Below are 124,463 nucleotides of genomic sequence, written 5' to 3'. Positions count from 1 at the left end.
TTTTCTTTAGATATATCGTTTAAATAACAATAATTATCTTTAAAACTTCATTAAATGCCGTTTTATTGTTAAAAAAACATTTTTACAACATTAAAATTTTTGGCTGCTAGGCCGCCAGGCCGCTAGGCCGCCAACTTCACAAAAATGACAAAATTAAAAAAATCTCTGAAAGTGATTTTTTCTTGAGATATATCGTTTAAATAACAATAATTATCTTTAAAACTTCATTAAATGCCGTTTTATTGTTAAAAAAACATTTTTACAACATTAAAATTTTTGGCTGCTAGGCCGCCAGGCCGCTAGGCCGCCAACTTCACAAAAATGACAAACTTAAAAAAATCTCTGAAAGTGATTTTTTCTTTAGATATATCGTTTAAATAACAATAATTATCTTTAAACTTCATTAAATGCCGTTTTATTGTTAAAAAAAACATTTCTAGAACATTAGAATTTTAGGCCGCCAGGCCGCCAGGCCGCTAGGCCGCCAACTTCACGCCGCTAGGCCGCCAGGCCGCTGGGCCGACAAACTTCACGCCGCTAGGCCGCCAGGCCGCTAGGCCGCCAACTTCACGCCGCCAGGCCGTTTAGGCCGCCAGGCCGCCAACTTCACGCCGCCAGGCCGCCAGGCCGCCAACTTCACACATCTTGATAATTGCTTGTTCATTTCGCATTATTGACAATGAATAGGATGATATGTGGTATCACTAATTAGTGTTTGTTGTGTTGGTTTTGAAGTCACGTCGACACTGTAAAAGTAAGGCGACTTTCTCGCTTTTCTGTTGGATGAAGATTTAAGGTGCCTCCCGTGGTCTCCTCGTTCTTAGGGCCACTGACGGACATTAAGCCAGCTTGATAGCTTCTTTAACTGTCGGTATTCGAATCTACAGCAATAATGGGTACCTGATTTTAAGTCAACGATCTTTACTACTCATACCACTTAAAGCTGTGGGTCCAAATGTATGTTTACATTATAATATGGACGTTTTTTAGACGGCATGGGGAAATAAATAACAACAAACTCAATGCATGTATTTGAATATTTTATAATAGTTAACAACGGTCACTCAATTTTGAAATTAAATACAATCTGACAAATAAATCAAATATAACCCGTAATTGACAGGAATAAAGCATACAATATGAAACTGAATTTGAACAAATTTTGAAAATAGCTTCGCTTTTCTGCCCTATTTGCTCGTAAATAACTGATTTGCATTTTCGTTTTGCAAACTTATATACCATGTACATCATATAGTGACATACCTTTAAACAAGTCTATGCATTTTAATCATTCTTTAACATGCATGTTATATATATATCATGCAGTGTTGAGATATATGCCCTACCAAGTACAGGCAGTCAGTGTCTGAAAAGCAGTTACAAAAGCAAGCAGTTTTTATGGTGTGTATTAATATTTAGGCTTGACATAATAGTAAAATAATAATCCCAAGTAAGTTTATAATACTAGCGAATTAACAAGCACATATTTGTCTAAAATTAGTTATATGTTTGATTAAGTAGTATCCTTTATTCATAACAAAGTAGTTACAATAAATATTAATTTTAACAATGGGGCATGTCTTAATTCACTATATAGTATTTTTATTTCATTTTAGCAAAAGGTTTGCCTACAATTAAGTGTTTGTTTGATTGGTCAGATATTTTAATTCTTTACACAGTTTTCACAATGAATATCAATTTTAACACGACTCTAATGCCCCAATTCGCTCTATAGTTTTTCAAAAAAAGTAAAGTTTATTCCAATTACCTTTCTCTTAAATACTGTCTAATATCGATTTCATATTTAATACAAAAGTTATATTCAAAGCTTTTGGTTAAGAATATCAAATTAAATAAATGTATGCTTTGGAAAATATCCATATTCCTTACGTAAGACAGCCAACCATGCTTCTACAATGGCAATGTTAAGACTGCTATGACTTAACTCAAATCCCTCTGAAATTGTAGCCTAGAGATTATATATAACATAAGAAATGTATCTATACCTGCATTTTCATATTAGTCTTCTAAACAAAATTTTACAAATTCTATACCTGGTAAAAAACATATTTTATATAAGACATACTAAATTCCTTATCAATCTGTAATTTTCATGTAATTTTGTTGTGATTAATGCTTCCGAGAGATACACTTTTTCCAGATTTTTAAAACTTAATTCCTGTCATTAACACTATACCACAATTGCTAATTCTAATCGCATTTCGAGGTTAGGTAACTTACAAACATATTTCCAATTCCATTAATTTACCGTTCATTTCTGCAGCATTTAGGTAAAATCATTACAATTCATTTCCATGTTTCATAATATTCATACATTATATATTAATGCATGTATTAAATAATTGTCAGTACATACTAGATGCAATAACCCTGTACTTGACCCATATCAAGGTATCGCAATATTTGACTGACCTTTTGTTATTGTTTGAGACAATGTAGTGAAACATAAACATATGATTTAATTTAGAAGAAGCGTGTAAATTATACAAAATGTTACATTTTTCGGATTGAAAATGTCAGAAAGAAAAGTGAAAACAAAAATGTTCAAATAAATGTACTGGACGTTTTGTTATATAAAGCAAATAAAAAATTGTGATAGAAAAACATTGATGTTCTCTTTGTAACTCAAGAAGAAAGAAAAGTGAAAACACAAACGTTCAAATAAATGTACTGGACATTTTGTTATATAAAGCAAATGAAAATTGTGATAGAAAAACATTGATGAACTCTTAGTAACTCAGGATACCCCATACTAGTGTTGCTGTTTTATAAAGTCGTACCGTTAATTATGCAACATCTAATATTGCAATTTCAGTCTATGTACGTCTTGATGTCCTTAAACCAATGTTTTAATTAACTTAAAGTCAGAACTAGAGAGAAAAACGCCAATTAGTAAATATGAAACTCTAAAATTGTATTATGTATGTAAAAAATAACTTGCACTGAAAATCAAACAGTTTTTTTCTGAACTATTCATATATAAAGAGACTTTTCTTACTGAACAAAATTGAGAAACAATAACAAATATCTAAGGTAACGAAACGAAACATATACATTACAAAGATGGAACTCATTCCATGCCAGTCATATGTGTAAAGTTTAAAATGTAACTGTACATCCCTTTAATAACGAAAATATGATTTATTTAGACTAAGTGGACATACTTATTTATGACTCAACATATACTGACATATTATCTACACATTTTTAGCTTTTAATGGAACAACAACGCAATGAAATATATCCGTTTCATGTTGTGGAAGAAAATACATTATAATTTACAAATGAAACATTGAAAATCATTACCTTATATATAAGTTAAGAAATGAAGGTATAAATATTCATGTTGACTGTGTATAGCAAAACGTGTTGATATCAATCACACAAATAAAAAAAACTTATTACATGTAAGGGTAAAACTATAACTTTTACTTATTGCTCTTAAATTGATAAGAAAATTTATTTATAAAATTCACTGGATAAAAACAGAACAATTTAATTCGACTTCTTATATATTTCAATCATAATCTGAAGACAGGAAAAAATAAGATTAAAAATGTTATGAAACCAAGTAAGTGCAAACACATGTGTAAAACACAGATAGGAGTTCCGAACAGGATTATGTGTTCGATTTAATGAAGAGTCCCATTGCATTATACGTCACTGATATACTCAAAAAGCTTCAAAGACAGCGCAAAGAATGATGAACAATTTTGTAATGATTGCTGCAATTAAAATTGAGACGCCACTGAGCAAGCAAACAATTGACGACATGATATACATACATATATGACAGTTATAAATAACATCAAAATAATATAATACACCTGTATTTGATTGTTGAAATACTAACATACATTTGGTCCAATACTGAATATTTACACTATTTACACACTTATGAAAAGAAAAGGCGATGTTCTCCACTACAAATCAATAGTAGTTTAGTTTAATCAACAATCATTGTCAAGTTATTGTTTAATATAACACTTAATGTTATCTAAAATGGAAAACATGAGCTCTGTTTAGTCACTTATTTTCAATTTTTTGCTTTCTGCTAAACTCGAGCTCTTTTAGTGTTTAGTGACATACAGAGTTGTTTTCTGCTACCATTTCTGATCCGTAAAACAGAGATGACCGGAGGATTTGAATGTCTCAATCATAGTGATATTTTGACCAATCAATTCGTGATAGAATACTTTTGTGTATCAACAACCATTTCATATTGCAACAGCAAACATTCTTTTCAAAGATATTCATTTAATTTTGCGTATGGAACCATGTAATATATGTTAAATGTTTTAGGCACTGTCCATCAATCGGTACTAGATCACCCTCTACTACTTTTATCAATTTCTGCTAATTTTTGCTATTTTGTCAGCGCAGTGCAAAAATGTCATTTTCCCAAGACCAATCACACATACCCTGTGAAAGATAGGCTTGAATGTGAAACATTTATAAGCTTATTTTAGCACGTTGTTTGTTCATGTGCTCGTCAATGTAAGACAAGTATCTGTTTCATGAGAGTTATCATACATGTATATTAATGGATGATTGTTCAAAAACATTGATCTGTATTGTTTCACCGATGTATGATGTATGTGATAAAGTAACAGAAAGTAGTGATACATGAAACTTGTATGTAATTCCACCGTGATGAACCACTGTTGCTGTCTTTTGAAAAAAGTGAAGTTTCTGATTTATCATCCTTCATATCTAAAAATAGAACACAATTGCCAATACGATTATATTTGTTTAGCAGTTCATTTATTTCAGAAATAAAAACAAAACATATGAAAAACATTGTCCATTTTGTAATCGGTTTCTGAATACCTGACAAACATTATCTTAACATTATGTCTAAAATAAAGCTCTTGTATGGTACGAAAATCAAACAGATAAAATTCAAAGATGAATTTTAAAACAAAATATGGTGGCTGTATCTCGGATTCTGATGCAAAAAGTGAATTTTGAAAACATTTGAGCCGTGTCACGACAAAACCAACATAATGTGTTTGCGACCAGCATGGATCCAGACCAGCCTGCGCATCCGCGCAGTCTGTTCAGGATCCATGCTGTTCGCTTACCAACTCAATTAAAAGTAGAGAAACTGATAGCGAACAGCATGGATCCTGATCAGACTGCGCGGAGTCATTGTTGTCCCTTTGTGTTGTTTTGCATTTTCTGATTTGTGGCGAAAACGCAAATTCACGGCATGACGTATATCAGCTACCATACATGTACTAATGACACAAATTTACCTTTTCTTTACAGTTTTTTTTTAACATAGAAAAAAAGAAAATGGAATTCACATTTTTCTTAAATCAAATTCACCCGTAAAAATAATACAAATCAGCATTAAAAATGCGATTGTTGAGATGTTTTTGTGCGTTATGATCAATGAGAATGCTTTCAACAAATTAGTTGCCTTTGTTATTTTGATAAACAAAGCAATACTATACATACCCCGTTTAGGTTCCTTGTGATTTTTTCTATCTGTAATAAAAACAAAAGTAAATGTACTATAAAACTAAAGTATATTGTTATATATATATATGCCTAATTACTATAGGTACTCCACATATCTATCAATATGAACATATATATTTCAAATGAGTTTGAAGCTTTATATCTCTAGATTCTTGCTAATTTTGATGAAAATCATTTGAAAATGTGTTAAAATTAACGTGTAACACGTGTAACTTGCTGTTCAGTTGTCTGTTCAGAGACTTAAGAAAATTAGCATACATGTATGCCTTACTCATGCATTTGAATGGCATTACGTTATATTATCAAAAGTCTATTGGACCTTTTGATTAATGTTCGTCAAGGGATTGACGAATTTAATTTCTTCTTTTCTTCTATTTCGGACTTGGATTTTCAATATTGATAAAATTGTTAATACAGTTACTCAATGCAATCAATTATTTGCTTTTAACTCAAAATGCTATATTTTGACATTTTACGTTATCATCTTTTCCACCCCTATTTGAACTTACCATTTAAAACGTGCACTTTAAAACCTTCCGCTAATACTTTTGTTAGTCGGCAGACATAATGTCCTCTGTCCTCCATCGTGGCTTTTTCAATTATGATTTCACTTATTAAAGACCGCCCTGGTAAAGGTTTTTTGTTTATTTCATATAACCGTCCATGCCATCGAGGGTTCATTTCATTAATTGGATCACCATTAAAGAACCAATCAACACCATCCGGAGCTGTTGATGATCCTGTAGCATTACATATAAGATGAACGTTTTCCATTAGACTAACGTACTTCGTGCCCTGCAATCGTAACTCTGAAAACATTGCAATACAGATGTACAAGTTAAAGTATTTTAATATTGATCTCAATGATTGTCTTTCAGTAAGCAATGACTCTTGACAAAGACGTTCAAATATAAAAACTGAACGATATTTTTTATTGATTGCTTTTAAGCAAAAATGAATCCGAGCGAAAAAAATGCATGGTTTACATTGGCCCTCGATGGTATGCAGGTGGTTCTTACTATGTACGACTAAGCAAGCGAAAGTTTTTACTAGATTATATTTGGTTAATAAATGAAAAGTTAGTTCATAGATGTCTGATGTCAATTCAAGTCCCAAAGGAATAGAATTTAGTACGTAAATATTTCAAAAGAATACTTTTTTTGTCATTTTAATTGTTAACATTACATTTTTACTATACGATTACAACAATAATATTGAAGCTGAATATCTTACCTGGTTTATATTCAACTGGATCTGAAATATAAAATTAATTTAAATTTATTTTAGAAACATCAATGTCTGATTCAATTACAAATTTAAATGTGTTTGATAAGATATGGTTTCTTGAATTTTTATTTTAGCTTTGGTCATATGACTTCGAAACAGGAAAGGTGTTTTTTGCTGATCTCGGGTGATACAAAACTATTGGTTAATACCACATAAGCTCCTGGAGCTAAAATAAAATAGAGAAAAACGAAGTCCCTAAAAAACGCCCAAAACGACAAAATTGAAAATGTTGCAGACTCGGTGGGATTGAGTCTGTACATGGACGGTACTGGAAAGTGCAAGTTACCGTCCACGCCCCCTAGCACCGGCTTAAGCAGATTTCAACATTTAAACATGAAAATGGTAACATTTTGAATTTAGAAACATCCGCAGATGTGTTTATACTATGATGCGCATAGACTTCATTAATTTTAACCTATTTAATCGCCTCTTACGATTACGCAGCGATAAACAGTCTGCATTTCTGATGCCTCAACCCCTCAACCACAAGGGACAATATTTAAGCCAATGTTTCCAAAATGCAATGTTATTCTAACACACGGAATATGTTTACCCTATCCTGACACATTACAGTAAGGTGTTGGTAAAAGAAGTTGAAAATAAAAAAGCCTTTAGATATATATTCTTTCGGGGGAAAATAGAAACAAAAATATCAGTTTTCACTTTACCTAATACATGCAACGTTATATTTTGTGTGTAATTTTCCATTGCACTAACTCGGCACTCGTATGTACCCGCCTGTTCTTGTTGAACATCTTTTATGATAAGGTCATATCTGTCCTCTTCACCATCAGCGTCTTCGATTGACTCTGTTTGTATCTTGATGTTCTTATTGGGCGTAAATGACATTTTCCCCAAGGTCAGTGGAGACTCGTCATTTGCTTTTCTCCACACGACCTGTAAAAGAGACAAGACCGGAATACCTTAAGAACGCCCTAAAAGGAAAAAATTGAAAATGTTGCAGGCTCGGTTTGATTAAGCCTGTTCATGAATAGAATTAAAATAACCATAAAAGAAAGCATGTTTTAGAACAGAAGCCACAAACATTTCTGTTTGTAGATTTGAGTTATGGGGATTTTCTATGTCTTTCTAACAATTGCCTAACAAAGTTAAAAACATATTTAGGTTGGCATAGAGTGACACATTTGTGGTGAAAGTAGAATTAAGCGGAATAAATTCAATTAAGTGTCCATTAAATGTTTCCTGGAAGTTAAAAAATCAGAAGAAAAACTACTTTAACACATTTATTAAAAAGAAAAACCGAAGTATGACATTTTGATAAAATTGGATATTTAAACTGGATATTTTTAAAAATGAATATCTTTTACAATCAATTGCCTAAATACCTAGAGCAAAGTTGTCTTGTTCAGTATAAAAAGTGTCGTTGAACGGATTAATCCTTATAAGGACTTGTAAAAGGTTTAGCTTACTTGGACTTCTTGTCAAATTTCAGAAGCAAGAATAAAAAAGACGCATTAATTATTAATTAAATATAGCACATCGTCAGTAAAAGGAGGGAAAAATACGGTGATTTTTTTATAATATTTCATTAAGAACATAAGGAAAATTGAGAAAGAGTTTAATAACAAGTTTTGCTTCTTGTCACTGATCAAGGCAAAAACTTTCAATATGTACTTGAAATAATTAGCTTCTTTGAAGTTCAGCAATTTAAAATGGACCGGAAAACACATGTTTATAAAAAGAAGATTAAGTCGTTAATCAGAAGAACACTTGTCGATTAACATTTGAAAGATAGATAGTAAATTGCAGTCCGGAAGTGCAGCAAGCACTTAAATCCAAATAGGTTACTATTTTCCCAGAAATGATGCTCAGTGTTAGACAGGTACATATAATATTTTGAAAAAAGGAAATTAAACCTAAAACAAGGGAATTATTTTAGTAACATTTTAACAGTCATAATGAGTCTAAGATATTGTTAAAATGCACAAATCGTTGTACAACATCAGAAAGATGTTGTACGTTTTTATCAACAATAAACAGAATAGCTTTTCAGCCATAAGTTTGTTGGGTTTTTTTTTTTTTTTTGGTGTTGAGGAAGCTCCCTTTTCCGGAAGTTTCGTATCAAAGATTTTAACACCATTTATTAGCCACATAACAATACTTTCATACAAGGCATCCTACATAAAATTATTTTAAAATAAGTGAATAAAGTACCATTTTAGGTCCAAGATTGGTGATTCGACATCGTAGCCGAGCAGTTTCCCCCTCATGGACGGTTATATTTGTAGGTACTGGCAGAAAACTAGGAATAGATGATGGATAATGGCGGTAGAAACTTTCCCTCGAATCTGAAATATACAAAAACTACATTGTAAAATCAAATAAAAATACTGCTTTGATATAATGTGTACCTTGTGCCTAATCATGTAAAACTTACAACACAAGATTTGAAATAGCTCTAAATGCTTATTGTCTGCTCATCTTAACGTTCGTGCGTTTGATCACATAAAGGCTGTACAATAGATACTTGTATACAGCATTTAGTAAAGTGACAATACTCTCTTTGGAATATAATATCCTTATTTTATTAATTTTATAACACCCGGCTTTTCGAATTGTTTGCTTCAGATTTTCTTGCAATCTTGAGATTTCCACAAGTCTACTCCTATCAAAAAGCCATACATAGAAATACGTTGTCGGATCCAGTAATAACTCATTCTTCCTATCTCTAATGCAAAGTCTAATTTATGGCAGTTGATAGTTTTCTATATTCAGTTTTCATTATCTTTATTCTGTCTTATATTAGACTATTTTTGTCTATACAATAACTTAACTGTTGATTCCAGACTTGTTCAATATGTTTCTCGTTCTGCCAAGTGTCTGTCAAGTGTAATTGATCACGTGTTAACTGACTGACAATAACCACAAGACTGTCGAGACGGTGTTTATGATGGAAAGTTATTGCAACAGTCTGGTATTTCTTAAGATAATGTTCCTGGGCAAACTTAATTTTGACCTAGCATGATGCTTATTTTATCCATTTCTTTAAAAGCTTATATATATATATATACATAATACAAAACATGCCTTTCAGTGAAAGTAAAATTAATATACCAATTGAATGACGTTATCGTCTACTAGTATTTAAGATTATGCGTACATTATATTTATATTAATTTGCCTTTTAAAGCATTGATTTGTATTTTACATACAGCTGTAGCTGAAGTAACTTTTTGATAATCGCTAAAGTGGCGCGTAGGTTATAAATTCATTTTGTTACATTTTTTGTCAGGAAGAAAATCACAAGGTTTAGTTCTCTGTACCAACTACTGGTAGAAAGTTAATTTTACGTCAGCCTTGATTTGGAGATTTGATTTAATAGTTCAAAATAGTTTGAATCGATGAGTTCATTAATACATATCAGTATGAATGTCTCCATTTTATTTGGTTTTAAAATCGTCAAAGATCTTTGCTTTGAAACATAAATTGTAAGTTTAATGTCACGTCAGTCTATTATTTTGTCAAATTTCGTAATAAATGTGAATGCATGAATGTGATCCACTCAATGAAATTCAATGGTGAATGATGAAACACGAAAGAAAGATGTTTACCAATTAAATTTTAAGTCTATGGTATCTGATTACCGCGCACATTAACAATTTTTCAACAATTTTCCATTTCGACGTTTGTTTTTGAGCTTGCTTGTGATTATACGTTGTTTATGACATGATTTTAAATACAAATGATACTAAAGAATAAGTACAAAGAGGTAGATTTGTGTCTGTTTTACTGCACGATTATTTTTGTAAGCAGATCGTCATAAGTGATACCAAAATCTAAATTGATCATATATAGGGAAGTAATGATTTGAAATAGACGTGTGCTTAAAAGTTAAATATATTTAAGATTAATATAATGTTTTCTGAAAACATATACATATGCAAAAGCGTTTCTAAATTACAAATAAATATCTTTGACTTATATTGTAATTATTTCACAACTAGTTTACTCCCAAATATGAACTCATATGGTAACAAAAATTAATGCGACAAATGACTTTAATAAAAAACTCATGCTTAAGTAAACTTGCCAGATTAGGAATATAATTTAAAGCAAGGAATGTAAATAGGGACATAAAGCAGGTTGGTAAAGTAGACGTAACTGCAACTTTAAAGCGGTTCGAGTCAATTAAACAATTTAAGATGCATAAAAATGATGATAAAATGTGTTTAAAAAACATTTAACTTTAGACATGGAGCTATACAATAAAAATGTAATATGTCGACTAAAGCGTAGGTAAGTAGATATTTGTATTTCTAACATTTTTTTAGTTTTAAATTGTTTGTGCTACACAGTAAGACATAGTGTCATACATTAATAAATATGACCCTGTTTCGTTGTCTAGGTGACTAAAGACTTTCGCCCCATCGTAACGGTTAGATTATTAAACAATAAAAAAGAAAAAGATTGCGAAAACAATTGAAAATTAGCATAGTATATTATTTCGAAATGTTCACGAAAGACAATAAAAATGATAAATTTACATTCCAATGTAACGCAATCCTGGCTTTGTAGAGCGTTTGTGAACAATCTATAATGTCCACACAACCTTGTATGGTTAATAAGGACGCAACCATTGATTTTTACAGATAATCTTATTTCAAATGAGATTGTTAGTGTCATTAATGATGGGTTACAATTCGTTAGATCGCAATTTAACTGTACTATGTGTCTAATGTAAATACGCAAACATTCCTGGAAGTCTTACAAGAGGGGCTGGTAAACGTGAGTTTGACATTCCCACATTCCATACAATACAACGACGTAACACAATTGGTGTTTGAAAACGTAACAGTTGTTAGATATTTACTTTTACCCGAATATAGTATATATATGGAAATGACATTGCTTTTCTCATTATATAAAGTTGTGAAGGAAATGTAACAAAAATGAATGTGCGTTGCTGCAGCAAGTCATTTTTACAGGGAGGCTTTGACGTTTTTGCAGCATAAAGCATTGGATAAAGAGTAAAAATATAATAACGTTTACGTTATTCCTGAATAATGAGGATTGGGTAACACTTTATATCTCAATATAAAATGAAACCGAAAAATGCCTCGGCAATGTTGTACTTTTGAATTCAGTATGTATGGAATGATACGCAATACCATTACATCATTTCAGAATTCTGATTTCGAATGCAAGCTCATTGTTTTCTATTTTTCATCTTCAATTTGAGCATAAAACAAATATTTCGCCAATATAAGCAATGAATTTATCTTAATATTAGAACCGTACGTGCCCAAAGACGAACACTGAACAAATATGAATATAGTATTCGATAGGAATAATCAACGTGTTTTCATTGATACAAGCACGTTGTTGTTGTTGTTTTGTAATATGTCTGAATCTTCCGAGAGAGAAGACAGTTTGACATCAATTATTTTACATGTATCTAACTTCTCCATTTTCTTATAGCATCAATATGTCAAATGTCATACTATAGGTTAATAAGCTAATTAAGTAATTCTTGACAACTAAGTCTACAATATGAAATAAACAAAGCTATATATTGAAAGGAATAGAATAGGAATTGCAGACAAATAAATTGTTGGTGTCAAGAAAATAAATAAAAACGCTTTGCTTAAACTTTGCGATAACTTTCATATTTCAACATTTGCAAATATCAGTATATATAAGACCCATACAAAGATGTTTGGCATTACATACATGTAAACACAACATTGAAATAACGCTATGTCATAGAAATATGCAAAAATATTAATAATAATCACGTTAGTGTACTAAATCATGAGCTACATATCATTTGTAAATCTATATTTTATGACATGTGCTAAATCGGCATATGCTTTTAACAGAAAGTGATCGACTTGTTTGATAAAGCACATTAAAAACAGCTTTTTATAGCAATAATATTCATACCAATCTTTTTAAATACATAAGCGATATGTCAATAAAAACATAAATGGAAGATTTGGATAATAAGATATCTATCCATCTAGCATGAAGTAGTAAAATTAACAAAAAATGATGAAATTTGTTTGTTTGCCGACATCAATAAAGTTTCTTTACTATAAATAATAAATAAATACACTAAACCTGATTTATTTCTCCTGTTATTATTTATAAACAAGATAACACTTATATTTTCGGTTTATGTTTTCAATATTGTCAAACTTTAATATCATTTTGCTTTTGGATTTTTTCTGTAAGTTCATGTATAAGTTACCTCTTTTTTATATAAAAGAACGATTATATTAAAAGATCTTTAAATCCAAACGTACAGCATGAAAATCAATTGCCAATATAACTAGTTATGAAGATAATGATACATAATGTACACATTTTGACTAACAATGAATTGTTTACTAGTTTCTTAACCTGCACAGAGACAAAAAGGAAATCTTAAAGAAAGTCTAAAATGGATCAGGCTTGGTTTAATTGAGTCTGGTCATGGACGGTAATGGGAAGTGCAAGCTACCATCTACACTGCCTAGTATCAGCTTAAAACACGGAAAAGAAAAGGATTGCAAAATATCTTACATCTTCGATAATATTGCTTATGGTTTTCTGCCATATTCATCTGATGCAGAGTTCTATTTTTTCAGCTAAGATACAAACAATAATTCATATGAGCACCAGTCTGATAATTGCACGAATATTTCGTGCGAACAATGCATTTGTATGCAAATGATTTCTGGCCTTAATCCCTGTAGACTTTATGTTAATGTGTAGAGATTGTATGGCGTTATCTGTAAATTGTCCAGGGTAAGATGCAATTTTGACAGACAAAAATCGTACTGAACATTTTAACACTGATTTCCTTTCATGAGAAAATGAACAGGCAAATGTATAACAATATTCTAGTGACAATTAGATTACTTTGAGTACATTATTTAAATAAGACGTATACTCATAGAGAACACATCTGCTGATACCTTTTCCTTTTATGAATAACTATATAAACAAATGTCTCCCTAAAACTGTTTAGGAGAGAGAAAACATTATCCTTCGCAGCAATTTATATCTGAAAGACCATATGAGATACAATAATCAATTCGTGATCCGAAAATTGAATAACAATTTTGATTTGAGCGGTTTAAGAATAAATATAAAGCCAACCTACTGATAAATGGTTTAAATATTCTGATAAAAAAAATACTTTTGATGAAATATTCACTTGCCTGAAAAAAGTAGCAGTCACTGCGATAGGGTCTTTCCATTTGAATTGAAAAAAAAAATGTTACATTTAATCTTTTTGTGACTCTAGTGGTCACGTTCTTTACTCATAAAATATCATTTCGTATTTATAATGTACACACATTTCAGATAAAATGCCGCATTCGATTTACACTTTGAATAATTAAAGATTTAAATGTGGAATATGATCATCAGGGACTGTAGTCACTGTGGTAAATTGAAGCAACAAGTTATGCTGTCTGGCACCGGCTGTAGCAAGAGATAGCCTCTAAAGTTTTATGTATAAATTTTATATATATCTTTATGGACATTGCTATTGATTATACAAAACTTCTTTCCTTTTAAATGTATCAACATCAGCTTAATAGTTGTGAATTAAAAAAAAGACTTGAAAAGGCTACTGAAGAAGTGTAATTATCACCTTAACCATAAAAATAAAATCATTTTAGCGCCAATTGCTTACTTTGTAACATACAAGTCAATCTATTTAAATGGAAATTTAAATGTTTAAACAATAAATTATGTGACTGATATAATGATTCAGCATAAAAAAATGAGATTTTAAAATCCTAAACATGACATTTGTTGAGCCAAGATGATGAAATAAGATGAATATTTCTTCAAGCGTAAACAAAATTAGACAATGAAAGAGTAGACATTTAATACATGTGATTTGTCACAATAAAGTACGCGGTTTGTATTTATAATCTTACATACAATTTTAATAGGAAATAGATAATCTAGATATGTTTTCTCTCAAGCTACAAGCTACAAAATTACACAAAATATGAATCGATTAAATAATATACAGTTATCAATCCCCGGAGCGGTGACGACAGCAAAGTATGTCAAAGATGGCAGGTTCGACACCAACCCGAGCTATACGTATCCATTATTTGGTAATAAAATGTACTGTATCCCTCGCTATATAATCACAGTCTTTCATACAAACGGTTAGTTAAAAGAAAGTATAATTTACGAGGCATTTGTCATGCCAATGCATATTTTTGGTATAATAATCAATGATACATATTGAATGAAATATAATAACATGATAATTATTATTATCGTCAATATTGAATATTTACGATCATCCAAAGATTGTTTCAATGTATGCATCTTTTTGTATAATTCATGCAGTGGCCTTGAACTTGAAATGGTACAATTACGTATAGTGATGTATTACCTATGCTTTATGAAATGTCATAGCAAATCTGTCTTTCATTCATTAACATAATTTATAAATTTTTTGCCTAATAAAATACAATGAATAAATATTGCACCTTGAATAGGAATTTTAAGATCATCATGTTTAGTACAATTATTCAATTATGGACTAATGTCCTCATTTTTTATTTTATAAATTAAAGATTTATAGTTTTATTCAATGAAATAAAGTGCTAATTAACTAAAATGACAAGTTGTACGAATAAAACATTTTTTACCCATTCATTAATCACGAAATATGTGTTCACTATAGTGCTGCTGAACAGGTTAATATGACGAGTTATTGAAAGGTGTTATTATTTATCACAAAAATATGAAGCTAATATGACATGAATTTTATAGTTTTGTTTATCATTCTAAAATATAAAATGCAATGGTATATAGTTCAAGTGTTAAATACAATAAATATCCTTCATAGTTCTCTCTCTTCGTTGCCTCTCATCGCTGTAGGTTCGAATCCCAACAATGACTTTGGATTCTGTCAAGTGAGGAAGCTAGCTAGCTAGCTAACGAATGTCTGTGGTTCTACTCAAGTGCCCGTTCGTACTTGAAATAATACACGTAAGGGCACCGGAGATCTTCCTTTACCAGTAAAACTGGAAAGTCGCCATATGACCTATACTTTGTCGGTGTGACGTAAAACTCAATCAAACAAACAAACAAATAAAACAAACTCTCTTCGTAAAGCATACCAACTTTCATTAATCTTCTGCCAGACTTAACATAATAAACGCAACTTCTCAAATTTATTAAATCTATCACAACAGAAAGCCTAATGACATTAATGTATTAAATGATATCTTTATTACATACTTACCAGTTTTACATTTTGAAAGAAAAATGATCATACAAAATATCCGTAAGAATCGAAACATTTTAATTTCCTCTCGCCAACAGGACTTTCATGTTCAATACAATATTACACAAACATTCCATAATTTCACTGTCTTTTCTTTCTTTCCTTTCATAGAGCGAATTAGCAATTAGTAGGTAAAATCTATCGTTTATATCGAAGCTATTTATGATATCATACGTATCTCTAGCCATGTATGTAAAATATTTTATTATGCTTGACTAACGTCTAAAACAACTTATTTATTGCTTTTATTACATTTCATAATGCCCACACAACAAACATCTTTAAAGATTGACTGAGGACAGCATATTTTAAGATGTTTGAAGTCAAATAAAATCCATCGATTTTTATTTATTTGTTAATAAGAAGAATGTTCGTATATGACCTCAAGTTTACTTATTCATACAAATGTAAAGTTATGATCATACGTTTTAGATATTTTACTACTACTTGGCTGGCGACCTCAACAATAGATAACCTTGACGAAAATAATTTAATATAATATAACCGCCTCCGTGGTCGAGGTGTTAGAGTCGATGACTTCTAATCCAGTTACCTCTCTGGCGTGGGTTCGATCCCCGAGAGATGCATTGGTAGTTTAGCGCGGAGGAAGGTAGTCTAGTACTGGTGTAACTCTCCAGGAACGATGGTTAGGAAACTACCCGCCTATATGACTGAAATACTGTTGGGAAAAGGCGTAAAATGAAACAAACAAAGAAACAAAATTTAGTATAACGAGTTAAGTAACCTTTTTGATACATTTGATATACATAATTTTAAAGCACAGGGTAGTCTCTAACTGGTGCAAAACTACATTTCTACCGTGGATGTAAACACACGATGCCTCATTAAGAGGAGTCTGTTTGTCATGTTTTACAGGTAATTTGATGGTCTTAGAAAAAAACGGTAGCGTGAAAGAAATCATATAAAAAAACATAACCGCAAATTATAACTACGTAAGATTTCGATAGGCAACACATTTTAATCGCATCACATTTTATTTAAGAAGGGTACATAAAGCAAATAATCAGCAAATTGTATGTGATTAATATAAATATGTTGCCCGAGGAAATGACATGATATTTTCTAGAAATACCCATGAATATTCAAAATTGCATCATTATGACTGGCATGTCAAAATAAGGAAATTACTATTATGACATCTTTCAATTATAAAATGCCAAGAAGGCTCCAAGCATTGCATTTTAATGGAATGAATCATGCCGAAAATATGACAAATTTTAACTAATGATTTTGGGGGAGTTAATTAGTCCTTACAACACGTCAAAATTGCTCTTGTCTGGTATTTTGGGATTAATGTGGAGCAACTTAACAAATTCACAAGGGGAAATGACAGTGTGAAAGTATTTCCTGCAGCATACGAGAAACAATTCCCGATTTTATCATTTTAACTCGGTGATTTACACAATTGCAAGATTTTAACTTCACAAATTCACGATTTCAACTTTATAAATTCAACTTCATGATTTCAAATCGTGAATTTCGAATGAATGTTGAAAACGTGAATTCACGACGTTGAAATCGTGAATCCATGAAGTTGAGATCGTGAATTTCGAATGTTGAAAACGTGAATTTACGAAGTTTAAATCGTGAATTCGTGAAGTTGCAAAGTCCTAACCGGTATGTAACTTTTACAGTTCATCTTCAAGTAATGCCATTATCAGTCTTATTAAAACGGTGTCGTTCGTTGCATGTGTTGTGCATATTAAAAAGCATACGTATAACAGCTTGAAAAAATAGAAAAAGTATCCAGCTGATGTTAACGCCTGTAAAAAAAAAAAATTGGTACGTTCTATTATCATTTTAGACACTTCACTTTTATTGGCCTAAACTTTGGTTAAGCAATTTTATCCTTATATGACTCAAAGTTTCTACAACGAAAATTTCACAGTATGCAAAAAGTACTCTTCAAAACTGGAGGAAATAAAAAAATATATATTAACACTAAATTAACTCGCGTGCCTTAGCATTGGCGTGATTTACTTAAATGATGTACAAGTTTTTGTGTATATTTAGACATCTGTGCTTCAACAGACGTTACAACAAATAACAAAAGTAAATTATCAAAAAACAAATATCAAATTAATATCGTCAAAATCGTATATCTCCAGTGTTTTAGTTGAACTGTAGTGAATATGCTCAAATCGTTAAAAACGGATCTTTGTCTGCCAAGTTTAGCATTCAAATGTAACAAAACAGTATCTGCAAACGGTCTTTATCATATTAAACAGTTCACCTGTTTTACTGGGATTAGAATTATTGTTAAAAGTGACAGTTATCTGGGGGGTATATATCAGTTATCAGAACAAAAAAAACTATTTCTTGTCACACTCAATAAAAGCTAACTTTTGTTGAATTTGTCGAGCATGTTCTTTTAAACTAAATATATTATTTGTACGAACTTCAACTGAAAAGCAGCGTCCTTTATTTGGTATATCATTACATTCTTTTTTTTTGCATAGGGAAATGCTATAGGCCTCACGCAAAGGAAACTTTATCGTTTAACGGTTTAATATTCCTGTCATATATTATAGAAATATCAGTTTTAAGGCGAATGTAAATAAGGGCTTTAACATGGTTTATTTCTCATAACGTATTCGTTTTTTTTCCTTTTCCACTTTGATATGTAGACGATATACAATCTACGAGTCTTCTAGAAATACATTTTGTTGTACAAATGAGTATTTCTACATAGAATAGCGGACAAATAGTATTTTAATATCCCCGTGGAGTGATGATGCGCTTGTAATCAGTTAAAATATCGTCCCAAAACTATTTATGTATTATTAGACTAGAATTATGTTTTACAAAAGTAGGTCGGGGGAAATATTACAAGAATGGGGAAATATTTTAGTATATTGCTTTCGAATGACAAATTACGGTAGAAACGATCTTTTTCTCACTTTACTATCATATCTCAAAATAGTCACTGTGCAGAAACTAATGTGATGTTGTGTGTTCCGCAACACAATCTCGTTCTTTGTTAAATTTGCTAAAAAAATCTCAGTAAAGTTATTCTTAGAGCTAGCTAAGCGGTGTTGCACTTTAAACATATCGAAAGTCATCGGCACAGTTGTAGTCGTCCTAGACGTAGATGTAGTCATTGTCGTAGTTATAGTCATCTTACAAATACATTGTATGAGCTTTTTATGGTGATATGCAGCATGCATCTTTACTATTGACAGCAAACTGTAAACTTTATTCGGTATAAGCTGTGTACTGTGTTAAGTGAATTTACATAGCTAATGGACAAGCTATTTACGTCATAAGCTGTATACGGTGTTACAGTCTATGTTCATAGCTTATGTACGGTTTTACAGTAAATGTTCATAGCTTATGCATAAGCTATATTGTCGTAATCTTTATACGGTGTTGCATTCAATGCTTATAGCTAATTCATAAGCTATATACGTTGTAATCTTTATACGGTGTTACTGTCAATGTTCATAACTAATGCGTAAGTTATATACGTCGTAATCTAGGTATTACATTCAATGTTTATAGCTAATACATAAGCTATATACATTGTAATTTGTCTATGGTGTTGCTATGTACGTTGTAATCTGTATACGGTGTAAAAACAGTTACAGTCAATGTTCATAGCTAATGCATAAACTATATAGGTCACAAGCCGTATACGGTGTTACTATCAATGTTTATAGCTAATGTCACACAAAACACGGTTGAACACACGATTCCCATACGGTATACTCGGTTATACACGGGTTGACTGATACGAGTTTTGAGCTCCAACCGTGCTTGTGGTTTAGTTGGCACGAATTAGACTCGAATATAGCACGAGTATGTACGAATTGAGCACGGATATACTCGGTCAAGCAAGGTTTGAACACGATTTGCATACGAATACATACGACTGTTGTACGGTTCCATGTACGGTCTAGTACGATTAAACACGACTTTTACTCGATTTACTCGACTTTCACAGGGTTTACATAGGGTCCCGCCGACTTTTGTTCGAGTTAGGCTCGAAATATCACACATTTGTGTATGTTTTGATATAAATTAACCCATTTTGATGACTTGGCTTCATGAATTTTCGAAATTCAACGAAGAACACTTATATATAGATCATTATAATACTGCACGTTTGTAACGTCGCTTTTCATTGGATAATCGTGACGTTTATATATTTTTATATACACGGTTGCTGTCGATTTATAAAGAAATCTCGCTTTATTCCTCTAAAAATGATGCTTGCTGTATTATAAATTCGTTATAAAGATTGTTGACAGGTTATATGGCCTTATATAAACGGCTGTTTGCAATATAACCCTCGCCTAGCGGCTCGGGTTATATTTACAAACAGCCGTTTATATAAGGCCATATAACTTGTCAACAATCTTTATAACTAATATTAACATCAATAATGAATAAAAAGGTGAAGCAATGTAAAATGAATGTGTCTTTTTTCTGTTGTGCAGCGGTTTCTGGAGGGTCCACCGAGCTGGCATTGGTGTCTGAATCCCTGGGAGACACGGTTTTTGCCGGTTGGTCCTCCAGCTTATCAGGGTCAATAAGTTGGAGTGGTCGGTGGGCCTGGATGGCTCTTCTTGTATTCCTTCTATGCGTCCAAAACTTCTTCTTTGGAAACATTCTAGTGTGATGCAGCAAGCACTCTTGGTAGGGTGGCAGCAGGTAGTTGTGTTTTTTGTACCATTCTTGCTGACGTAGAGGCCGTGTTAGACCGCACGAGGCCGTGTAGGACCCTGTATACCCGTACTTTACCGTGTCGGCCATGTATGTTTCGTATATGAACCGTATTGGTCGTATGGCGATCGTATGAAACCGTGTGTGCACTCGTTTGAATCGTACCGTGATCTTGTGACATTCGGGTGTTAATCGGGTGTTGGATGTAGGGCTTTGGGACGGTCTCGAACGATTCCATACGATTTATATACGACCTTGATACGGTTGGGCTAACTCGTGTAGTGAACTTCACATACGGCTGTATATACGGTCTCATACGGTCTCACACGGTCTCTTACGGTCTTGTACGGTCGCTTATACGGTCATATACGGACATGGCATCCGTACCAGTTTTTTAAAAGTTTTAAAAATCATACACGGCTTACACGGATACACTCGAATGGCCCGAGTGTAACTCGGATAACGCTACGGTTAGTTCGGTTGTATGTACGGTTTACACGGGTGGCCAACCGTGTAAGCCGTGTGTCCTGTGTGAGATGGGCTTAAGCTAAATGGCGCGTAAGCAGTATATGGTGTCACTGTCAAGGTCCATAGCAAATGCATAAGCTATATACCATGTATACGTCGCAAACTGTATACACGGTGTTACAGTCAATGGAAATAGCAAATATGTAAGCTTTACCATGTATACAACATAATGGTTATTTAGTGCTACATCTTTTTAAGCAATGAATTCAAAAGTCAGTGGGGGTAAACTGCAAGATATTTCAAATTATTAGGGCAGTCAAATATCAAAGGTCTTTTCGTAAGTGTATCCGTCAATACAATAAGAATTTGGCGAATGCAAATCACGTTTTCGAAAATGAGGCCAAGTCACCAACCGGGAAAATCTTATCAATTCATCTTACCGTTAAATGAAAGAAAGTGAAATGTAGGTTAAGATTCAAATCCATATATGTCATAATCTAAATACGGTTGCATTTTAAGTATTTTATATCATAAGCATGAATGGTAAATTTATTTCAAAAAGAATGTAAAGAAGGTAATATATCACGAGAAATGGATGGATGTTTTATGCCATAATGGGCATTGGAATTCGCTGCACGTTTTTGACATCATATCAACAAGCGAAATTCAAATTCTTCCTTGAAAAAAACAAAATAAACTTATTAAGAAGTATTTTGAAAAGCAAGTCTATATAACCAATCAACTGTAAATGACCCTTTTCCTTTTTCATTAATATAAAGTTATTTCTAGTTAGTCTAACTAGGCCGTTTATTTATGTTTGGCGTCCGCGCCGAAGTGCGGCGCCCTTATGGAAAGAAATCAGATTTTGTGAAAGGGCGACAGCAACTTCACGAGCCTCTTAGTCGGTCATAATAAAAGCCGATCATTCCGATCGGTATGAGGGTGCTTGATTATTAATTAAAAATGAAATGTCGCGATATGTACAATGAATAACGCAATGCAAACATTTTCAAATGCAATAACCTTTTCCGTCAATAAATAGCGCTCTTCGGGGTTTTTTATAACAATATATATTACGTAATGATGATATATTTTGCCAACATATAACATTTTTGTATATTTGTTTCGAAGCAAATTGTAGACAATATAGGTAAGAACTTGTGTTCTACAGTGTACAATAAAGCTAGGGAAAGTGACCATAAAAATGTAAGGGAAATGGAATATCTTTAGAAATTATCTGTTAGGAGTAATATAAGTTGAGATACAGCGTAGATATGGATCATAATTGCGGAACTCATGGGTGCAATTTAGCTCCATGAGGTTGTATTTGCTAAGGAGAATATCATATTTCAGACACTTTTACTGTAAAGATAAACAGTAAGTGGTTTGTATCCAGATAACGCAATTTATAAAGTGTTTGAAGAGTTAATAATCCACACAGCATGGGAAAATACAGAGCATATTGATAATTGAGGCAATATTACTGTAACTCATTGAACTTGAAAAATAAAGATACCACCGTTTGCCATTACCATGAGCGATATGGCCGAGCTATTTCTTGAGTATAATTGCATTGTAGGTTATTTGCATACTAAGAGTTATCATAATTTTGAGCTTAAGTGGTTAACTTATTTTAGCATACGGAAATTACTATATATAATAATAATAATAATACACCAGTCGAGATGAGTCATAATTGGGACTTGGATCTAGATATATACAAGTAAACAATTTAATGAACGTTAAAAATGTAACACAATAAAAGTACAAATCACTTGAACATCTTCAATAAAAAATTCTTCCGAGTGAGTAACTACACCATCAAAATCACATAATAGTAGTTTTTAAAACTTCACTGACAAAGGGTTAACTACGGTCAAATCATTGCGGTTTGATCGTAAATATGTTGCTCTAACAACGGTCGAAGTGTGGTTGCTAGAGTTTCATTAGTAAGACTTTTGTTAAATTTAATTTGAACGTGACGAAAATGAGGGAATATATCGTATGTATTCAGGTTCGTCGTTAAATAACATATAAAAATAGAACTTTCTTTCTAAAGAACGCCGAGGTTAAAACAATATCGTAGTAAAAGAATTGCTCATCTGTATAATACATAACGCGGCAAGCGTAAGAAAGAAAAAAGAAAATAGGTTTTACACGCGATTATACCCAAAAATATAAACTAACAAATGTCTAGGGAGTGCATCAGGTCAAATTAAGGTAATATCAAGGTATAATCGATTTTGTAAAACAATGAAGTCAATATGCTACTGGTTAACGACTCGGACTTGTATTAAATTTGTACACTCACTATACATGATAATGCTAATATTTGATTTATACAAAATACATTTGAGCCGTGCCACGACAAAACCAACATAATGGGTTTGCGACCAGCATGGATCCAGACCAGCCTGCGCATCCGCGCAGTCTGATCAGGATCCATACTGTTCGCTTACATACTCTATAACAGCTAGAGAAACTGATAGCGAACAGCATGGATCCTGATCAGACTGCGCGGATGCGCAGGCTGGTCTGGATCCATGCTGGTCGCAAACCCACTATGTTGGTTTTGTCGTGACGCGGCTCATTTAACATGTGTGACTTGCTCCTCATTAATGAAACTCTCGTATGAAACTAGTTAAACATAATATAATGTTTTGTAAGAATAAAACTTTATAGAGATAAATCTCATAACTAAGGAAAAGTTATTATGATTCAATTCAGAAAAATCTAGACTGTATTTGAACTAATTACATTGTATGTATATTTAATCTAAAACATGTGAAAATAATCTGATTTTATGAAACCCGAAAGATACATTCAACAAAAATTCATGTTTATCCCAGAGTTATCAAAATATTATCCTTTAAAACTAATTGTATTAAGTTGCGTTGAAAAGAAATCAGTATTTAGAACTTGACTTACCAGCTCTCCATGTCAACATTAGAGCACATAAGCACAGCCGATAAAAATATCCAAACATAATTATATTTCTTTAATCCGAGTGTACACTATACCACAAAGATAAAAAACACACCTTTCAATCTACTAATAGTATTTCATATTCATTATCCGACCACACTCTTCACTCCGTATGAGTACTTTTTATCACAACAAAAATCTAAGTAAATCATTTTTATCCACCTCGTCGTGAAATAGATTTACCATGCTTGACTAACATTTAACCATTTAATATATAAGTAATCATAACTAATACTTTCTTCCCATTAAAATCAACGTTTCTGATAATCATAAGCCAAAATTAACATTTAAATAATCGAAACTTATATCAACATATAAGTTATATGATATATAATAAACCCAACTGATACATGTTCACGAATCAAAATTGTTAAGTGTAAAATATAAGAATAACCGCAGAAAATAAGCAAAAAAAAAACTCCGATATATTTTGTATAGTCATTCATCAAGCGAAAGCAAACAAGATCGTTGCACGCCGTGTAACATATTGCATGCGTTAATAGGCTGTACTTGTATTCATTAAAGATTTGGTTTACAAATGATATAAAAAACATGTGTAGTTTTATCATTGATAACCATAGACTTAAAGTTCAACAACATGTTTAAGTGTGATCACAGTAGTAGTTCAAGCAATTTGCAAATGAATATTGAATATAAACCATTGAAGAATATGTAAAGCCAAAAGTAAGATAACGTAAGAAATGAAACTACAAAGATTTGATGTATGGATAAATAACAAGATGATAAATAACCTTGTGGTGGGCTTTATTTACCTTAACTTAACTTTTTGAATTCAGTTACCTATTTACACATTCGATCAAGTGTTTATAATTGTAAATTATTTTAACCTTATCAGATATGAACCACAGAGATTGTGGGTCCAAGGTATGAGGATTCTAAAATATGTAAACACTTAAACCATCTTGAAAATTGTGAATTTAGATTTCATATGTTTTATCCTTTAAGATTATAAAATGCCGATCGGTGGTTCTATTCAAGCGTCCTTAAGTGCCTGACAAAATGCACGGACGGGCAGCTGCTGCCTTTCTTAATCTAATTAAAATCATAGACGCTACACTGCCCTCCTCCACAACTTATGTACAAAGGTCGCCATAATTATGCAGTATGGGGTGTTTTAAAAACCAAAAAAAAAACAACAACAAAAACTACAATGCCAGAATATGCGGTTTTTTCAATACCTTTTAAGCCGACTCGAAACAATGGCTTGGCTCTGCTTTTTAAAAACATCTTTTCAGTTTGGTATAACATTAATTATAATGTGGTATATCGTGCTTAAAAGTCGACTCCTGGTAGTATATTCCCTTAATATGTATTACTTAAGTCTTAAGGTTAATTACGGTTTTACATCATAAAATAACAAAGCGATAACCCGCCTTTAATACCATTAGTACCAGTCTATCATAGTTGCAATTTGTACATAGCATGTTTAACATGAAATAAAAATTATTTACCCAAGATTGATTTTTAAATGCCTTTACTGACGTTGGTAATAAATATAAACACGATATCGCTTTTAAATCGCTATTGCATTAAGCGAAAATTTACCTTTTAGTACGATTTAATCGAGTACCGTATTTTAGATGTATTTCTTCTTCTCAAAGTAAGTTTTTTTTTTTGTTAATTAAGCCAATCGTTATCTAAACGATGTTTAACTCTCGTCGTAGAATTGTATGGCAATAATATGTTAAATTTGCAAAACAGTACTATATCTAACATGTCTGATGATAGCAATATAAAACGTAGAATTTTGAAAAGTATGGTTAAGTATCTAAGGCCGAAAACATTAAAACTATAACTCAACGTAATGTAAAAGATGGCGCAAAAAAGCATTAAAATAAAATCCTTTATCATCATTTATTATAAACCTTTATCGCACCTTTTTGTATACCATATTGTTACATCTAATATGTACAAGGGTGACCCCATCTCACTCGTGGATAACCGCGTTACATGTAACACATGTACAGAATTATCATGCAACATGATAACTGTATACCATTAAATGCAATATCCCGGGAAAAAATACATGAAACCGATGTAATATCTAATCACATAAGATAAGAAAACTTTACAAAAAAACAGTAATATTAATTCAATATGGTAAGAATTGTATATGAATGCTACGACATGTAATCAATATGAGCAAATGCTGTGATACTAGTATATAGTACTTAATATATGGGGGAAAACATGAAAAACAACAACAACAAAAAACACACACATGAAACAAAAAACACAAAATGTTGTGATGTGTAATCAATCAAACATTTTGATAAATGTCCTGTATAGAATTGATGCCCATATATTCCATTTTTTTTTCAGTCTCCGGGCGAACAGCGTTGACAGCAGAACAGCGCGTCAACGGAGGTAAGTGCATTTTCGTGATATTGCATTAAAATATATTTCATTTTAACGAAAATATCTGATTCAAGATTCATGTTTTAGATATAAGTGAAGAGATATTTAACTTTTTATATAAAACCTCGTTATACGCAACAAAATTAATCAAATATTTCCCTGGCATTTGCAACATTTTATGCTTTAAAGCATAAAGTAAATACAATTCCCCCCTAAGTGTGTAATTGTATAACATGCTTGTAAAATTGTACTTGTTGCTGTCTTTGAAATATTTGTCACATAGTATGTACAAAAGTAAAATATCACTTACAAACATTCCATTGTATTATCACAAAATGCCCAAAAGTTTAATTTAGAGCATTCATATATTTTCCTATATATTTTTCCTTCTTTCTTTTTTTTTTTTTTGGGGGGGGGGGGGGGGGGCTAGCTGTTAGCTTATTTGTATAAATTTTGATTAAAACAACCCAGCTTTTTAAATAGACATCAAATAACGATGAAGGCATTCCCCAAGGATTAGCTTATCTTTTACTCTGATATGTATTTGAATTTCGTATCTAATTTGAATTTTCACATATACGTTATTGATACCTAAATATAGGGTTTAGAGATAAAAAGAACTAATAAAATATAATAAAATGCGAAAGCCTCAATCAATTTACAAACATTCCATTTTCCTCTTCTCTGAAAGCCAGATGAACAAAAAAAGACAATTCTATAAATATTATATTCTAAATGCTTTATCATAATTTAATGTTACGGTGTGCATTGATATAATAAGCTTGGTTGTAGAAATCAAATAATAACAGGGTTTTAAATCACCTTTCTTTTGTACACGTTTTTTTTTTTGTTCAAAGCGTTTAATATTCATTTCTTATTTTGTTAAGGTTAGCAATATTGATAAACAAGATTGAATGCAAAATAAACATCAAACGCTTTTAAAAGCCAAACATCAAATATAAAAGAAACTATTTTGAAATCTAAACGTTTGACAAATAACCCCGATCTTAAGTGGCATTCACACACATAAGCTTTATTTACATAAACCTAACTTTTTAATACAAATTGTGCAATTTACATGATCGTTGCATTTTAGGTTGTAATCCCAATTTATCCCGATATACGATCTATAACATTTCATTTTTCATCTTTTATGCATCGGAAAGTAAATAACATTCAAATGGTATGCGGAACTTTGTTAAGTGTCTAATTTCGTTTTTTGTTCTAATTGTGCACAAAACTTTTTTGATATCTAATTTATAAATGATTTTGCTGGTAAATTTATACGCGTAGATTAGCTTGAAATGGATGCAGTTTAGCGTTAAAATGATTTGAAAAAAGGAAAAGAAAACAGCACATCGATTTTTTCATAATTAAAAAAAATCTTTTCGAGAGACGAAACTAAATTCTTATTTTTTTTGTATAATTAGCCTGAATAAGTTTAAAATCCGTACATAGTTATAAAATTATGGGCAACAACTTTTTAAAAACAATGTTTGTACGTGTTTGTAATCATTTATTATTTGAAAGGAAGGCAGTTTTGGCAAAGCCACTGCACTACACTGAATGTAGGTTACATTAGCTTGCGGTTTGAGCTTTTTTGTACCTTATCAATGAAACAACCATTTGTTTATATTTAATTATTTAGAGAGAAGCTGTCATGAATATGAAAAAACGGACGAATTGTATTAAATTATAAATCATTTCATGCTGATGCGCTTATCAAAGTAACACATTAATATGCCATTTTGAGGTGCAGGGCTGGTTTTTGATCAATGTAATTTTAATGAAGTGATAAATTTCTTGATATGCGAGCTATATTTGCGGATAATTACTATTTCATTCCCATGCCAAAGTAAATAGACATATAAAAAAATTATGACAAAATAGTTACCAACATCAGATTGGAAATAAATATTAATAGCAACGGAGATTATCACATAGGTAATAAATTTGACATAAATCAGATCAGAATCTTTAAATTGGATTTAAAGCAGTTGGTCCATATATTTAAGCTTTAAAAAAAAAATAAAACCGAATTGCTAATAATCATACAGTAACAAACATGGTAATGTCTCGTGAACAAATGAAATGATTTAATCTAGTATACAGCACTTACAATCCTCTTAAGTTACATAAATTAAAATTCTTATCAAAATATGCAAAAATAGTCATCACATACGAAACGGTGTGGAAATACATCTAAAGCATATAAAATTCAACCAAAATTTGCATATGCCTAGTAAAGCAATATCATTATTATGTTTTGTGACTAATAAAACATTAAATTTCTTTAATTTCTTAAAACATGTTAACTAAAGGTTATTTTTCAAAACATTTTATCACTTGCAGTCGTGTGGTAATTTCATAAATCTGAAGGTATATGTAGAAATAGACTTTATTTGACCCTTATGTACACTACATATTCTGCATATGTACAGTTTTAATGGTAGAACAAGACACTTTGCGACATTAAGGCACACTACAACTAACTAGAGCATAATTAAAGCTTTAATGGTGAAAAATGGCCTAATGTGAATCTATCGTACACTACTACAGTTGAGACGGTAGAAGAAGAACACCCAATGACACTCTCACTGTAATAGATGCATATATACAGCTCTCTGTTTGTATAATAAAACATAATTTACTCTAAAATGCATTTATATAAAATTATTAACATTACTTTACCGATTTAATGGTGGAAGTAGACCTAATGTGATATGACTCTAACGTTCATTAGTACATGTTAATAGTTACAACTTTGGTGGAATGTGGACCCAATGTGATGAAACTGTAACGTACACTACTTTATGTTCATTGTAACAGCTCTCATGGAGCAAGTAGGACTGATTTCCCTCTAACATGCACTTATTCTGGTGCAAGAGTACTACTGATAAGATCGATCATACCGTCAGAAAATAAAAGTTGAAACCAACATTGATGACTCATTAGTGAATCAAAGATTTAAGACATAACATGGAGACAGATAAAGTAATCTTAATATGAATAAAAAAATTTAATAGAAACAAATAAATTAGCCTTTAACTAGCAAAATGAAAATCCGACGTTATAAATTATAACAACAAAAAGCACAAACTGCTTCCGCGATCGATACAGCTTTCAGGAATGTCATTCACGCTACAGAAACAGAAAAAAATGACTTCAAATAGCAGCCCTGTTAATTATACAACAGCGTAATAATTGTGTAACCACAGAAAATAACTCTTAAATAGCCGATAATTTGTGAGGGGAAAAACAGCATCAACAACAGAGGTTTTCATTGTGAAAAGTTCCTGCCAAAATATAATGAAAACTTTGGCATTTGAAATAAACGAGCACGGCTGATTTTGTTTTGCATCGATTAAATCCTTGTTAGAATGTTTATTAACTTGGAAAAAATGTAAGAGACTCAGAAGGAACAGTACTGAACGTTGTCCGCGCTATATTTTTCTCCGTTTATTCTAAAATTCTAAAATCTAAACATGCTACATTAAGAAACAATACATAAATGAAACCTATAAAAGAATAATAAGCTATGTTGTTTATAATTGCTTATGTTTAAAAGCAGAAAGTAAAATGTATGCTCCCTCATTTCTATAAAACTCTAGAAGAAAATAAATACCAAAATTGTCAACAATAAAAACAAGATGAGGCTCGTGGGAAGGGATACTGACTAATTTCAATTATTAATGTTCATTATATTGAAGAAAAAAATATAAACATAATATCAAAGCTTTGCAAATTGTGAATTGCAACCAATGAAGAGTGGTTTATTATGCTTTTGATCGTGATAATTTTTATATCGAAGATAGCTATGATGAAGCGAAAAACTCCTTTAATTGAATCAAAGGGAGACTACTAGAAGCGGATTATATCAGTTTTGTAACCACTAATTATCATATGACTTTTAGTCTCGTTAGGCAACTTTGCGTGATTTATTATAGTTTTTATTTGTTTGGGTCGTCAGACCAAACAAATAATGGTAGCGAAATTTCAGAGTCTAAAGTTGTTAATTGCAAATGCCGAAAGTAGTCCACTTTTTTGAAGCGGTTACTTCCCTTTTGAATGTACACTAAAGCCGAAAAATTCAGGGGAGATCACTGCGTAAAGATGGTCAAAGACATGCGCATCAATTTTCAAGCAAAGTAATTCCCGAATGGTCGAAGATTTCTAATATTGTTTTATTGTATTTTCTGATCGAAAATAACTAAATACAAAGCGGACATGCAATCTCTGCAAAAGAAGTTTACACAAACCTAACAACAAGTAGTTCTCAAAACAGCTTAAAACTAGCGATTTAAAAGAAAGAAATATTTTATTTTGTTACAAGTATCCAACAAATTACAACGCATTTAAAGTTAAACAATAGCGTTGGCTTTTAGAATTGTGAATAAATGCACAATCACAAATTACGCGGATGAATATGATTTTATCAATGAAAATACTATTTTTAGCCATGTAGATTACCGAATACTACACAAACCGAGTAGTGGAATATATAGATTCTACATGTCGGACTGTTTGGGCGAGAGGATTTTCGCTTTAATATTTACTTCAATTTTAAACAACAGGCTTACCCTGAACATAATACCTCGAAATTAATAAGGATTACAAACCTGAATGCAATGGAAGTTCTAAATTTAGAATGACTTGATATTATTCAGTAACTCTGTGAATAATTTCTCCGTGGTGCAGTGGTAACGCGCTCGCTTGGTGAGTGAGAGGTCTCGAGTTCGAATCCCAGTCGAGGAAATTTTTTTTTGTTAAATACTTTTTTTAAGTGTTTTTGTTAAGGAAGTAGCCATGATTTACAAGGATAAAGTGTGGCTGTCGTAAAAAAAAGTACATAAATGATTTTTTGATGCAACTCTACTTATGCAGAATTCCGTATGTGCCTTACAAAATGAATTATAATACATAAAAATAAACTTATACAGGAAAATGCATACAGATATACAGTACGATTTAGATTGCAAAGATCAGAAAATACCACAGAACTTGCAGCCCTTTGATTCTTTATAAATATACATGCTTATAGTAAGCTTCAGGATTATTTACATCTGTGTTAAACAACAGTTAAAAGTCGTTACAAGCCCTAATTTAGAATAATATGGTTTTCTTCAGGCCGTTCACATATAAATTTAACCGTGGCCGAAGGGTTTTCGGGCTCGCTTAGGAAGCGAGAGGTCTGGAGTTCAAATCCCAGTAAAGGTAACTCATTTTTTTAAATTGTTAAAGTCAAATAAACATTGGATTGAATATCAGTGTTGCAATTAGTCTTATAGCCATTTTACTACAATTAAAACGCTGGAAATCATTGGTGGCACTAAACATATAATCTCACAACCTGCACCTTTCTTACATTCTGAGACCCAAACAAATTCAGCGCCTTCTGTGCTTTGATTTTATTCTTAATTAGCAAGTTTAGTTACGATCATTTTGCAGTTTTTTGTTGTTGTTGTTGTTTTATGTCATGTTTCTTTAGTTTTATTATGTTTGAAAGTGTTTTTACATGAAGGGAAAAGGCGGTTTTATAAACGAAATGGGAGCGCTGATTAGCGGAATGAAATACAAAATAAATGTGGCTTTGTTTGTAGGTTTCTCATATTCTCTTCCAATTAAAATAAATTATTATTAATTTATTAATTACATCTAAAAATTAATTTGATAAAAAAAATCAATAAATTTAACAAATATGCACCAGTAAAAAATATCAATTATATATTTATAATACCATAATACGCATCCGTCACAGTAATAAAAGCAAATAAATAAACCATCAATTTTATATAATTAAGAACCTATAGACCATATGGAGTTAATACCAAAGAATAACGCGACAGACGGCAAACAATGCCACGGCGGGCGTCGTTCATTGACGTCACGTCACTTCCATTGTTTTATTTTGATATATTTGTAAGTAAAATAAATGCTGCTGAAGAAGGCAACAAGGCCGAAAGCTACGGCAAATTTAAATTAGCGTTTTTGCTTATATACTGCAAGTTAGAGATTTTACTATATTTTATTATTTTATTATAACATTAAATCATTAAAGGCTATCTATTTTCATTGAATAATTTGTTGGGTATTATATATTATCCTTCTTTATTTGCAATATAATAAGAGCTTCTTAAAGCATGTTTTTTGAGGGTTTTTATTCCGATTTACGTCTGCTTTTATTACTTTGATAGATGCGTATTATGGTTTTATTTAAATTTAAAACGCCCATTACTTTTGATAATCACATACATTTATAGCAATTATTTCTAATCTATGAACACTTTAAGAAACATTTAGTCTACTTAATTGCATAAAAAACTTACAGGTTATACTTATCTAGTGAAATAGTGGTATTCGTCCACGGTATTTTCTTGAACATTTACAAGATAATTGTTTAATTATATTTAACAGGGTTTAACCATTACATTTCCAAAAAAAATACTAAAATATGTACACACAATTAGCTGATATGTTGGTTTCTAGAAGTAAGACATATGTAAAAAAACCCACAAAAGTTGCATTATTTAGACTACAGGTAAAACTATTTAAATTGATATAAAACTAGCGTTGCACATTAGATTGATAAACTAAAATGAGAGGCATGTGCCTAGTGGCGTAAGAAATCATTGTTTTTTACCTTTAAGTAATTACTTTTTCTCAGATCCATCTAAAGAAAAGCTTACTGCGTTAGAAGCAATATGAGCCGCGTCACGACAAAACCAACATAATGGGTTTGTGACCAGCATGGATCCAGACCAGCCTGCGCATCCGCGCAGTCTGATCAGGATCCATGCTGTTTGCTATCAGTTTCTCTACTTGTTATAGAGTTGGTAGGCGAACAGCATGGATCCTGATCAGACTGCGCGGATGCGCAGGCTGGTCTGGATCCATGCTGGTCGCAAACGCACTATGTTGGTTTTGTCATGACGCGGCTCATATGTATTAGCAATAAACTTCTAATATACTATCTGACTAGTATGTTTAAATTAGATTTTCAGTGATTTATGTTTCATAAATTCTTCCCACAGATACATTTATTGTTATATTGAACGTTTAATGAAAAACTAACCTGCGCTTCTTTTAGTTTGATATAAACGTTCTCGTAAGCGTTCTTTATTGCTAGGTTCTCAATAAATATCTTCTTTAGAAGGCAAAATATTTACTTAGTTATGCAATATTGTAGGCCGTAGTCGACCTCAAATATTTGCCATGCTCTTTCACAGCAGTTAATTCTCTCCGTGCTGGAGACAAGTGGGTGTTGAATTGATATGCAAACAAAACTTTGTCACTAAATGACAATGTGTCGAGCAGTTTAGGGAGCATTAAAGAATGTTAGGCTGAAAACAAATATGAGTTAAATAATAGTGCTACATTTTCATCTATAGGTCAATTACATTAAACCACAGAAGGTTCTTTGAAGAGTATTAATACATGTATGATATTTGATTGGTACCTGAAAACCTAGCAATGTAAATTAGGCTATTTGTTTCGCGCGAGAATGCATGTATGTGAAATATATTGCATAAAAATGTGTACACATTTGTCACTACGATTAAATGTCCCGTCAGATTTGCTAGAGAAAATAATTATTCAACATATACTCGTTCAATAGACATCATTGATTACTAATATTTATTCACAGGACGATTTTATCGTTCTAGCGACGACAACGATACCCATGGGTATAGTTCGGTCAGCAGATTATACATTTCCCACGGTTTTAGTTAAGTATACACTAAGCTACAGATTGATTTATTGGAAGATTCTCGTGTTTGGTTTAGATAGGATATGTCTTTAAGCAATTAGATTAGTACCTACTGACTCTGATAGAGAATTGATTGATTGATTGATGGATTGATTAATTGATTGATTAATTGATTAGATTAGTGGACATGTAAGGCCTGCCTGAAATAAATCTATAATGTACTGAACTGAGTTAAGGTTCGGAAAAACAACCTTTATTGAACAATCGAACAATGAATAAATCAAGAGTTTTTGTTATTCTTGTAATACTTAGATTTTCTGATAACGTTTATATTCTTCAACACGAGCAAATTGCTTGATTTTAGAAACAATAAATCTCAGGTGACATTTTTTCTCATGTGTAATTTCGTGACTGCAATATGAAGGAATTCATGTTAACTTCAGCAAGAATAAAAAACATACTAAAACCATAAATATTCCTTCTTTTTAGAACAAGTGATCAGAACCAGTTATCAGATTTAGAACAAGTGATCATAACAAGTTATCAGATTTAGAACAAGTGATCATAACAGATTATCAGACTTTCGTACCGTTTGACACTGTACAGTGCGATACGTTATGTTTCTTTACGTTACGTTTTCTCACGGTACGGAACGGTACGGAACGGTACAGTGTAATGAACTACAGTGCACTGCATAAGATAACATAACAATACTGGACAGAAGAGCACAATGTTTTTTAAATAAAATTCAATAAAATTAATACAAATTAAGCCATACAAAACAAAGCAAGGTTTTGATATTCAACATTTTAGGTATTTTATCCCGGACAAGAAAAGAGTGTTGTTATGTTTCAACTTATTTGTGAAAGCAAATCTATTATGTTTGTCTATAATATTAGTAGAAAACCTCTGTATGAAACACAATTTAATTTTTCATGATAGCAGAATTCCACGCATAAAACAGTTTTATTGCGTCTGTTTATTGTGATAATAGAATATATATATATTGTGCTTTTCTCCGATTAATAATGTCTATATTGTATCGAAATTTCAGGCAAGACTATTGTCATTCTTAATATCTCAGACATTTTAAGAAAAGTAAAAATACCCCATAGCCGGTTAAGTGACATATCTATACGTCATATCCGGTTAATAAACACATTAACGAGCAATGCGTCATATTCTGTGTAGCCGTGAATGACACTATAACTTATCCGTTGCGGTACTAAGTATTCTTGTTTAAAATTTGATATCTTACAAAACAAATGCATTGTTAGTTGTTTTTATTAGATTAATACTGGTGTTATACATTTTACAATGACGTTATTAGCGTCACGTCATTTAAACTTAAACGATATTCTTTAAAATGATGTCAATACGTCACTGTTATCTTCACTGGTTGGAACGCTTACCAATCGCTTTTTTCTGATAAAATAACATTTTAGCCGAGCCATGACAAAACCAACATAGTGCTAGTGCGATTGCGATCAGCATGGATCCAGACCAGCCTGTGCACCGCGCAGTCTGACCAGGATCCATGCTGTTCGCTTACCAACTCTATTACAAGTAGAGAAACTGAAAGCGAACAGCATGGATCCTGATCAGACTGCGCGGATGCGCAGGCTGGTCTGGATCCATGCTGGTCGCAAACGCACTATGTTGGTTTTGTCGTGACGCGGCTCATTTTAAAAATAATTACGATGAATTGGTATGCATCAGGCGTTGATAGTAAACGTAACATTTTACTCGGTATTACGCACTGCACATTGTTATCTCTCATAGTGGAATTTGTTAACAATTCTAACAAGCATTATGTCTAGCCTTTAATGTGTCATTATCATGTACAATATACTGTGTATATATAGAACGTTACAGGCACGAAATATAATCAGGCGTGACAGGTTTTACACATACTTGTTACCGTGTCAGATTTATACAGGCTTCTGGTACGGAGGAATTTCTAACGACACAATCTTGGCTGTTTATTAAAGACTTCTGAAAGGTGATAAATATGTTGCCGACAGTGCCAATGTAAATATATTCAGCTACACGAAATAACAATTGCAAAACTGATTCTGGCTGTACATTTAATATGTGATTTCGTCACCAATATGACACTAATTTAGATTTTACTTAAATGATTACTACACTATAATATAATTTAGGTTAGATTTACAACGCAATATTTGCATTGTACATATACTGGAAATATATTATACAAAATACTTTTTTGTGAGCTTTTAATACAAAGGTGCACGTTACAAAAACAGCCACGTGGGATGAAAACATCTGCTTCGATTCACATACTTAAGAAAATAATGAATTAAATAGTTTATTTACTTAAATATCTACTAAGGAAGCTTATATCTAATATTACAGTTTTGATCGTGTTTTTTTTATCCTGGGCAGTATTTATTTAGTCCGTCAACGAATCGCATGTTCCGATCATATTTTGTTTTATTCAGGCACAATCAATAAATTAGTCATAAAATTGATTCAAAATAATTAACACCTAAAACTTTGTCATGTCAAAATTTCAAAGCAGTATAATATATTTTGCCAATAAAATGATAAAAAATAATAAGCATGTTATTTTAAAAATTGAGTCTTTACTCTTAATATCAAATAACCCAACCACTCGACAATGCATATTAAATACCCTCATTATATAACAATATACAATCTATACGTAATCATTACTTCTCAAAATTCTAATTATTTTGAATTCTTTTATATTTAATTACGACATTGTACAACAACTTAATTCAAATGCAAATCAATTGAATAACACTGGACTTGAATCGCGTGAGTCTTTAATTCAATTTGCAATTTGTAGAGAAAATCAATTTAAATTGAAAACTGCGGGGCAAAAAAAAGACATTTTTATTGTTTAGCATTAATACGTCACGCTCAAGTGAAACGCATTATGCAGTTTTGAGTCACTCTCGTTATCGATTATAAATTCCAATTAATCAGTTTTCTAAAACAGCCAATATTCTACAGGGGAATATAAATTGACTCATCGAAAACTCATGCACTCATTCAAGTCATTACCCAGTTGAAAAAAAATACTTTATGATGAGAAATAATATAGTCGTGTTGAATGATGGATCGACCGAAGTGATTTTCTCAACTGTATCAAATTCGATATAAAATATTCAAAACTAACGGGAAAAAGAAAATAAGAACTAATGAAGATTTGAGACTATTTCCGTTGTCTCAAAGCAGCTAAATATACTTACATCGTTTTTAATTCATAAGCTATTGAAGTTTGTAAGCATGCAGATAAAAACAAACAAAAGATGTTTGTTTCGTAGGGGTGCACGCTTGTTATAACGCTGTTAATGTAAATTCAGCGATTTGTAAAGAATTACCTCTTTTATCATATTTTCTTATTGTGAAACTTTTTTTATTGTGTATACTTTAAGTTCGTATTCAACCATATATAAAATAAAGCAGACCATAATAATAAACTTAAGATTTAGTTTAATCATCGCATAATTATTTCTACAGCTTAAACTGTAGCTTTTGTATATTAATAGAATAGAAATTCTCCATACATTTAATTTCATTAACAAAATAATATCCACGCCTTATCTAACAATACAATGACTATCTTTCCAGCATATATTAAATAAAATTGTTTTACAATATATAAATTGAACTGTTTATCTAACCTGGAAATTCTTGATCACCCTCACCATCAAGATCTTCACTTCCTGTACATATACATACTGACGTTAACAAGTATATCCATAAGAAAATATAAATTAAATCCATTTTGTAAATGATTTTCATTAACAACTAAAATTTTCAATTAGGTCCAGTCTCATTTGACCTCCCTTTTCTGAAATACGATCACGATTTTATAATAGATTTTAATCATCACTCCAAATAGTTTAAATAAGATGTTTATGACAAATAGAATGATACTGTACAATTTGACTTCATTGTCATGAACTATGTGGTTTCAATAAATTACAATTCATTTATTTTATCTGATCAAATTCAACTCGTGTAGTCCCGATAAACAAAATGCACGTTATTCGCGCACAGCGCATTGAGTTTCAGCCGCACCGTGTGTCACACACTACTCGTATTATTATTAACTCGTCACTACCCCGAAGTTCAATCGGGCGTATCATCGAAGACTGAAGCAATTAGTCATATACAAACAAGCAAAAATCTCAACTTGAACTCGGATCAATACTGATGCGAGCTTTATCACCACCAAGCTAATGCATCGATTCCACCTCCCGATCACTTTTATAATATTATTACTTTGTGACATGCAATAGTAACGTATACTAGTGTTCAACAATAACTTTTCAGTAATTTATAATATCATTTACATAATTGGTGAAGTTATTGTCATATTATATACGCATTATTTTATTTTATGTTAGTGATAAATAGTCATTCCCTATAGTGTATTAACTAAGTAACAAATAGAAATATAGTATAGAAACGCATGTGGCTCGTAAAAGATAAGTATACAAACAAATAATAAAATAATACATATGTTTTGCATTAAATAAGTCTGATAGTAAATATATCTACAGAATAAATATGATCATAATACTAATAAAGTATATAAAATAGTGTATATTGGACGGAAATAAGCTTACAGAATTAATTTGTATCATACTGAATATATATTTTCATACACAGACTCAATAAAGTTCGTGATAACATGTGTTTGTTTTTATACTTATACGCGAAGGAACTTAACTTAATATTAAGTATCGAGGAGGTGTTATTGGTATAGGAAACAATTAACCAAATTGAATATTGTTTTCTTACACGCCCTGCAATACTATTTGAGAGCCCCGTTCCTTTCAACTGTTAGTACAGGAATATTTATTTACCAGGACAAAGAGGCCCTCGCTATGCATGTTACATACATGTAAGTAGATTGGATAAAATCATATTATATGTCCCATTACTGTTACATCAATGCATCCGAAGTATCAATTAATAAAACGTCAAAGAAATATCGCTTAATATCATAGATGATTTGTTTGACTGAATAAAAAATTAAATGCTATTAGTTTAGGGGTTATGTTGTCTGTTCCTTTTACTGTCGTACTGTAATTGTCATCTAACTATACCGTCATCATTATCACATCTTGCTGACACGTGTAATTGTTTCCTAAGAATCAATAATTGTATTATAAAATAAATGGCAGATGCGATAAAATAGCATACAATCATAATAATTATTATACTGAAATAATTTTTGTATTTTGTTACTAAAATTAGTAGCAACCTGGGACATATTTTTGTTCTTTAAACTGGCAAACTCCTGTTTTTTCTCCAAAGTGTGTTCCTCTTTATAACTTTAAAAATGGTTTGCATTATGCAGTGAACAAATGAAGATACATGCAAGTGGGTAACACCAGGTACTTAGATTAGGTTAATGTTACATTTTGTTTTAACGTCGCTGATCTTTTTGAAGTGTGATATACTTAAACGTAATGAACAACGGAAAAGAACATTAAAACAATTAAAAGTCTACTTTTTATGTCGCGATAATTACATTGTATTGTCGGAATACAAAAGACTGGTCAAAATAGAATAGAAGGTTTTTAGTCTCTTAACAGAACACCACCAGTTTCCCGCTAAAATCAATTATCTTCATTTTTAAGATAATTTAGAAGGCTTCATCGGTAGTCCTGTTGGATTAGAGTACAGCAAAAATAGCCATACAAGTATCTGATAGACATTCATTTGCCAATGTAAAAGACAAAAACAAGAGGAAATAGAAGAGAGCAATTACCCTGAAGATGAAAACAAATTATAAACAGACAACAAGATTATGAAATAAATTGCACAATTTATGTTCTGCATTTTATTATTCGATGTACCGTTGCACCTCATATCCTAGCCAATTTACTTTTTTTCTATCTTGTAGCCTAAGTTTTAGACAATTTGGAAAGAAATATTGGCAAACAAACTGTCTCACATATACTTGGTTGATAGAGAACCAAAATCTAGTGGGCGTATGGAAATGTAGACAAAATATATGGTTGAAAATAAAGGAAACTAGATATTTTCAGACTTCTTATTCAATCTCGAAAGTGTAGAAAATAAAAATGTGCTTTCGGATTGCTTTTGATTTTGTCTTAAATGCCGTCTAGTGACTCCCTTCTTCAGCGTTGTTCTTGATTAATGAAGAAACAACAATGACTAATAAATAAGTGAATTATTTAATTATTAATTATGTTTTCAATAAATGTAACTGTGAGGGTGGAGGAATGAGGTCCTTTGATTTGATTTGTTTCTGTTGATAATACGTAACATACATGTCTGGTACGTAGATATAAGCAATAATTACATTGTATGTATGTTGTTACAGCAATGTAGGGAAGAAACATTCGAAGTTATCTAAAATACACGAACAGTGGAGTATTATAAACTATTCATTAAAACCGTCTAACATACATTTAAAAAAAACAAAGACAAATATTTTATTTGAAAATAATCAGAAAATTAGGACTACTGGTAATACTTCTTGCTTTGGAATAATTCTTTAAATCGAATTGTACATTTTTATTTGGACATAAAATAATTTCCAAGTCTCTCTCTAATGGATTAAAAACATTTAAATCCCACTCTTAAATATCAAACAAGTCGCCAAAAGATGTCAAACAAATTGCTTGTTTCCCAAATGGAGCGTTCTTTTATAGCCTGAACTCCGTACAATTGCATTAAGAATGAGGCTAAAGTTAGAGAATTAAGTAAAACCCCATGTAATTGCACCACGCAATTTCAGTTTATTGTCTAATTTTGATATAGATTTTGCAGTAAAAAGGAAGACATTATCTAGTAATTACTTCAGATTAAAAGGTAATACCCCACTATGTAAGTCAAATATCTTAGTACTATATTGTGATATGTCCTTAATAGTTCATTCATGCGCGTGCTAGATACAATTTAAACCTGGAAACAAAGTGATCCCTCGGAAGCATTTATCACAACAAAATTACATGAAAATTGCAGACTCGGTTTGATTGAGTCTGAACATGACACACTTTGTCAGATACATTAATATATTGCTCCTTTTATGTCAGAAAAGTGCCTTTGTGGCGACAAAGCTGATGTGATACGAAATATTCTGAAACAAATATCAAATATGCTCAAAGAAAATATTTTGATTAAGCATGGTAAGAAAAGATTTTCAACTTTAAAAGGGGATAAACTTTAAAATCATTTCCAGTCTACAAAGGTAAATAGTTTTACATATAAATTATCTTGGTTAACAAAAAATATCTAACCATAAGGAATGCGTTTGTGATAAATTATTAAAACTAAATATCAATGTTTATATAATGGGTATCGGTTTTGGAGTTAAATAATCTGATTAAAAAAAAGAATTTGAATGACTCAAACAAATAATATAACCATTATATAACTTTATTTATTTGACATAATATTCTAAACATTATGATTATAAAATTATTCAAATTAAAGAGTAATTGAAATTAATCAATGATAATCATACAAGAGGAGACAGTTTTATTATGTTTACAATTTGTGGCAAGTTTTAAGGCCCAATTTTTGACAACTGTTCATGTCATGTATGTATAAAATGTCATACACTGCTTTTTAATAAAAATTTGCTTCTATACAATTTTTGTAAAAATTGACAAACTGTCTTTACATAAACATTTTTTGTCATTGTATTAAAGGAAAAAAACAATCAAATGCTCCTTAACGTTGCAGGCTCAAATCCGGAAATGAACTTTACAAAGTGGTGACTTACAATTTAGCAAAAAAAAATAAAAAATTATCCGATGGTATAATCTTTTATTTCTATAAAATTACGAGACAAAATCAATCATAGTTTCAGCTGACTTTTTAGGATGTGGAAGGTTACCTTAAATTAAGTACAACTTGTTGCAATTGTTACTAGGTGCACTTATGATATGTCTATCATCTTAACAGTTACCAGCAGTTCCTTACTTTACTTATCAATAAAGCCTGTTACATAACACATCTGTGTTTTATCATTTATTATCATTAATAAAGGTGTAATAAATGAATAGAAACAAATGTTTGTATTACATTAAGATTAGCCGATAACAATTTTTTTTTTCTCTAAACCAATCTTTTGCAGTTGATGGAGACAAACAATGATGCCAATAAAATTACACTCATTTGCCGTATAAAATAATCACAACCTTATTTAGTTATACAGAGGAGTAAATTATATTTTCTTAACAAATATCATGTCATTTAAACATCAAATGAATTTTTACTTCTTTCAAACATAGCTAGCTAGGCTACACAGTTTGCCATGCTGATTCTGTGAAGAATACCAGAAATGATGTGTCAGTGCATATTTCACAGAAACAACTATTCGGTGCAAATACGAATCTCAAAGCAGTATTTTACCAATGTCAATTAAAAATGGCATTACCATTTAGAAGTTATTACGAAGCATAATAGTTCCATGATAATCATTTATGTCAATATTTACAAAAAAGATAATAGCATTTCGTTACGTCATCTTCGTTTAAAAGAATTGGCATTCTTACGTTTGAATAAACAAACGTTAATTCTATCTAGTTTAATGAACTAAACATTCCGAAACAATATTTGTAATGACGAGGCGTGTAAGATAAATCTACTGTCTACAAATTCCACTCTCCAATCATTCAATGACCACCTTCAAATTTCTTAGATTAAATTGCTTTCCCTTATTGACAAGCCTAACCAGGCAAGCACGCAAACATCTTTATTTTCTTGGCTGAGTATTATATTAAGTGCAAAGTTATAAAATTTATATGAAAATATAACAATTGAAAGCAAGGTTGTTTCGTCCGAATTTTATTGATGTTTATGGTGGTTATTATCAAAATATATCAAACAAATGATCATCTTTACACGTAACTGTTCAGAGAAAAATGTAATACCGGTCTTTATACGTTTGATAAACGGCAGATGCATGCAATGTTTAGATAATATATTGTATATTTGGCTTTGCTTGAGAGGAGATAGTGCGTTCATTGTACAATACCACATGCTTTCGGCAAATATGTCTCAAAAGAGAAACACATTTTTTTAAAGCAGTATGCCTCAAGATTTATGCTAATTGTCATGGACATCTTGAAAATGTTTTACAAAGGCAACAAGGAAAGTAATTTACCTATTCCAAATGGCACATATATTCCACGTAAATTATCAAAAAGTGGTTAAAATATGTAAATTTAGTCCTTACTGTAAACACGTGGTGATAAATATTGCAAAAGCAGTCATTTATCGCACACAACATGTAAATTATTACTTGAATCTTTAATCGTTTTACTTTTCTTAAAATCATTTATTACAATTTTCTCAAGCTTAAATTCCTTGAACATTTTTTTTCTCATTTGGAGGCATGCAGCTTTAAATTCCAGACACGCGTTATAATACCAATTTTAGTTTATAAACATAATGTTTAATTCATGTGAGTAAATGAGTGCGGATACCCTCTGTATATATTCATCACATGAAAATAAAAAATATGAAAGTAAAATGCATATACTCGTACAAACATTTAAATGTTGATTATATTTTGAGTAATTTTCATTATCTTTTCATCGTATGTGGCCATTTGCAAAAGAACAAAGCATAGAACGACATATTATTTAGAAAACGATATCTCTCATGTTAAAACTTCACGCATTGATCTAGGAAACAACTGCTTAGAATAAGTAAACATTTATTGAAAGCATACTCTTACATGTACTTAAGAGAATTGTTATGAAAAAAGATTTTCGTATTTTTGTCATTGTATGATTGCATTAAACATTTTGATTAAAGTAAAGTATAAATGAATTATCTGATTCAGATGTTTTGATGGTTCAAATAAATAATTCAACATCATCCTCTTTCATCTATTTAGTGTATTACTGTTACATTTTTTAAATGTCATATTTAAATATACAATGCAGAATTATATCCCCTGATAGTCGTAGTCGCATACTTAATCTCCAATCAATGTGTGGAGGCTGTGTATTTATTCTGACTATTACTCGTAAAGTAAACAACCGTTTTAACAGAAATTGAGATTATTTTTTAAAATTATATTCAATCATTTATGTTCTATATTCGTGAACCTTGTAACATAAATGTTCACTATATTTTGTTATTTCAAAGTCAACAAAGAACTTGCACCCACTTTCCACATATAATCAGGCACGTTTAATCAGAGGAGAAATAACACCAAAAAAATCTTTGAGAATATCATCAACAAAAGTTATTGCTATATTTGCAATAAAATCAAGACAATATCATGGTAATATATTTCAAAATGAATTCGTCTACAATGGCTACATTTTCCATAAGTATTTCAAATATTGATAAAAGCAATAGAAATATACCATTTGAAAACTCTAATAAAAAGTTTCTTGAAAAAAAAATGTTGATAACCATTTTACGTGATTGAAAATTAACACTTATATAATGAATCGAAATATATTGTTCGGACACACTTTTTTATTACCTTCTATACTTAAATATGTAATATCAGATCATGTATCTCGCATTTACCAACAACATCTACATATAATAATACCTGGCTTGTTGTTACGCATATTACTTAATACTATCTGGTATAACAGACCTTCTTTTACAGACACAGAAATGAATTCAAACAACACAACAACATTTCATTCGCATAATCATTTCACATACATTTTACTGTTACCATTTAAACTCTAGTTGAGACAATTCTCCTTTTCGTTCTCTTTTGCCATGATTTATTTTCCTAATTAATCAAATTCAATACAAAAAGCAATGCCGTTTCTTTATTACTGACATTAACTGAAATGCATTACGTCATTGAAGAAACTTTGTTAATTTCACCCCGTAATATTAGTCTATTGCCTTGTTCGATCTTACTTTAGCGACATAAAGAAAGCAATTATTTGTAAATTGCTTTGTATCGTTTTTCAGCATCACCATTAACAAATATTAATCACAATTAAACAGCAGGAGATCTCGGTTACTTTGGTTTCTAATGTTTAAATATCTCAAGTGTCTAATATTATACGTCTGATTGGAGTTGTACTAGAAACTCATGCAGAGTTGTTTTTGTACTGGAAGGAGATTGACAACGCTTATTTTTTCATGTTTAGTCTCGGCAAGGGATAACAACAAATTGAGGTTAAATGGTTGTTAACTTTATTGAACAAAGCGTTTCAGAACCAGGGGTTTGAGACGTACCTTTAATAACAATTTCAATAGATAATAAACTTTATTCCATTTGATGAAAACTTAATATACGGAATTACATTTTTATATGAGGACATATAATAAACCAATACATGCGTATGAACAGATGAAGGAATATGTGATGAATCTTACTTATCAAGACTTTTCATCAACATCATTTAAATTACATAATAATAGAACAATACTAGACTACATAAAAAACGTAAAAAATCAATCATCCTCACTGTTGTTACATATACATACGTGTATTTACGTAGGCGATAAAGTATTAAGGTCATATATTTGTACGCTCACAAAAGTTATAAAAAATTATATCTACACACTTTTCAAACTTTAAGAAATGAGATTAAACCGATTATATCAATTGCCATGAACAAAACCTGTCTTATCTATAGTCGTACAGTTAATGTTTTTGCAACCATTGCTTTAACGTCGATGTTTCAGACAGTCTACACGTATATCAATGGACCTCCAGTGTTATATCAATTAAGATACAGCTAGTTCACATTAGGTGGCAGACAGTACACTTAGTGTATTATTAAGAGCATCAAATGGTATGTCAATCTAAACAAATTGTGTGGAATAACACGCTGTAGGGTGTGATAATATATTATGTATTCGGATATAGGTTTGATATTATTAGAAAATGTGTTGCGTTCTGATATTTATTACGTACCATTTAATGTTCCAATCTCATATATGTGGTGTGCATTGTTTACAGTACATTAATGTATTGTGCTATGCATTGTTGATATGTAATTGTCATATATCTGTCTGAAGTCTTATGTGCTGTAAGCATAGACTGGTACATATAAACTGAAATCGTTCTAATTATTATGTTAATCGGGTTTTCTTTCATCTCATAATGTCAATTGTCATATCATGCCATCAATGTCATCAATTATTATTTCAAAACATTTCTATATAGGGATTTTTTTACATATTTTACATAATGTGTTAATATAGTGTAAATAATTATTAAAGCATGCACTATATGAAACATGCCAAAAGTAAAATCTATACGAGTATAAAATTTTGCGTTAAAAATTAATTTGGTTTGACTATTTTGTCCTGTCACCAAGCGAACATATGTATATGACACAACATTTTAAATGTCTGTTTATATCGACCCGGAACTACTTTACTATTTCCTTTTAAATTTATATGATACTGAGGATTCATTTATCAAACAGAAGCAATTCTAATGCATAAAATATTATGTTTAAGCATCTTGTATAGTTATGATAAGACATCAATATCTCTACTGATAGACAATTATATTGGGATCAAAAGAGAAGATGAATATTATGGCATTTTTCTCATATTGCGTGTCAGAATATGTTCTGTATGCAAATGATCTCTGATTAAAATCCACTTCTGCATTATTAACGTACATGAATATTGAACAGTTGTAATTACCACAAAGTCAGTTCCCTTATGCCATTGTCGTAATATTGCATAGAGACAAAGACAACATGGCATCGTCTTTTATAACCATCAGAAATAACACAGATTCTATCGTAAACGAAAGCGTTATCTTATTCCAAGTTTTACTTTCATTTGCAAAGATGTTTTATACCCTCTTCAAAACACGGGACAAGGAAGATAAAAACATAAAATTGGATATAAAGATGTCTAAAGAATATTGATTTATGTTGTTCACCATACAATAAAGCGTGTCATTTTTATTATATTTATCAATCAACATGTATTGATCATGATAAATCAAAAACAAGATAATACGTTATTGAAAATGGTATTTATTAGCGGTATTACCAAGAGTTTGCATAACTATGTGCATTATCTTGAAAGATGCTATATTTGTTATCATTTTCCAGTTTTGAAGCAATTAAATTTTGAAAGAAAACAGAATAAGTTGGTTTCGAAGCTTCAACAAGAAAACATGCAACATTAAATTAAAATGTCAACGTAAACCAGTTAAAACGTAATCATATTAACGCAAGAGGAAATATCCATTGCATGGTCTGATTTGCACGTGTTGCTAACATAAATAAGAACTGCTAGAATAAACTTTGTTAATCGGATAATTTGATAATATTGACTGATTTGTCACTTGTCTTGTACAGAAGAAAATTTACACGGGCTGGTGTTCTGCAAAATTATAAACAATGACATTTAAATGTTTTAAACAGACACACGTTTATACTCCCTAAAATGTATTTTTGTTAATAGATGATACCATATTTCTTTTTGAAGTTCAGATAGTTTGTTTAGAATAATTCAAAAATGTGCATTTGTATAAATAAATCAAATATTTATGTTTCACTCTTGACGTGCATGTTTTTACATGAAATATTAAAATTTGTACTTTATATATAAAATAATATTTATGTACGAACTCAAGATGAAATGCTTCATAATTATTTTCGATACAATCACAACATGAATGAAGAAAATGTTGACAGAAAGACTTGCTTTGGCTAGACTGTGCTCTGGTAAATTCAAGTAAATTCAACTGTCGTGATCTGGAGGACAAATTACCACTATAACCACCTCAAAAAGACTTATATCAATCATTCAAAGTAAGTACAGTCTCAACCGAAAGATATCCACGGTACATTGGAATTGTTCAGGCAAGATTGTTATATCCTATGTTGTAAACAGTACGGCGCTGTATATACTTTCATACTTTGTCTAAATGCGAAAGAACCATTGTAGAAATCCATGCTTGGTCTAAACGCTTAAAGGCGTGTTTGTTGTCATCAAGATTTGATCCCAATGCGTAAAGAATTCTAGGTTTGGTCTAAATGCGAAAAGGCTTTTTCTAAGAATCAAAGTTTGGTCTAAAAGCGAAAACAAATATTGCAGGAAGCTTCCTTACCAACATTCTTGTCAAAATTTTTGTTCTGTGTAAATTATTTTATTTTCATTGAAATTATTTGTACTTTCATTACAAAAATGGTAAATTTACGTGTTCACTTTTTATCCGATTATAAATTAACTTCAACGGTTATGAAATTGTTTTCTCTAGCTTTAGAATATTGTCATGTTTTGAAATCAGCGGTCTTGATAATTGACATTAGCACTTAATAGTTAAATAGTTTGTCCTGATTTTAAATTATTCACTCTTTATTCGCTTAAATTTACTTCGACTGTCATGGAAGGACGGAAAGTGTTTTTGTCTAAGTAAATTTGATCTGTAATCTCTTTAGTTATGCTGTAAGTCTATTTGCGATTTTAGCGATATTTTTAAATGACAGTAGCAATTAACCGTTAAATAGTTTGTCCTGATTTTTAAATATGTTTGATTAATGATTTGTAAGTTTTTCCTTCGTTAGTTAAGTCTCAATCAGTGTTTGCTTTTCTGCTAATAGCAGGGCCTGTGTCAGATAATCAAACTTGATAAAACAACTGACCTTTTACTGGCAGATAAATTTGTTATTCTTTAAATTGACCTACAGTAAATACTGTTTGAGTAGGTTGGATTTATCATTTTGAAATTTAGATTTTTATTTCAGTAAAGTTGATAACAATTAACTTGAATTATGCTATTGATTTCACTTTCAATGAAAATTCACAAAATGACATATGACAAGATATTTTAATGGGATGATACTAATTATAAAAATTCAAATGATTTTCTTATATACTTATATTCTTATGTTCTTATATTTGTACAAGCCAACTTATAAAGTGCCCAAACTACCTATTATTTATTATTTTCAAATGCATTTCTTTTATAACAGAAACATTAAACTTACTTCATGTTCAAAATTAAAGGTAGAAGTGTACATAAGTGAAACACGTCAAAAAATATTTCCTAATTATTTTTTTTAGAGAAATTATCAATGCGCCGTAATCTATTCGATATAATTTCGCTAAAGGTATGTAAATATAGGCAGTATCATACCTGCTTCCAGAAATGTCAGGAGAACCAAAAACGCCACGTGTTGAATGTATTTCAATCTGTTCTTAATCCAAGACATTTCAAAATCTTATCATATCCGAAAAGAATATTAATCTCAATTTCATATCAGACACAATTCACTCTATTTCGTAGTCACAGTTCTCTTCATTGTTCCAATATATATCTTAATATAACATAAAGTAATTGGCAGGCTATTTTTAAAATAATTATGTTACATTTTACTTATTTCACAAACTAAGTAACAATATGTGTATTTTAGTAATATATTCATTTAAGTACATTACAACACGCTCACATTAAAAATCCATCACTGAATAATTGTTATATCTCAAAACAAAAGTCAGAGGAAACTGTTGTGAACAAAAGACATTAATACGTTTAGCCGGAATACAACAGGCTATTTATTATAACAGATGCTAGAGCAAAGAGTTTTTGGAGGCACTACTGCCTATTTTTCCAATACACTCCTGTCTTTATACCGCTCTATACAGCTGTTATAACCACAAGCGAACGGTTCAAACAATAGCTAATAAATGTTTCGGGAATGTGATGATTTTCCTTAATTTGTCATGATATATCTAATATGTTTACTATCATGTCAAAATATTTTATAACCATTAGCAAACCAATGTTTTAACTTAATAAAAAGAATCTCTTCAATTGATTGTACCATTCATTTACTTTGTAAATTTAGTTTAAACATTTTTATTTCTCGAATATATACTTATAGATATGTACATTAACAATACAAATCCAACATTTTACATTCAAAAACATTCATAAAAATTAAATCGTGAATGAATTATCCAATGTGTACGATTTTCATAATAAAGAAATATAACGCTATTCAGTCTTTTTTAAAATGAAAGATAAACATGTTTCGAATACACATAGAAGGTATTTGACGTTTTTAGCTTTACAAATTATAAGAAAATACAGTATAAATATATAATGATTGTATATTTTAAATGTATTTAAATGTCATTTTTTAAAGCAATTGTCAAATTATCTCAATCAGTAATAAAGAATGCAGATTTGCTGAAATAGTTTGTATATTCTCTAAATCAATTTACTATAAACATACTCGATAAGAATTTCCTATATTTCAATAATTTTTGTATTATAAAAAGAGTATTCAATGTTGTTGATCTTTAATTTTTCTAATGAAAATAATGAATATAATACAAAATTTATTCTAGAATGTGTATTCCTTAATAAATGCAATAGATTTTTTTAAATAATTGTCATATCAAATATTCACGTAAGCGTATGGTAAAATTAAAATGAGAAATAGGTTCAAATAAATCTAATAATTGCATAATTGTATGACAAAAAGCATAGATACATTTGAGGGATGAATATTTGAATAATAGTCTAATCTAAACGTTTCAACGCATACTATTTTAATAAATGATGATTGAATTTTAGATTGCTACATAAATGAAAATTATACATATGGGAATAATTAAATAGTGTACAGATACAGAAATAATGACATTTGTTTTAAGAAAAATACGATGTCGTATTGTAAAATGAAATATTGATATCTTAAATTTGTATATTTTACACATGCGTAGAGCAAGTACTAGCACGTATATGCATTTTATCACGTTTGAAATGCAGCAGATTGTTGAGCCTAGACAACAATTACCTCATCACCATCTGTTTTATTTTGCATTTACAGTAAATAATTCTATATTCAAAGTGTCAACGCTATACCCAGAAGACAAAAACACAAAAACTGAAAGTCGTTCAATAACATAAACGTGTCTGTTTTATTGTTCTTAACAAGTTCACAAGTGTGTGAATATGGTATTTTAATGAATAAACTACCGTACAGGTGATTTAGATGCTATTAGACATCAATAAAATTGTAGCAAAAAGTAAATGTTTGCCATGTTTTAACATGATGTTTAAGTGTAAGAGTATGGTAACGATTGCTTAGCAAAAAGTATATAAATGTGCCTTTCTTTTCAGTACACCTGCTACATAGATGTTGCAGTAACTGACTCGAAATAATTATCTTCATTAAGTTCGTTGAATTTTGTCATAGCTTTAACACGATTACATACATTCTAATAGATCATACATTTTATTTTGTCACTGTGCAAGCTGACATAAAACTGCCAAACCTCTTATGTCAGCATTTATGTCATGAAAAATGTTACTCAAGTGCACAGCTATATGTGTAAAAGAATTGACTATTTGTCGTTTGTTTGGGGGAAAAACTTGTGTTTAGGGTTGCAAGTTAGGACATTTTCAGAATGTCAGATTTAAATACATTCTATTATCAAACATCCCTTGACAATTGTTACATCATAAATAACTATTAATATAGCGTTAAGGCGTTTTGTATTTCATAAATGGCTACGTAAACTATTGCAGATATTTTCACTTTAACTGTAGATTAGCTGAGAAACCCAAAAAGTCTATAATACGTTGTAACGAAGGGACTCACATAAAATGTCTTATAACAGTTAGATAATGGATGTTGAAACTGAAATTAATATAAAAAAGATGACTTTCCGATGAAGTAATTCATATTTTGTAGGAGTTTTTGTATTCCACTATTATGCAAATTAATATTGCTTCAAATAAATGCACCGATTGAATCTATTGAGGACATTTACTTAATTATTTCTTAGTTGTTAATACAATTCATTGATATAACATCTCAAAATTAGTCTTAACACCTTTTTTGATTAAACTAGCTATATAAACGTAGTCCTCAGTTGAAATAACTTTGTTTTGGCTTTTCAGCATCATCAATTAAGCATATTAATCACAATAAAACAACGTGGGTATCCAATAATTAACGTCTGCACTAAATTGTATTAGAATTTAGCGTTACAAATAACTGTGCTCATTGTAATTTAATGGTTAATTTGGTCGAAATGTTCAAATAACACCTCTTCACAAATATTCAATTTTACATCGGAGGAGGTCATAAAAACAGCTTTTATGTTGAATGATACACGTTGTCGTGATAATTTAAAGACTGTAAGGCTTTCAAGAAAAGCGATGTTAATCTTTAAAATTTCATTTTTGCGGGAATATTATTTCCTTATTCAGATATTGGCGTATCGTTACATCTAAACATGTTATAACAATCAGGTGTTTGATAATATAAGAGTATATCAATGGACCTCCAGTGTTATGTCAATTATTATACAGGCAGTTCACTTTAGGTGGTAGACACTACACTAAGTGTATTGTAAAGTAGTTCAAACGACTTGTCAATCTGCTCACATTCTATGGAATAACACGCTGTAGGTAACAACAAATATAATGTATTAAGATAAAATGTTTTCTATTATTTGTAAATGTACTCTGTAGTGATTTGTATTACTTATCTTATCGTACGTATGTGTTATACATAGATAACATTCCATGATATATTACACGGGGTATTGTGTACCTATTATATAAGCATTTAAACGGTTTTTTCTTGTGCTGGCTCGTGTGGTTAAATGTAAATAATGCGACAAATTAATTTGGTCGAAATTAAACTAACCAGTTTATAACTATAATCATTTTGAGTGTTTTTATTTTATTATTATCCTATATATATTTAAATATTTGATTTGCTCAGATTTTTAGAAGATAAATTAAATGATAATTATACACATCAGCATAAAACAGAATAAATTTAATTATGTAAACAGAGGTTCATTTTTAACATGTACAATAAGAATGAAAGCATATTTTGATGTCAAAAACATGTATGTACTTTTAATAATGGATGGATAAAAGACTGAAGTTATAGTGACACTATCCGTGCATTGTGTTTTAATTGTTATATTGTGTTATACATTATAAAGTACATAAACCAAAAAAAAAGAAAAAAAGAGACTTTTCATTATGTCAGTGGATCTGTAAAATAGATGTTTTTTTGTAAAAGAGCAATAAAGAACAAAACATAGAACAAAACAACTAGACATACAAAATATGTGCATACTGTATAACGGAAACAATTATTCTGGGATCAAGAGAGGAATGTTATGGCATATGTTTCTCATACTGCGTGTCAGAAGCTATTCTGTATGCAAATGATCTCTGATTAAAATCCCATTTTGCTGTATTAACGTAAATGAATGCTAAACAGTTGTAATTAACATGTTTTTTTAGTTCAGATTGTAGAAAAATGTCTTTTTAAAATTGGTTACCATTAATCAACGTTACATTTCGTATTATTTTTATCAAGACTTTTGATTTTTATTGGTTTTATATTATTATCATAATCTTGATACATTATTTCTAAAACAAAAGAGATGAAACAATGGAAAAACTGCCTATAAGTATCTTATACATATTGATTTTCATTCTAATGCGCCTTTCTCATATTTTATTTTGTGTCCATCAACATCTAGTTGTCTCAGTTCAAAACCAAATTATTATCAGTTGAAGGATAAATTCGTATAGTCCAGTCAGTCTGTAAATCGACCTCAAACAAATTGCAACAGAAAATATTTTACCTGGTATAGAAAGTATATGGAATAGCATGAATCATATCAAAAGTCTAGCAAAATTTAAGTTGCGCAATATAGAAAAAAACGGGTTTTATCGCGTTATTTTTTGTGATTTTTTTCTGACGACAACGGTCTTCCATAGGCGAACAAAGCGTCTCCAATACTCAGAATAGCGACTGCATAATGGCGATAACAACAACAAAATAAGTGTAAACAAAATAAATGTCAGTAAAGTACACTGTAAAGTGGGTTGGTATATTTTCCTTAAAATATTACAGATCATAATAGGAATTATTAATGTAGGGTCGTAAGTTTATTATGAGTATTTGTTGAAAATTATTACTTGTTTTACCAGTTCTTTATCCGTTGAAGGTCAACAGGTGTTTCAAGCGATCTGTATTATACTTTTCATGGAAAACAGTTTAATTTATATAAATTACAACTCTGATTAACTCCTGTCTTAGTAAACATTCAAAAACGGCCTAAAATGTGTATTTATAACCAGTTAATTTCGACAGTATTTAAACTATGGAACGCCATTATCACTTTAATTATGAAGAATTACGTTAAATAAATTCTGAATACTTTAATCATGTTTTATTGTTAAATGTGTATTCAAGGTTGTTTTTTTTTGTATTTTTTAATAGTTTTTATTTGTTTGGGTCGTCAGACCAAACAAATAATGGTAGCGAAATTTCAGAGTCTAATGTTGCTAATTGCAAATGCCGAAAGTAGTCCAATTTTTTGGAGCGGTTACTTCCCTTTTGTATGTACACTAAAGCCGAAAAATTCAGGGGAGATCACTGCGTAAAGATGGTCAAAGACAGGCGCATCAATTTTCAAGCAAAGTAATTCCCGAATGGTCAAAGATTTCTAATATTGTTTTATTGTATTTTCTGATCAAAAATAACTAAATACAAAGCGGACATTCAATCTCTGACACAGAAGTTTACTACAAACCTAACAACAAGTAGTTCTCAAAACAGCTAAAAACTAGCGATTTAAAAGAAAGAAATATTTTATTTTGTTACAAGTATCCAACAAATTACAACGCATTTAAAGTTAAACAATAGCGTTGGCTTATAGAATTGTCAATAAATGCACAATCACAAATTACGCGGATGAATATGATTTTATCAATGAAAATACTATTTTTAGCCATGTTGATTACCGAATACTACACAAACCGAGTAGTGGAATATATAGATTCTACATGCCGGACCGTTTGGGCGAGAGGATTTTTGCTAAAATATCTACTTCAATTATAAACAACAGGTTTAGCCTAAACAAAATACCTTGAAATTAATAAGGATTACAAACCCGAACTGCAATGGAAGTTCCAAATTTAGAATGATTTGATATTATTCAGACACACTGTGTATAACTTTTCCGTGGTACAAGGGTAACGCGCTCGCCTCGTGAGTGAGAGGTCTCGAGTTCGTATCCAAGTCGAGAAAACTTTTTTTTTTTGTTAAATTCTTTTTTTTAAGTGTTTTTGTTAAGGAAGTAGCCATGATATACAAAGATAAAGTGTGGCTGTCGTAAAAAAAGGACATAAATGATTTTTTGATGCAACTCTAGTTATGCAGAATTACGGATGTATCAAACTCTGGTGCCTTACAAAAGGAATTATAATACATAAAAATAAACTTATACAGGAAAATGCATACAGATATACAGTACGATTGCAAAGATCAGAAAATACCACAGAACTTGCAGCAGTTTGATTCTTTATAAATATACATGCTTATAGTAAGCTCCAGGATTATTTACATCTGTGTTAAACAACAGTTAAAGTCGTTACAAGCCCTAATTTAGAATAATATGGTTTTCTTCAGGCCGTTCACATATAAATTCACCGTGGCTGAAGGGTTTTCGGGCTCGCTTAGGAAGCGAGAGGTCTGGAGTTCAAATCCCAGTAAAGGTTACTCATTTTTTTAAATTGTTAAAGTCAAATAAACATTGGATTGAATATCAGTGTTGCAATTAGTCTAATAGCCAATTTACTACAATTAAAACGCTGGAAAGCATTGGTGGCACTAAACATATAATCTCACAACCTGCACCTTTCTTACATTCTGAGACCCAAACAAATTCAGCGCCTTCTGTGCTTTGATTTAAAATTGTTTTACATATATATATAATGTATGTAATGTTATTATTATTTCCGGGGATACCGCTTTGAGGTAGTATTCATTGATGTATGCTTGATTTTGAAAATAAAAAAACAGTAAACTATATGTACACTAAATGAGTAAGTTTGCTTTCCTGTGCTTACATTTGTAATATTTTTAAATATATAACACAAATATCAAACATTATCTTTTACTAGTTTAAGTGAATATTAAACATGGAGGAAATAGAGCGTCGTATGCATAATTCAATATATCTGAAATTATTTTCAGTTGTTAATAGACATAGAAGAAATTTATACATGAAAAGGTGACATGAAAAATTTATCAATAAACAAACGTGATTTCTAGTTATGGTTCATGATTGGCGATGTGTATGAGTTCAAGGTAAACATGCAGAGTTGATCCATATTAATTTAACAGAAAATATTTTATGCATACATTAGCACCTGTGCGAATTTGAAAAAGTGCATTACGTGTATAAGATTAATTCACAGCGATATATTAGTATTTCTTTCGGAATGCACACCTAAGTTGACTATAGATTAATTTTATCACTTTTAAAATCAAAATTTAAGCAAATACATGTAACAATAAAAACATCTGTGTATTCTATAGAACCTTTTTTCACGTAAATATAAAAATAAGATTCTAATCCTTTCAAACTTTAAGTAATTTCTATGTTACAGATTTCATCAACACACCAGAGCCAATGGGTATGCCCGATCATGTGTTCTGAGGACACTGTGATGTATACGAGTTAAAGGTAAAGATGCATAGTTGAGACATTTGTTTCACAAAATCACTTTAATGATATTTTTCATATAAGCAAACTTTGAAGGTGTGTCATAAGTTCCATATAGTAACATATCAGTACAAATATTTTTGAATGCATGCACGGATGGGCATTAGAAATGCTAAAAATTGAAAGGTGACATTTTTAAACTCAATTTGTGACTTTATCTTTACGTTACTTCCAAACACTTTTACCAGTAGGTATTTTATATTTATAATTTTAGATTAAAACCTTAGAAAATAATAATAATATCTGTCATATGTTGCGGTTCGGTAACCCGCCCATGTGCGGTAACTCGGCAAGCCTCGTTACCGCCCAATGGGCGGGTCACATCGGGACGGATATTCCGATCCGAACCGCAAACATATGTCAGATATTTTTTCTTGCATATTTTACGATATAACATTATATTTTGAAATCTTTATCTTAATTTTCAATAGGAATTTATGCCATTACAACCGAAACTATTTTCGTACAACAGCGTATGAAATTACAACTTCATTCATAACAGTAAAATTACGTCATCCTTAAAGCGTGACATTGTACAGCACGCGACTCATCTGGCACCCCCTATGCCACATGAAATTTCCGGCATGGGTAATACTAACGGAAACGCCAGTCTGATATGCAAGAAAAGTGTGTCATATCAGCAACTTTGATCAAATAAATACACCTAAAACATTTTAAGGAAAGCCTTTTAGGAAAAATACATCTTATAATAACACGTACTGTTCTGGGATAACTGAAACAATACGTAATCAGCTACCAATAACCAGAATACAAGAATGCAAGGGTTGATCCAGAAATACCTGTAATTTAAACAATAAATTCAATAATATTTATTCAAAGTTCATATAACAAACACTGTATTACTGCGTAATATATCCTCTTTACAAGGAAACAAGAATATTATAATTAAACACAGTATGCCTACCATATAAGCGAACATAGGATTTGTCACATGCAAAAAAGGTTGATGTTCTATTGTTCTTATACATAGGGAATCCTCCCGATGCCATTCACTGTAAGTGTACTAACAACCTAAACCTATGACTATTGAACTCCTAATTGCTTTGATTGCTGTGATTCATACACATGATCATCTTAAAGTTGAAGGCATAAAATATATGATTCATTTAATTTAATTAGATAAATATATAAAAGTGCATGTAAAAGAAAACAAATAAAGTATGAAAAACAGCACATAATCGTCACTTATAATTCATTTTTTTTTAAATCGCATTGAAATTGTGCAAGTCCGCATATGACAGCATATTTGTATTTTTCAATCGCCACAGTTAACTTCACGCGTATTCTTCTATGCCGCAAACGATATGTATTTAAAATTACTCCAACAGTCGGGTAAAAAAACTTCTTTACCCCTCAAAAAGTTGTGTATGCATGACTAACAAAATACTTGTGTCGAATTTCTTTTATCATATTAGATGCTTCTATGGTAGGCTGTCTAAACAGTTGACAAATGTTTATGAAAGTGCCGTTTTCCGACGCCTTAATGAAGACGTTTTTGCATAAATAAACGTTGCAATTACAACTGATTACACAATAATACAATGTTCAAACGACGTGAAATTTTAGCAGGCTTTACATTAACCTTCGGCAAATATTGGACATGATCCCTTTTTGTGTCGGGCACTTTGGTGTATAATAAATTTCAACGAACGTCGTGTTCTTTGAGTTGCGCTGCTGTGGCGTATCCATGGTTATTTAAGGCGGCCTGAGACGGTACTGGATGTTTCTAATCAATTATGTTTGGCAATTAAATAGAAGAAACATCGATCTTTGCGCATTTATAAATTTAATTAAGAAAACATAAAAAGTTATCAGAATTATAAACAAATTTTGGGTAATTCTGGATCAACCTCCATAATTATAATGTAAAAAACAGATTTTATAAATCTTACAATATCAGTTATTGTTGTTTTTTTTCAAGATGAACTCCTGTCGGATTTGTTAACGGCTGTTTGATGATCATACAAAGACAGTTAAAGGCAACGAAAAGGAATGCAAGGGAATAAATGCTGCCAGTGAGAAATAAAATGACAGTTTAAAAGTTGAGTAGAAAGATGTACTGTAACCCACATTACACTATAAGAGACACTAAGACAGAAAAAGAAAACACTGATGCCACCATTGAGATCAATGACTGATAAGTTTTCATACAAAAAAGATTGTTTATATTGTGGTCAATCTTTAATAAGTAAGGGTAAAACAAGGAAGTGTGATGTTTCGCCAGTAAGGACACTAGAACCTACTGTTTTGAATATATGTATACAGAGGAATGACTGTTTGTCTGATACAGTGAGAGCAAGGATAGAACAGGTTCACAACTTGCTTGTAGCCGATGCTCTTTACCATCAAACATGTTTATGCTCCTCTAATTTCAGAACTGGAAAAGATATACCAGAAGAATTTCAGGTGCTACCATCTAGTGATAAAAAGTGAAAGATTGGTCGACCAGAAATTACAGAAGCGAGTGACGCTTTGTAAAAGTCATGACATTCTTGTGCTTATGCTTAGCGAAGATATTTTACAAATTAAAATTTGCAAATGTTTTTTTTTTTTACATTTTATGCTCAAATGTATCAAATATTTGAAATTGACCTTCCAAAAGGTCAATGTCACCTCTTTTGACCAAATGTCATGATGTTATATAATGACTCAGAAAAGAATACAACAGATGTGCTTGAAGGTATTCATTGATAATATAAAACTCAATATTATTATCATAGATTATAAAGATTTCCTTAATGTTTCTTTATTTTGTATAAAATTACCCCACCCACTAGCTGTACAATGTTAATATAAATATTTCAATACATGCATTAAATATTGATGGAATGTAAATTAAATTCATAAAACGTTGAAACTTGACAGTTTTCACATGTACGTAAACCATTATGTATTTTCTGTTTAATATCATATAACATAGAGCTTTCAATAAATTGTTGATCTACAGCAATGTAAAAATATAATATTACCCCACCCACTTAAGTTAATTAATAAATTTTAGTAAGGTAAAAGTAGTTTCTTTAAACAAAAACAACTTTTTGATTACTTTATGTTACTATAGGGATAGATTAAGCTATATTTTTATGTATATTATATATAAAACTGATTGGAAAATTGTATGTGTGTATTACATTGAGTTCAAATTAAAAAAATAAATACAATGATACCCATATATTTGATCTCAATTTTTGAAAACATTCTCCAATTTAGATTTTTCTAGACTTTTGATATGTTATACAATATAGGTCTGGGGTTTCAAAACACTCAAAATATTTTCTGTTGCAATTTGTTTGAGGTTTGGCTCTATTTTGAGCTAGAATGACTGGACTAGTAGCCTAAACTGGGCTTCGGCGTCAACGTTAATTGACTATTGCTGTATATACAGGCTCCATATCAGCCATGTTTGCAACACGTTTCTCCATTGGTCCATGTAGTGCGACCTTAAATGTTTCCTACTTTCAAAATTGTTTTATAAACCTTCAAAATAACAAAAAATAAGTAAGATTCACATTAAAAAGATTTAACCATTTTTAGAAAAAAAAATAAATGATTCGTTATCAATATAATTAAGTTATCTACAACCGGATAAACGCTATAACATTAAGTAGAATTGCACGTGTACTTCTCATATCATATACAATGAAATAGTTGTAAAGTGGTTGGATAAAATTGGATTTTGACACTTACACGTGTTTGAAAATGAAGAAAAAGCAAAAACTTAATGCGATTTTTATGTTGTAAACATCATCGCTTTGTATCAGAGAAAAACAAGAATTTAAAGTAGTTTTAGACAAAATGAACATTGATACATTGCGCTCTCTTCATTGATAAAATTGATAAGTGAATATTGAAAAGCGATTTTTACGTTCAAAATCGTTCCATTTAAATTAAACCCTCTCAAAACAAAAGAATGGTTTTTTTTTTACATGACGGGAACGAAAATACTTTTTTTTAATTTTTTTTATACATGTTCCATTTGACTTAAGACTATGCCAATAAACTGTATGCAAAAAATCAGATTATCCGCTCACTCTGTTTTGCCATAATAATCATTACAGTGTGCAAAATGACCTAGAATCAAAAGTGTGAAAATGATCTGAAATAAAGTGCGCAACACGATCTAAAATAAAAAAGCGTTTAAGCGCCATTAATTCTTATTGGGCTAAGAATCGCACGAAATATCAATTTGTTATCAAGTATATTTTATATTTATTGAGTATATTTTTTAATTATCTTTTTCTATTTTCTCCCATTTTTAAGTGCCCCTATTTTATCTATATGAGATTTTCAATTTTTTTATTCTAGACTTTTGGACCTCAGTGAAACGCTTTTAAAAACACAACTTATTTTAGTAAGGACCCACCAAACGTTGAAATACATTAATTGAAGTTTTATGTTTTGTAGATATTAGATAATATATAATCTATTTTGATTGACGTGACTCTCAATTCCTAAATCCGATACATCAACAGTTTGTTACTTATAAGTCTACCCCATCAGTTAAACATTGAAGCATTCACATATAATAGTAAATATAAAGAAACATAAAAGATAGAAACAAACGCTTTAAAGTTTATTTCAAGTTTAAGAAAAATCTGGGCCAAACTTTTGAAGATCATAAGTAAATACCTTTCTTGAGAAGCTCTTAAATCACAAACACGTTGTTGGTACAATAGACCGCATAATTGTTCCAGCGAGAGATGATTTAGTATAAACAGTTGGTGGCAAAAAGAATGCTTTCATGTTTGTGATATATGATTTAACTGCCTCCATGCTCGGACGTTTAAATGAATGTGTGGTCCGTTATTTTCCCCGAGCGAATGTTTAAGGACCACAAACTAATCTTTAAAACGAAAAGAATTGACTATCTCTACGAGATTTATACACCTTTATTATGTTGCGAGACTGACAGAGAACGAGGGAAGGCTATTGTTTGTGTAACTTAACATGTTAAACAGTACTTAATTGTGAAACCTTTTATTATGCCTGCAAAATATGTGGCAATGAAAGAGATTTCTAAACACTACAGTAGCACTTTGGCACTAAATAGCTTTCCAAAGTGTTAAGTTTTAAGCAAATACATGTAACAATAAAAACATCTGTGTATTCTATAGAACCTTTTTTCACGTAAATATAAAAATAAGATTCTAATCCTTTCAAACTTTAAGTAATTTCTATGTTACAGATTTCATCAACACACCAGAGCCAATGGGTATGCCCGATCATGTGTTCTGAGGACACTGTGATGTATACGAGTTAAAGGTAAAGATGCATAGTTGAGACATTTGTTTCACAAAATCACTTTAATGATATTTTTCATATAAGCAAACTTTGAAGGTGTGTCATAAGTTCCATATAGTAACATATCAGTACAAATATTTTTGAATGCATGCACGGATGGGCATTAGAAATGCTAAAAATTGAAAGGTGACATTTTTAAACTCAATTTGTGACTTTATCTTTACGTTACTTCCAAACACTTTTACCAGTAGGTATTTTATATTTATAATTTTAGATTAAAACCTTAGAAAATAATAATAATATCTGTCATATGTTGCGGTTCGGTAACCCGCCCATGTGCGGTAACTCGGCAAGCCTCGTTACCGCCCAATGGGCGGGTCACATCGGGACGGATATTCCGATCCGAACCGCAAACATATGTCAGATATTTTTTCTTGCATATTTTACGATATAACATTATATTTTGAAATCTTTATCTTAATTTTCAATAGGAATTTATGCCATTACAACCGAAACTATTTTTCGTACAACAGCGTATGAAATTACAACTTCATTCATAACAGTAAAATTACGTCATCCTTAAAGCGTGACATTGTACAGCACGCGACTCATCTGGCACCCCCTATGCCACATGAAATTTCCGGCATGGGTAATACTAACGGAAACGCCAGTCTGATATGCAAGAAAAGTGTGTCATATCAGCAACTTTGATCAAATAAATACACCTAAAACATTTTAAGGAAAGCCTTTTAGGAAAAATACATCTTATAATAACACGTACTGTTCTGGATAACTGAAACAATACGTAATCAGCTACCAATAACCAGAATACAAGAATGCAAGGGTTGATCCAGAAATACCTGTAATTTAAACAATAAATTCAATAATATTTATTCAAAGTTCATATAACAAACACTGTATTACTGCGTAATATATCCTTTTTACAAGGAAACAAGAATATTATAATTAAACACAGTATGCCTACCATATAAGCGAACATAGGATTTGTCACATGCAAAAAAGGTTGATGTTTCTATTGTTCTTATACATAGGGAAATCCTCCCGATGCCATTCACTGTAAAGTGTACTAACAACCTAAACCTATGACTATTGAACTCCTAATTGCTTTTGATTGCTGTGATTCATACACACATGATCATCTTAAAGTTTGAAGGCATAAAATATATGATTCATTTAATTTAATTAGATAAATATATAAAAGTGCATGTAAAAGAAAACAAATAAAGTTATGAAAAACAGCACATAATCGTCACTTATAATTCATTTTTTTTTAAATCGCATTGAAATTGTGCAAGTCCGCATATGACAGCATATTTGTATTTTTCAATCGCCACAGTTAACTTCACCGCGTATTCTTCTATGCCGCAAACGATATGTATTTAAAATTACTCCAACAGTCGGGTAAAAAAACTTCTTTTACCCCTCAAAAAGTTGTGTATGCATGACTAACAAAATACTTGTGTCGAATTTCTTTTATCATATTAGATGCTTCTATGGTAGGCTGTCTAAACAGTTGACACAATGTTTATGAAAGTGCCGTTTTCCGACGCCTTAATGAAGACGTTTTTGCATAAATAAACGTTGCAATTACAACTGATTACACAATAATACAATGTTTCAAACGACGGTGAAATTTTATAGCAGGCTTTACATTAACCTTCGGCAAATATTGGACATGATCCCTTTTTGTGTCGGGCACTTTGGTGTATAATAAATTTCAACGAACGTCGTGTTCTTTGAGTTGCGCTGCTGTGGCGTATCCATGGTTATTTAAGGCGGCCTGAGACGGTACTGGATGTTTCTAATCAATTATATTTGGCAATTAAATAGAAGAAACATCGATCTTTGCGCATTTATAAATTTAATTAAGAAAACATAAAAAGTTATCAGAATTATAAACAAATTTTGGGTAATTCTGGATCAACCTCCATAATTATAATGTAAAAAACAGATTTTATAAATCTTACAATATCAGTTATTGTTGTTTTTTTTTCAAGATGAACTCCTGTCGGATTTGTTAACGGCTGTTTGATGATCATACAAAGACAGTTAAAGGCAACGAAAAGGAATGCAAGGGAAATAAATGCTGCCAGTGAGAAATAAAATGACAGTTTAAAAGTTGAGTAGAAAGATGTACTGTAACCCACATTACACTATAAGAGACACTAAGACAGAAAAAGAAAAACACTGATGCCACCATTGAGATCAATGACTGATAAGTTTTCATACAAAAAAGATTGTTTATATTGTGGTCAATCTTTAATAAGTAAGGGTAAAACAAGGAAGTGTGATGTTTCGCCAGTAAGGACACTAGAACCTACTGTTTTGAATATATGTATACAGAGGAATGACTGTTTGTCTGATACAGTGAGAGCAAGGATAGAACAGGTTCACAACTTGCTTGTAGCCGATGCTCTTTACCAATCAAACATGTTTATGCTCCTCTAATTTCAGAACTGGAAAAGATATACCAGAAGAATTTCAGGTGCTACCATCTAAGTGATAAAAAGTGAAAGATTGGTCGACCAGAAATTACAGAAGCGAGTGACGCTTTGTAAAAGTCATGACATTCTTGTGCTTATGCTTAGCGAAGATATTTTACAAATTAAAATTTGCAAATGTTTTTTTTTTTACATTTTATGCTCAAATGTATCAAATATTGAAATTGACCTTCCAAAAGGTCAATGTCACCTCTTTTGACCAAATGTCATGATGTTATATAATGACTCAGAAAAAGAATACAACAGATGTGGCTTGAAAGTATTCAAGTATAAATATAAAACTCAATATTATTATCATAGATTATAAAGATTTCCTTAATGTTTCTTTATTTTGTATAAAATTACCCCACCCACTAGCTGTACAATGTTAATATAAATATTTCAATACATGCATTAAATATTGATGGAATGTAAATTAAATTCATAAAACGTTGAAACTTGACCGTTTTCACATGTACGTAAACCATTATGTATTTTCTGTTTAATATCATATAACATAGAGGCTTTCAATAAATTGTTGATCTACAGCAATGTAAAAATATAATATTACCCCCACCCACTTAAGTTAATTAATAAATTTTAGTAAGGTAAAAGTAGTTTCTTTAAACAAAAACAACTTTTTGATTACTTTATGTTACTATAGGGATAGATTAAGCTATATTTTTATGTATATTATATATAAAACTGATTGGAAAATTGTATGTGTGTATTACATTGAGTTCAAATTAAAAAAATAAATACAATGATACCATATATTTGATCTCAATTTTTGAAAAACATTCTCCAATTTAGATTTTTCTAGACTTTTGATATGTTATAATTCACAATATAGGTCTGGGGTTTCAAAACACTCAAAAATATTTCTGTTGCAATTTGTTTGAGGTTTGGCTCTATTTTGAGCTAGAATGACTGGACTGAGCCTAAACTGGGCTTCGGCGTCAACGTTAATTGACTATTGCTGTATATACAGGCTCCATATCAGCCATGTTTGCAACACGTTTCTCCCATTGGTCCATGTAGTGCGACCTTAAATGTTTCCTATTTCAAATTGTGTTTTTAAACCTTCAAAAATAACAAAAAAAAGTAAGATTCACATTAAAAAGATTTAACCATTTTTGAAAAAAAATAAATGATTCGTTATATCAATATAATTAAGTTATCTACAACGGATAAACGCTATAACATTAAGTAGAATTGCACGTGTACTTCTCATATCATATACAATGAAATTGTTGTAAAGTGGTTGGATAAATTGGATTTTGACACATACACGTGTTTTGAAAATGAAGAAAAAGCAAAAAAACTTAATGCGATTTTTATGTTGCAAAACATCATCGCTTTATATCAGAGAAAAACAAGAATTTAAAGTAGTTTAAGACAAAATGAACATCGATACATTGCGCTCTCTTCATTGATAAAATTGATAAGTGAATATTGAAAAGCGATTTTTACGTTCAAAATCGTTCCATTTAAATTAAACCCTCTCAAAACAAAAGAATGGTTTTTTTTTTACATGACGGGAAGGAAAATACTTTTTTTAAATTTTTTTTATACATGTTCCATTTGACTTAAGACTATGCCAATAAACTGTATGCAAAAAATCAGATTATCCGCTCACTCTGTTTTGCCATAATAATCATTACAGTGTGCAAAATGACCTAGAATCAAAAGTGTGAAAAATGATCTGAAATAAAGTGCGCAACACGATCTAAAATAAAAAAGCGTTTAAGCGCCATTAATTCTTATTGGGCTAAGAATCGCACGAAATATCAATTTGTTATCAAGTATATTTTATATTTATTGAGTATATTTTTTAATTATCTTTTTCTATTTTCTCCCATTTTTAAGTGCCCCTATTTTATCTATATGAGATTTTCAATTTTTTTATTCTAGACTTTTGGACCTCAGTGAAACGCTTTTAAAAACACAACTTATTTTAGTAAGGACCCACCAAACGTTGAAATACATTAATTGAAGTTTTATGTTTTGTAGATATTAGATAATATATAATCTATTTTGATTGACGTGACTCTCAATTCCTAAATCCGATACATCAACAGTTTGTTACTTATAAGTCTACCCCATCAGTTAAACATTGAAGCATTCACATATAATAGTAAATATAAAGAAACATAAAAGATAGAAACAAACGCTTTAAAAGTTTATTTCAAGTTTAAGAAAAATCTGGGCCAAACTTTTGAAGATCATAAGTAAATACCTTTCTTGAGAAGCTCTTAAATCACAAACACGTTGTTGGTACAATAGACCGCATAATTGTTCCAGCGAGAGATGATTTAGTATAAACAGTTGGTGGCAAAAAGAATGCTTTCATGTTTGTGATATATGATTTAACTGCCTCCATGCTCGGACGTTTAAATGAATGTGTGGTCCTTTATTTTCCCCGAGCGAATGTTTAAGGACCACAAACTAATCTTTAAAACGAAAAGAATTGACTATCTCTACGAGATTTATACACCTTTATTATGTTGAGAGACTGACAGAGAATGAGGGAAGGCTATTGTTTGTGTAACTTAACATGTTAAACAGTACTTAATTGTGAAACCTTTTATTATGCCTGCAAAATATGTGGCAATGAAAGAGATTTCTAAACACTACAGTAGCACTTTGGCACTAAATAGCTTTCCAAAGTGTTAAGTTTGTTAAATGGTATAATAATTTGCCATTCGTATTTTTGTTAGTGATGTTTACTTTCATATTTGCTTTCAACTTTAAGGTCTGCCTCTTTGTAAGTGTATTACGCTAAATGGACTTTTATGAATTCATATAATATAACTGACCTTTTTACCGACGTTTCATTTTTGTCAAGATTGACAAGGAACAAATACTGTTTATACGAACAATTTGTCATATTTGTTTATCAAAGTCATTCGGTCAGATTGTAAATGCAAAGTGTAATTTCTATCCTCGGCAAATTTAAGAGAGAGATAAATGACATTAAATAGTAACAATTTAAGAATAAAGTGAATAAATTATATTGTAATGATGATATACGCTAATGTACGAAAATAAATTTGTAAAAACTATGTTACATAACCTTATATTCATTTCGAATGACATTGTTACTCAACATGATAAGTGATATTCTCATAAACAATTTTTATATATACTTATGGTTATGTTTTCATGTTATTAAAAAAAGCGAGTTAAGTTTCCTACCTGCTTCCAGAAATGCCAGAAATAGCAGAAACGTCACTTGTTGAATGTATTTAAACCTATTCTTAATCCAACACATTTTAAAAGCTTATCATATCCACATCAGAAAGAATAAAACCCACTATTCATCAGGTGTTATTAACAAATATTAAGCTCAATTAGTAATAACATCTTTAAATTATGTAAATTGCTTTTTTAATAATCCGATATCATTGCCTAATTATTTCCAATAGTTGTAATTGATGCTAAGTCAACAATCACTCTGTCTTATTATTTTCACATGATAATTTTGTGTTGATTTATAAAACGTTTAATTATAGTGTTTATATAAATCCATCATTACTGAAATTTATCAAAGCAAAAATTGCTAGGTAAGACAGTATGCAGCAACAATTTATTTCGTGATATACTGTAGTAACGGACAGGACAAGACTACCACAATTTTCCGATACACTCCTGTTTTAAACCAATATCTACCGCTGTTTAAACGGATATAACGTTGACATGGAATAAAGGAGATTTAACATTTTAACGAGTATCAGTTTGTCATAATATAATCATTTGTGTCATATAGCATATCGCAAGATGTTTAAACTCGTCAGCATACCAATAAGACATTTTATGATACCATTTCAAATTTGTTAAATAAGTTTAAACCTGAATAACTTACAAAAACCAAATAGTATTTGTTGTTGTTGCAAACAGTTTAACTTGTAATGAATAAAACACCAGTATACTGAAGTACTAAATAAAATATCATATTTTTCAGAAATTGATAAGATTTAATATAATAGTTTAAAGAATGTTAGAATTTAATTTTAAACATTGGAAATACATATACGGGTATAATCATCCCTTTAATACCATTTGACGCCATCGGATTATTTTCATAGAAGTAAATAAATGCAGTATTTGATCAATATATATCTGTGGTCAATAAATAATTTCAATAGCCTTGTGACTTTAATGATCAATTAATTGAAAATGAAATTGTAATTATAAATTATTCATATAGAAATACCAACTTTATATGTAAAAATATTTACAACGACATATGCCAGGCGCACATTCATGAACATTGTTGTGAAAAAATCACCAATTCCATTTGTTCAATTCAATTATGTATATGATTATAAATGTTTAAGCAAATATATTTCAGCTCACGTTAATACAGAGTATTTTACTATGCAAACTACACTGACTTTTTAATTAAAAGCAAATTTATGAACTTAATAAGGTTGTATAACACTTAGTTACAATTACCCTTCATGGGGTGTATGCACTTGCAACGAACTATTAAACATTTACTGTATATCGTTTTATTTTTAATTTTTAATCATAATTGATTAATATCTTCAGTTTTCATAAAAGATATTTTTCCAAGCTATGTTTTCAACCGAAAGCATTATACACCATGAAACTTCTAAATATACACATAAATGAACCAATGTTTATTCTTAACGTTTATAATAAAATCTAGAATTCACTTGAAATTATATATACTCTGGAATATTTTCTCATTTTGAAAAGAGTTGCGAAATTTTAAGACGTTTGTATGTATTTTAATATCAACTAAAAGTATTTTCATAAAAATGGACAATGATAAAAGATGAAAAAAACACTATGCAAAATATATTGAATTTCGCGTTTTCTAAAAGAAGGACCAAAATGCATACAAGTAATAATCTTTATCAAAACACACTCGGGGAATGATAATTAATTCTATTCAGCGAAGGGTTCAGAAGGTTTTTAATTAACTTCACCAATCAATCACGGTGTCGTATTTTTCTAGACAGATAATCACTCAGGGTTTTGCATGATTAGACGTGTTTCCTAAATATTCAATACACAGACATCCGAACAAAGTGAAAACGCTCAGATCTTTCAAATGGAATTTGTAATTTACATAAATATGTACAAGTTATTCTTTGATTGTTCAAAAGAATACTGTTCGCGTAATAATCGGTATTGAAAAAACTGGGTCATTCCTATACTTCAAAACGATTTGCAATAAATCAAAATCGACTTGTTATCCTAGTGTAAAATTGAAACATAACGATGTATGTAAACATTTTGCTATGCTGTGACATACAATGTAGTACAAAAGCTGTTAAGTTGTGTTCAACAGGATATGTATATTCTGATGTAAGAATGAAATATTACATAGTACAAAATGTGCGTATCTGTTTCACAACTTGGGGATAAAAAGTCATATATCAATGTCATTGTTAAGAACACATTAAGGGTTTGAGCTTTGAGTTAATATCTAACATATAACATACCATGAGAGCAAAGAAATAAAATATATCTAGTAAACGCTTATTATCATTTGTCGATAAGTGATATCAGTAAAGAAACAATGAAAAATCTCTAAAAATAATAAATCCTTGTTCCTCAGACTCTATAACAATACTATAATCACTAAAATATTAGATGTTGAATAAGACAATTTGTTGGTTTTAATCCATAATTCAAATGATAAAGAAACAAATATATCTTAAATTTATTTTTTCAATGATGATATTTTTATTGGATGTGATACTTTATGAAATGATACTTGTATTTGAATATTTCCAAGACATAATGTCTCGGCATTGCGTTCATACATGTATTGATATTCAAATTTTATTCAGGAATACTCTTGGAGCCCTTAGAATCAGAATGAAATCTTAGTCTTTATGATACATGTTAGAAATCATAAACACAGGCTTTGTATTGCCAATACTATCCTGCTTAAAATTAAAACGTATTCTGTAATGGTTTTAAACTATAATTCTTGAACACAAATATTTAATCATTTGAAAGATTTGTATTGCTTATACAAACTAACGGGTATGTTTTTAAGTTTGTTCTAATGGCCTTATGCCACTATTTTTACCATAGACAGCCTTTTTAGTTCTTATCATTTACTTATTTCATATCCCTCCCCTTCTTTCACCATCCTTGTGTCATCTCTCTCTCTTTTTTAATTTGATGCCTTGCTGTCCTGCTGGTGTGACCAGATTGTGTCGGGGGCGCCGCGTTCTGTGAATGTCACCCTGCCTTGTTGATCTTTATTCTCATTGTTTGAGAAATCTAAAGTAAATATCACAACATTCTGTATATTTATAAGAGTTGTTGCAAGAAAGTATTATAAGTACACATAAATTATGAATGTGTAAGGTACTTTCTATTTTATCTAACTGAATCACTCTAGTATACACTTCAAAATCTACAATCTACCTTGGGAGGATAACAAATGTATTATGAAAGTATGTTTCTTATATAAAGCATGTGAGTTTCAAATATCTCATTCATGCGATTGAGCAGTGGAAATTCTTCCTTTCTTTATTAATATGTATATCTGATAATGACAGTGCGTTCCAATAGTTCGTACCCACAAAAATGATTCGTGCCAACAATTTAGCATCATGCAAAGGGCAAATACGTGCAGGCAGAAATAAACTACTTTTAACTTAAGTTTAATGATTAAACAATGATTACGATAACTTAAAGGTTAATATTTCAACAAAATAGTTGAGAACGAAACACTATACTTATCTTTTACAATCATGATAGTCTCATGGTTTTAAACACATTTTAGACTAAATTGCTGTTTTATCTTAAATTGTTTCAAGACGAGTGAGGGGTTTAATGTGTTTTCAATGGTATTGAACAGAAAATGGTACAGTTTTATATCAAACTAATTACGGGTGGTAACAATCGTATAAAAGAACAGTTGAAGATATAAAAGATAAATAGAAGCACAACTTAACAAAGCATGAATGTATATGTTTATAAACAGCCGGAGTTGAATGAATACAATTGCACTTTACATGTCGCCTTGGAAATCATAATTAAAACATAATCAAATATTTTCATAATTATTGTGTATAACCTAATAAGCATAATATTTAATTAATTCATTATATTATCATATTATAAACACATTTAGGAAAATTAGCCTGAAGAACAGTTTAAAAGCAGTTGATGGATAAATATGAAAATTTTGTTGAAAATCAAGAGTCAATGTCACTCACTAGGCATGCGCACTGGGAAGAGGTTTTTCATGATTCAGAGAAGAAAATGTTTTATGTTGTTTTCTTAACAGATGCTTATTTACATTTCGATATCAATTCAAAGGAGGTTTATAGCAACCAAATGTAATGGCTTGTCATAGGACATTTGTATCAAAAACGGAGCAATGATTTCACAGGTGATCCCATTTCAAACGGAACATGAGGTGCGAGGAGTGCAGGAATGTAAGTAAATGTATTGCAAAAACAACTTGTGCCTTGTATAATAAGATAAAACATTTATGTTCTGTTAAACATACTGCTTTTAGAATTACTATGATAAATCTTTCATTAACTCTCACGCACATTGCACTTTCGCAGTAATTCATAATTATTGTCCATGAACAGAAAAAAGTCGTGATTGGAAAACAAAAGAACAATTGTTTGAAATACGCACTTCATGACAGAAATTACCGCTTGAAGATAATAATTGGTTTTCCTCTAGGAAAATAAATACATGTGCATTCTTGTTGACGTTACAAATCAATCAACTTGACGAACTATTTGCAAATTTAATTAACTGGAAAATAAGTTGGTTCTATAACATTTCTGTATATTAGCAAACAGATATGTCTCAATAAATAGCAAACGACTCCAAAATTCATTTTGGTTTCATGTTGGCCAAACATCCAAACTTTGTATGAAAAAGATACTATGTTTGATATGATGACGTAAACGAATGCAAGTTTCCTTTGCTTTTTATTGAACGTTTATTACGCAATATTGTATACCATATTCTTTCCTTGTTATCAGTAAGTTGGATGGCATAACTTGTGTTATCTTCTGTTATGTTATGTTCGCTGATAATTACAACATTTTTCAATATCAAGCTTACAATTGCAAATAAACGTGCATCGGAAAAAGCAACATTTACACTAAAAAATTGTAAAAATGTGTATATAAAGAGCGCTCACAAAACATTGGTTTGGACACCTTCAAACATTTTACGCGGTGGGTGTCTTTGAAGTAAACTGTAATAAATAAAGAATAAAACTATTTCTAGACGTTTATCATTGTATTGGTATCAGATAAAAAGAAAACAATGGCATAAGTCAGATAGGGTTAATACCTTTTAATTCTGCAAAAATAACAGAAGCACCAGCTAATTTGATTGAACATCAATGTGAAAATATACGTTGTACCTATTGAACGAATGTTAGGCGGATGTTTAAAGTTTCACCAAAAAGCTAATTGTCATCAGCGAAATAAAGCAATAACAAAATAAAGTCCTCTCGGAATTGTTTTGAAACGTTTAGAAAAAAAACTCCCCGGCAAAATTATAATTTAACATTGTTAGTCTTTGCTTCATTTCAGTCAACCTCTCCATTAAAAAATAAACATGTATTGTCAATTTATTAACATGTTTCGGATTTTAAAGCGGTATTTATTTCATTCATTTTTTCCCCTACAATATGCTTTTAAACACATCACCAATGTTAAACAGAGCACATCCTTCAATTAAAATCCGAACATGTGAAATAAAAGAATAAAAAAGACTATGGCCTTGATAATTTGCACAACATTCGCAGAACTATTCCCTGAGGACCAATCAAATCTGAGTTCTACGATTAAAAGGCCGTGGTGAATGTTTGCGTGCCAGATATAGTTAAGGAACACATGTTTCCTGATTAAAGTAGGTTCTCATTGTAGCTATATATATAATATGACTGGAAATAGATTAATTAAAAAAATATTTATGTTGGTGTTATTACCCTTTTGACCATTGTGTTTTTATGATATAATGATATTTCTAAGATTAAATAAATAATTTTTTACGTTGCATTATGATCGGTTGTGAAATACCTAGCAATTGATATAACCTTCAAAGGACATGTGCCATCATTGGTATTTGTTTTATACGAACAGCAAATCATACACGTTCATGTGCTCTCATTTTGCACCGCATTCGTACAATGGTCTCGAACGAAGTAAAATGTTAGCATAGAATTAGTAACAAAACGATCTTTACGATCTTTACTGATATAATGCATGATGTTTGAGGTTATAATAAAAACTTAATGTCATAAAGACAAATTATCAAAATTGAATTTTTTAAGATAAAAGTGATATTTTATTTTACCGCTTATTTCATTTCGAAGATCAGTAATTGGAACAATCATATAGAACTACATTTAAAATGAAGGGCATAAATGTTTGGCATAAAATGTGTGCCAGTAGCATTGGCTTAATATCATCATAACAATTAGTTATGTGATGATATATTATAAACAGATGTGAAAAGTAAATAACACTTTTATGTGTAGGCTGTGAGAGTAGCTCTTATAATTCTGGGCTGACAAATTAGTTTTACATTAATTACAATGCCACAGACCGAATTATTTATCGTTCCACTTTCACCCCTACTAAGTATTTAATAACACTTAGTTAGCATACTCTTTCATCAAAGAGAAGGAAAGTGTTTTATCTTTTACAAGCTAATTTAATCATTGTACAGTACTTTTGAACGCGTAAATGTGCATGAAAATTGCTTAAGGAGTTTAGAAGATAATAATAATAATTATACGAATTCACGAATTCATACAAAACTAACTCATCAGTATTTCTACAATTCCTGTACATTTTATTGTCATATTGTATTTGCGTTTTCCCACTGAAGACCAAGACCCTAAAAAACATACAATTTGAAAATATTACATATATCAACTGGGGAGCTTAAAACCAAAAAGATATTTTAGAGATGATAAAGAAATATACCATGGCACAAAGTGAAAAAAGTCATTTATTTATCATTTAATGTACAATTTATAATTTGTATTTGTAAGTGATTTTCAGTCATTTCAACGATTAAATATTGCAGCATTGCCGCTATCAACAATAACAAACATACTTCTTTGCACATTCAATCAGGTACATGTATATACATGTACGAATGTTAATGTAATGGCGGCAGATGCACGTTACTCGAATTCCGTTTCTCTCGAAGTAAAATGCCCAGTCCCTTGGATTTCGAGTTATCGAGAGTCAACTGTAGTTTTAGCGGCATTTGAGTTCAAATACTTTAAACGCTGTTTACGTGAAGGTCATTTTGCACAATAAAAACGATAATTCTCGGAAAAAAGAATGAGTAAATGGTCTAAATCTTTGTATACGAAGTATTGACATTGACCTTCAACAAATGATATAAAATGCAGATAAAATACGTTCAATCATACCATGTCAAAACATTACATCTTTTATACTAAAATTAAAATTGTTTTACTTTTGGAATAAAAAAAACATATTCATATTCTCAAAAAAATAAGTTTGCCGCCTTTGATAGCAATATCTTTAAACAGATATTATGATTATAATTTATACATTGAGTCAAGTCATTTCCATCTTTTCCATATTCATGACTGTCTTTGTTTACACTGTAACGAAGTATTTGCATGCAAGGCTCATGTCAGTGGTCAGATTTCGAGGCCGTCTTTGAACAATATTATGCTTTAATTAAAAACCGTGTCCATTACCGAGATTACTTTTACAAATCCATGCTAGGTAAAATCGTTTGTCATTATATTGCAGTATTAATGAGATTTTATTCGTTATTTGCATAGTTTTATGTGATATTTACTTTTGGACTTGAGACCAGTAGTGTCGATACTTCGTTGTGTACAAGGAAAGGTGATTCCTAAATAGTGTTTGCATTTTAATTCAACAAAGTTTTTCCATTTAGGATTTTACAGCTATAATGGTCATACTTGTACCTAATTAAGACTAAGCACAAGAACATAGTACATGCATATAAGTGTATTATGAAATAGCAATACTAAGTTTAAATAAAAGTAAAACTATGGTTCCTTTTTTATTCGTATTTAAAGCTGTCAATCTATTAATTAGTTAATCTTTTCCACAGTTATTTTAATTCATAGTTTTTTTGCAGTTATAATTGTTGAGTCAGCAATAGTTGGCAATATTATATTTTTTAATTATTTTGTTGTTTTTTATTTGTGTATATTCAGTCGTCCAGATGTCAACAATACCATACATATATAGTACTTGTCACAGAGACTACAAAACGTTCATGGGATATACATGTATTTGAGTTTAATAAGGCATGTAATGTGAATATTTGCGAATCAGTTGTAACACAGTAACTAAAACTCGTATAATTGACTGCAATAATCTATGAAACACCTCTCAACAACATTATACTCAATGCAGTTCATGAACTTTCATTGAAAAAAGAAGTGCTTAAAGGGACTCCACTGAGGTTTAACAGCCTAAAAACATAACATTTGAATTTCTTACATAAATGGGCTGGGGCACTTTATACAGAAATATATGCAAATATAGTAAAGAAATATACTTTAAAATAAATTGAAAATCGTATTTTTATGTTTTTCTTAGCCCGATTTGAGTGAAAAACGTTTAAACGCTTTTCATTTTGGGTCATTATTTTACAATTTGAATAATCATTCTGGACAAAAGCAAAGTGCGCGAATGATCTGAAATTTTGCACAAAGATTGTGATCTAAACCTACATCAAATTTATCTGAAAAAATATTTTCAGTCCTATCATGTCAAAAAACCTCAGTGGAGTCCCTTTAACAACAAATTCAAATGTGATAAAACACTAATCACTTTAGATATGGAGTAAGTGAAACACAATTATCGGGAAGACAACTTTCCTAATGGAGCCAGCCAAACGGTGTAGTCCCTACAATAAATTGTGTATCACCGGGAATTTCTATAGATCTAATAGAGAACTTAAAATTGCAAAAAAATTCTAAATTAGATATTAATTATACCAGCGAAAGTAATGGTATATTTATACTGAGGAAGTGGATCAAAGTTAAGATATTGTTTTATCATTATTAATGAAAATTCTATTACCCTAATTTTCTAAATTATACTTCCTGCCACATCAACACAACATAGTTTCCGTAACCTTAATATAATTTCACTCTGCTTTATTGAAAAGAGAAAGAGGAATTGCACTAATTTACATGTTCGCCTTGCTTGTTTTCCAATTAAGGAAGTTCAAATTAGTTCTAAATGTTATTCATGTTATGTTATAGAGATGGTAATTCATATTTCCGCATTTCGCTGATGAATGTGGTCTTAACAATTGGATAAAAATAATGCTATTACACCATCCGCATACAGATATCTTATTATGCAAATCTCAGCACCTAATGAATCGATTATTGTATATTATTTCCTATTCTTTAATTGAAAAATAAAACATCTCAGTAATTTCCTTTCTGGTATTATATCACAGAAATGTATGGCCTAGATATTAAATGAAAATTAAATATTACGCGCGTATCAAATAATTCAAACTAGATTTAACCTTTGCAGAGCAACACCTCTAAACAAAAATAATAAGGTTTGTACACATTATTTGGACAAAGCAATTTATCATGCACTCAGGATAACGGTATGTTGCTTTTAGTATATTAATACAGAACCGTACGTGAAGTACGGAATTTAGTTATCTTCCTTTCTGGAAAACACCGTGAAGAAAAAAGTCGAATTCATTTGCAGAGAAGCATTTCTTTTCCACCCACCCACCCTCCCAATTGTTATTGTTAGTCATACATTGTACTTATTCAATGAAATATTTTTGTTCTGACACATGATAGCCTTAATATTCACTGAAACATATTACTGCCGGAAAGAATTTTATTTTCAGGATATTTTCTGCAAGAACATTACAGTTTATACTAAAAGAAGTGAGACTTTCAAGTTCCTCTTCATGGCTGCATGGTCAACTGTTTTCTGCAAGGTACTACATTTGTTAATCGAAGGTGTTATACTGGAAAGGACTTTACTAGAAGTTTGTTTTTTGCAGAATACGGGCATGGTTTATTTAGAGACAGATATTTTATTAAGTAGGCAGTATCTGTACACCAGGCTGTCAGTAACACATGGTGATGTGTTTTTCTAAATTGTCAAATTTTAGATTTGAGGGGATAAACTTGATATGTTGTGTTTTGGAGGCTGCCCGTTGATAGTGAAATTTGGCGCCTCACTGTTGTTTTTTTGTTTAGCAAAATGTTTGCTATCACCAGACTGTCCTGCATATTTGGGCAAGGAACTTTTTATATTTCATGATGCAGTATCTGATCACCAGGCTGTTTTCATGTTTTTTCAGTTGATAGACTTTGTTTTGTTGTTTTTTGTAGGCTACCAGTTGTGCCTCATTGTATTTGATTTCATATAAAACATATATTTCAAGCAGCCATGGACATAAATTGCCAATACAAACAAGAAATAATATTTTAAGTCATTCAAAAGACAGCGACGAATAAAACATGCTGTTTATTAATATTATTGCATTTGTTATCTGCAAAACTTTCACACGACGCAACTTGTCTTGGATACTTAGATTTTCGGGAAGTTTGCAAAATGTTGATTCAATTTAATCTTGAGTTAAAATTGAATTGATTTGATACATGCCTTGTAGCTGAAATGTCAGAAATCCATCCCTAAATTTAATTGAGGCCAGGAATAGGCCATGTTGAAACCTCTTGAATGTTGTTGAATGTAAAAATATTCAGTTAAAAACCAACGATAAGTACTGTCTTTGGACGACTCGCTAAGTGGGAAAGTCCAAATACTGCTGAAATTGTATAAATTTTTTGACTTAAGCCACATTAATTGGAATGATTGTCTTTTGTCACAAAAATCATATCTTTCTTAACTGAAAATTGATTATTTCAACTTGAAATGAAAAAAAACTTATAGATGGATAGGTTTACTATGATGATAACCGCCATGTGAACATATCTGCGGATATTTCGAAATAAAAAATAAAAATAAAATAACCTTTCATTTTAAATGTTCAAATCTGCTTAAGCCAGTGCTAGTGGGAGTGGACGGTAGATGACAATTACCACAAAATTAGCATGAACAAGGTCAAACAAACCGAGCCTGCAAGAGTTGATATTTAGCCGTGTTGGGCTTTCTGTAGGGAAATTCTAATTCTGTTTTTAGTCGGTCGATCTATCGACTCATGTACATTTTGTAGAATGATTATATAAAAACATGAAAATCTATGTTAAATTGATCATTTTTTTTGCTTATTGATTGAAAACTGATTGCTAGTTTTATGTTTAATATCAATGTCTACGTAGTACATATTAAATGTGATGTTATGAAATAGTGTACTTAGATAAAGAACTAAAATAAATCGTATATGTCTTTACTATGTTCCTCATTTCTTTGTCTCTTATGAATGGACTTCATCAATTTTCACTTTTTTTCGTTCCGATCACTTTGCTCTCTAGATATTTCCCAGTTTCAAGTATGTTTTTTTCTAGACTGGAAAGTCAAAGTCACTGAATTCAATGATTATGCAAGAAACACTTTCTTAATACCCTGCATTAAATAAGTTGTAAGTAAGTACACGACTAATGCAATGTATTTTACAGATATCTCCCTCACAACAACATGTAACACATAATGTTTATCAGTGTATTAAAGACACGAATGTACTTGATATGTACGTACATAATAATTCACCTAATTAATGGTTCTGGATCAAGTTAAGCCAATTTATGTATTTGATTTCTTTCAGACAATTCATTACTGTTGAAGTCCATTTTCTTTAATGTCATAATACTTTAGTTACAGCAATAGTATAAAATATAGTGTGCTGTTGCGAAATTATCGTGTAAATGAACAGTATTTAAAATCCCATTCCGTTACGTCATAGAACATTAATAACGCGAAATTCCACAAAGCACGCATCTGCTTTCCTCATTATACGTTCTTGCTAAGTTTTTATGAAGACTGTAAATATATATATAGATATGCCCTGGAAATATGTTAATGAGTTATACTTAGTTTTTTACTTTTAACAAATAAACAGTCATATTGTACATTGTATTTTACAGGCTGGATAGGATAGAAAACGAATTTTTCGACTCGACTATTCCTCTTAATTGTTTTTGTGTCCATAAAATTTGAAAACAAGCTTTTTACCACTTTGACTTTCAATTTAGAATAATGACATGCATAATATTTTTGTTAACAAACATAAAATGATTTTAGCCTAGGTACTGTTTCCAAATACTAATTTGCATACTATTTAATAATTTGAAGAAAAAAAATGTCACTTGCGATACTTAATTCAAAGTTTTATGCCTTATCCGTCATTACCCATCGATTATGTTAGTGCCGTAATTAATGAGAGGTAACTAGAAAATTCTTAAGGGTCAGTGGTGATTTCTGATTACTATTTAATGACCACGTGCATGTTAATGTTCCTGTAATGAATATGGTAAACATTACTGGCTAGATATCGTGGTAATTTAATTCCAATTAAATGACTATTAGGTACCAGTAAGAAAATAATGTTCGTGAAAACCTTATAGCTAAGATGTATCAAAATACAGTTGCTACAAGGTGTTAAATCATTTGTACCGAACAAAACCATGTGCTTTGATATTTGTTTTACTAACGAATCATAAAGAAACTAAAAATTCTTATTTCTTGTTATAACATACTTGTACACAATGTTTACGATTAAATGTAGAGCTGATGAGTTCTACAGACAGAAGTTACACTTTTGTGATGCAAGTGAAATAACTTAAGCTTTACGAAACAAAAACAAAACATAAAGTTTACCAGTTTCTTTGTTATTGATCCTTAATATCTATATAGAGAACGTAATGTACGTAAGAAAGATTTTATTTTTCATCAAAATACCTCCACATCTAATAGCCTGGACGCTAAAGATCAAACTTTTAAGAAGACAAGGAATAGTTTGTAACGACTTTAACGATATTGAAATTTCTTGTATGGAATGTTGATGTTTTGTAAAGAAGCAGATAAAGTTCATTCTATAATTCTTTTTTAATACACTCTACTTAAAAGATTGTGTACTCTTAGAAAGAGACTTTTGTGGGTTCGTGAAGTTGTAAGCGCACATGCAATGAAATCGTATTTCATGATTAAAACAAAAAGATTGGCATATATATTATATAATATTGAAATTTACATTCTAACAATGTCATTTTGCTTTTTTCTTCCAGCTCCCAGATGTGAAAAAGAACAGTTCACGTTTTGCGTGATATTTTCGAAGATTTCTCCGAGGACCAATCAAAGCACGTTACTATCAATGGAATGAGATGGCATATGTTCTGCCAACCACTTGTCACATTAAGTTTTGTGTGTGCTTGTACTCTTTTTATAGCTCTTCTTTCTTTCATGGTATGACTTTACCATTTGTTTTCGTTAAAGAATTTTTAAGAATTTAATTTGAATACAAATAAATCCGTTGAAACGAATATATTGAAATAAGATATTTCATACGATCTAATTTACAAACACAATAAGTGAGTGATTATATGTATAAAGTTTCAAATCTAGAATTTCTGAACACTTTTGATTATATTGTGTATATGCATCATAACTATTTTGCTTGGAACGATCTAAAAAGGGAATTCAGTATCAGTAAGCTTGTAGATATAGGTAATTAAAAGAACAACATATGAAAACAATATCAACAAAGAAGGGCGACTTTCAATGAACGCAACCCCCACACGACCCAGCAACACGGGACCACCGGCAAGGAGTCCATAATGACATAAAACAGAAACAGGACAGAGCAGAAGTCAAGGTACGGACGGGACGATTACTTTAATAATACAACTTGGAACTAATAAAAACCGTCAAAGCAATTAAAGAGGACGATTGATAAATTTGATTGGCCAATAACTATATATTTGTGAATCACCATCACACGAGAAAAGTTATCACTGCAAGTGAAAAAAGACATAATAAATCATGATATTGCATCTTAATTCCTGCACATGTCTAATCCACCAATACAAAGCACATGTGCCTGTTTCAAGTATCTACTTAATCTTTGTTTTATCATAAATTCCTATTAAAATCAAATTCCATTTTGATTAAAATCAAATAATGTAAATAATATTGTTTAAATCTAAGATGACAAATAATGGGGAAAACATTGCGGGTAAAAATGAACTGAAATAAAACTATTGAGGACGAATAAAATATTCTGTTTGCGGTAAGCATGGTTAGTAATAGCTTATCCTATTTTTTCATTATCATGAAATATTATATTATTAATATGATTTCATATTTTCATAGTAACGGTGTCAATACAAATATAGCGGGACATTACAAAGATTCGATGTAACTGAACTGTGATTAAAATCCCATTCGGTTACATTAAGGTACATCAATATTGCAATTTCATGGCGCGCACATCTGTTATCCTCATTATATGAAAGTTCTAACTTAAGTTTCGAAGGACTGTGTAACCTACGATAACGTGATTGGGGAAACAACGAGTTATCACGCTTAACTTCAAAGGAAAACAATCTAAGAAATGAAAAGATATACGAAGGTTTTAAAAGATTAATTAACTATTTTGCCTGTGTAATTTTTAAAGTAAAAATATTATTATAGACAATAAAGAACCGGCAAAGATGTTTACATAAATATGTATCTAACATATGTGGTCTCTGTTTTAGTTTCAAAATAAGTTCTTATTTGTTTCCATGAATAGCTTTAAAAGTCATGAACTGGAAGATGTTTACGAAAATTACAGCACGTTAGCATTGCAGAAGTAACTAACATTGACACCAATGCGTAATACATTCAAGGCACCTGTATTAAATTGAGATATAAACATTTATAAATAGCTGCCGGTTTCTTTTTGCCGCGCCAGTTTTTGGCAAATTCAACCCCTATTTTTACGCGCTTTAAAAAAATGAAAACTATCTTTAATTGTCATATTTACTAAAAGGTTTAAAAGTTAATATGTTTTGTTTTTTTATCTTTAATACTTTTTTGTAAAAATGCATTTAAAGTTTGCATTTGCCATGGCAAAGTGTGTTTTGCCATGGCATTTCGGCATTTTGCCATGGCAAATAATTTGCCATGGCAAATTAGAATTGCCATGGCAAGGTTTTTCCTACTTTTGCCATGGCAAATTTGCCATGGCAATTATTTTTTTAAAACATCACAAAACTTTCTAAAACTTATCCTATGACATGTTATTGGTCGTTTTGTATGTTTTTTATTGTAATCTCTAATTTTTTTCATTTTGCCATAGCAAATTTTTGCCATAGAAATGCCATGGCAAATTTCTGCCATGGCAAATTTGCCATGGCAATTCCATGGCAAAAATTTGCCATGGCATGTCCATGGCAAAAATTTGCCATGGCAATTGCATAAAAGTTTGCCATGGCAAAATATTATCAATAAAAAAAAACATTTTTTCTTTGATTTTTTTTTATAAATTTATACATGGCAAATGACATATTAAGGAATATAATGTTTAAAATTTTAAAGTTTACGCAAAGAATATCTTTTCAACCACGGGTCCTATTGATTAGAATAGATTGTATATGACATTTTAAAATGACAATAATTATGAGATCAAGGATCAAATATAATCATTTATGCTAAATAATAATCATAAAGCTTGAGTGGTAGTTATATAACAGTGAAAAAATAAGAATCCCTAGAGAAAGCCCAACACTGCAAATTTGAAAATTTGAGCCTGTTCATGGACGGTACTGGTAGTCCAGAGGTAGGACGCGCGCTTAGGGATCGAGAGGTCCTGAGTTCGAACCCCACCTGGGGCACTGCTAATGACATTGAGCAAAGAAATTTAACCTGCGATTGCTTCACTTCACCTAGGTGTAAATGGGTACCTGCGATGGTGGTATAATTCCGTTGCGCCAAAGTGTCGGCTGCACTAAGCGGAGTTAAAAGACTCCCTAGGGATATTGATAGATAAGATATCAGTAGCCCGATGACCAGGGGCAATACTAGTAGCTGTAAAGTCGGTGAACGTGCGTAAGCATGAAACTTAGACTATAAAATGCAATTACTTTACTTTTACTGGTAAGTGCAAATTACCGTCAACGTCCCCTAGCACCGGCTTAAGCAGTATATAACATTTTAACATAAACTGGTAAATTTAGAATGTTGAAACAACCGCATATGTGTTCATATGGTGGTTATCATGGAACCTTTAATGTGACACGTTAGTACCATTCCATGAAAAGCGGCATATTACAATATGCTTATAATACATAAATAACAGACTTTTACTTGTTAACTATAATATAACTTTTAAACACCATAATTTTGTATGAATATGTGCAATTACATTTTTTGTTTCCGGTTTCTTCTAGTATCATGCAAGTCTGCGTGATAAAGGACTGCTAAGGAAAGACAAGGAAATGATGGGAGATGCATTGGTACAAATGTTATGGAGGGCACCCTTATAAACCTTGTTATTTGTAAAATTTCCGTTAACGCAACAAGATCATCTCGAGCAAACAGGACGTTTCGCCCCTAACCAAAATCGGCCCTTAACAACTGCTAGTCCCAAAATGCGCAATTCTTGGTATAATGTTAGTAATGAGTGTGTTAATTTGCTATCCAAGGAAAATATAGTCAATCTTTGTAAATATTTTAGTATCATTATAAAGTGGTCTGTGGAATGTTTTAATTTTCAATTTTTATTCTGATGGTACTATATTTACCAGGATTGGCAGGAGTGTAAGAATTAAGTGGCCCATCATCGAATCATACTGAATCAATCCTGCGCGAAATTATCATTCTTTTAGGATAGTAACCTCAATTTCAAGAAGGAAATGTTCTAGTTGAAGCAAAAATGGAAAAGTTACCGTCCCTTAAAGAGTACTCATCATTTGCATTAAATCAAAACACATATTTCCCGTCGATAATTTGTATAAACTTTTACTGTAAAATATGATAAACAAGACCAACAAGGAAAGGAAGTATGTTTGCGGTGGTTCCCCCGTCATGTAATTTCGTTAATTCGCTATGCATATTGAAAATGTAAGCAACGATTGATAAGAGACCGGGAAATATATTTGAATATTCGAAACACTACAGAATATTCGAACATTTAAAAACGAATAAGAATATTCGAAAAACAGAAGAAATGTTGTATTTTTGTACATTCAAATTTCAATCAAGATCGTAAATTAAACCCTTGACCTTTACTTGTGCCGGTGTTCATATGTTTGTATAACGCGTGACATCGACTGTCGCCAATTAACTGTGAAAAGTTGTGAGTATAGTTTATCAAAAGGGCAACCGTTTCACAGTTTGTAATTAACCTGTTAAAAGTATATAATGTAAAATTTTCCGATTTTAATTATCGTATTTTATTGTTTTCTGTGCTATAATATCTAGGTGGCGTGAGGGATGTTGCACTTATTTATTATCCCTCATGTATAGACTCAATCAAACCGAGTCTGCAATTTTCATGTAATTTTGTTGTGATTAATGCTTCCTGTGGATCACTTTGTTTCCAGATTTTTTTCGATCAATCTATAATTGTCTTCAATTGTATAAAGAAAAATGAATTTGCTCGGTTTGATTGACCTTGTTTATGGACGGTAATGTCAAGTGCAAACTACCGTCTACGCCCCCTTGTACCGTCTTTAGCAGAATTCAACATTTTAACATGGAATGGTGAAACTTTGAATTTAGAAACATCCGCAGATGTGTTCAAACGGCGGGAATCATAGAACCTTCAATTTGACACAGAAGTGCCATTCCATGAAAGGCGGCATATTGTCCCCTAGTAATAATCAAAGGGCTGCAAGCTCTGTGATATTTTCTGATCTTTGCAATTTCAATCGTACTGTATATCTGTATGTATTTTCCTGTATATCCTGACATCGCTAAAAATAGCATTTTAATTGATTAAAATCATATTCATCCGCGTGCATGTATTGACAATTCTATAAGTCAACGCTACTTTTAAACTTTAAATGCGTTGTAATTTGTTTGATACTTGTAACAAAAAATATTTCTTCCTTTTACATCGCAAGTTTTAAGCTGTTTTGAGAACTACATTGTATATATATAAACATGAGGACACATAATCTAGTATAGCAATGTTTGTTTATCTCATCATATTTATTTACTGTCTTTTAGAAATAGTTCGGGCGTTTGGTTTACCAAGTACCAAAAAATGCCCCATCGTATATATTGATAAAAATAAAATTAAAGGTGTATAGAACACGGAGCGTAAAATTGGTAGGTATTGGTAGTTGGATATTCGATTTAATGGATATATATAGCAAGATAGATGTGCTCTTCAATATTGATTCATGTTCGTCATGCGAAAAACTGCTGACCAGTTAAACTACTGAAAATTGCTGACCTCTTATTTTTACGGAAGAGCATTAGTGCCAGGTGTATGTTTTTTATTAACTCGAAATTTCGAGTTACTAACTCGAAATTTCGACTTACTAACTCGAAATTTCGAGTTACTTTTCTCGAAATTTCGACTTACTTACTCGAAATTTCGAGTTACTAATTCGAAATTTCGACTTACTAACTCGAAATTTCGACTTATTAACTCGAAATTTCGAGTTACTTATCTCGAAATTTCGAGTTAGTAACTCGAAATTTCGACTTACTAACTCGAAATTTCGACTTACATTGCACGACTTTCATTGGTTGCCGGTGAAAGCAAGGATTGAATTCAAGATACTTTCTTTCGTTTGTAGCTTTTGCACATTGACAGAGCACCTTTAACATTTATTTAACAGAACAATTTTATAAGGTCAAATTGTCCACACATACTGAACATATCCTTCGCTTTTTTGTGGAGGGGGAGGGGGGGGGTTGTAAAATCACACTTTCCACATTTCTGTGTTAACCGGGTGTTTCTTTCCTTAAGCACACATACAACCATCATGTGGAGAAACAACAAGTCCAAAACCCACCCTATTGTAAACTGTGCAATATCATGTGTTAAATAAGTTTTAATTGGCGTGTATACGCCAGTAAGTCTGTCACGTTTCTTTATACTAATAATGTTTGTGTAACATTATTCATTATTTACTAATACTTTGATATTGTGTTGATAAAAGTTGATAAAAGTGATACTTGTTGTTATATATATGTTGGGAATAATATAAAAGCATCCGATTTTACAAGAAATATAGTCAGTCGAACAATTTTGACAAAGGCCTCAGCACGCCCTATTTTGGCCACGCCGCGATACTTTCCTCAGATGTCCCACACGTGAAGTATAGGATCGGTTTTTTATAGGGATGAGAAGAATATGATTAGCGAAAAGATATGTTCGAACGGATGGGCTGAAGAACGCCTGAACGTACAAATTAAAGGAAGCCTTGTTTTTTAGGTCGGGTGTGTATATGCCATTACTAAGTTTAAGTTAAATTTCAATAGTTTTTGTCCAGGCACCCGTTTCTCCATCTCCATCGTTCAAAGGCACTGCCTACTATATCTTATACCATTTAACTAATAACTTTGGCCATTCTTGTAATGTTAATAAGTCGAAATTTCGAGTTACTAAGTCGAAATTTCGAGATAAGTAACTCGAAATTTCGAGTTACTAAGTCGAAATTTCGAGTTGCTAAGTCGAAATTTCGAGTTGCTAAGTCGAAATTTCGAGTTAGTAACTCGAAATTTCGAGATAAGTAACTCGAAATTTCGAGATAAGTAACTCGAAATTTCGAGTTTCTTAGTCGACATTTCGAGTTACTAAGTCGAAATTTCGAGTAAGTAAGTCGAAATTTCGAGATAAGTAAGTCGAAATTTCGAGTTAGTAACTCGAAATTTCGAGTTAGCAACTCGAAATTTCGAGTTAATAAAAAACATACACCTGGCACTTATGCTCTTCCGTATTTTAGATAATTATATAGATAAAATTATGACTGGATGTAAATTTCTAGTACCATCGCACTATCGTATTGTCGCCATTGCATTATCGCACTGTTGGCATCGCATTATCGGCATCACACTATCGCATTATTGCACTGTCGGCATCGCATTGTCACCATCGCACTGTTGTATTGTCGTCCTTGTTCTATCGCACTGTCTTATTGTTGCCCTCTAGATGATAAAGTATAACTACGATGGCCCTCACGGTATTCCATAGTAATATGCATATGTCACAGTCTGTACGTTGTTTACCACTTCATCAACGTTTTCTTCGGAAACACACAAGCATCTGTCGCTGTACGTAGTACAAAGTCGATAGCATCATGCCTATGATTTTATTTTGTAAACACAATCATGTTCCCATAAGATGAGGGGTTTTTTATTGAAAAGTCCCGGATTACACTCTCTGTAAGTGTAACAGCATATGAAACATAAAACCGGTACTGTTGAACTGTTGCTTGAATGTGAGGAAAATCGATAAATCATACGCATCTTCTAGTGGAAAGCATAACACATGTTTGATTTTATAACGTTTATTTAATAGTGTTCGTGATAAAAATGCATGTCGAAATGAATTACTTATCTGTAGTAATGTGCGTATACCGTAGCTAATCACCTGTATTTATATATTTGAAGTAAGTATTTTCTTCTACATTAATCCTATCAAATCTAATCAGTTTAAGAATAAGTTCTCAGCTGGATAACAACATTTATATCTGAAACAAATATTAGATATATGACATACTTTTATTGGGATTTCATAAAATAAATTCGGCCAAAGTGCACGTGACTGCACAGATTTTCAAGCGCCTCAGAAACAGAGAACGATGAAATCACGCGTATTATTTTACAAGGTTAGCTTTTAAAAAAGCTAGTAGCGACTCGCTTCGTAATTTTTTTCAAGGGGTGTGTTTAAATGTAAAAATGACAGTTCTGTAAGCTGAAGAGACTTCAGCGAACATCAAAATAAAAGTGAAGTCAACACTGGCCCGGTGCCCGATGGCCAGTGTATATAAGTTCAGGCCAGTGTAAATTTAAGAAAATTTTGTTAATTATTTAGTAGAATAAATTCAAAACTGGAATTCGGGCCAGTAAATTCAAAATCTTAAACTCATTGATTGAAAGTGACATATAAAGTTCTCTCAGTTTAACCAAGATGAGTATGAGTATATATGAAGGTGCATGTAAACAGATAGAATGAAGAACCTATGTCTATGCACATTTTCTATATGGCCTGTTGACCTTGACCACCAAATGTTAGATATGTAGATTTCATAAAGATGTCTCTTTATACAAAATTAAGTTGTAATACATGTATGTTATTTAGTATTGGAATGAGAGGCACAAGTCCTAAAGTAAACACAAGTCGTCAATCAATTCAGCCAGAAAAGCCGGGATCCTATTAAAAAATATAGGGATCCCGGAAATTGACCAGTCTAAGAAGATGTTTTTTCAGATAAGCCGAGATCCTATTAAAACATATAGGGATCCCGGGAATTGACCAGTTCAAGAATATAGTTTTTCAGAAAAGCCGAATCGTATTAAAATGTAAATAGATCTCACGGATTGGCCAGTTCAAGTATATAGTTTTCATAAAAGCTGGGATCGTTTTAAAACATATAGGGATCCCGGGATTTGACCAATTCAAGAAAATAGTCTTTGATTTTTCCAAATTAATTAGGCATATAATTATAAGTATTGTGATTTCCGCATTTTAAGTTTGTTAATAAATAGCTCTAAATATATCCATATTCTAAGTTAAATTAATTTAACGTTCATTATATACAATAAAAAAATTAACGTTTAATGGCCTTTCATTTCGACAACAATCAACACAAATATAGTTCAAAAGGTTTTTCCTCCATATCTTATACGATCCCGGATCCCGGGCGTCCCGGGATCCCGGCCAGTAAATACATACACTAAATACCGGAAAGGATAAAATGACCGGAAAAAAGGAAAATAAAAAATGCACAGAACCAGATGTACACTTATGTTAATTAGATGTACACTTATGTTAATTAACCAAACGAAACTTACTACAAGAGAAACGGGTGAAATCGCTAAATCAGAAGTCAGTGTAAATATGATTTATTGAAAAGAATTCATAAAGACACACATTTTAATCCGCATTATATCTTTGCGCTCAAAACAATACTTGCTGATTTTTTAAAAATGGCGTGAAAATTGTGAAGGTTTTTTGACGCTATGTAAGATTTAATTTGATTGGCTAAATAATTTTGGATCCTAGCCCTGATAGATAAATTTTGTAGAAAGCTGGAAGCCAAGCTTCGATTAAATATTTGGATAGCTTCGGAGTTTTAGGTTGTTTCTCAGTAAAATCCTACCGTAATACCGGCTCGCCGTGGCGAGCCGGCATCACGGAAAAGACCCCAACAGTTTGATAAGCAAACATTAGTTTCACTGACTAGACACTTATATAGGGTTTCTTTCATAATATTCACAGTTTCTGCAAAATACTTAATGATTATTTGATTGTGACATTTTCGTATCGTAGCTAAAACTATGATGATCGACATATAATAATAGAAATAGAAATAAAGTATTACAATTAGGTTTAGAATAAATCGTGTTTATTTTCATATTACGTTTTGTCAAAATTGATTTTAAACGATAGCGTTTCCGATCCTGTAACCTATGTTTTGAAAAACTATCAAAGTTAAAAAAACAATTGTTTGGTCTAGCCCCTGTTTCATGTTAGGCATTTTGTAACAAAACGTGGTTCATTCATCATTTTCAGGAGAACCAAAAAATGTTGTTCAAATAATCCGGATCGTTTTTGGAAAATACTATACGATAACATTACATAAACTTGAATGATAGTATAATAAATTTAAAAAGAAAATAAGTGTTTAGGCTTTTTACAATTTTTTTTTTGTTTTTTTTTAAACAGAAACACATAAATTTAGAATTCTTTAAAAAAACATTTAAAAAGGGGTTATCACTCGGAACTTTTTTTACAAAAAAACTACAAAAAATTACAGAGGGTTTTGTTGACCTTACAATGGGGATGAAAAAATGTTCAAGACCTCAGCTGAAGGCCAACATTTTTTGAGTTTACTAATACATTAGTTTTTTCTAACAAACTTGATTGGGGTTTTGTGTCCAATGGTACCTAGTATCAAATTACGGCCTTTAACGTTGCTTCTAAAAACATAAATAATATTTTTGAAGGTCAGAGAGTTCTGTTAGAAAATTTAAGTGATCTGGCAAAAAAGCCATAAGAAAGAAGCTATGAATTTTTTCAAATTTATACTATCAATCAACTTTTTCTACGAATTACTTCATATCAAGTATTATAGGGGAAAAACTGTTAAAAAATTCTTAAAATAGAATATACAATTTTATTCCTTTTTAAAAAGGGGGTTATTTAAAAGGTTTTCGTAAAAGTATACAATAAAATTTTGAAATTTAAAGCACAAAATGAAGACATAATCTACTATATCTATATACTGAAATCATAAAAATTTTTATGCCCTAAAAAATTGCAAAGTCTCCATATTGTTTTTAGATAAATAAATCATCGAATTTTTATGCCTAAGGGTGAAAAAGCTGTAAAATCGGGGGAAATGCTTTTCATCTTATAAAAACATACGGCAAATATTTTGCAGGTTGTTTTAATGAGATAATGAGCTAGATAACCGAGAGGGTCTGGAACTGACAAATTTTAAAATTGAATCATGGGACCCTTTTTACTTTCTTTTTTGTTAAATAATATTGAGGGGACAACTTATGTAATGGCTTCCTATAACATTAGTTAACATGACACAATCATATCAGTAATTTTTAATAAGGGTGCAAAATTCCAAGAATTAAAATGTTTTACTTTCAAACTTCTGTTGACAAAGTAAAAAGAAGCAGAACATACGTATTTATTATTATAATAGTGACTCGTAAAACGTGAAAAACATTAGACGAAAAAAATAAAGAAAAAATGCCCACTCCATTGACCTATAAGTAAATGCTTATAAAAAAACGACATCAATATAATTACAATGAAATAATTAAATAACTACAAAAAAACAAGCATATCTGAAATTAAAAAAAAATCAAAATAATTACATCTGACTTTTTATCAAACTGCAAAAGAAATACTTGAACCATACACATTACAAAATTTATATAATTCTATAAATGGTATTTCGTCCAAGTCAATGACTTTTTATGTTGTGCACTGATAAATAATGTAACTGGTCATGGTCAGTAAACCTTAAAAACACATTTTAACCCCTACTATGAAAAATATCTCAATGGACTAAATAAGCTAAACTATTCATTTTCTATAGGGACAAATTCAAAATATGTACTGACGGAATAGCTAAAGGCAGACAGGAAGGTCACCTAGTGGTTGCAATGTTTTATTATTTGCATTTATAATTGTATTACCAAAATGTGATGCTCATGTTCAATAGAAATGTAAGTACATTCCCTAAAACACATTTTCCAAGATTTTTCAATATACATTTATATATCAGTTTCAACTCTCGACGTCTTTTTTTCTGTATACTTCAATAGTTTAAGAGTACTTATAGATAACAGTAAGATCAGAGCTAAGTATAAAGTAACATGAAGCAGTTACGTAAGTTCGTTTAAGTGTGTTTGAAATTTGATAAATATTGACCAGCATAAATAGTTAATATCTCAGCTTTGTAACTACCCAGTTATAATTCTACAAAGGAAGTATAAAAGGTAATTATTTATTTTCATTATTGTAAAAAACTGCTTGCGATAGGAAATACCATTGATTCGAAAGTTTGGCAATATGGTTATGGTATAATTCGTTTAAATAAACATTTTGATATAAAATGAATGTCCCTAATGTGTAAAGATGAAATACAATTAACATATTAAATTGGTATCTAAACAACATTTGGCATGCTATTCATCGATACACTCAAGAATTTGACAGAGGAAAAACCTAACTCCTAATTTATATTTGAATTTGAAATAACTATAGTATCCTTTTATTTTCAAAGTATGACAAAAGAAGAGCATTCAACAAAAATATTGCAAATATTGCGACCAATCAACTCCGGATATGATGATTGTATTGATGTGTCATATGGTTCCTTTTAATTACATCGTTCTAAGAGTACATGTATAGTTTTTTGCGGTTTTTTTTGTTGGTTTTTTTTGCGTGTGGTCTGATTAAAGGCCTCTTTCATGGTAGTGTAATACAGGCGCATTTTATTGAGATTGAAATTAACCTTTGAATACAGATTTCTTTTGAATTATGGGCTTTTCCCTAATGTTTTAGAAAAATTTTCCCTTTTTTTCTCATTGCCCTTTTATAACTTTAAAAATCAATCATACTGATTGGGCTAAAATTTTAAATATCAAATCTTTCATATTGTACAACAAAAAAACCCGATGTGAAAACCCAGTAAAACTTTTTACGCAAATATAAATATACAGTTTTTCAAATAAAATGAGGCCCCAAAAGTAATATGCATTAACTGAAAAATGCAAAGTCAAGGGATATAAAATTTAAAAACAAAGACGTTTTTGTTTGTTACCCTTTTTAAAAGGGAAATAAAAAGGGAAATTTTGGGGTGAAAATTTTTGGTCCCTGAAATAATGAAAACCCCTTTCATAAATTTGGGCTACACCCAAAACATTGATTTTTAAGATAGCGATTCCAAGTAGCCAAAAAAAACACAATGTTTTAAAAAAATTTTCTGGTGGGGTTGCCCTTATAACCCGAAATTTATAAATATTTTCGTAAAGTTTTGTCTTAATGAACTTTAAAGGGAAAAAATGATATACCTTTTAAATTTTTAGAACGATAATTTTCCTTTTTCATAAAAAACGAAATCTGTTCACCTAAATCAAAATGAATGGCCGGCATATGTAAAAGAAAATTCCCAAAATTTCGTTTAAAAAAAAGGGATCTTATTTTTTGGGTTTTACAAGGGGCCCCTTTTTCTTTTACATAAAATTTGAAAGGGGTTAAATGGGTTTTTAAGGGGGGAAATCCCTAAAACATTTTTGGTACTTTTGCCCCGGGGGGTTTAAGAAACGGGGGGAAAATTTTTTCTTTTAAAAACAAAAACAATAGAAAATTTATTTTTTTATTTTAAACCCTTAAATATTTTTTGGAAATTTGAATAAAATTAATTATAAATAATTTTAAAAACCAAACAAACATTATGTAGAAAATTTCTTGGTTAAACCCGGACAATTTTTAAAACTTACAAAATTTTATTTATTTTTTCCGAGTATAAAAAGGAAAAATTCTTTTCCCTTATTACACTTTTGAGGTATTTTTATTATTTTTCTTTATAAATTTTCTATAATTAAAATGAAGGGAAGGAAAAAGAAATAGGGTTTTCCTTTATTTAAAAAAAATTGTAAAGGAATGATAAAAAATTTAATTGTTTTTTGAAAATTTTAAAAAATTTTGTTTTTAAAATTTTTTTAATTCCAAGACTTTTTTGGGCCAAAGGGTTTTTATTGGGGGAACAAACATCCCCTTAAAAAGGGGAAAAAAATTTTAATTTTTTTTGGGAAATTTTTTGGTTTAAACATAGAAAAAAAATCCATTCTTAAAATCCCTGGTATCAGGTGTTCAATTTATACTTTCTTATTAAGTCGTTTGTAGATTTGCATCAATCGCCGCTATGTTTGAATGCTTAGCATTTCTGGAAACAAATAACGATTGTTTTATATAATTAATTCATTACAGTCCCAAGTGAATTATTTTGATATTAACACTTGGCAGCTTAAAATTCATTGTGAAACACTTGATATATTCAAACTTATTTGTTTTGGTCGTCAGACCAAACAAATAATGGTAACGAAATTTCAGACCCTGATGTTCTTACTTGCAAATGCCGAAAGTAGTCCAAACTCCTCGAAGCGGTTTACTTCCCTTTTCATATGTAATTTAACGCCGAAAATTAAAGGGGAGTCAACTGCGTAAAAAGATTGTCACAATGACAGGCGAATAAATTTTGCGTAACGAAAAAATATTTCCATTGGTCGAAGATTCTCTAATTATTTGTGTTATTTTATAGATATACTGCTTATATTTCAGCTCCATGATTATTTACTTCAGTGTTAAACAACAGGTTTGCCGTTGAACAAAATATATCGAAAATTAATAAGGGTTACAAACTCTTATTAGGAACAATATGGTATTTCTTCAGGCTGTTATCTTATAACTTCCCATGGTCGAGGGTTTACACGCTCCTTTAAAAGCGGAAGTCGGAGTTTCAAATCCCAATTCAGGCAACTGATGTTTTTTTTGGAATTGATTAAGTCAAATAACATTGAATTGAATATCCGTATTGCAATTAGTCTTATAGCCAATTTACTAGAAACAAAATTTAGTGACACTTTACAAACAAATTGGTTTATAATCTCACAACCTTCACCTTTCTGACATTCTGAGACCCAAAGAAATTCAGTGCCTTCTGTGCTTTGATTATCTTTTGCATATATATACTTACATTTGTTTTTATTTTGTTGTTGTATATGAGTGTTTTGAGACGCGCCTATCACTTTACACGACAGGCCAAATGTACGTGTATATTGTTACAACAAAATATTTCTGTTTGTTTGATTGTTTCTTGCCTGCTCGTTTGCTTTTTACGCCGATTAAACACATTTTAGGTCGATCCACAATAAAAGCGTTAAAGTGTTAAAACGCGAGTTAAAATATAAAAAATTCTGACTTCATAGCCATAAATTCCAAGAATATAAACAAACGTTTTCTCTTGATTTGCGTTGTTCTCAATGCTTTTTGTCGTTTGTGCTTTTGATTTTTTATAACAATAATGAACAGGTAATAATTAATAACTCACACTTGATATTTATTTTTAATTTTTTTTTGAATTAATTTTAGTGTAGCATAATTGATTTTTGTTTAATGGCAAGGTTATTCTGCACATTCTGTCAGGCTTTATTTTAAATTTTCTTGCGACAGTTTGTTTCTCAGTTTTTTTAGACACTTACTTAATCAGTTCCTATCGGCAGTCAGGCTTGATAGATTAAAATAATAAAGATTTTAGACGAGGCGTTGTATTTTCATTTCACAGCAAATAACTTTTGTGTAAACAGTTGGAAAGAAAGAGGAATGCTTTTACGAAACAACTATATTCCGTTAAGTGTTTTATGGTAAACAAATCATAAAAAAAGATTATTGCTCAAAAATAGTATGTATAAAGGTAATATTTTCAAAGTGAGCAGTTGTAGTTTACATTTAATGTTTCTTAAAAAAGTATTTCTTGTGTTACACATTGAAGTAAGTATATATCAGTGAACGACTAGTCAGTTTCAATTGATAAAAAGCCCGTCTTACATCATGTGGCTTTGATGAGATGATATTTACAGAATGATAGTGTATGATCATAAAACATTTTTCAAAATAAATATTAAATACACAAATTTCTGATATGTCCCACAGCAATGCATATGCTTATATTTATGTTTCAATTTTAACTGCGCCAAATATGCAATGCTTTCGATTTCATAAAAATACAATGAGTGTATTGTGGTACACAGAGTCTGGGCAGAATGTTTCCCTATTTCAAAAAATAAAAAACTCACTGCTCATACATATTGACAATATCAAAGGAGCAATTGATAAAAATAGGTCTTCAAATCTTTTCACTTATTTTCAATTAGTCATCAACATGAAACGTTATGAATATGAAAGACCCACATTTAAAAGTAAGAAAATCTGGAAAATTGAAGATGATGCAATTGAACAATATAACCAGGAAACGTGGTAAACTATTTTAATGATTAACAATATTCATCTCCGTGTTTTGTACCTAACGGTGTAGTTCAATATATATCATTTTAATCATTGTTATACATTGTAATTGTTGCTTCAGTAGTTGTTGGAGGAAGGAAAATGCTTTCATCTTATAGAACCAGGCTGACAAATAAATCGCAGATTATGTTATAAATAAAATAAAACACAATCCCAAACGATGTAAAATGTTAGCATGGAATCAATAACAAAACGATCTATGTGGCTTTTACTTGAATTATTCAAAATAGAAATAATGGGTTATTTTACCGCTGTATTCATTTCGAAGATTTGGTTATAGATTAGTTTTTATATTTGAAACAATCATATACTTCTACATTTCACGACTAAAGCGTTTGGCATAATGTTTGGCATAAAATGTGCCCCGACAACATTGGCTTAATATCATCATAACAATTAGTTATGCGATGATATATTATAAACAGATGTGAAAAGTATATAACACTTGTAAGTGTAGGCTATGAGAGTAGCTCTTATAATTCCGGGCTGACAAATTAGTTTTACATTTATTACAATGCCACAGACCGAAATATCTATCGTTCCGCTTTCACCCCCCAGTAAGTATTTAATAACACTTAGTTAGCATACTCTTTTATCAAAGAAAAGAGAAGTGTCTAATACTTAAGGAGCTTCTTTTACTCATTATATGAATTCATACAAAACTAAATCGTCAGTATTCATATATGTCTCGTACCTTTTGTTGTCATGTTGTATTTGCGCTTTTTTCCACTGAAGGTCAAAAGCCTATAAAGCATACAATTTGAAAATATTGCATATATCAAATGGGGAGCTTAAAACAGAAAAGCAATATTTCAGAGATGATAAAAATATATCATTGCATAAATTAAAAAACATGGTCATTTATTTATTATTTAAATAAATACACTTTTTAGTGGCATTTGAGTTAAAATACTTTAAACGCTTTTAATCTTTGGGTCATTTTGCACACAAAAAAGATAATTCTCGAAATAAGTAATGAGAAAATGGTCTTAATTCTTGCATACAAAGTATTGGCACAGACCTGTAACAAATGATATAAAATGCAGAAAAAATACTTTCATTCATGCCATGTCAAGACACCGCAACTATTACACTAAAATTAAAATAATTCTAATTTTAAAACAATATTGATATTCTCATGCACATGAATTGTCTACTTTGATAGCAGTATCATTAGACAATTATTCAGAATATAATTCAAACACTGAGTCAAGACGTAAGTCATTTTCATCTTTTCCATATTCATGACCATATTGTCTTTGTTTATACTGTAACGAAGTATTTGCATGCAAGGCTGATGTCAGTGGTCAGATTTCGAAGCCGTCTTTGAACAATATTGTGCTTTCATTAAAAATCGTATCGATTACCGAGATTACTTTTACAAATCTATGTTAGGGCTAAAATCGTCTTGTCATATAATATCTGCAGTATTAATGAATTCATTTTTTATTCGTTATTTGCCATAGTTTTATGTATATCTACTTTTGGAACTTGAGACCAGTAGTGTCGATATTTGTTGTGTACAGGGAAAGGGATTCCTATATTTACTTTCATTTTAATTGCAAAGTTTTCCTTTAAAAGTTTCTGCAGCTTGATGGTAATACTTGTAGCCTTTTTAGCACAGAAAGAGTAATAAAAATAAAAACGATCCCTTTTTTTAATTTAAAGAAACTGGTGTTTTTTTGTATTTAATCTTTAGAAATAATTTACTATAATTATTGAAATTTTTTAAAAATGAAAATTTTATTGTTGTGCAGCAAAATTGGAAAATTATTCTTTTTTATTAATTTATTTATTAAATTTAATTAAGAAATTAAAACGTTTTTTATTTTTTATTTTTTTTAAGGCTAAAATTCGAATATTGGGTCATCGTGTACAAAAACTAAAAGACGTGATTCAAAAAATGGGCTCAATAACTATCAACCCCCTCGTTGGAACCCTTTCAAGTCACAACATTATTTTCAATGCAGTTTATGAACTTTGATTGAAGAAACAACTGCTTACTAAAACATTAAAATATCATAAATCACCAATAACTCTGTATAATTGAATGTATCATTTACTTTAACAAAACATTAATGCAGAAATGATACTTGTACTGTACGACATGTACGAAAAGAAGGCGATTTAGAGCAAGTGAAACGTACCTGTCGGGCGGACAACTTTCCTTATAAAGCAAAACAGAATAGACACTTTGAGAACACGGTTTATCATTTTGACTATCTACAGATCTAGTTTTTTCAATAAGAAACTTAAAATTGCAATGCACTTCAAGATAAGATGTGAATTATAAGAGCAAAACAGAATGATATATTTATACTGAGGAAGTGGATCAAAGTTTAGATATTGTAATATAATTCTTAGGTAAACGTCCTGCCACATCACAGTTTCCGTAACCTTAAGATAATTTCACTTTGCTTTATTGATAAGAGAAAGAGGAATTGCACTTATTTACATGTTTGCCTGTCTTGCTTTCTTTCTAATTAAGGAAGTTCAAATTAGTTCTATAATTTCATTCATGTTAGTTTTAAAGAGATGGTAAATTATATTTCCGCATTTTTCTGATGAATATGGTCTTCACAATTGGATAAAAGTAATGTTATTACACCGTCCGCATACAGATATCTTATTATGTAAATCACAACATCTAATGACTCGATCAATATAGGTTTTAATGTATATTATATTTTAATTCATCCAAAAGACAGCGAAAATAGTTTGAAATAGCTGTTTATTAATACTATTATATTTGTCGCAGAGACACAGTTTGTTTTGGATACTTAGAATTTCGGGAAGTTTGCAAGTGTTGATTCAATTTAATCTTGAGTTCAAATTGAATTGTTTTGATACATCATGCCTTGTAGCTGAAATGTCAGAAAACCATCCCTAAATTAAATTAAGACCAGGAATAGGCCATGTTGTATTTAACGTCTTTAATCTTGTTGAATCTAAATATATTTATTTAGAACCAACGATAAGTACAGTCTTTGGACGACTCGTTAAGTGGGAAGGGCTAAATAATGCTGAAATGAGTCTATAAATTAATTGACTTAAGCCACATTAATTGGAATGATTGTCATGTCTTTTGTCACAAAAAAATCATAACTTGACTTAAAGAGTATGATGAAAAAATACGGGGTAGCTTTTCTATGATAATAACCGCCATATGAACAAAATATGTGGATGATTCAAAATAAAACAACAAACCTCAATTTTCAATTCTACTTAAGCCTTTGCTAGGGAACGTGGATTACAACTACCACGAAATTGCCAGGAAGAGGACCAATCAAATCGAACCTGCAATATTATCAATTTGGTCGTGTTGGACTTTCTGTAGGGATTTTTAAAAAAAAATTCTATTTCTTTTTTTTATCGGATATTAGTCGGTCGAAAAATAGCTCGGAGGATCTACCGACACGTGTACATTTTGAAGAATGATAATATCGAATACATCAAAAACTATGTAAAACTATTGATTCATTTTTGTTTCTTGTTTTGTTTTTTTTGGATTGAAAAGTGAACGCTTGTTTTATGTTTAATATCAATTCAATGTCTACGTAGTACATATTTAAAATGATGTAATAAAATAATGTTGTTTGAAAAAGAACTAAAATGAAAGCATTTAGGCATTTGAAGTTCACCACTTGTTACAGAATCAATATTACCTTATTCTGTAGTCAGACATGGGATAATGCAACAAGAGACGAATTTTTTAAAAGAAAAATAGAAGAATTGGAAAGTGATCCCGCGTTTCATATCAGTGTTGCCATGATTCAGATACTGAAGTGTTTAATAATTGTATATGTCTTTACTATGTTCCACATTTCTTTGTCTCTTATGAAAGGACTCAATCAGATCAGGTCTGCGATTTTCACTTTTTTGTTCTCTTGATATTTCCCAGTTCCAAGTATTTTTTGTTCAAGAAAATGAAATGTCAAAATCACTGAATTCAATGTTTATCCAACATACACTTGCTTAAAAGCTTGCATTTAATAAGTTAAAAGTAAGAGTACACGGCCAATACAATGCACTTTAAAGATATCGGTTTCACAATAACAAGTAAAATATAATGTTTATCAGTGTATAAAAGACACGAATGTGCTTCATATGTATATAATGACCAACCTAATTAATGGTTCAGGATTTTGTTAAGCCAAATTATATATTTGATTTCTTTCAGACAATTTATTACTGTTTCAGTCCATTATCTATAGGGTCATAATACCTTTGCTACTGCAGTAACAGAAAATATAGCGTGCTGCTGCGAAATCTTCGTGTAAATGAACATTATTTAAAATCCCATTCCGTTACGTCATAGAACATTAATAACGCAAAATTCCACGAAGCACGCATCTGCTTTCCTCATTATTCGTTCTTACTTATTTTGTATGTGCCCTGGAAACATGTTAATGAGTTCAACTTATTTTTTTATTTTTAACAAATAAACAATAAGTATAGTACATTGTATTTTTTCAGGCTTTAAAGGATGAAATTGATTTTTTTGCCTCCACACGAGGTCTCTCTATTCCTCTTAATTGATTTTGTGTTCAAAACAATTTGTAAACAATCGAGAAAGGAATCTGCTTTCACCACTATGACTTTCATTTTAGAATAATGACATTAAAATAACATTTTTGTAATAAATATAACATGATTTAAGCGGAGGTACTGATTTCAAGTACTGACTTTGCATACTATTTAATAATTTTGATAATTTTTTTTCACTTTCGATACTTTTCGACCAAAAAAATCGTTTTATGCATTACCCGTCATTACACATCGATTATGTTAGTGAAAATTCTAAAGGGTCAGTGGTGATTTCTGATTACCATTTAAATGACCACGTGCATGTTAATGTTCTTGTTATGAAGATGGTAAACATTTCTGGCTAGATATCGTGGTAATTTAATTCCAATTAAATGACTATTAGGTACCAGTAAGAAAATGATGTTTGTATAAACCTTTTAGCTAAGATGTATCAAAATACAGGTACTACAATGTGTTAAATCATTTGGACCTAACAAAACCAAGTGCTTTGATATTTGTTTTACTAACGAATCATAAAGAAACTAAAATGTCTTATTTCTTGCTATAACATTCTTGTAAACAACGTTTACGATTAAATGTAGAGCTGATGAGTTTTACAGACAGAAGTTACACTTTTGTGATGCAAGTGAAATAACTTAAGCTTTAAGAAACAAAAGAAACATAAAGTTAACCAGTTTCTTTGTTATTGATCCTCAATATCTACTGAGTGTATAAAGAACGTAATGTACTATCGAAAATTAGAAAAGGCCATAAACAATTTTTATTTTTTATCAAAATACCTCCACATCTAATAGCCTAGATGCTAAAGATCAAACTTTTAAGTAGACAAGGAATAGTTTGGTATGACTTTATGATATTAATACTTTCTTTTATGTTGATGCTTTGGAAATAAGCAGAACCAAGAGAAAGATGCAGTTCATTATATAATTCTTTTTAATGAACTGTACTTAAAGTATTTTGTACTTTAAGAAAGAGACTTTTGTGTGTTCGTGAATTTGCAAGCTTTTGAAATAAGCAGGAGAACGATAAAGTTCTTTCTATATTTTAATACACTCTACTTAAAGGATTTTGTACTCTCAGAAAGATACTTTTGTGCGTTCGTGAAGTTGCAAGCGCAATGCAATAAAATCGTAGTTCATGATTAATTCAAAAAGATTGACATATATATTATAATATATTGAAATTTACATTCTGACTCATCTTGTTTTTTTCTTCGAGCTCCCAGATGTGAGAAAAGAACAGTTCACGTTTTTCGCTATATTTTCAAAGATTTTTCCTAGGACCAATCTAAGCACGTTACTATCGATGGAATGAGATGGCTTATGTTCTACCAACCACTTGTTACAGTAAGTTTTATGTGTGCTTGTACATTTTTATAGCTCTGTTTTCTTTCATGGTATGACTTTACCATTTGTTTTCGTTAAAGAATTTGTAAGAATTTCATTTGAATACCAATAAAACCGTTGAAACGAATATATTGAAATAAGATACTTCGTACGATCTAAATTTTAATAAATATATTGAGATTGAAAACAGAAAAATAATAAACAAATATTTCATTAATATGTAGGTATTTAATGGACAATTTTACAATCCGGAATATTGATATTACTTAGAGTAAAGTAAACATATATTAGATTTTGTGAAATATCAGTCTTTAAGCTTTGCTTTTCAGGAATAACTACGAAGGAATACGGGTTGTAAAAACCAAAGAAGGAGGAAATTAAATGCCAAAATGAGTTTTTAATCGGAAATGCTTAGAGTTTAACAGGGCCAACTAATTTTGTGTTTATTACATTAACAAAAAGCGTTCGTTTCATCTATAATTTCGTATTTACCTTTGTAATTGTTTAATGATACACAATATCATCAGAGAATAAAATTGGCGATAAATCAATTATTCACTAAAATAGAAAAGTGAGGGGGTGAATCGTTTAGCTATTATTTGCAAGTATAAAAAAAATCAGAACATAATTGAAGTGCATTATGTGACTTTATTGTTTAAGACTTTACGTTAGAGGAGGAACACCATTTTAAACATCGGGCTCAATTACTTTACATTATATTTTAATACATGCTATAGAAGTATCCGTGGCCAAATTATATCACCATGAGTTTCTTATACAAACAGAAAGTAACAGACGTAACCAGTAAAGAACATGCACCAAGTTTTATACTGTTGCAAGTTCATTTGTAATTATCATGTCAATATTTCACACTTATTTACAATAATTCAATTCTTGTAAAGATATAGATTTGAATTGACACCAGGTGTTGTATTTATACGTACATGTTAAGTCATTTGCATATTTCCCAGAAACAAAGCTAATATGGTTACCATTAGGTGAAATCGTTAAAACTTTTGATGCAATTCTATTCTAATATTGTTGTAATAAATCACAATACAGCAGAAGTGTTGTTAAACTATTCATGAACACTATCTCAATAAATACAATACGGTATATAGAAAGTACATTTACTTGACGTTTCTAATACATGTATGTTACAAACACAATAAGTAAGTGAGTGATTATATGTACAAAGTTGCAAATCTAGAATTTCTGAACACTTTTGATTATCTTGTGTATATGCATCATAACTATTTTGCTTGAAACGATCTAAATAAGGTATCAGTATCAGTAGGCCTGTAAAGATATGGGTAATTAAAGGTACAAAATATGAAAAACAAGATCAACAAGAAATGGCGACGTTAAAATGAATGCAACCCCCACACGACCCATCAGCACAGGGCCACCGGCAAGAAGCCCAACAGGTTATCAAACTGAAACAGGGCAGAGCACAACGCAAGGTTCGGACAGGGTGATTACTTAAAAAATACATTGGAAATAATAGAAACCGACAATGAAATTAAAGAGGACGATTGGTTAATTTGATAGGCCAATAACTATATATTTCTGAATCACAATCACACGAGAATTAGAAGTGAGAAAAGCGACATAAATATAATAAATGATTATACTATATCTTAATTCCTTCGCATGTCTATTCAACCAATACAAATAATATTTTTAAGGTAGTGATGTGACTAAAATTTTCATTATTTTAATGAAATATAGTAATATGTTTTTTCATATTTCCTTAGTAATGGTGTCAATACAAATATAGCGTGACATTGCAAAGATTCGATGTACTGTGATTAAAATCCCATTCCGTTACATTAAGGTACATCAATATTGCAATTTCATGGAGCGCACATCTGTTCTCCTCATTATATGAAAGTTCTGACTTCTTCAGTTTGGAAGGACTGTGTAACCTAAAATAACGTGATCGGGGAAACAACCAGTTATCACGCTTATCTTCAAAGGAAAACAATCTAAGAAATAACAAGATATACGTAGGTTTTAAAGATTAATTAACTATTTTGCCTGTGTAAAGTTAAAGAATCATTATACACAGTATAACAGTATAGAACCGACAAAGATGTTTACAGAAATATGTATTTAACATATGTGGTGTCTGTTTAAGTTTCAAAATAAGTTCTTATTTGTTTCCATGAATAGCTTTTAAAGTAATGAACTGGAAGGTGTTTACGAAAATTTCAGCACCTAAGCATTGCAGAAGAATTTAACTTTGACACAAATGCGTAATACATTCAAGACACCTGTATTAAATTGAGATATAAATATTTATAATATGAATAGTAATAAAGTGTCACAATTAAGTTGAGAATAAATCATGTTTATTTTCATATTATTTTTTGTCAACTATAGCTATTCCGATCCTGTCACATTTGTTTTGAAGACATTTGTCAAAGTAAGAACTACAATTTCTTCTTCTAGTTCTCGTCTTCCTTTTTAAACATCGTAAAGAAAGGTGATCCCTCTGAAGTATTTTTCACAACATTTCATGAGAAGTGCAGACATGGTTTGATTGGGTCTGTATATATGGGATAATGAAAAATGTGCAACATCCCCTATGCCCATAAACCAACATTATTTGAGTTAACTACATACAGTTAGTAATTTTCTAACACAGTGATATGTGTGGGTTGTGTCCTAATTGGATAGCTAGTTATCAATTACGGCTCATTAAGCGTAGTGCGTTCTAAAAGCTATCAAGTAATACTTTGAACGGTCAGAGAGTTCTGTTAGATAATTAAGTGATCTCGTGCAAACTAATGCGTCAGTAATGATGAAGAAGCTAGGTAATTTATTTCAAATTATATAGCTATCAATCAGAAGCTTGTTCTACAAATTACTTCATATCTGAAGTATATATAACGGCAAAATCTGTTATAAATTGTGTTTAATAGACATATACTAAGTTTTATTCTCTTCTAAAGGGGTTTAGTTAAAGGTTTTTCTGTAATAAGTATGACAATAAAATTGAGGTTAAAGCACAACAATGAAGACAAATATCTACTATATCTCGAATACTGGAAATCATAATAACTTTATGACCTATAAAATTGCAAAGCTCTCTCATATTGATTTAGCATAAATAAATCATCGTAATTGTTTGTGCCTTAAGGATGAGATAATAGCTGTAAAATGCGCGGAAAATGCTTTCATCTTATAGAAACATACTGGCAAATATGTTGCAGGTTGTGTTTATGAGATAATGAGACTTCAAAAATATCTAACCGAGAGTTGTCTAGGAATTCTGAGCAGAAATTATAATAGTAATTTACTTTTGTCCAGGATATCTGCTATTTCATTTTTCCATTTTGTTTTATCTCTTATCGTAATATTTGCGTGACAACTTACATAATAGCCTCCTATAACATTAAATATCATAACACAATCATATCAATAATTTTAAATTGAGGGTGTAAAATTCCCAGAATGACAAAGTTATATTTTCAAACATCTATTGAAAAGTAAAAAGGAGCAGAATATAATTATTATAATAATTGTGACTCGTAAAAAGTGCAAAATATTAGACGAAAAATATAAAAACAAACATTGCCCGTACCAGTGACTTATAAGTTGAATTAAATGTTTATAAAAACGGTAAAACATGTATTTAAATCTAATGAATTAATTTAAATAACTTGAAAAACAACCATTAGGAGTAATTTTATATAAAATTTAAGTAAAAATCGGTCTTTTATTACATTTGTCTTTTTTATCAAACTGCAAAATATACTATAATCATACACATTATAACCTTTATATAATTTAATAAATAGTATTATGTTCAAGTAAATAAACTTTTACGTGACATTTTGCAGTTTTACACAGAATAAATTATGTAATTAGTCATGGTCATTAAGCCCCAAAACATATAATTTATCCCCTACTATGCAGAATATCTTAAATGGATTAAATCAAATCAACCATTCGTTCTCTAAAGAGCCAAATTCAAAATATGAACTGCCGAAATAGCTAATACCTCAGATCATGTTATGACAAGCAGACTGGAAGGTCACCTAGTAACTGCAATGTTATTATTTGCAGTTATAACAGTAATATCAAGATGACTTATTGTGATATTCGTGTAGGTACATTCACTATAAAAATGTGTCTGTGGAAGAGTCTTCAATATATATAGATGTAAATTTAAGTTTCAGCTCTCCGCGTCTCTTTTTCTGTTAACAGTGATAGTGTTATGAGTACTTATAGATCGCACGAACAGCAAGATCAGAGCTAAATGTATAGTTACATGAAGCAGTTACTATGTATGTGAGTTTGTTTAAGTGTATTTGAAATTCAACAAATCTTGACCCGGACAAATAAAAAATTTCTCAGCTTTGTAACTTTCCGGTTATTATACAAAGGAAGAATATAAGTAAATTATTTCTTATTTATTATTGAAAAAAGCTGTTTGCGATAGGAATACCAATGATTCGAAAGTGGCAATATAGGCTATAGTTTAAATCGTTTAAATGAACATTTTGATATAAAATGTATGTCCCCAATGTGTAAAGATGAAATACAATTAACATATTAAATTGGTATCTAAACAACATTTGGCATGCTATTCATCCACACACGCACGCACGCACGCACACACGCACACATAAACAAAAGCAAAAATACCAATCAACTCCGGATATTATGATTGATTTGACGTGTAATATGTTTCTTTCATTCGCATGTCTCTTACAGTATGATTTTTGCGTGTGGTCCGATTAAAGACCCCCATCATTGTAGTGTAATACAGGCGCTTTTTATTGAGATTATTTGAAACCCGTTAATATGAGTACAAAATCATTTCATGAGAAGATATAAATCTGGTGATAGTTTGATTAAAACAGATTATTTAATGGATCTTTTTTTTTCATTCGTTTGATTTATAAATTCAACTGTCAATACATTCTTTGAATTATAGCTGTTGCTCATGTATTAGAAGAAACTTTCCGTTTTCTTATTGACACTTTTCATACCATGTGATCAATCATACTCATTGGGCTAATAATTTAATATCTAATCATTCTCTTCCTGTATTATATAGTGCAACAAGAAAAGCCGATGTAAGAAACTTATACATTTTCGCAAATATCAATATACTAAGTACTTCCATAAAATGAGGCGCCAATGTAAGTATGCCATTACTGAAATATTCTACAACAAAGATATCATTTACACAAAGACGTGTTAATTGTTATCTTTATGGAAGTACAAGGGAAGTTTGTGATACTTTGGTCGCCTGTATAATGTAACGCATTTCATAAAGTTAAGCTATATATCAACATTGATCTTTTCAAAAATGGGATTCCATTTAGGCCAAGAGTGTAAAAATTGCTTAATATTATTACAATTTCTATCGTTGACATATTGGCATATTATATAATAGTTTTATAAAGTTTTCGTCCTAATGAACCTTTGAGGAAAATGCACTTCATTAATATAATTTTAATAAGTGTTTTCATAGTCTTGTTATTGGGCTGAAGACTGTAATATTAGCCTGAGACCAAAGGTCAAAGGCCGAAGGCTATAAGAACAGTCTAAAGCCCAATAACAAGGTCATTATGAAAACATAATTATTGACAATTTTATTTATACTACACATATTTTAAAATTATAGTAAAGTATTTAGTGAACAAAAAAACAAACAACACTAATGCGAAATTCCGTTGTTGTGAGGTATGCAAAAGTGATTCTTGTTTTAAAAAAGTCTCTGAAACCAACCTTGTAGCAATTATAGGATTATTATTTCAACAGAGTGAATTTAACTTTCTTTGACCTTATACATTAAGCGAAATGGATATTGTATATTAATATGAAAACCATATTCTATCATTGAACACTTCTTGGTTAAACGGAATAATGTTAAAACAGAATATTTTTATTGATATTTCATCTCATTGAACAAAGAAAAATTGACTTAAGCTATATACATTGTTATGGTACTTTTACATATATCCATATCATTTTCTATAATTATAGTGAAACGGGCAAAAATAATAGATTCGTTTAAAGTTTAAAGAACTTGTCAAGGAAATGATATAAAATTAATTAGTTATGTATAAAAAAATGTTTAATTTTTAATTCCAAGACTATTTCGCGAGGTTTTTATCGTCACAAACATCCCTTAAAAAGGAATAATTATTTTTTTTTTAGGAAAATATAGGTTACCGTCAGAAAAAAAGATATGTTATTACAGTAAAATCCCTGGTATCAGGTGTTCAATGTATACTTTCTTAAAGTCGTTTGTAGATTTGCATGAATTGCCGCTGTGTTTGAGTGGTTACCATTTCTGGAAACAAATAGCGATTGTTGTAATTAATTCATTACAGCTCAAAATGTATTATTCTGATATTAACACCAGCTCAACATTCATTGAGAAACGCTTGATTTATTCAAACTAACAGGTGGTTTTTATCTTATTCACATATACTTACATTTGATTTATATGAGTATATGAGTGTTTTGAGATGCGCCTATCACTTAACGCGACAAGTCAAATGTAAGACTATAATGTTATGACAATAAATTTTTGTTTGTTTGTTTCTTTCTTGTTTGCTCGTTTGCTTTTTACGCCGATTAAACACATATTAGGTCGATCCACAAAAAAGCAACACATATTAGGTCGATCCACAAAAAAAAAACGACGTCATGTGATTAAGAAGAAAATATTTGCTTCTGGTGAATATGTCATTAAGTGAATAAACTAGAGTTAAAATATAAAAAAAATCTGACTTCAAAGACATCATTTCCAAGAATATTAAAAACGTTTTCTCTTGATTTCATTTGTTCGCAATGCTTTTTGTTGTTTGTGCTTTTCATGTTTTATTTCAATAATGAACAGGTAATAAATTTATTATAATTACTCACACTTGGTATTGTTTTCTAATTTTATTTGTTTTTGAATTAATTTTAGTGTAGCTTAATTGATTTTCTTGTTTGATGATGGTAAGGTTATTCTGCACTTTTTGTCAGGATTTTTCATTTTCTTGCGACAGTTTGTTTTCCCAGATTCTTTAAGAAATGACTTATTTCAGTTTCCTATCGGCAGTCAGACTTGATAGATTAAAATAATAAAGATTTTAGACGCAGGCGTTGTTGTATTTTTCATTTCACAGCAAATAACGTTTGAAAGAAAGTGGAACATGCTTTAAACGAAACAACTATATTATGTTATGGGAATTATACGTAATTGTATTCTGGTTACAAATCACAAAAAATTATGTCTTTAAACGAAGTATGTTATATATTTCTTAGCTTACACTGATATTCATATCATATTTTGTTTCGAAAGTGAGGCAGTCGTAATGTACTTCTTGTCATTTCACATTATAGTTTACTGTGTTCTAATGGTTGTGGATGAAAAAGCTGATGTCTTACACAATGTGCGGCTACTATTGAGACGATATTCACAGAATGATAGTGTTTTGATTTGAATAAATCTTTTTTATGTAAACATTTAATACAAACACAATTATGATGTGTTAAACGTTTAAACAAAAAATGCATATTGCATATAAATTTACTAAATATAAAAATGCTAAATTATTTTTATATTTTCAATTTTACCTGCCATCAAATAAAGCAATGCTTTAGATTTCATAAAAAAATTCAAAACTTAAGAGTGTTTTTGGTACAAACAGTGCCTGGGCAGAATTTTCCCTGTTTCACAAAAAAATAACTCCATTGTTTCAGCATATGTGACAATATCGAAGAAGCAACTGATGAAAATCAGATTCTTTTTAATCATTACTTATTTTCAGTAATCATCAATCATTTCATAAATGTTTATTCTGTCCCATGGATGAACGAGATATGAACATATGAACAATAAATGAAACGTTCCACAAAAAATCTGGAAAAATTGCAAGATAATGCAATTTATCAATATTAACGTAGGAACGTGGTAAAACAATATTAATGATCTATAAATCTTTATGTTTCGTACATTAATGTGTAGCTCAATTATATCATGCATTTGTTATTATTGCTTCAGTAATGGGTGAGTAATTCGTTGTTAGAGGGAAGGGGCAAATGCTTTTATCTTATAGAACCAGACTGACAAATACATCGAAGATTGTGTTAATGAGATAACGAGCTGGTAACATATTTGACAGGCAGGCTTATCGGTCTAACGCAGACAATGTTACATTTATTTTTTTATGCGCCAGGCATGTCTAGGCACTTAAAACGGAACATATGAAAACAATAATAATGAAATAAACATAGAATTTAATGTTTAAATTTGTATTTAGTGCATTTCTTCACTCTTTTTGAGTCATTGAGTCTGAACGCTGTTGTATTTTAGGGCATTTTGCATAACAAAATTAATATCTTGAATAAAACGGAGTAGGCGAATGATCTGAAAATAAATTTGCACACAAGTTATTCGTAAACTGTTCGTAAATACCTACATTGAATGGTTTTAAATGTGCAAACAGTTTTAAGTACACCTTCACAAGAAACGCTGCGAGACATACTATTTTAGTTTAATAAAAAAGTAAATGATAAAAAAATCAATATTAATGTCCTCGAATATTAGATTAGAGCTTTAATATTCACGATATGTTTATATATACTTTAGAATCACAATATTGGCGATGTGTCTGCTATTTGTTCATATACTTTTAATCAGTTTTCCTCAATTGCGTGACCGCAATTCAATCCAATATTCCAGCAATACCATTATAAAGATACATAGCCTGTTTTCAGGGCCTTGTATTATAACTCCAATATAAACATATACATATGTCAATGGTCGCAACTTATATGATGTTTTGTATAAAGCGCTGTTGTAAGTATGAATATGGAAACTATTTCCTTCAATTGTTCGCTGTTGAAAAACATCTCATGATGAATTTTTTTAAAAGCCAATGTCATGTTCATTGAAAACATTGTCATAACGTTGGACAATTGGTAACAATACGAACATGGAAGTGTTATTACATTATTATTTTTTCGGGATAATAATAAAAACCATGATTTCATATGGGAAGCGCAGTTCGGAATGAGTAAATTTTAGACGCATACTTTGCAAACTATTTACCGATAAAGAGTGGGCTTTTCAGGCAGTAAATCCAGCTTTGTTTCATTCTTCAAACCAGTCCGAGTAGTGGCACGCCATTAACTTTAAGTGTACAAAAGAAGTAGAAGTTGAGGTTAACTCAAAATTGACGCTTTAACATCACCTATTTTTCGCAAAACTTTGAATATTAACTGGTTTAAAGGTTAATTAATTTTTGTTTTAATTTTATTGTTACTCAGATTTAGATATAGTTATTACAAATATGTATGCATTACTTACAACCTTACTTTATATTTAAAGCACATTTGTCTAGTGGACTGGTCACTGCTATAGTACTAGATCTATAAGAAAATTAACGTATATTACTTTTTATGACAAAATTATTAATAAAGTAATTGTATAGAAAAAACTAAAAATTAATGCTTATAAGACTATCACTATTTTGTGCTATGCTCTATACATAATGACCATAACCTCTCGCGACTTATTTGCATATTAATCAAACCTAAAATTTTAAATTCAGGTGCGTCTTGTAGATTTATGTGTTATTCAGGAAATACACCAAACAAGTTTTATGTCTAAATGCAACAACCTTAATTCTACCGGATTAACCTCTTAAAGCAGTTCTTGAGGCAAACTATTCCAGCGTTTTAATGTTCGTCTCTGATAAGTGCTATCTCTGACACCCGATTACGTTCATTGCCATAGGAGCCTTGCCTTTATTTACAGCTGCCCCGTGGTTTCTGGACAGTGTCGTTTGCTGTCTAGAAACAGGTACACTATATTGTGGTTAAGCCTGGATTAGAATCATATATTATGATAATGAGTTTACAGACGCTTTAATATTCGTTTTATTTTAAGCGTTATAGCTTTGCTTTTCAGTATAAAAACTCACGGTTTTGTCATTTTATTTAAAGCCCGATTGATATAAGTTAAGCATCCTTGTGTTTATCAAAACAAAGTCAAAATCCAGTTGATCGGAAAATGTCATTTATTAGAATACGTAAATTTAACGGAATGGTTCTCTTCAAATGCATTCATACGTGTAACACGATCATCTATTCATTACAATGAAAACATGGATACATTTGTTTTTATTGTGCACGGTGTATTATTTAAGAGCCTCTTCTGAGGTCCAAAACCGAAATAAATGAATTTCTTACAAATCATATGGGACATTCAATAAAGAAAGATAATGCAAACGATAATTAAGTATAAGACTTATAGATAAATTAAAAACCGTAATTTAGCGCTATGTTAAGCCTTATTTGAGTGTAAAACGTTTCAACAGGTAAATTTGACACAATTATTAAAAATATTCTTGTAAAAAACTGAGTAAGCGGGTGATGATAAATGTTGCACCCAAAATATTTGTTTAGATCAATATCAAATGAACCATTTATCTCTATAAATATATGTCAAGTCCCGTCATTAAAACAAAAACACCTATAATTATAAAACATTGCATGCATTTTTACCGAATTTTAAATTCATTCAATCGAACACTTGCTTTGCAAAAGCTGTTGCTTTTTTGCTCACGAATCTTTTTGTAAACAAAAAATAGAAAAGCATTTCTCTATGGATCAGTCAAATTCTAGGTTATTACAATACAAATCCAACGTTTGGTGTTCTGACAAATGTGCGTGTCAATTACGTTTGTTGTCCTGTGTGCATTGTGATTAACGCCCACGTTTGTAAATAAAAGAAGTTTAAAAGTGAGCACCACTGGACATTTTGTTATAATGAAATGGACGTTGAAAGCACCGCTTTGTTTGAAAATACATGTATGTCGATATCCCCAAGTCGATTTTAGCTTCGCTTTTTATTACGTGTCAGTCCGAAGGGAGTTTATCGTTCGGATAATGTTTATGTTAGATAAACTCCCCCTTCATTTTGTCAAAGGAATGTTCATTTTCTATTGATCTTGATTTATTGCCAAATATAATTAACTAATAAACAACGTTTTACATTGTACCTCTTCATGGTTTATAAAGTTATAACAAAAGTATGATTATCAGCTGAATTCATTAAAATCATATCTATATAGCATGGACATAATCTGCAAGTGATATATACATGTACAATTATTTCGAAAGCTGTACATTTTACCCTTTTCACTTATTTTGACATATACTTAAACGTAGGGGTGGTTGTAGTCAATTTGCGCATATTTTACTCACAAAGTGAGATTTTCATACTAAATCTTGTATTTATATTGAGTCTTAAATTAAAAGCAAAAAGATTATTAAGTTCACCATCCAAATCCATACCCCATGAAACAAAATATTTATCGGACAAAATAGGTTATTAAATCCTCAGCTCTTATATTAATTAAGCTGTTATATCTTTAATGTACATTCCATATTAAGATATGTACAAAGTCATTCACCATTATAAGGGATATTTTAAAACATGTGCTGACCTGAATCAAACTTCATCAGAAGTAATCGCAGGCAGGCCCTAGAGTTAAAAAGCAATCAACTATGTGGGTGTTTTGTTTTATTGTTTTGGGTGTATTATTTTTACACAAAGGTTTTACAAATTTATTCGATACTTGTGTATTTATTCATGTCATGACTACCATCAGCACCCAATGAAGAAGAAAAAGCATTAGTTGCAAGTTTGATTGATTGATATCAAAACATTATTTTAGCCATGCTATTCTATTTATTAAACTAAGGAATTTCGCAAAGCAAAGCAAAACTTATTCATATTTTCGCATTTATAATCAGAAATAACTGTTTCTTTTGTATTTCACAACATATGACAAAAGCAAGTACCATGATAACAAGACTACTGCGTACAAAACATTTTCTCAAAAGCAAAAAATGCACAGCAGGATCTCAGAGGTACCAATGCAGCTCCGGATATTATGATGAATTGACGTGTCATATGTTTCTTTCATTCGCGTGTCTCTTACAGTGATGATTTTTGCGTGTGGTTGATTAAAGTCCCCCATTCATTGTTGTGTAATACAGACGTATTTTATTGAGATGATTTGAAACCTTTAATATGAGTACAAAAATCATTGCGATGCGAGGATATGAAATTGATGATAGTTTGCATTAAAACACACACTGTTATCAATGGTAAATTGTTTCATTTCATGACTATAATTTAAACATCAATACATACATACAATATCTGTTGCTTCATGTATCAAAAACGTACTTTTTCGTTTTCTCATTGACACTATTCCATTACTATGTATCAATTCATTCTGATTGAACATATATTTTACTACCCAAACCATTTCTCTTTCGTGTCTGTAACAAGAAACAGCCACTGTAAGAAACATTAATACCCTGTTATTATATATTGTAGTAACAAAAATTGCCTATGATTTATCTGATTATGAGTGTAATTGCCCGAGTATGAGTTTTAGGCCCGCTGAAAACAGTTCGTGCACACAAACTGAAGCAACAATTCACCATGGTTATGTCATCAAAACAGCTGGCTGGTAAAGTGAAAGTTGTTTTTAAGCACGAATCACTTGCTTTTATGTTAAGAACTTAAGAGTATTTTGTTACAAACACAATTTTATTTAAATCTAAAGAAAAATACGACTTATTCATTCAAGCAAACTGAAATAAACTTTTTTTCGATTTTAGCTGTACTAGGGAAGCACACTTTGTAGAAGTTAGTGAACAGCACAGTAGAAATCTTAAGAGACAGGCATAATCAACGAAAATCAACGAAAGGAAATATGAAAAGTAAATTTTAAAAAGTCCCTACTATCACATTACGATGTATATCAAGTGTATCTTAAGACATAAATGCACGTCAGAGATAAAGCCCAGACAATGATAATCGACCAAGAAAGCTATCCGGAACCATTATTCATTTTGCGGGCCGCCCTACTCTAGCCTTGTATTAATCTCTTTAATTAACATTAGTATCCGCACATATCAATATGCTTAATGAACCGTCTTCTATAAAATGAGGCGCCAGTGTAGGTGCATTATTCGAGTACAAAGATATCATTTACACAAAGACATTTAATTGTTATCTTTATAGCAGTACAAGAAGAGTTAGTGATATTTGGTCGCCTGTATAATGCACGCCTTTCTCAAAGTAAGCCACACTTTCTCAACATTTGATCTTTTCAAAGATTATGGGATTTCATTTAAGCCACTATTTTAACAATTGCTTTTTTATTGTTTTTACTGCCTTTGGCCAATTGAGTCCTACTGTTGTTAAATCTTCGTTCTAATGAACACTTAAGAAAATTGCGTTTCGTCTTATTAAAAAACGAAAATTGCATCTTTACATGAAAAACGTCTCTTTTTTACCTCATCATACGAATGTACCGGTATTTGTACAATTCTTCGTATACGTATAATTTAAAAAATTAATGCCCTGCAAATATCTGAAACCAGAACAAACGCTCATCGCACTTTTTTTCTTTTTAACATTTTAGATTTACGTCAGTATTGGAAAGGGAATCTGGCTATTTTTTTGCTTTCTTATCATTAACATTTTGGTCTGCAAAGAGAGAAATAAGTTAAGATTGTTGATACCTGCAGGGACTTATTATTTCGTTTGAATTCAAAAATGACATTTAAAAGTAATATTCTTATAAACCTTATATCAGCAGAATAAATGCAAATAACAAACACGTACATGTATTAACATTAAAACTATAACGTTTTAACGTGCGTTACTTGGTTAAACGGATTCATGTTAAACCAGAATTTATTTTAAAATATCTTATCTCATAGAACACAGAAAAATAGACTTAATACATTTTTGAGGTAGCTTTCATATTGCCTACGAGTATAATTTATAGTGAAAACTACACAAATTGCAAGATGTTCGTAAAGTACTATATTGTGTAGAGAACCGATATAAAAATAATCTGTAATGTATAAAATATATTTCAGTTTTTTTCTTTGGTTGGAGACTATTTGACGAGGTTTTAATCGGCACAAAACAACCTTCAAAACGGAATCTATTTTTAAGGAAAATATTAGTTTACGTCAGAAAAAAAGGATAATTATGTGATTATCAACAGTATAAAGCTTGGTACCAGGTGTTTAATTGATACTTTCCTGTTAAGTTCATTGTAGATTTGCACGAATAACAGCTGTGTTTGAATGCTAAGAATTTCAGGAAACAGCGATTGTTGATATAACTTATTTATTAGAGATCAAAGTGAATTATTTTTATATTCACACTTTCCAGCTGAAGATTCACTTACTTGGAGGCAAAGTACATAATTATAATCGTTCTATTAATTATACAAGCAAACAACTTTGGATTATCCTAGTTTGATGTCTCGAAACCCTTTAAATCAAAATGGCCGCCAAGATTAAATATGGCCGCCAAAATCCATTTTTATGAGAAACCTCCACTCAATTTACAATATTTTGCAAAATGATGCAATATCTACAGTAATATGTCATTCTTATGTGTTTTAAAATTTTAAAATTGGGAAACGCTTGATTATTCAAACCCGGAGGTGACTCATATCTTACGCTCGTGCTGCCGATTACTCCCTCTGATGTGTGGGGCAGCAACAAGTCCTCCCACAATTATCGGTCGTTCGCCAGTTTTTAAAGACTTCCCTAGGATTGGTTTGTCCACATCTTTCATCTCACGTATATAGACTAGAATAAGTATTTTGAGACGAAATTATGGCATAGAACGTTACGTTCTCTTTCATATAATATCAAAAAGACAAAGAGGGCAAAAAAGGACAGGATCACCGTTTTACTGGTTAACTTTTACATTTTACATTAAAAACCACGTTTATTTGCTTGTTTGATTGCTTTTTACACCGATTAAAAGCATTTAAGGTCGGTCCACCGAAAGAAAAACGACGTCATGTATTCCAGAAAGGAAATATTGGCAAATGGAGCGTATCTCACTAAGTGATAATTCTTCCTAGAGCGCAAAACGCGAATAAAAAATCTGACTTCAAAGACATCTTTTCCAGGAATATTAAGAACTTTCTTTTCTAGATTTTTGTTTTTCGCAGGTTTTTTTTTTGTCTTTTCTTAATCTGTTTAAATATTGAGCATGTAATAAGAAAATAGTCATTCTCGGCATTGCAAACTAATTTCAATTGTTTTTAAATTGAATTTAATGTAGCATAATTGATTCTTGTTCGATGGAAGGGTCATTCTCTTTTTTTCTGCACCTTTCTGTCAGGTTTATTTTTATGTTCTTGCGACAGTTTATTTCTCAGAAATCTCTAGAAACTGACTTAATTAATTTCCTATTGGCAGTCAGACTTGATAGATTAAAACAATACAGATTTCACACGAGGCGAAAGCAGTGGGAAAAAAGCAGAAAGCCATTATAAGACAACTATAATCTGTTTGGAATTATACTTTATTTTATCATATTTAACAAATTGCGACAAAATTATTGCTTAAAATAAAGTATGTATTAAAATAATTTTCAATATTTTCTTATCTTTTTACTTATATTGATAGCATAGTCTTTCAATGTAACAAAAAGTATTTCTTGTATTACATATTATATGAATTATACGAATAGGGAGTATAAACAAACCGATCTTGCACCGTTCGCTTTGAATAAACTGTCAAAGTATAAATAAACTGTCAGAGTATAAATAATCAAATTAATATATATACAAATAATGTACTTGATTTATAATGAACATTTAATACGAACATTTCTGGTGTATTACACAAAGATTGTATATAGATCACCCACCCCCACCCCATGCGTTGAATTACAACTCACGAACGCACATGCGCAAATACCACAACACTCAAGAAATAAGTATTTAGGAATTGAATCCTTTGCATAATTTTAAGTAGTTAAAAATGTTTAGTTAATTAAGACAAAGATTAAATATCATTTATGTTTTTACGAATGATACCTTCTATTTTTATTTTTACAGTTTTATTGTATATACTATTTTAATTTTTGCAAAAATATATTTATATTTCAATTATATTTGAATCAAATATTCAATGTTTTTTATATAACTAAAAGTCAACAAGTGTACTCTGGTGCATGGGCAGCACTTTTCCTATTTAAAACGAACAACTTACTGTTAATGCATATTGACAATTTTAATGATGCGAAAGCTAAAAATAGATCCCTTTATCTTTTTACTCGTCAATAAGTCAACAATGATGTTTACAATTTATATCTTTCCATTATAAACATAAACATAAAAACATTCAGCACAAACTCGTATGTAACAATAAAAATACCGAACACTGATGATTATGGGATATTTCAATATAATCAACTAACGTGGTAAACAAAATTAATGATCTTCGTATTTTGTGTTTAATGGTGTAGCTAAATACATATATCATATCATTTGTAATTGTTACTTCAGTAAAGGTGAGTAAATAGTTATTAGAGAAAGGAAAATGCTTTCATCTCATAGAACTAGACAGACAAATACATCTCAGATTGTGTTAATGAGATAACGAGATTGCAAACATATCTGACAGGAAGCTGTAATAAGTGCAAGCAGATATTGTTATGATTAATTTCTATCCGTCAATGTTTTTTTGTTTTGTCCTGTTTAAGCTATTCGACTTATATATGTTTTGAAAAAAAAATGCTTATCGCATTTTGACTAATTTAAAAAGTCAACAGGAAGCTGTAATTAATGCAGACAGACATTTTTATAATTTATTTCTATCCGCCGGTGATTTGTATTTTCTTGTCCTGTATAAGCTACTCTACTTATATATGTTTCGCAAAATACATGCTTAACTCATTTTGACTAATTTAAAAGGTCTACAAAAAATTCAAACACTTACTTTTACAACCATGGTTTATTAAAAGGAAAATGGTCGAAACGTTTTAAAAGTTACAACTGAAGTATCTTGTCATGAGTTTCTTCATCAATTAAGTTTACTGTTTAAAGTGATTTTAAGTTACAATAACATTGTTTATTTAAGTAGGTCACCAGTTGAACAGCGTCATCCTAGTTTGTATATCTTTTTTAAAGGAAATCCGATGAGCTCCGAAACAATAAAACCATTAAATTTGAAAAACTTTCATGTATCATATTGTGTACTTAATAAACGGAACTATATGGACATTTTTTTTTCAGAAATATTTAATTACAATTTGATATTTAGTGCATTTCCTTACTCGATTTGAATTATAGGATCTTAACGCTTTTGGTTTTAGATTATTTATCAGACTAACATTATTGATCTGAAAATAAATTTGCACCGAGGTTTACAAATGCTGGGTATATCGACTATATCTTGAAAACGTCTGTGAAATCCGTCACAATACACGCTGCAAGAAACACTAGTTTAGTTAAACAAAAACCAAAAGTGCAAGAGATAAAATCTATAAAATGTATGTACTAGAACATTCTATTACAGCTGTTAGTTTTACGATAGGTTTATTCAAAGCGTGGACGATGTGTGTGCTACATGAACATAGTTTTTATACTTTCGACAAGTTTTCTTTTTTTAAATTTTCTTCACGCAATTCAAATCAGTATTCTAACATTAAAAGGAGCCATATCCCGTTTGTCATAACCCCAATGTATCCATAGTAGTGTTAGTTTAATGGTGTTATGTAACAAAGTATGAATACAGGTAGTCTTTCTTTTTGTTTACCGTTGGAAATATCCTTAGATGAATTATTATAAGAGACGATTGTCATGGTCTATTGAAAACATTATCGTAACGCTGGACAATAGGTAAAAAATCGAACATCTAAATTACCTTAAAATGTTGTCGGAATAATAATAAAACCATGATTTTACAATGAAAATGCATTCAGTAAAATTTAGACGTACAGTATACAAAGCTCTATCCATATCGTTTATGCATTATTAAACATACACCATTAAATATGGCTTCAGGTCAGACTGAAAAACGTTGTATCTTATATATCTAAATTATGATTTCATTTCATTCAACTCGACCATAATAAAAATGGAAATGGTAAAGTTGATATGAGCCGTGTCACGACAAAACCAACATAATGGGTTTGCGACCAGCATGGATCCAGACCAGCCTGCGCATCCGCGCAGTCTGATCAGGATCCATGCTGTTCGCTTACAGACCCTATAACAAGTAAGGAAACTGATAGCGAACAGCATGGATCCTGATCAGACTGCGCGGATGCGCAGGCTGGTCTGGATCCATGCTGGTCGCAAACCCATTATGTTGGTTTTGTCGTGACACTGCTCATATAATCAAGCGTTAGACGCAGTTCACAACATGTTTTCTGTCTGAAACTAATACAGCCTAATTCCATCGCATTAACCTAAAATAACTTCTTGAGGGAAAACTATTCACCGTTTTAATAGTTAATTTCTTTGAATGAATGCTATCTGACAGCGATACGGTCATTGCCAGGGGGAACCTTGCCTTCACATATTTCATAGCACCAGAGTGTGGTTTTCGGAACAGCATGTATATCTAGAAACAGGTAAACAATCTTGCGCTAAGGTCAAAATATCTTAACATGGATGAAAAATTGAGATGAAATTGCGTTCTTCATAACTTTCCATATCATGTTAACTTAAACGCTGTAAAGTTTGCTTGTCTGTATATAACATGTTGTGTATTACATACTTTCTTGTTTTATTTAGATATATAGCGTGATGGTATAAACAAAACAAATAAATAAGCATCCATGCATTTGTCAAAAGAAAGGCAAAACTAATATATAAGAGAATAAAGTCAAAATCAATGTATAAGAATACAAGAATAAAATCTAATACTGATTTATAGAATATTCGGCAATTGCATCAATTCATGTCAACACGAATCATCCGAGTACTTTTTATACCACAATTTATATTATTGAATTACGAAGCTTCGCATGCGTTTCCCGAATTTTAATCCCGAATCGACAACAATGCTTTATAGGGCTGTTGATTTTTGTACGACTATCTTGATAACAAACATAGAAAGATTTCTCAAAGGATAAATTAAATCTAGTTATTATACAATATAACATAAATCACATGCTTGGTGTTCCTAACAAGCGCGCGTCAATAACAATTTTGTGTACATGTTTTTAATTATGTATCTTTAAAGTATTGTGTAATTATGCATTTTAATAACGCCCTTGCAGTTACATAAAAAGAGTTCTAAAATAACATCATTCGACAATTAGTGTGCAGTTTGTTTACATGGACATGAAAGTGTCAACACTGTGTTGTGTCTCCAAGGCGGTTGCACCTATCGACGACAATGTTATGAGGGAGTCCGACGGGGGATTTGTGTCTTGTAGAATTATAATCAACTTTTGCCTTCCCCTGTTTCAAAGGTCAGTCACTTTTATTCAGTTACTTTGATGTCAATGAATTAATATGTAATTCATAATGTTTTATTTCTCCATGGTTTCTATTAGAATGAAGGTGACACAAAAAGTATCATTCATCACCTGAATACATTAAAATCATATTGTGGTTAACCATAGAAATTAGCAGAAAGTGATAAAGTTGTACAGCGACTTTAAAGCTTACTATGATATAAATTCAAGGTGGAAAGAGTAGTCAGTTTGCATATTGTACTACTAAATAAACGTAATGATGTTTGATTTTTGTATTCAAACTCTTTATTATAAAGATCATTTAATTCCAATCTAATGATCAAATCATACCCCTCCCAAATTAATCCAAAGACATTTCCAATAAATGACATAATTATTATCAAAACTTTCAGTTTAATATCTGTATATATCCATCTTTTAAACTGGAGAAGTCCATTAATCGTTTTCAGAGATTTTTTTTTAAATTGAAAACTTGACAAACGCTGATCAGATGGCTAAATCCCGTTACCGCCAGCAGGCTAAAAGCTATATGCAATACTGTTATAAGAATAAAGTTAAGTTTATTACTATTTCTAGTAAAATACAAAAACACCGTCGCGGATTAAAACTTCAGACTTCAACTTTTAATGAACCATTCTTTGCTCAAAAAATGAAGATAATCTTTATATTTTATACATGATACATGAATGACCACCAAACCCACTACCACACCGCAACCCTAACACAAATAAATACAAGAAAAGCATTGATGCAAAGCATCAAAGGGCGACGCCAAAAGAATTTGATCCAGGTTTGCACCTAAATACTTAACAAAAGATGTGTACTTTATAGCAGTACCATTTCATGTGACCTGGAGGCTTGGCCCAGTTTATGTTGAAACTTAAACCAAAAAGAATAGACTCTGTCTTGCCAAGATGCAAAGACAATTTATAGTCAATAAACCAATTTTAAGATTTACTTTACCAGATACAAGGATACCTGAGTCATCATCATATAATGACAGGCACAAGTATCACACCTGGGAAGAAAAAATATGAAGATTAATAAAAAATCTGTGTTCATCTTAAAAGTGTCAAAAACCAAAAAAAATATGTAAATAATGACCCCCTTTAAAAATATACTATTAACTTTAAGTATATTTTTAAAGGGGGTCATCATTTACATTTTTTTTTTGGTTTGTGACACTTTTAAGCAAACTCCTCACAGCGGTTACGTCACGCTTTGCTACTTTAACTGTTACTGTACAGATCAGGGGAAGTAACCGCTGCGAGGAGTTTGACTTTTAAGATGAACACAGGTTTTTTTTATCAATCTGGTAATATTTTTTCTTCCCAGGTCTGATACTTGTGCCTGTGCATATAATAAAAGCTTATTGCTTAGGGTTGCAGACATGTCATTGACATATATTAGACATAAAAGAGGACCTAAAATGAACATCAGGGGGACACCATAGGTATTCAGAGATAAGGAGTACCAGCCACATTCACCAGCTGCTATCAGAGATAAGACTTGAACCATGCAAGAATGTCATTACATATGGCAGATGCTTGAAGTTCCATGAAGAAGAAGAAAAAAGAACTTCTTCATGTGCAGTATAGTGTGATCAACTGTACCAAATGCTTTTTTGTAGATTTAAAAGTATCACGCAATACTGCCTTTGTCCATTTCAAATTAAATGCAATCTATTAAATGAATCAAACATGTGTCAGTTGAAAAACCACTTCTAAACCCTGACTGAAACTGCCTGACCATGACTCGAACCCATGACTTTCAGAAGACCAACTGAGCTATTCCGGCCGGCTACACATTTTCTCTTTAATAATGAAACAGTTCTAAACCTAAACCTTTTTCCCCACTATATTGATTCATGTACTTGAATTTCTGATGTTTACAGAGCATAGTAAATTAAACTAATGGTTATTTGCAGTAACAGGATGAGAAAAACTTTCAGCTTGACCAGAACTCAAACCTGTGACCCACAGAATAATGTACCGCGGCTGTAGCGATTGAGCTATCTGGCCGCTTACACATTTTCTCCCCTAAATAGTGAACAGTTCTAAACCGTGACAGATATTTAGATTTTTAAATTAACAGATAATTAATTCTTAATTAATAAATAAGAAAAAAAACCTTACATACTCATAGTCTTAATTAAAATAACAATTTATATAATTATTATTGTATTAATTATTTTTTACTAAAAAGGGCTAAGACAGTTATTGGTTGTGCCATTATTTATAACAGGTCAATTTGAAAGTGAATATAACTGTGCTAATACATGTACAATATCTATGATAAGAAATTTTATGAAGGCTGATTTGTATTTACATCAAGGGCACCGGGCGAAAACATGAAAATGCAACAAACGAACCACTTTGTGGTAGATTGTATTTTCATGTTTTCATCTGGCGCCCGGTTACTTTTTGTACTTTGTTGGTTTTCATGTGGCACAAATCACCCACTATAAAATTTAGTGTACAAATTTATTCAAGGACAAGTAACAATCTACTATCTAATGTAAAGTCTGTTGTCGGGTTGACTCAGGAGACCTGGAGGTTGAGACCAGTGTCCCTCCATTACAAATAGATAAGGCAGAAGCTGTCCTTTTCAAACTATGCACATGTTAGAAAAAAATTACAATAACTATTCAGAACATGATTTTTTGAGGCTTTATCAATTATATTGTTTGATCCAAGTTTCAGGACATTTTCAATCAATACATGTATTATCATTTATAACTTTAAATGAAAGTCTCATCCCTTTAATAATAATGACATAACTGCAACTCTTTAAATTCAGAAATATTATAAGTCTTATCATACCAATATACTAAGATATAAATGTATGCACATAATTAACATAATAATTCCAAGTTTCTATTAAATAAATATGAAATATTGGGTATATAAAGCCAGTAAAAGTATATATATATCAATATTCACTCATCAGGGCCTCTATGCTTTTGATGACCTTACAACTGGTA

At 30.7% G+C, this 124,463-nt stretch overlaps 1 protein-coding gene and 1 long non-coding RNA gene across 7 annotated transcripts; one reads left to right on the top strand and one right to left on the bottom strand.

Annotated features, from left to right (window-relative positions):
* Positions 1-2,888: 2,888 nt before the first annotated feature.
* Positions 2,889-67,947, bottom strand: LOC132716796 (zwei Ig domain protein zig-8-like). 5 transcript variants are annotated; one of them, XM_060700127.1, is made up of 7 exons: positions 67,766-67,947; positions 8,971-9,104; positions 7,464-7,692; positions 6,742-6,762; positions 6,018-6,317; positions 5,485-5,514; positions 2,889-4,734 (listed from the first exon to the last, which is right to left on the bottom strand). In XM_060700127.1, the coding sequence occupies exons 1-7, from the start codon at positions 67,839-67,841 to the stop codon at positions 4,601-4,603; spliced, it is 924 nt and encodes a 307-aa protein (XP_060556110.1). In that variant the 5' UTR covers positions 67,842-67,947; the 3' UTR covers positions 2,889-4,600. The 5 variants fall into 5 exon arrangements, with proteins under 5 accessions (XP_060556110.1, XP_060556111.1, XP_060556109.1 ...); XM_060700128.1 differs by lacking the exon at positions 67,766-67,947 and adding an exon at positions 49,381-49,839; XM_060700126.1 differs by lacking the exon at positions 67,766-67,947 and adding an exon at positions 37,967-38,243.
* On the top strand, positions 56,063-59,364 carry LOC132716795 (uncharacterized). 2 transcript variants are annotated; one of them, XR_009623873.1, is made up of 3 exons: positions 56,063-56,121; positions 56,689-56,765; positions 58,747-59,364. It is a non-coding gene; the product is annotated as an uncharacterized LOC132716795 (long non-coding RNA). The 2 variants fall into 2 exon arrangements; XR_009623872.1 differs by lacking the exon at positions 56,063-56,121 and adding an exon at positions 56,225-56,386.
* Positions 67,948-124,463: the final 56,516 nt, after the last annotated feature.

Source organism: Ruditapes philippinarum, unplaced genomic scaffold, assembly GCF_026571515.1.
Source record: "Ruditapes philippinarum isolate M1 unplaced genomic scaffold, ASM2657151v2 ctg7293_1_1_1_1, whole genome shotgun sequence".
In the NCBI taxonomy this organism is placed as follows: domain Eukaryota; kingdom Metazoa; phylum Mollusca; class Bivalvia; order Venerida; family Veneridae; genus Ruditapes; species Ruditapes philippinarum.
The sequence above is the reverse complement of the archived record's forward strand: the minus strand, read 5'-3'. Positions and strand labels throughout refer to the sequence as shown.

What these genes read in the sequence shown, in the direction of transcription:
- LOC132716796 (XM_060700126.1), bottom strand. Translation starts at nt 38,087, where the DNA reads ATGAAAATCATTTACAAAATGGATTTAATTTATATTTTCTTATGGATA. An exon ending in GGGTGATCAAGAATTTCCAG is followed by an intron (nt 9,105 to 37,966) that starts GTTAGATAAACA and finishes TGTATATTTCAG; the next exon opens with ATTCGAGGGAAAGTTTCTAC. An exon ending in TATAACGTTGCATGTATTAG is followed by an intron (nt 6,763 to 7,463) that starts GTAAAGTGAAAA and finishes TTTATATTTCAG; the next exon opens with ATCCAGTTGAATATAAACCA.